Source organism: Phyllobates terribilis, unplaced genomic scaffold (genome assembly GCF_046119375.1).
Source record: "Phyllobates terribilis strain yellow unplaced genomic scaffold, ASM4611937v1 Scaffold_12__6_contigs__length_324123572, whole genome shotgun sequence".
Classification (NCBI taxonomy): domain Eukaryota; kingdom Metazoa; phylum Chordata; class Amphibia; order Anura; family Dendrobatidae; genus Phyllobates; species Phyllobates terribilis.
In genome coordinates, this window is record NW_027362772.1 from 70484513 (window position 1) to 70628691 (window position 144179).

The 144179-nt window shown below is 44.2% G+C and overlaps 2 protein-coding genes across 3 annotated transcripts in view; both read left to right on the forward strand.

The window, feature by feature from the left end:
* Window positions 1-8222: 8222 nt before the first annotated feature.
* NECTIN2 (nectin cell adhesion molecule 2) lies at window positions 8223-91697 on the forward strand. Of its 2 annotated transcripts, XM_073655942.1 has the most exons (9): window positions 8230-8511; window positions 29577-29909; window positions 32553-32843; window positions 32958-33075; window positions 34427-34578; window positions 78055-78199; window positions 80383-80443; window positions 89624-89692; window positions 91138-91697. In XM_073655942.1, the coding sequence occupies exons 1-9, from the start codon at window positions 8472-8474 to the stop codon at window positions 91297-91299; spliced, it is 1371 nt and encodes a 456-aa protein (XP_073512043.1). In that variant the 5' UTR covers window positions 8230-8471; the 3' UTR covers window positions 91300-91697. The 2 variants fall into 2 exon arrangements, with proteins under 2 accessions (XP_073512042.1, XP_073512043.1); XM_073655941.1 differs by lacking the exons at window positions 78055-78199; window positions 80383-80443; window positions 89624-89692; window positions 91138-91697 and adding an exon at window positions 48498-49701 and having other exon boundaries at window positions 8223-8511.
* A 43059-nt stretch (window positions 91698-134756) lies between these two features.
* The window catches only part of TOMM40 (translocase of outer mitochondrial membrane 40), a 13359-nt gene continuing 3936 nt past the window's right edge, over window positions 134757-144179 (forward strand). Inside the window, exons 1-6 of the mRNA XM_073657727.1 lie at window positions 134757-134899; window positions 137117-137320; window positions 139249-139316; window positions 142627-142719; window positions 143701-143802; window positions 144126-144179. The exon at window positions 144126-144179 is cut by the window's right edge and continues 52 nt beyond it. Coding sequence (XP_073513828.1) covers window positions 137122-137320; window positions 139249-139316; window positions 142627-142719; window positions 143701-143802; window positions 144126-144179 — 516 coding nt within the window. The 5' untranslated portion in view covers window positions 134757-134899; window positions 137117-137121. The remainder of the gene's footprint in view (window positions 134900-137116; window positions 137321-139248; window positions 139317-142626; window positions 142720-143700; window positions 143803-144125) is intronic.

Sequence of the window (144179 nt, forward strand, 5' to 3'; positions counted from 1 at the left end):
ACATTGACCAAAAATGGATCAAAATTGGATCCAGCACACTGCTGGAAAATGGTCAGTTTCTTCTCATCTGAAAGACATCTGTATGGACTTTCTATGTAGATGAGAATGTTCTCATCCACTGACAGCAAACGTAGGTCTTGAAAATGGTGAGTTATTGAATTTTCAAGCTTTCTTTAAATAGAGCTGTAACAAGTGCTATTCAAATGTTATGTGTGCTGCATAATTAATGTACCACGCCATGCTGCTTTATGCTTTTTATGCAGCTAGTTTGAATAGGTTTTTAAGGACAATTACTCCTCCATTGTTTTGCAGAAATATTGATAAATTATCCCCAATCTGCACATTTACATGAAGTTCGTTTGGGCCAATGAAGATATTTTGGTCTAAAAAGCCGACGATGAAGGGTCCATTCTATCCTCGCTGAAGATAGCCCCTAACATGGAAGTCCAGCTGCTGCAGATGTTGTATTCAGCTGGTGACACCAGCTTCCCATCACGGAATAATCAGCCACAATAACTGTGCGACTGTATTGTCTTACTCCATGGAGCGGCCATTAGATCAAAGAGAAGGAAATTATTACTTTTGGGAAGGCTGCATTAATGGGTCTCGGAAGGTTCCATGTTTTTCCAGGAAGCTTCCCTTTCCCACAATTTTACACAGTACAATCTTTTCCAGTAGTGAAAATCTCGTTAAAGCCCCAAAGCATAAATTACGTGCTAATTGATTCCTAATATTATTCATGAGAAAAATGGATCCACATTTTCTCCTACAGGACAAGGGCACCTGTCCATGTAATCCATAGGTGGGACAGGTCTGCTACTCAATGCCCTCCTTGTATTATGTTTATATACCCCAACAGGACACCTGAGAAAGGAGTGTGTGATTTGGTAGTGTCAGACACACCAGGTGAGGTGGATCCCCCAAGACCAAGGTCCGGGTGGGTACATGGGCCATGGGAGTTGGTGCGGCAGCTAGGTGGAGTATGTGGAATATGGACAGCTGAGGGACTTGAACGCAGGTTGACAGGTGTAATGCTGGAAACTGCAGGCAGGAGGCATCCAGGAGCCCACAGGCAGGCAGGTGGGATGCTGGAAATGGCTGGCAGGCCGGAGATGTCCAGGAGAACGCAGGCAGACGGGAGATGTTCAGGAGACAACAGGCAAGAAGCCCAGATGCCGGAAACCGCTGAGACCACATATCTAGGAGACCACAGGCAAGCAGGCAAAATTCTGGAAACGGCTGGCAGGCGAGAGACTTCCAGGAGACCTCAGGCAGGTGAGAGATGTCCAGCAGACCACAAGCAGGCAACTGGGATGCCAGAAACCACTGGCAAGTGGGAGACGTCTAGGAGACTGCAGACAGCAGCTGAGCAGATCGAGGTGTATGAAGCAAGTCAGAGTCTTAACAATACTGAAATCTTAATACCAAGAAACAGGTGTGTGTCTTGGCGAGCTTTATATTGGTTAAGGCAAATACTCATATGGGATCACGCTGTGCCATCTGCAAAGCCCCACGTGAAGCACAACAGAGTCTAGCATACCGAGGCAAGAGAAGCAAAGCATGGATTTAGGAGAGGTGCATAACAGGTGGCACATGCAGCTACCATGCGTCTATGTTAGTTATGAGTCAATATTGATACATGTACTCCATGTTATAAAGGGCCTCTGTTACCAGGAGAAAAATGGCCATATTTTGCTCTTACTTTATTCCAGACGCTCCCCTGAGTAATCTATTTTTTTTCTTTTCATTTAGTGCAAATTCTTTTAGTCTTTAAAAAGGATTGTGGCTCGGAGGATCCTCTGGGGCGTGTCTGTAGGCAGCTCTGAATTATTACCCTATGAGCATTGCCCATTTGGTAGAGACCATAAAAATTACATCTAAAAATGACCATATCTCTGGAATTGTATGGTGGATTTTAAAAAATATAAAAAAAATGTGAATACTCAGGGAAGCAGCGGGAATAAAAAAAATAACAAAATCTGGCTGTTATGCACACGCCCGGGCTAAGCGGCGTGTGCGTGGGATTGGTAGTGATTCCACTGGACCGTGCCGGAGAGTGAATGCCTGGAGGGGCGTGACTAAGTATTCACCCGATCCGACCAGGGTCGCACGACGGCATACGACGCCAGTGCACCAAGGAGGAACCGAGCAGAGGGACCAGGTGCTACTCCAGGACAGACCCCGGACACGGCTGTTGACCCACACAGGGAAATACAGGAACAGGCTGGTAGGCTGGCACACAGACTGGAGGGTATAGGCAGGCACGACTGGTATGCAGGCAGACGGGTATGCAGGCAGGGGGGTAAAGGCAAGCACAGCTAGAGTGCAGACAAGGCTGAGCAGGGAGGACAGGGCTCTGTTCACACGGAACAGACAGGAAGGGAAAGACAGAGCCAGATACTCACACAGTACTTGCAGAAGCAACAAGCAGGAGTTAGGTACGAGTTCAGACTCTGCAGAAAAAGGAAGGGAACGGACATAGAGGCAAAACAGGTAAAGGACAGGAGAGAGTTCAGACTGGAACTGAGTGTACGGAGGAGACCGACACTGCAGCGGGATACAGGAGCGGGTCTGGGAAAACGGCCCCCAGAGAGGCGGAACGAACAGGCAAGGAGCGTGTTCAGACAGGACAGACCAGAAACAGGAGCGGGTCTAGGAAATCGGCCACTAGAAGGCGGAACGAACAGGCAAGGAGCGTGTTCAGACAGGACAGACAAGAGAACACAGAAAGGACTCAGTTCAGACACGGGAACTAATACCGCAAAGCAGGAGACATACAGGACTTAGTTCAGACACGGGAACTAATACCGCAAAGCAGGAGACATACAGGACACAGTTCAGACACGGGAGCTGATACCGCAAAGCAGGAGACATACAGGACTCAGTTCAGACACGGGAACTGATACAAAAAGCAGGAGACATACAGGACTCAGTTCAGACACGGGAACTGATACAAAAAGCTGGAAACATACAGGACTTAGTTCAGACACGGGAACTAATACCGCAAAGCAGGAGAAATACAGGACTTAGTTCAGACACGGGAACTAATACCGCAAAGCAGGAGACATACAGGACTAAGTTCAGACAGGCCTGGAAATACAGCCACCAGGAAAGGCAGACAAGGAAACAAAGACGGGACCTGGCACCTTCAGAGTGCAAGCACACACACTGAAGGAAAACACTATGCTCAGGCAGGGATAGAAGGGAGCTGCTGAGCTATATACCAAGTGTCAGACAGCAATAGGCTGAGGACGCACAAGGGGTGTGACCCACAGCAGGTACAAAAAGCAGGAAGTGATCGGGCGCCGCCCTTAAGCAGCAGAGACAGACACAAACAGACAGCATGGAGGGAAGCCAGAGAGACACTCTGGACAGGAGATCAAGTGCGCTCTCTTGCACAGTGGGAGATGGACCACCATGCAAGGACGCCGCCAGGTATGTTACACTGGCTACTTTTGACCAGGTGACTGGTCTTCTTTTAAGCTTATCATTAAAAAAAAAAGTGGATATGGCTGGGTCCAAAATCCAAGTGCTACATATATGGGTATACTTTATAGTTTTGCAATTACAAAAACAACACATACCATACAAATGTAGTCTGCACACCATAAATGTAATGAATAAGCAAAAACGTTATTCTTAAAGAAAAACAGCAACAAAGATTAAAACACTTAAAATAAGAAAAACACTTAGGACCTGATCCTTCAAGCATTGAATTCTGGTGAAAATATATGTGAAATGTCGAAAATGTTGAAGTTGCGAAACAATGTTGAGCCTTTTGGCGTTTTTTACGTCAGTCATGGCCATCTCCTGCAATTTTCTATAAAATGGAAGGAAGCAGGTAGTCAGTGGTGTGACGTGAAGTTAGTTGGCGCCCAATGAGAAATCTACAACAGGGCCCCGAATTATTATGGGTCTTAGTATTGGTCTTCCCCTGGTCTACTAACCCTGCACCCACTGTCGGCAGTCCTATGTAAAGATTCAGATGACACATTGCAATATCACAGTCAGGTATGAAAATCTCGTCTCTACCGCTCGTGTGTGTTATGTCTATACACTTCACGCTGCAATTAATTAATATCTTGGTGAAAGGCAGAGAGATTCCGCCTCCTCTTTCATAATTCTTGCTTAAATGACAGCTTAGCGGCATTTAACCAAAATGTCACTGTCATATTTTATAATTATTGTTTATAATGAAACCCGAAGTCAATTTATGAGAAAATAAACTTGAAGAATGTTTTTTTTTCTCCAAACTGTACGTCAAAGTGGTTGTGTCAAAATTGGGATCCTGAGAACGTGGCTCTGCAGAGCCCATTTTGGATTATGTGGCCAAAGAACGTTGCGTGCTGCTGCTATGTCGCAGCATAATGCAAATGAATGGGGTGGCGTTGCAAACAAGCAAGTTGCAAAAAGTTGGATTTTTTGCGACTTGATTGTTGTGGTCATGGTCTTTTGCTGGTCGCAATGGAATGCGCAATCCATTTTGGTGAATAAAGGTAAAACTCTTCCTTACTAATATACATTATGTTGTAGGCGTGCATTAGATAAAGATATAGGTCACCGACTCATCAATTTTGGCCAGAATTCAGGTATAAACCATTTTGAAATGTTGCAAAATTGTTGCACAACTCGCAAAATGAATTTTCTAACTTATGACATTTTTACCCCAGTCTTGGCCAACTTTTTGAAAAGTTTGTTGAGCTTCGTGGGAAGGTGGCGTGACTGAGCCCGAATGGTTAATTCACTATCATTTACACCAGAAAAGTGGTGCAAAGAAGTGGACTCCTTCCTCTGACTGGAGTACAGTTTTTCAGCAGCTGAAAGAAGCACCAAATTCAAACACCAAGTGGTACAAGCCTCCTATTGAGTTTACGTAACTTTTTCCAGCACCTAGACTGGAGTGCAATATGCCAGTTTTTGCTGAACTAGGGCCAGAATGCCCTTCTGGCACAGGACTGTGCCATGTCAGGACAGGAAATATTTGCCATCACAATGGTGATCAGTACATTATAACATTTATCTATCCGGTGTCACGGGTTTACCGCGACAGAGAGGGACCAGAACACTGCAGGGTCTTATTTCTCATACTCCTGCACTGATTAGAAACACTTCACCATCATATTAAATGGTGCAGGTTTCTTCTAGCAGTGCAGGGGTTAATCTGTTCAGTTGAGCGCTTCTGGAGCTTTCCTGCTTTGATGGTCTTAGCTGTTCAGTCTTGGCCACTCCCCTTTGCTATATACACTGGCCTCTGGCATTCAGGGATTGCCATTGTTAGTTTCATACTGCCTGGTTCTTGAGTGGGAGGTGTTGGTTGTTTGAGGAGGCATTTGGAGTGTTGATCTAAAGACTGTTGCTTGGCGATTTGTCTGTGTGCATATTCTCATCCTCTCCTATCTTGTTTTTCCTTCCTTTACTTCATGGTGTTCCACTCTGTTGTTTGTGAGTGCATATTTGTATGATTGGTATTTTCATTCATCCCTTGTTAGTCTGGTTTGTGCATTCTCATACACTACAACTCCCCACTTCCGGAGTTCAGCAAGGTACGTGGCCCCGGCATCTTCACCATCAGAAGTAATCCAGGGAGCAAGGGTAGCTAGGGCGCCCCTAGCTTTAGGGATAGGGAAGGAGTTCCCTAGCCCCAGGATATCTTACAACAGTGCCGTGAAATCCGGAACGTAAATGTGGACAGTTTACATATGGAATCAAGAAATGTAATTAACGCTCAGCCTGGTCAATTCTACATAATAAGGAATATTTCTCTCTCCCGGCATCATAAACCACATCCATCTTTCCATATGGATTTCAGCTCACTGCTCAGACAGCCCCATAGACAAATAGATAATAGATGGATGGATAAGGAAAGGCCACTCACACTAAGCTGATAAAACTGAGGCTGATTTATTGAACACTGAGGTCAACTATGAAACCAATCAATAAATCATCTCAGACCTTGTACTACCTTCTGCTCTGGGTAATAATTCATTAAACAACATAGTGTGTCCCCCTCCCCACCTACATCATGTATGAAATCAGTACACTTGATCCCTTCCCCCATCTATACCTGGATACTTTGGCTGCCCTCCCATCAAGATCAATTTGGGGCATTCATTAACATTTGATGGAAAAATAGCACCAGTAAAATTTCCATCAATGGTCACCTTCAAGGAATCTGAAGTCATCGTCGTCCATCGGACACATTCATGCGATGGATTCGGCACAGTGTTGTGGCTTCCGTTATAAATGTAACCCATGATGATGCGAATGTGGACAGAGGTTTTCAATGATTAAAGAACACTTCCATGTCAATTCATACCGATGATCTATCCTTAGCGCCGGTGCAGACAATCGTAGATTCTCTCATCTGCGAGAATCGGGTCAATTATGCAAATCACACCCTGATCAATCTATGATCAGAATGTGATCCAATTTTCTTGGATGAAGAGAAGGAGAAAAAAATGTCTCCCTCTTCTCCATTGTGTCAGTCCGTGGAAATCGGACTGCACTCAGATGTCATCCGGGCACAGTCCAATGGTTTCCATGGATTCATTGACTTGCATGGCCGAGCGCGATCGAGATGAAACTCGGGTATGCAGCGATTTTTTTTTTTTCCTCGGACTGAGCAATAAGGCTTTGTTAACATCTGCGTTGGGAAAGCAATGGCTTTGTCACGACGTTGTGACTTCCTTAGCGACATTGCAGAGGTGATCAGACCCTTAGGTCTGTTAGATGCCGGCGTACTCAGATAATTTTTACCATAGGAAAATGATTCGGGAAAACACTGAAGTATCTTTTCTGACGTCACTATGGACTTTTCTTTTATTCTATATATAACATAGTGGCGGCTTCCAAGCAATGGACATACCCGCACCCGCACATACCCTTAGGATTGGCATAGATTTGCTCTTCAGGAATCTGGGAGACATAATAAGCTAAAGGACGAGGTCACATGAGCATATATTCTTTCTTCTGAGAGAATCGGAATGATTATGGTAATGACATTCTGGTCAAACTCTGATTAGAGTGTGAGCTTAGAGTGATCCAATTCTCTCGGATCGAGAGAAGATGGAAAACAAGATTTCTCCATCTTCTCCATTCTGTGTGTCCACGGAAATCGGACTGCCTTGGATGTCATCCAACTTAAAGAGGTTGTCCACTATTTTGCCGTGGATGACCTATCTGTAGGAAAGGTCATCAATGTGTGATTGGTCAGGGTCTGACACCCGGCTCCCCCACTGATCAACTGTTATTGGTGTCGGAGGTAGGAAGTACTCACTTGAGGAACTGACCATCTTCTGATAGTGACCACTGCAGGGTACCACACATCCGCCTCCTATTCATTTGAATAGGAGGTGGATGTGTAGTACCAACCGCGTCCACTATCAGAAGAAGGAGCAGCTCCACAAGTGAGTACTTCCTGCCACTGATAACAGTTGATCGGCGGGTGTGCCGTGTGTCAGACCCTGACTGATCAGGCATTGATGACCTGTCATAAGGATGCTAAAGTAGTGGACAACCTCTTTAAATGGGTGCGTTCCATCCGATGTACGATGCCAAATCGGCATGAGAAAAAACCTCTGATCAGCATTGGCCCCATAGATAGACATTGGTCCGAGTGCTATCTGATAAAACATCGGATGGCAATCGTCCAGGGGCAGACACAACATTGGTGCAACCTGTGCAGCCACACAGGGGCCCAAGCGTTAAGGGGGCCACTACCATCTCCAAAACATTGTGCATTATGATGAGATATTGGCCTGCAAAGGTGCCGTCTTCTGTCTTTGTCTAATGTATACATTCATCTAAAATGTCTCAGAGCTGTAAAATTGCCCTATTACTTAGTTATTTTATTCCTTGTAACTTTTCTAGATTTTAAACAGCAAAAAAAGGGGTCATGTTGATTGCAGGGTCAACTTACCATTCAATAGCCTGGGGAAAGCTGAGTGAAGACCCCAAAAGATGTCTTTCTTTGGAAGAACAAAAAATAAAATATATATATATTTTTTTACATTGGCTTTGCATTCCAACCTTCTCCTTATTTTGTTTGCAGGATACTAACATTTATTAATACACTGAGCAGCAGCAGTAGTGCAGACTTCATTAGATCCAGGGCTGTCCTCTCTCTGCATGTCAGATCATGCAGTGTCCTAGATTTCCACAGCCTTTTGCAAGGAAGGAGAGGGTTAATCCCTGGATGAACAGGTGAAAGGGGGAGGGGTCTAGTATGATAATAGTACAGGAGTGACGTCAGCAGCTGGGAGCAGTTCCACAGTGCAAAGCTCTGAAGAGGGAGAAGGTGACTGATACTGGAGGGAGAAGGAGCACAGTCTCCTACAGGAGGTGGAGGAAGGAGGGATAATAGGACAAGCAGCAAGGAAAGCAACAGCTACAGAGTGCAAAGAGGACATAGGAAAAAAAGAGACAGCAGGCTGAGCCAAGAGACAGCTGCACACACACACAGTGCCTGCAGGATGCTGCTTTTCTTCTATCTGCTGGGACTGCTATGCTCAGGTAAAGTGACAGGTCATATGGATTTCCAGCCCATACTTTACATTACAGCACCTGCTAATATGGCCTCTCATAGTGATATTACCTTATGCTTTTTTTTCCCATCTATTCTTCCTATTTCCCAGTCCTGAGCCCCTTCTTCTTCATAGGTTCTGGTGTTACAGGTTATGTAACAATTTGTCTTTGTTTATTAAACATTGTATCAGGTTTAGGTAAATATTGACTGTTACTGTTGCTCTATATATCCAGGCTGGTATTTATTAGTATGGCTGCATTCCCTATATACATATATGCCCACCCCTTATCCTCTGCGTTCCTACCTTTTTTGTATAGGTGTTCTGCTGTTATATATAATATAGTGACTGCTTTTGGGTTTGGACTTTGCCCATAATTACCTGACTGATCCTATACACCCCCTCGATATCCCAGCCATCTCTTATGAAACTCCTCCTGTATATATTGACCTTTTCTCTCCATGACAGCTCCGCTATGGGGCTCTCATTTCCTTGTTTCTGTAGTAAACAGATAAAAAGGAAGAAAATCCAGTTCCTTTATATCTAATAAGAGTAGGGACTATCTGTAGAAGGGGTGTATTCTGGGTCACGCGGGGTTAAATGCATAGTATATTGGTGATTATTTGCGAGCTGATGATGACAACGTTCATCCCGTATGTACGTAAGACTAAAGTTAGGGGTCCTCTACTCCTAGCCAATGTTAACCACCAGCGCTACCTATTAGATAGGTCCCAAGCAATCCTATAGAGTAGTAGGCCGTGTTCACACGATGCAGTTTTGCTGCGAATTTCCACATTTTTCATATTTTGAGAAATCTTTGTTTAAAAACCACCTTAAAGTATGGTGCACACTGGGTATTTGTGTAATAAATCTATATATAATGAAAAATGCCCCCACAAAAAAAAAAAATAATAAAAAAAATATAGATGGATAGATCTCTTTTGTACTATGTTGGCCAGTGGATAGAAAATATTTAAAATTGAGGACTCTCAAATATTAATATACTTTTCTGCGGATTCTCAAACTTTAATACTTTGTTTTCATAAAGCGTCTTTTTTTTTGCAACTTAATGATTGGACAGTGTGTAGTTTGGAGCATTTTTTTTTCCATCAGGGAGAACGCCTAAAAGAAAGCGCCATGCACTATCTTTTCTCTCAACGGGCATTTTTTTTTTTTTTTTTCAAAACCTTAAGTGGAAGAAAAAGTGCTCAAAAGACAACAGCAAAAGAGTGTTTTTTGAGCTCCAAAAGACTCCTCAAAAAAAGAAAAAAAATGTGCCCAAACCTTTAGAAGGTGTGACGAAAACTGTAAGATCAGTGAGACTAGGTAGTAAATGGCCAAATGTGTAGATAGAACTCTTTCGAAGGCCACGTTCAGTATTTGGTCAGTATTTTATATCCGTGTTTGTAAGACAGAATCAAGAGCGGAACAATCAGAGGAAAAGTATAATAGAAACACGTCACCACTTCTGCATTTTTAACCTACTCCTGGTTTTGGCTTACAAATACTGAATGTGTGAGCATGGTCTAGAGGCATTGTCCCAAAACTGTGTATATATAAAAGTCCAATTAGTATGTAGTAAATGTATTCGTTGTAGTTGCTAAAAACTTAAGCAGATGGCATCAGGTAATAGGATTTCATAGAGTCAGAAATGAAACGATAATGCAATAAAAGCGAGGACCCAATAAGCTTTAGAAAGCCTCTCGTTGGGCAGCCTGGGTTTTCTATCCTCCATTGCTGCTTGCAATTTCCAGCTCTGCCCTCATTATACCATCTCCTCGCTGTATAAAGTGAGTGGTCTGTGCTGTTCTGGAATTCTGGGAATGCATGGGTAATAATTAGATATGGGGGGAGGGGAGATCTGGGCTGTATCTCCAAGGGGAGCTTATTGTATATGGGATAGAGAGAAGAAAAAAAAACCTGAGGTCACAGTCCCTTGTATACACTCAGGCCTGTCACACCCAACTAGGAGCAGCAGCTCTCACACTGATTGCTCTGCCCCATCCCCCAGAGGCCAGGCTCTCTCACCGATACTAGTTATTGAGTTTCTTTGTTGTAAGGAAGTTTTTTTTTTTGTTTTTTTTTTCTCTGTGTGGGGGAGAATGAGTCCTTGGGTTTCAATGAGAAACTTTTTACCTAAAATGTTAGTGATTCGAGACAGTGTTACAGAATTATTTATACTGTTGCAACAGGTGACAATTGGGTTAAGACCACGTTCAAACAAGCACAATAAAAGGGCATTTATCGTTTAAAGAATCCTCTGAAATGTTTGATACTTTTTTTTTTTTTTTACCTTTTGGCCAGTACAGTGTTTAAATTTTAAAAACAAACTGCCGATCGAACAGTTACAGATTAAACCGAAACTTTGCACTTCTGGTTTGACCAAAACCCCTCCCTGCAGTTGCCTACAAAGTATCGACAGACTTCATCGACTATATAAAAAGAACATCTGACTTTTGTTCCTAGAACTGCATTGATCACTCATTGGAAATGTGGTGATGTACGTGTAGGATCGTGGATGAATATTCTTGGCAGTTTCCCTTTAATTATCCCTGTGATGCCCACGGATAACTGGGACCAGCTCTGTCTTGCCAACCTCAGCATGTTCATAAAATCACATTTACAGACATCCCAGTTTTGGAAACAGTCGTGGTTTCTAAAATTGTGATGTATAAATGGGATTTTATGTACATGCTGAGGTTGGTAAGACAGAGCTGGTCCCAGTTATCCGTGGGCATCACAGGGAAAATTTAAAGGGAATCTGCCAAGAATATTTTACTTATACCAGTGATCGGTCCTAATAAAACAATTAAAAAAATAATACCTGTCTTTATAATAATCTGACATGCCAATGCTGAGTAAACAAGATTTGAAACCACATGCAAATTATCCTGGAAGTTCATTAGGGGTGTGTCAATACACTTAAAGTGTCACTTCCTGGCTAATTTGCTTGATTTTCCCAGATTATGGCAAGATGGGTATCAATTCTACATTATATTCATACATCCTTTTCTATCTTTACATCCATCAAGATTAGACCATTTTTTTTTTTCATGTGTCATACACTTTTGCGTTTTTTTTTTTTTTTTTTCATTGTAGGAGTTAATTCCCCCCCCCCCCCCCTTTGGCACTAAAGCTCCAGCTAAGTGGGCATCTTCATTTCTCATCTGTAAGACACCGATACATTTGAATGACAGAGTTTGAGTCCCCAAAAATAAGCGATGATCGTGGGACTTATACAAAGTTTGATTGCATGCACAGATCCATTACAAAAAAATGGAAATATGTCACCAGGTTTCTGCTGCCTAATCTGAGAGCAGCACGATGTAGGGTCAGAGACCCTGATTCCTGTAATGTATTACTTACTGGGCTGCTTAGTGTAGTTTTGATTAAAATCACTGTTTTATCAGCAAGAGCTTATCCCTACAGGACTATTTGTCTGGTGCCATGTAGTCCTCCTGCTGTGTAACCCCGCCTCCAACACTGGCAGCTTTGTGTACACTGTGCAAAGTGGCCAATCAGTGATGTGGGCGGGGTTATACAGAGGACTGGCAGGTCTGCAGCAGATAAAACGGGGATTTTATCAAAACTACAGCAATCAGGTCAGTAAGTGATGCATCACTGGAATTGGGGTCTCGGTCCCTACATCATGCTACACTCTGATTACATGGTAAGAACTTGGCGTCAGATTCCCTTTTAAACTCAATGGGTCATTTTTATGGCAGTCGTAAAAATGGGCAGCACTTGAGTGTGAGACATGGACGTGTGAATGTAGCCTTATTATTGTATTAGTACCTATATAGCCATACCACTAGTTACGGAATAAAATCGTGCCATCGGATTACCCTTAAAGGCTAGTAGGACTGTATCTGGGTTTTCTGTCCACCTTGATCGCCTTACGTGGCAAAGTTAAGGACCTATTCTTTTTCTTTGCTTTCTCCCCTTTTGGCCAAACCTAGTCTTCCTTGGAGATGTACTGCACCACTATGTCCAGGGTACAAGTGATATAGTCCTTATGCTGGCACATTCTTGGAAGTGGGGTTGGACTGGCCCACCAGAGAACCGGGGAATCCTCCGGTGGGCCCTGGCTTCTCATTCAGGAGAGTTTGTAGTGCAAACCTTGCAGTTGCCATTGGGCTCTTCTGATGGGGAGAACCTGGTTCTTCCATCTAGATTTCAACAGTGTCTAGCAATTGCGTGATAACCGATCGAATCAGCAAGCAGAGCCGAATCCTAACATTGTTATGACTATACCACTTGATACAGTGCCTGATAACAACTTGTCTAGGTCCAAAAAAACTCTTTAATGATAATGCTTTAGTTTTGTATACATTAAAGGTGGGCCCTCAGAATCAAGGCCTCTGGTGGGCCCAATGTTCTTGAGTCTGACACTGCTTGGAAGACCTTGCTTGGCTGCAAAGGTGCAAACGAAAAATTATGCTGAACCCTTTAAACAGTAAAAAGCAATAGCATGTAATGTACTTTTAAATTTTTCCAATGAAAGGTCAAATGTCGGTCGTATTTTTAAAGGGGGTTTCTCATTATCCTAAACTGGTAAAATTGCAAAAACAAGCAACTTTGCCTTTTTCCCTCATTTTTTGAATAACGGATAGAATTCATTTATTACGTATATTTGTTGGGTAGGTTGCCGGCCACCTCTGCACTGCATCAAAGGCAAGCAGCGTTTACAAGCCCTTTGATAAAGAGTTTGAAAGCGCTGCTCTAAAACTGGCCAGATCACTGGATCTAACCGGTGTCAGAGCTCCGGGGCTTCTGCTTGTAGCATGGGACAACGCACAATTTGGGAGGGTGACTTAACCATGTCACTGATCCGGAGTGCCCAGAAATATTGGAGGTAGCGCACCGCTCTTGAAGCACTAGCACGGAAGTAACTCTTTGGGTTTTAGCTTGCATAGTTTAAAAGTTTAGCTTAGTGCAAAAAAAAAAAAAAAGAAAATAAATAAAAAATTTTCCCCACTTATGGAGATCTCCTAAGTAGGTGGTCTATTTCTTCAATAATGTCTCTACCAATGGTAGAACTTCAGAGTAGTAGGGTGTAGAGGTTGCATGGTATGCTTCTGTCTTTGGATTGTATACAGACGCAGATACCCATCCCCCAGCCATAAACCTCTGGTATCTATAAACACAAAGGAACTAGAACTGGACAAATGTATAAAAAGTTCTAAGAAATGAGTTTTGATCTCCTACTTTCCTTTCATCCTCTCCAATCTGTTCTAAGTGTTCTGGACAAATGTTATTTATTGATTTTAATCTGCTACAAAACGCCAGGAAAAAAAAAGACCTGCAGATATAGAGGAGACCTTATTTCAAAAGAAATTGCCAAGGATTGGCAGAGATTACAAGAACACAAAGTACACTTCTGCCATCCGGTCTGTTTTCTTCCTCCCCCGCGAAGGATTAAAGACATTACTCAAAAACATGACTGGCTTGGTTACCATTACGTGCCATCCCTTCTTCCTACATCTTACAGACTGAAAACATCCAGCGACCGTATTACTTGGAAGTACAACTTTCCCATAAGACTTTGTTGACTTGACCCCCGCAAATATGTGTGGGGGGCTTAAAATGGTACCCTAACCAATCTCAGAACTGGATTTAATTTTTGAGCCTTGACCACATAAATATCTTGTTTTGAAATGAATGAGACCAATACAAATCTTGTATCTATGTTCTCATCCTTTTCCTTCTATTATCTTTTTTCTTCCTTCTTTTTCTTGCCATCCCTTTTTCCATTTTTCCCTTCTCGCTATCCCTTCTTTATCTCGCTTTCCTTCTTTCTCATTTTAAAGTTTGTTATATTATATATTGGGACCTATCAATAAACTGCACACCTGATGTACTCCCGCTAATTACTATATAGCTCATTAACGAGAGTACTCTAATGAATGGGTCAGTAGCTGCTATGTGTGGCCAACAATAATGGCCGCCTCCATTGTACATCGTTGCTCCTTTAATTATCCCTGATGTTGCTTCCTCGCGATCAGGCGTCCTGCCTCCCTTCTTCCCCTTTCTTGTTATTTCTTATATTTTTTCTTTACTACCTCTCCTTTTGTCGCCCGTCCCTCATTCGTCTCCCCTTCCTCCCTCTTCCTCCTATTCATTTATCATCTTTTTGCTCTTATTACTATCTCTTCCCTTTCTTCTCCACGTCTATTTTTTGCTCTTGGTTTATGCTCTGTTGCTCTCGGATTTTATCCTTGTTACAGTCGGCAGCGGAGAATAAGAGGGGTGTACTGTAAATGTAAAAGGGAAATTATCCAATGCTAGTGAGGGTTAACCCCACTCAGAAACAGTCAGTGAGATGAGCGTTTTAATATGAGCGTGCTCTCTGCATAACGCTAGTGATTATTAAGAATTACGCATCTGTTTGTGTACGGCCATCTGTAGGCACAAATCGAGCCTTATATAAAGCGGATGTTACAATATTGTATGGTTTTATATTCAGGATTATTTCCAGAGGGTTTACCCATAACAATCTGCAAAAGCTGGAGGGTCCAGTGCAATCACCCTGGAAGTCCGTGATGATCCCCCGATCAGAAATGATGGAGCCTCTACGGCCAATTGTCCCTCTATGCGACAGAGGTGTCCTTGGAACCATTGTATCCCACCACTATACCCATCCCCCCAAAAAAGCAACTGATACTAAATCTGCACCCACTATTGGGTACTTGGAGAGAAGAGGTCCAGCCTTGGTTAATCAGACCCCCTCTTTCAATTGGGATATTGGATTACATACAAGCTGCATTCACATTAGTTGGCCGATCCAGTCGATATCGGCAGGATTGGCCAACAGCCCAATGTATATGCGAACCTCCCAACTCTCCCCAATTATGATGTCGTGAGGCAGACCAATCTGGCCTTCTGAATTTCAGTGGATGATCCTTTTTTGTTCTTCATGAGAAGCCGCCACCAGAGGAGTCTTGACAGCAGCTCGCGTAGAGAACACATTGGTGGTTGGCCGAGTTGAGAGACATGGGTGGTCTTTAGCCTTTTACCTTCTTCAGCAGGCTAGGAACATGGCTTTTACAGTCCTGAATTTGCCAAGACTGTCCTGCTTCTTTTTCAGATAAAGTCCCTGCAAATTTAAGTCCTAGAACAAAAAGTTAAAGGGGTTTACGAAAACGTCATCCTAGCGTAATAAGTATGCAGGAAAAGATGTGGCTCCTGCACTTTGGTAAAGGGTATATGCCACTGTTGACCGCCACATCCTTGTCCTGCCGGCTATGCCAAACGTATGCTCGCGATATTACATTCTATCCATTGAGGTCTATATAGATGGAACCAATTGGGGGGGGGGGGGGGGCATGAACTTGTCACATTGGTCAAGGGTGTTGGACAAAACCCAGCACCACTGTGGGGTTTGCTCTTCTGTGTAGGCACTCAAGACTTAATATTGTTTGGGCTAGACTGGCACAGATCATGCATGGGGTGGCTCAGCTATAGCCTGGCTAACTTTTCCTCTTCGAACTGTTTTTTTTCTTTTAACTCTCAATGACTGAGAAACTCTGCTAAACGAAGAGGCCGAAAGCTTTCCTCCAAAGTTCCCAGTTAATCCATTTAAAGCTGGACTCGCGCAGAATACAAATTCACCTTGTTGATTTGTTTTGATGAATGGGTCCTGTCTGCATCTGGAATGGAAAAGCCCGATACGTGCAGGTTGTATCTTGCTTTCCTTTCCGGAGAATTAAAGCTGTATCTTACGTTGTGACCTTGTATACAATGAGTGAGCTAATGCGGAATTTAAAGTCTAATTTCTGGATCAAGATCAGCCATTGTGTATTACGGTGATGTTTCTGTGAGACTATTAAAAAAAAAAAAAAAAAAAAAAAAAAAAAAAGTCCAATAAATGGCGCACAACTGGAAGGGCCATTTCATTGATGTTTCACTTTCCCTTGGAGTGGAGACCCGAACAGGGAATTGCTTATTTTATTAGCTATCCCTGCCATTTGAAAAAGGGGGTTACTAAAGAGTAGGTCCCGTCAGGACAACCCAATTGTTTAAAGAGGGTGTGCACATCCTCTGTGTTCCTGGGTGCTGGGATGAGGCACCACTACTGATTGACAGATCAGACCAGTAGCTACCTGAACCTTGCTCTTATCCATGCCTATGTTTGGAAACGCAGGTATTGGAGAAGCGCAAAAGCCCTGAAGCTATCCGAATCCATTACCTCCGGAGCAGCGCTTGCAAGTGTTCACTCCTTGCATAAGAAACTGACCACTCTACTGCTAATTGACTTGGTTCATGGCCGCCTTGGAGAATTAAAAGTTCCTTCGTTCTTGAGAAGGGTATTTTCAATAAGTAAATTGCAAAGTTGGTTGGTTTCTTTTACAAACCCTTTTCAACTTTAACCATTAATGAATGAGACAACCCACTTACGAAGCTCCTTTTTGGCTGCTGTGACTTTCAATGTTGGCAGCGGAGACACTGCCAGCACCTTTCAGATTTGCAGGGAACATGCTGAATTTCATTGTGCCAGCTGATTATTCTGGCGTCCCGAGGAATATATAATGGCACTGAGCCCTCCGGAGACGGAACCTCTGCTTGCACATGGACCGGGGATTTCCTAATATACTTATCCGGTTGTTATACATAGAGTTGGGATGAGTTGTCACAAGTTGTAGTATAATCACTGTTGCACAAAAGTCATTAGAGCCTGATCAAGCATGCAGCAATGCGTGGCCAAGTGCGGATTAAAGGGACACGCACCAAGCCAGTCATGTGACTATTAATGGCCGCCAATGCCGTAAGCATTCCAGTTGGCACAGTTTTGACATTACTTTACTAAATTTCTTTTAGTCATCGTACAGATTCATCTATGGTGGATTGCTTTTTGATGACTGTGGCATCTTTATTTCTGGACTGCAGAGAGCTGGCTTCATGCAATGGGAGTAGAGTCATAAAGTTTAGTGGCTCTGGTTAACCCCTTGCACTGCATGTAACATCCAACGATGCAGCCACCAGATGTCAAGTTCTTCCTCCCGTATGTGTTGCGTTTCCTCCAGGAAATGTCGTTGTGAAACACACAATGCGAGGTTTCTATTTTTTGCACTTTATTTATATTGAAACACAATGGGCTTTCATATTTTACCTGCTGTTGGATTGTCAGCCCCTTTTTATGTCTCTCTGGGGGTTGTAGTTTTTGGTTTGTAGCGCTCTATTATGGCCGTACATGGGAATCTAGACTGTTGGGTCATACAACTGCATCTTGTTCATACGACTTTATCTAGATGTAACCAATCAAGACTTGGCGAGGCCAAGGGATCTTTTGTGAGCTGGATCCCATGTAGACCATACTACTCTTGGGGAAATGCTTTGCTCTTGAGCCAAAAAAGGAAGATGTATTCCTTGTTTTCAAGAAGTTTTACTACTCTGCAAAAAATGCTCCCCAGGTTTCCAAAACCAGAAAACCTCCTTCCTAAATAAGCCATAGAAAAGGCTTCATACCAGGTATGGACATTAGATGTTGGATTAAAGTGACCGTTACTGTAGTTGAAGTTTCTGAATTTCCCTTTGAACTGCTCCATATAAAGTATCATCTGTGTGAGGTGTAAAGTGAAACTTTCTCTGTTGACTTTCCCTATTCAGGTCCCTACTTTTCTCTTAATCCTAGTGCAACCTGTCCAACAGGCTTAATACCTGTTTCAACCATCTTGACCAAGTTCTTCGCCATTTATTGCAGCTCCTAATAGTTTGAGACAAAGTGAAGAACAAGAACCTCCATAAATCCAACAACTGAGTTGTCTAGTATTATGAAAACATGGCAGCTTTCTTCTTCTACAAAAAAAGGCACCATACCCTTCTATGGTTGTCTAGTATTACAGCTTGCTCTATCATAATGAATGAGGCTGAGCCATAACCTGTGAACAAATTGTTACTGTATTTGGGAGAAAGAAGACCTGTTTTCTTCGTTCTGGACCATTTAGAACAAAAATATACTTGACATCTTTTGGGTCAAAAAGATGTTTCCTACCTACTCGTGCCTCTCTATATAGCCCTGCTGTGGAAGAAAGCTCAGCTTTCCAAAAGTATTGGCTGAGAGAACCTAATATTTTTGGTTTGAGAGCCGATCAGATTTCCAGGAAGAGCTGTCATGGAAGGCTACCATGAATGATCTTGTTGGGATATATAATATATATATATATATATATATATATATATATATATATATATATATATATATATATATATATATATATATATATATATATATATATATATATATATATATATATATATATATATATATATATATATATATATATATATATATATATATTATAATATATATATTTGAGGACTTTATGGATCTAAAATATCAAACAGAGTATAAGTGGGCTGGACTGCCATGAGAAAGCCAGGACATGTTGGGGAGATATCAGAGCATGGAGGAAAAGAGAAGAAGTGATGACAAATTCAATTCCCGATGCCATAGTCCAGCGTCCGGTCTGGTCTTCTGTTTCAGCCGTTCTTCCCTTCTCTGTCTGGTATCTTGGGCACCTCTGGTCTTTACTGTTTAGTCTAAGTTTGAGGATTCGTCTAATCTTTAGGATCATTGACTCTCAATTCAGCCATGTCTGACCTCTGTTTACTGTCCATCTGTACAGTCATCTTCTTGATGCCCAGTGACCACTATCTCCATTTGTTCAGTATCTAATGTCTATTAGGATTGGGCTATTTTGGGTTTTTTGGACCCTTCACTTCAAGTAAACATCTTTTTTGGTTGAGTAATCATTACACAGGCTGACAGTAAGAACATGACGGTCTGTCTGGTCCAAGAATTGCGGCCATAATGACCTTCTACAGTTCGATCCGGACTGTTGCTTCTCATCACAATAGTCCTTTTGATGTGACTTCTTGGATTTCACTTGAGCCTTTTTTTTTCCAAAACTGACCCTACGAAATAATACACCAATGATGTGTTTACTATGTAGACCATGGAGACCTTGAATTTTTCCATAAAGTGTTACAAGGATATTGCTAAGTGATGTTTTGTATGGAGCAGTGGCCGGTGGTCCGCCAAAGTCTTAAATGTAACACTTTTTTTTTATTTGACAACTTGGAGTATACAATTTTCTTTTGCCTTGTGGGAGGTCTTGGTCCTGTTTTTTTCTTTGTTACTTTTTCTTGGTGGGGAGGGTCGGAGACTTGTGTTACTGTTGATAAGTGCCTGCCCTGCACCTTGGCTCGGTGAAACACTTCTTCTTTGTATTTCCTCCTATTTCAGACGACATTTTCAGCGGTTACACATAATTGCTGGGTAGTAACTGCTGGCATTTCGGCTGTGTCAGAGACAGGTCATAACGGTTTATATAGCTACTTAGTAGTTACCGGCAGTGACTTTTATGAGTATTTTTGTGTCGGGGGTGTTTATTTTAGAATGAGTCGGTCGGTTTATGACTTTGTAGATTTTATTCTAATTTTTTTATGTCATCTGCACAGGCCATTAGTTTACAGGCAAAGTAATTAATGTAGCATTAGCGAGGGAGTTGTACATTTGATGCCGTGACTGAAGCTTTATATAAGCTATGATTAGCTGTATTTCTAATACAGAGGTCAAAGGCATATGCTTGGAGGGATGCATAAGATCTGAGGTCCGGACCTCGACCCTTTAACCATGGGTCGTATGATTATGTACAGTCGTGGTCTCCAACCTCAGGCTAAAACTACAACTTTCAGCCTTCTGGGCACTGTAGTTTCACAATAGCTCGATCGTCACTAGTTGGTGACCCACTCCCCACCCCTGACCAACCACTGCGTCGGCACCAGCATTCGGCAATTCCATGTAAGTGCCAGAGCCCATGGTTCCTTCAGGCACCCTCAGCTGATTCAGGAACTCTGCCCAATCCATACAGGTCAAGAGCCAGCCACCCGAGTAACTGCTGCGATCGGTTGTGGCAAAACCTCCTTGGGATTGGTAATTTTATTAGAAGCTTTGGATGTTTTCTATAATCAGCTTTTTTTATTTTTTTCACTAAATTTGACCCTAAAAAGCAGCAGCTAATGTCAGACGCTCGGTATAAAGGGATCATTGAGTTCTGCTGGCCGGGGCTTTCTTTTGTGCGGCAGGTAGACATGTAGGCCACAGCTACTAGATTTCTCTTCTATAAATAGCTATTCTGTGCTGTGGTGCTGTGTGTTTCCATGGCCGTCCTGTCATCCAGAGGTCGATCTCTCTCTGCTAGAGAAAAGAATCATCATGTTAGTATTCTACAGGTGTCGTCTTGGTGGAGGCAGGCAGCGTGTGACAAGCAATGTGCCTGTAATTGTGGTTGTGTTTGGTGTGGATGCTCGCTCCTTTGTAGCTATTAGTCCTATTTTGTGTGGCCACTTGCTCCTCTGTAGATATTATTGGCTCTTTGTGTGGGGTGGATGCTCGCTCCTCTGTAGCCATTGTTGGCCCTGCGCTTGGTGTGGATGCTTGCTCCTCTGTAGCCATTGTCGGCTCTGTGCTTGGTGTGGATGCTTGCTCCTCTGTAGCCATCATTGACCCTGAGCTTGGTTTGGATGCCCCAACTTCTGTAGTCATTATTGGCCAAATGTTTGCTTTTTGAATTTATCCCATAGATCGTGAAAATCATATTAGATTATCTGTTCCTTCAGAAACAAAACCAGTTGGAGGTCTCCCACCTTCTCAAAGCAAAATCAACATCATGAGTTGAGAAGCTACAGAGACACCACCACCATCAAGTAATGGGTTTGGCCAAATGTCTTATTTTATTCCTTCCATTCCCCAACTCATCAACTCTATAGGGCCTTATTGTGATGCAGTAGATAGGTTCCTTGAGCCTTCCTATGGCTCTTCTGGCTATACTAATCTAATAACTCATGTTTGTAGAGCGAACTAACAATCGACCACTTGGACCTACATGGGTGAGACAATCGGTTTACCTTTGAGGATGTAGCACAACTGATCAGATGTCACATCAGATGTCCATAAGGCTAAGAGAATGTAAAACATGTTGAAACCTCAACTACACCTTCATAACTTTCTTCAGGCCAGCAAAGATGACAACCTTGTGTTCATTCTGTCTATAAAGTCAAGGGGGATCGATATCAATGACTTGGGCCATTGTGATAGTCAAAAACCCATTTTAATAGCTTCATGTATAAGCAAAGGATTTTTTTTATTTTCATTCTGTAAAATCTTTTACGCTTTTGCTAGATCCCTGTGTTTATTGTAGCATGAAATACTCCCAAGAATTTCATGCCTTTGTTATATTTCATTACTTTACATTTTTTTGGTATCTTCTGCTCAGTAACGAAGATGAAGGAATGTATGTTCCTGGTAGACTTGTTAGTTTATGTACAGGGGTATTGCCCTCATTCCAATCTTCACCTGCACAGTGATTTGTGGCATGTTTATACAGTAACTTTATCTATAGGATTTCAAAGCCTTTGACATAAGCCAGATGTCAGGGTTAGAAGCCGGCTTGGCTGACTATAGGTTAGAGGTGTTTAGACTTTATGCCTTTTTAAGCCTCGTTCCAGACCCTTGTTTGTTTTTTACGTTATTTTTTTTTCTTCCTCCTTGATCAGCCAATTAAGATGACTTTTTATTATAATGTGTTGACATTTAATCTAGTCTATTTGTGAAGACTTATATTAGAAGTAGCCATTGAGATGATATGGTATCCTGTGCTGTGGTGATTGAGGTCTACCAAGATCGGTACCTAAGAGTCCCGGGTGTCTTGGCCACTAGGGTTCTTTTGTAATCAGTGTTTTTAGGATCTAATTTCCCTGTCTACATATGATTAGGCACATTCAAGTATCCAACAAGGAGTCCTGGTGACTTCCCTTAATCGCTAATGAGGTCACCTTTTTTGTGATGCTTTGACTCGTCGCCCACCGGAGTTCCCAGGTCCTTGGTACTGGAATAACTAGGTGTAGATTGGCTACTTAATTTTCAGTTTTACAAAAAAAAAAAATTTCAACATGCAAATTTGGTTAGTCTTATTCGAAGCTGCGATATGTCTGCTGACTGGGGGGGTTCTTTTATTGACCCAAACTCTATCTATTATAAATCGACAGCAGATGACTCCTTCAGGAATGTAGATATAGAGGTTTGTAGAGGTCACACCCAAACACTAGTGCTCAAAGAGGTGCCAAAGGCTGTTCCTCGGCATGGCCTCGTAGGTTTTGCATTTGGAGCTTCCAGTTACAACTCTGGATATTCATGGAAAGATCACCTATTACATTTACATGCGTTGGTTTTCACTGCTGTCACATTTTATTTTTTTTTATACTTAGTATTTTTCCAACGCAGAGAACTTTAGATTTGGAAGTCAATCAACGTAACCAGACTAGCTGTATATTGTGCATTGTGAGCACACTGCTGATGTAGAGAAGAGGGGAAAAAGGAGTGGTTGTCCATTGAGTTTAAGGGACTCTATCAGTAGGATCAACCCTCCTATGCAGTCTATATGGCCACACAGGTCATGGGAAGCTGAATAAAATGACACCTTGATATCTGTGATCAGATGTCTTATTCCAGAGAAATCCACGGGCCGGACATAGATCTCAGTGAGAATCTTCCTCTATAACTTATTTTACATGAAGGGAAGAGTTACCAGTGTGAGACATGTAGATCAGGAGAGCAGACGGTCAGTCATTCAATGTCTCACACTGGTAACTTTCCCTTTCATTTACAATAAGCTCTGGAGGTAGATTGTCAGGGAGATCTATGTCCCACCCATAGAGCTTAACAGTTCATTTACATATAGGAAAAATGTGGATATCTCTGGAATAAGACAACGGATCCTAGAGATCAAGGTGTCAGTTTATTCCTCTTCTTATGAGCTGGATGCCCATATAGAAGGCTCAGGAGGGTTGATCCTACTGATAGATTCCTTTTTTAAAGGTGGTGTCTGGTGAAAACCAAGTTCTCACCCATATATAGGATAGGTGATAACTTGTTGATCGGTGGGGGTCTAACAGCTGCCAAGAGCTTCACTTGGCTTTTTTCTAGCTGCCCCATATAGTGTGAATGTAGTGGTGGTTGGTGGTCCAACCTACTACTCCATTCTAATGGGTCCTTAAGTTCCTGATGTCGGACCCTCATCGATCAGTAAGTTAGCACCTGTCCTCTGGATAGGTGATGACTTTTTTTCACCAAAGAAACACTTTAAGGCCCAGCCCAATCCACTCAGGTTACTGCCTCTTATTGCCCGTTTCACAGGACAATCCTATAAAAAAGGGGATGTATGGTTTTTCTTTTGAGGCCATTTTAATGAGGCACAAGTGGTGAGATTTCCAAAGACTGACATCACATGGCGCATTTAGTAGTGCCAAAAGTATCTTCTTTGAAGTTCTGACTGCTTTTTTGGGGGGTAGTTCCTAGGCCAAGCAGGGGTGGGACTAACATGTACCGCCCTTTAGGAACCCAATGTTGGACTATATGTGGTGGCATGCTCATTTTGGAATATGGAGGTGTAATGTTTTTAATATTTTAGAATCTTGACTCTGACCACTTCCATAAAAGTCATAGGAAACTAGAAACAAGTGATGAATATTTTTTTTTGAGGTGGGTAAAAATAAATGTTATTGCTCCCATAAATCCAGAACAAATCTACAAAAGTAAAGCATTGAATGGCCTCACAATCTCCGCACAAGATATCAGGCTCTTATAATGAAGGGGGGGGGGGGGGATGGGTTGTGCCAATGAACCATATTTATTGCATAGTAACCCTCCCCGCCCCGCATTCTCGTTTCCCTGTTTACTGCCTATTCATTTGCAAACACCTGCTTGATGGTTTCAGCCTCTCGGATGATCGGTATTTACATGAACAATTACACTCCTCAGACGGTGGATGACACATTTTGTAACACTCTCATCGGTTTCCAGCCATTAGGATCACGGAGGAAGTGTTGTTGTGAATGGTTTCCAGCACATGTATGCCGCCATTATCATATGAATAGCGCTGAAAAAATGCCGTAATGTGTGCAGCTTCAAGGAACGCAAATGAGTTTTAGTTTGTGTGACTCCTTGTACATCCCTTTTCTTCAGTCAGTAGGTAACAGGGACAGAATTTTTTTTTTTTTTTTAACGAAGCTACCTGTCCAGTCCATGTTGCGACCACATGGAATAGTGACCCTGGTGAAGCCCATTGGTGTTTCCACACTATTTTAATACCAATTTTATGGCATCCGTGCAGTATGATGTCCCCATTTGCACCCCCTTACACAACGATGCTCCCTTATGGGGAAAAAAAAAAATACTGAACTAATGCCATTCCTACTATGGTTAGAACAGATCGCTGCTCTTTATTCTTCATTTCTGGCACAGTAGACCTCCATGTAGTAATTTATTTGTGCCAAGCAAGCCACAGATGGCACAGGCGAAACTGGTCAGATACATCATGTATCTGTATCTTAAGACTGGAATGCCTATGTTTGTAGCCCCGTAAAGCTCCCTCAGGGGTGCTCAGACTATTGAATGGCAAATGGCCTATATAATCATGATGTAGTAGACTTTTAATAGTTCTGAAAGTTTTCAACAGCTAGAAAGTGATGGCTTACAGACAGCCGACTATTACACATGACTCAGATGACCTCTGTCAAAGGAGATATTGGCTATGGATCAATCGCAGGTTCAGTATCTGCTATTAGGACCCTGGCACATTTTTGAGGGTATAAAGCCTTTTGTCAAACATTCCTGTTGTGCGTCAACGCCTTGGAATGCCGGGGTGGCTCATTGTGGACTCATCAGAAGATAAGTCTGATTAGTCATCTGGGCCTGTGGTTGATGAATGATTGCAGCCAGAGCATTTTGGAGATTTGCCCTTGAGTCAGGGGGAAGAAGAAAGTGAATGATGTATGGGTGTGTGTGTGTATATATAGTAGGAGATCTCTCTAAGCATCCTGATGGATCCAACTCCCTTTCCACTATAATAGTTGATCTGATCAAATTTTGTCTTTTGAGATTTCTGCTTTCTTTTTTTTTCTGACCTTTACCTGCAGCTTCCTGACGCTAGCAATTAAAAAAAAAAAAAAAAAAATTTGCACTGTTGGGTGCTTATGGGTTAAAACTGACAATGGGATTATTTTTCTTTTTCCGCTTTGCCAGAATAATGAGAAAAACAGTATTTGGTCCCAAGTTTCCAGCCTTCTGGGGAAGGGCATGTGGCATAATCCTAAAATTATGTGCCTTTGGAATGAGACGAAAGATTGCATGTAGGCCTGTGTGTTGTAACTTGAACTAAGCAGCAGCGCCTGCAGCATGGATGATTTATGATCCAGAAGGTTATTATACATGATGGGAGTTGCAGTTTGGAAGGTAACTAGAGAGTAGTCCTTTTTATTTTTTTTCTCTCGAGCCGCCTGTGTGATGAGAAGTGGCGTCCCCCTCCCCCCTACTCTTACTGCAGTAGGTTGCCTTCGAGTGCCAGGCTCTGTTAAATACTTGAATGCTATAAAACATGCAGATCTGTTCCCTCGAGGTGGTACATTTACATGTTTCCTCGCCAGCTTGTATAGCCGGGTAATTGCTGTATGTGGACGTGTGGATGCATGCGGGATTATCTGTGTGTGTCCAGATGTGCTCGTCTAAGTCTCGCTATAAGGGAATTAAAATATAAATTGTCTTACGGTGGAAAAAAAACTACCAATAACATCCAGAAATAGAAAAGTAAAGTGGACGAGACCTAATGCTGATCCACAATATGTATGATTGCTTATGGCCGTCACACCGACTGTCCTCCCCAAGGAGCTTGATTGCTTTCTATGGCGGTTGTATGGTGACCACATGGCACAAAGAAGACCTTACTGGGGGCAGTAGATGAAATGGTCATCAAAAATCAAACATGGCTGCATTTTATACAGATAGGGGATGAATGGTGGCTGGCACTCTTGCATCGCATGCCAAGCTAGCAGGAAGTCAACTTTTTATCCGTGGCCAACTGTATGGTGCCTTTCAGAACTTTGTGGGCCGTGGCTTTGTGTTACAATCATGTCAGGCTAACTTCCGATTTTTGGCACTACTGGCTCTCCATCTACTTTGTATTTGATTTGTTTGGCCTATGTCGGGGAGGATACTGTAGCTCTCCAATGGATATTGGAAATGTTTGGCCTCCTCATGCCCTCTTTGTAGAGCAGAGGGTGATCTGGCCAAAGATGTAGTAGGCAAGGTGGACATTGTGATTCTATAGCTGAAGTAAATTAGAAGACCCCCACCATCCCATGAGTAACTAGAAGAGCTACATTGTAAAGCAATGTTCACACTGAGGTGTTTGGATTTTTTTTCTTTGTGTTCAAACAGCACGAGTTTTTGAAAGAGGGTGTTTTTTGTTTTTCCTCCTAAAGCAATCTTTTGCAGAATTTTGATTGGACAGTACCTAGTTCCGTCTGGATTTGCTTCAAAGGAGCTTTTCCAAAAAGTTTGTCTCGTATATAAATCCGTTTTCAAGGACTTTTTAGGAGGATTGTGCTGAGGATCAATTTAAAAAAGAAGAAAAAAAACTCTTAAAAGAAACCCTAATGTGTAGATAACCTGAAAGGTCCATGTTGGGATGAATGGCTGCTACTCATCAATGAAACGTGTTGACTTGTAGCAATTTCTTGATGTTGTTGAGTTTCTCATAATCCAATTCCAAAACCGAATGAAGCGGCTCTCTACTTTTGAATTGATGGCCTACGAGTTCTGCATATGCAAGCATTTCAGAACGAGATTTGTAATTTGTAGAAATGACTAGGAGCTTTGTTTACCTATGGCGCCAAGTGTTTCTCATGCCCTCAAGACGTTTACGGGATATATTAGGAAGTCTCCAAGTCCAAACATAACTATCAACATTTTGGAGATCTTACTCTGTAATTTAGGCACTTAACAGATTATCATTTATGATGTCAGGATGAATAAAAAAATCCTTTGCAAAAAGAAATATGGAACGATCAAAATCTGATTGTGAGAAAACTGGGTGACCAGTAGTATGACCACTATTACAGGTCCTACTTAGATTGGTTGAATGGCACCCCATCGCTCAGGACTCTCGCCTTGCAGCTAGGGATTATCGAATGGGTTTTTCTTAAGCGCAACAACATTTTTAATCGGCACATGGACATCATATATGGGGGCTCCTCACTCCGGCTTCCTCTTTGTGAGCCAGTTAGTCTCCAACAAACAAAGTGGCTTCTGCTCGGGTGGACCTTGAGTATGACCTAAGGGACTAGCTAATTGTAGAACTGGCTTCAGTTTAAAATGGTAATTGATCCCCCCCCCCCCCCCTCCCCAGCTATTTTTATATCTTCTTAATATTTAAAAAGTTACTTTTTTTTTTTTTTTATTTATTTGGAAGCAACTTTCTAAACTCTCTCTGCCCTCAGGGGTCTGTGAGCTTTGATATTCATTTTATTCCCTGTTAAACTCTGCCATTGTTCATCTATCTATGATGGCAATCAAGGCTGGTTTTCGAAAACAAATTGTTGGACTTTTTGGGTAATCTCCTAACATGTGTGAGGGTGTTTGGTAGAACAGAGCAATATTTATTACCGAAGATTCTGATCTAGGTATAGTTGGTGGAAAGTACCCAGAAGTGTCGTCAAGACTTAATCATATTCAGCTTGCAAAATTTAATAAGTCATCTTGCAAGAAATTTTTTTTTCTTTCCTTTCTCCAGGGAATCCCCATGTTTGACTATTTAGTGTGATGGGGATAGCATCACCTAGGGAGCTGAGGCTTTTCCTATCCCCATGGGTTGGATAAACTTATCCAGGGAATGAAAAGGGTTTTATTTTGGGATGATCCTGTCCAACAAGAGCCATTTGGTTTTATCCTATAGGCCCCCCGTGCACATTAGACGAAAGTAAGCCAAACCCACCAATGACGGCGCGCTTGGCCGACAGACTAATTTTGTATGGGAGTCCCAGACAGGTGTCAGCTGAGATAACGATCCGGCATATCCGATTTCGGACTGCCGATACTTTTTGTTCTCAAGAAATTCCACCACCAGATGTGACAGCGGCTTTCTCATAGAGAACTAGGGAGTGCTCTGCAGAACGAGCGTGCCTGCGTCTGGGGGAGACTAGCGAAATGGCTGCAGGCTGGCAGATATCTATTGTGTATGGGATCCCTAATAAAATGTATAATTGGCCAGGAATCTGTGTTAATACAGCTTGATACAATACAATAGTGGTCCTACTAGTTGGAAACCTTACTCCTAAGGTGTCCACATCCCTTAGCGGCTCGCAAAGTCAACTGCTATTGTTGTGTCCTGATTCCCTGATACGCATACACGTGGAGGACAGAGTTTTCCATACACATTAGAGAAAAATCGTCCGAACCCTCTGAGTTTGTCGGACTTAGCCCAGAATGAGGAATTCTGGAGACAGATCATTCAATAAACATCTAATTTTATATTTTGGTATTAAGTTGCCGACAGACACCACCTCTGGTGGTGTCTGATCCTATAACCTGATCATGTGATTCCTCAGATCATTCAACATGGCCAACGCTTCTCCCCCCTGAAACTTTCCACTGGGAGGTCACCCCCTGAACATTAGATGGTCTGTCGGTCCTGCATAAACCTTAGGAATCGGTTGACTTTAATGTGTATGTGGGGGCTTAATTTTGTTACCTCCCAACTGAATGCTTTACAAGAGGCTGAGAGAGACTTTCGTCTTCTTCTGTCTTATAGTGTCCCTTTACTGTATCGTGTTTTCTCAGATTGGGAGGGGTGAATATGATTTCCTTTATTAGTGTTGACAATTTTCCAGGGAGTGTCATCATCTTCCTGTAAGAAGAGTTTTGTGTAGCTTAAGAATAAAGACCCAGTTTATGCATTTATCAGGCGTTGTGTGCAAAATGTAAAAATATAGGGTAGATGCTCATAAAAGTAAAATTGTTTTTAGAAGACTCAGGCTAGACAACCAGAGCATCCGATTATTTAGGGCAAGATAAAAGGGGTAAAGATGCAACTGATGCACGGAAGTCCAGTAGCCAAAAAAGTAAAACTCAATAATTGTATTTGTATGTGTCCTCTCAGCATGAATTTCTTCTGTACCATGTCCATATCCATCTTGCTCATCACAGTCTACCTTCTTCAGTGTTGCAGGCCCAAGATGTTTCTGTAATGAACAAGCTGACCAGTATCATCGGTACGGAAGTCACTTTGCCTTGTACGTTTTCCAGCACGGATCCTTCCGTGCGCGTGACTCAGATTATGTGGATGAAAGGTGACGCAAAGTTGGCGGTGTATAACCCTCAGCATGGCACCCATGTAGAAGATCCAACGCATTTCCAGATGGTGGATCAGTCAGAAAACAGCGCAACACTCAAGATCACAGGAGTCCGCTACACCGATGAAGGAGAATACTTGTGCGAGGTGACCACCTTTCCTGGTGGTAATGTCAAAGCCACCACCAATATGACCGTCAAAGGTAAATAATATACATATAAAACTGTTAGATGGCTGATGAACCAATCCCATCATTAATCAAGTATCTGAGATCAGGAAAAAAATCCAGCATAAAATATGTCCATAGAAGCCTAGAGTTTTTCAGCAGCTGCTGTGACCTGAAATGCCTACTGTCAAGCTTTAGTTCTACTTTTGGTTCTGTGCGTCATTTCAATAGCTAAGCCTGCTTCCCCCTCCTCCCCACCCCCTTCATACACCACACACATTTTGGTAAATCTGCCCCAATGTTAAATTTCAAGGGAGTATTTACACAGGATTGATTATGTGCGGATTTGAAAAGGCAAAATTCTGCAGCAAAAATTGTCAAAAAGCGCACTATAGGCCAGTTGGCACATACCAATTTTTGTCTGGATTTTCCTGTGATTTGGAATGGAGAAGGGATGGGGCTTGCCAAAATACTCAAGGGGGTGCGGTTTAGGAACATTCCTGAGTCGGCATGGAGGGTGGAGCTTAATTACCCCCACATTTTTAGCTTGAAGTGTTGGTAAGTATAATTTATGCTATGTATTTTTAATGCAGTGTGTGAGTAAAATTTGGCAAATTGAGCAAAAAAAAAAAAACATTTGTGCTGCCCTGGTCCAGCATCCAGTTATCTGTGGCAGGGCAGTCTTCACTTCTGTGTCTGGCATCTTGGGTGTCTGACACTTACTAGGCGACAAATTTTACGACATCACATGGCCAACTAAACTCATGAGACTCCCAGTTTTCCATGCCACAAGTGAAGCCTGCCATTCGTCCAGTTCTCCGTTGTAGCTGAACCAGAGCAGAGCGAATATTTTTGCTTAACTCCTAGTAAGATCTTCTACACTGTACTGCTATTGTAATACGCTGTAGATTTTCTTGCCTGAACATTCATTGCGAAAAAATGTGCAGTGAATTCACTGCAATGTTGATTGGAACGTCACCTGTTGCATGAACAACCAGTTGGCTTGTTGCCACTTTCTCCTGGTAACCAAAGCTAACCTCTGATGTGTATCTCTAGCCAAGGGGTGCACTACCTCTTTTTGGTTTAAGGGTCATATCAAACTGAACCAATCCCAATGGCTGGGAAAAAAAATAAAAATAAAGGGGTACTTGCATGAATACATCACCAGAACCACTATCGGTACATGAATACATTACCAAGCTTGGAACAGTGATCAACTGTAGTGTGTGTGTGTATCTATATCTATCGTATTAACCTACAACTCCCAGTATGTCCTTAACAATGGTAAGGAGCTGATGAAGTTGTTACCAGCGATCAGAGAGCGGACCATACAGGAACCACAGCACTGATAAGACGCAAGCAGTATCGCACATTTTAATTTATGTCCAGGTACCTTATAGGTGACATCTTCTCTAAAGTCATTCCCATCCTTTTTTGAATCTGCATAGTACATGGCGCCATGGTGAGATTTCACATTCTCAGCTAGTCTCTGCAGCATTCACTCTTCTCCAGCCTTCTGCAGCACACCCTCGCACCTACTTTTTTAAAAATAGTTGTCATCAATGCCACATGAATAAAAAATATCTCCTATGCTATGCCCCTAAATAAAAGCCCCTAAATGTGCTTTCTACATAAAATGTGAACCTCATTGTCCCTCTTACGATACATTGCCTCCACACTGTCCTCCCTTTATAAATTATAACCACGACACTGACTCCCTTATGAACTAATAACTGCCACGCGGTCCTTTACATTGTCCTCCTTTTATGCTATCCTCATCTTCAGTGTCTCGCCAGCCCTCCATACTGTTCCCTCACACTGCCACCTCTCTATACTTCACCCCCTTATCACACTTTTCCAACCTCGGCACATTGCTTCCACCATACTATGTTACCCATCTACAATAAAAGCCTACAAGTTGTCTTGATAGAGCGCACACCTTCTGAGCCATCTTCAGTACAGCAGAGACAGCAGCAGCCTGATGCAGTCAGTAGTTTGGTGACCTCCTCACGCCGCTGCACATCAGGGCCGGGAGCTGATGAATGCTCCTCGCTCATGCCGCATCCTTAAGGGTATGTGCCCACGTAGCGTTTTAGAAGCGTATATGCTGTGGAATTTCCGCAGCGTAAACGCTTGTAAAACGCTTGTTAATCCGCACCCCATGTTCCCCAATGAGAATCTGCAAGTTCTATGCCCATGCTGCGGATTTACCCGCAGCATTTTTGATGCGCACAAAAATCCACAGCATGTCAATTAATTTTGTGTTTCTGCATGCGGAATTGCTTTTGCAATGCAATAAAAAAAATGCAAGGCAATTCCGCATGTAGAAAACGCGCGATAAACGCTTGCGAAATTCCGCATACGTTTTTCCGGGAGAGGACATGCAGAAATTTTCTGCTTCATTTCCGCAAGGTGGGCACATAGCCTTTGACGCCAATACAATTGAATTTAGAAGGAAGGGAACTGGCCTACCTGTTTTCCGAGCAGCTTGAAGAAATCCTTTAGCATGATGCATGGTGTGCAGACATTCTCTAGCCCAAAAAGGTTTTATGTAAGGGGCAGCATTAAATGTTATACCAGTAAAGACTATTATGCCTTTTTTCTTGGTTTTTGTGGTTCTTCCAAATATGTTATATGGATTTCGGTTCCTAAGATTTACAACTCTATTTTTACTTTCAGCCATTCCACAGAATTCTGCAGAAGCCAACACCAAGGTTGTCGCCGGTGACCAAGAGCAGGTAGTAGCTACGTGCAATTCTGTCAATGGAAGGCCTCCAGCCCGAATATCATGGCATGCTGCCATTCCTGGCAATGTAAGCAATAACATGGTCAATAACACTGATGGGACATACACTGTAGTCAGCCAGTACTTGCTTACACCAACTTGGACCGCTGATGGAATGCCGGTCACCTGCATAATCAACTACGAGTCTACAGAAAACAACATCCCATTGAAATTATCTGTCCAATGTAAGAATCGTTAATATCTCTTGACCAAGTCCAGTTTGGTGTTCTTTACGCCTTTTAGATTGTCGATGATAAATGCTACAAACCCTTTATGCTGTAACTCCCCTAATCTTGTAGATACACCCGTGGTAACCATTGAGGGTTTCGATGATAATTGGCACTTGCATCGTAATGGTGTCTACCTCACTTGCAACGGAAAAGGAAACCCCCCTCCAACGTCATACATCTGGAAGACGTAAGTGTACATAAATATTCCATATTGAAATAGCTTTTCATATGTGATAGTCCTTGCTTTTGGTAAAACTTATGCAAGGTCTACATGGCAACTTTGTCTCACGGACGTTTGGTAGGTGTTGCTGCTACATATCTGCAATTCAGCTAAAAGGGGTCGTACTGCAACCGTGACCAACAAGACGCAAGAAGTCCAACCATGTCGTCTGCTTGTTTGCGACTTGCTTGACGTGGTCGCAGTACCTTTGGGGGTACCAATTTTGCTTGGATTACAAATTTTTAGATGTCTTATTGGTAAAGGTTTCGGCCTCAGAGACTCCCACCCATTGCTCAAATCAAGAAATCTATCTGCCCACTTTATACTTGAGAATGAGCAGAGCGTTGAGTACACTTTCAGCGACTCTGCTTGAGCGTAGTGTGAGTGCTTTAGCCATTTTGTTTCACTGGTCTCGAGACTCTTAACTCCTCCAAAAGATCAACACTAGAATATATCAAACTTTCTTACATTTTAGTTCAACTTTTAAACAGTAGGCCCCAATGAATTGGTCATGTGACATAAGAAAATCTGATGATCGCCTTTCCCTGTTCCAGCATAGGCTCTCCATCTCCACTGCTCCTGTCTCTGTTTTGGCAGCAGTGTTGACCTCAGCGACTCATTTTGTCTACATGAGTTCAGTGATTTGCTGCAGTGGTGATGTGCGCCTTCAACATGACATCACCACTGTAGCCAAAACACCGAGACAGGAGTAGTGGCGTTGGAATTGGGGAGGGCGAGTACTATCTGCTTTTGTTCTTTTATATTGTTGTGGAAGTTTAGGAACCACTTTTTTAAAAAACCCTTTAGTCTTAAATTCTCTGATTGGGTTTCAGTTTTGGCTGCTTCATGACTACATGGAAGTAATGCCTTAATATGATGGGCTGCAGGAAGACCATATTTCCATGTAATGTTGGTTTCTTGGGTTCCTTACTCTGGCGTTGGTGTTTTGAACCCTTTTTTTTTTTTTTTTTTTTAAAACCTGAATTAACGGTTCCAAATGTGTACCTCTCGGCACAATTAGATTTCGTCTCATCCAATTATTGAGTTGAATTAGATTCTTTAAATTGACCCTAATTAAATGTGTAGGCCAAAATCCACTTATTCCATTTTCTTTCCATGGTATTGATTGTTTTATTTCGAGCATTGATGAGAGAAATGCTTCTCGACCTTTCTCTCCTGTGGCCTTACCAAGATGGTCCTCACTATTAGTGGTGCAAGCTTTTGACAAATTCCTCCCCTCCTCTCCCTCCTGAACATTAAAATTGTGCATTCTGTTACTAACTTGGGGGTAATTTTTGTGCTTTTTTATTTACTAAAGTGCGGATGGAACCCCACTTCCTACATCCGTCCGGGCAAAGAACAATGTGTTGTACGTGGATGAAGTGGACAACCGTGTCAACAGATCCTTCTTATGCGAAGTCACCAATGCTCTTGGGAGCAGGGAGTCTCGTCAGGATGTCCTCGTGAGAGGTAAATACCGTAGTGCCAACTATTGCATGGGTGACCAGTATGCTGTGCCTGTGTGACTGAGCCAAACGCTGTCTTAACAGACTGCCTTGATTCCATCCTGCCTCATGCATTTTACAACTCTTCTTTTTTCTTCACTCTCCATAATGGACAATACATCCATTCGATCATCCAGATGACTACTGACATCAAGTCCAATTGATTGGTTCCCATTACTAGATGGGTCTCCTACTGTTCACAAATGTTTTGCTAATGTTCATAATCTTTTTTAAAAAAAATTTCCTATTAATTCGGATGGAACGGCACATCCCTACCACCGCATCTAACATTGATTTTTCTTGACCTTGGTATAAATTTTCATGCCCCATATACCTGTCCAAGATGCCATCTTGTCATGGTCCACTCGCTAAATAATGACTTTCTGTCTATTCTTCTACGATTCTGCATGACCTAGCATGATTATTACCTCCCAGGTCATAATATATCGGCTTAATAATTGCGACCAGCTTGACATTTTTGCTTGAAGATCCAGGAATGGTCTACAAGCAAAATGTACTATGGTGGTTCCCTTTTTAAAACTTTGAATTGAGACTGAATTAGTAGTATATGTTCTCTTTGGGGAAATAACTTTTTTTTTTACATTTTGGACAAACATATTGGGTATATCGGTTCACTTTGATATCATGGATAGAGATGAGCGGTGTTCGACTAGAACTGTTCGCCAATCTCAAATTCGAGCTGTTTTGGGCGGTGTTCGAGTTGTTCGACGAACCCGAACGATTTGCAAAAAATTCGGCTGTTCGAGGTTATGTTCGATAACTGTTCGTGCACCAAAAGCGTGTCCTGCATGTCTGGTGCTATTTAGAGCACCAATCATGCAGGGATTGTCTGCCACTCACTGTAATGCCACAGCCATGGTGGTTGTGGCATTACAGTGATTGCCCAAATCGATGGGAACAGTGCTCACAGTGAAACATGAAAAGCCGGCAATTCAGCAGCGGCGTACACAGGTACCCGACAATTTAGAACCGAAAGAATAGAGCTTCACACATAGATTAGATAGATATAAACATGTCAGCCACATATATACGAAGTACAGTGAAAGTGCTGCTTACTGTACTTGTCATTTAGCGTAAAGGATTTATCAAAAAAAATAATAGTGTTTTCATGCACCGTCTCTTTAAAAAAGCCGGCCGGCAATTCAGCAGCGGTACCCGACAATTTATAACAGACAGAATAGAGCTTCACACATAGATTAGATAGAAACATGTCAGTCACATATATATGAAGTACAGTGACAGTGTTGGTTACTGTACTTGTCATTTAGTATTAAAATAAAGGATTTATTGTTAAAAAAATTGGCGTGGGATCCCCCATAATTTTAGGCTCTAGCGGAGGTTAAGCAGACAGCTGGGGCAGATGTTTGAAGCCTGGGAAGGGGGTAATACCCACGGAGCTTCCCAGGCTACTAATATCAGCCCCCAGCTGAATACCTAGCCTTTACTAGCTATTAAAATGGGGGACCCCCCCCAAAAAAATGACGTGGGGTCCCCCCTAATTTAATAGCTAGCAAAGGCTAGGCAGACAGCTGGGGGCTGATATTAATAGCCCAGGAAGGGAGCCATGAATATTGGCCCCCTCCCAGGCTAGAAACACCAGCCGTCAGCCGCCCCAGAAATGGCGCATTCATAGGATGCGCCAATTCTGGCACTTAGCCTCGCTCTTCCACACTGCCCTGGTGCGGTGGCAGGGGGTAATATGGTTGGGGTTGATGTCAGCTTATAATGCCAGCTGACATCAAGCCCAGGTTAGTAATGGAGAGGCGTCTATAAGACACCCCCATTACTAACCCCATAGTCAAAGTTAAAAAAAACACAAACACCCAGAATAAAGTCCTTTAATTGAAATAAAGACACAATTCTTTATTGTTCTAAATTAAACCATACTTACCGTCACGCCCATTCCAGCTGAAGCCAACGATCTCCTGCAATAAAAGAAAAATAATAAAGCAACCTCATCCTTACCTTTCCATGGTTCCCACGACAGCTTCAGCTCTGCTACATCGAGATGACAGGCTGGACCGCAGAAGAACGCTGCCATCCAGCCTGTCATCCCGCAGACACTGAAGCGCAGGCATGCTTGCGCTCTGCAGTGTCTGGCTGTGACGGCATCCAGATGAGCCGAGTTCATGTCCAATGAACTCGGCGCACCTCATGCACGTCACTGACAGCGTGGGAGAATTCTCCTGCACTCAGCACTTCAGCGTGAGAATTCTCCCACGCTGTCAGTGACGTACATGAGGTCAGCTGAGTTCATTGGACATGAATGAGCTCACCTCATGCACTTCACTGACAGCGTGGGAGAATTCTCACGCTGAAGTGCTGAGTGCAGGAGAATTCTCCCACGCTGTCAGTGACGTGCATGAGGTGCGCAGAGTTCATTGGACATGAACTCGTCTCATCTTTATGCCGTCACAGCCAGACACTGCAGAGCGCAAGCATGCCTGCGCTTCTCAGTGTCTGCGGGATGACAGGCTGGATGGCAGCGTTCTGCTGCGGTCCAGCCTGTCATCTCGATGTAGCAGAGCTGAAGCTGTCGTGGGAACCATGGAAAGGTAAGGATGATGTTGCTTTATTATTTTTCTTTTATTGCAGGAGATCGTTGGCTTCAGCTGGAATGGGCGTGATGGTAAGTATGGTTTAATTTAGAACAATAAAGGATTGTGTCTTTATTTCAATTAAAGGACTTTATTCTGGGTGTTTGTGTTTTTTTTTTAACTTTGACTATGGGGTTAGTAATGGGGGTGTCTTATAGACGCCTCTCCATTACTAACCTGGGCTTGATGTCAGCTGGCATTATAAGCTGACATCAACCCCAGCCCTATTACCCCCTGCCACCGCACCAGGGCAGCGTGGAAGAGCGAGGCTAAGTGCCAGAATTGGCGCATCCTATGAATGCGCCATTTCTGGGGCGGCTGACGGCTGGTGTTTCTAGCCTGGGAGGGGGCCAATATTCATGGCTCCCTTCCTGGGCTATTAATATCAGCCCCCAGCTGTCTGCCTAGCCTTTGCTAGCTATTAAATTAGGGGGGACCCCACGTCATTTTTTTTGGGGGGTCCCCCATTTTAATAGCTAGTAAAGGCTATGTATTCAGCTGGGGGCTCATATTAGTAGCCTGGGAAGCTCCGTGGGTATTACCCCCTTCCCAGGCTTCAAACATCTGCCCCAGCTGTCTGCTTAACCTCCGCTAGAGACTAAAATTAAGGGGAACCCCACGCCAATTTTTTTTAATAATAAATCCTTTATTTTAATACTAAATGACAAGTACAGTAACCAACACTGTCACTGTACTTCATATATATGTGACTGACATGTTTCTATCTATCTAATCGATGTGTGAGGCTCTATTCCTTCATGTCTAAATTGTCGGGTACCGGTGTATGCCGCTGCTGAATTGCCGGCCGGCTTTTTTAAAGAAAGCATCTTCTGAGCAGTTTGTCAGCTTTTGGACACCTTTTGAAGGTGTTTTCTATGTGTTTCTATGTGTTTTTGTTTGCCTGCCATTGGTTTTAACGGTGTTCGACGGTGTTCTAAGGTGTTCGACGAACAGTTCGAGGAACAGTTCCTCGAACATCCCGGTGTTCGACGAACCGAACCGAACCCGAACACTACGGGGGTGGCTCAACACTAATCATGGATTGAGAAGCTTTACAGAATTTGGCATACAATATGGCCGCCTCTGCCATATGTAGGCAACAGGAGTTGTTTAAAGTTTTACTTCTTGGGTTTTTATTGTAGAAGACAAATTGGGTAATGACATAAAAAAATGTAAGGTATGATTGTATGTATGGCCATCTTAAGACTGTTTCCCGAAGAGTGGCCATACCCAATAGCAGCTGTTGGCCCAGTGGCTATTTCTCCAGAATATACCATGTACAGTCACGCTCCACTTGGCATGTTTTCAATAGGGAGAGCGCAATAAGCTGATGTTGGATTATCTTCCATGAGCATAAAAAGATCAGGCATGTTGAAATTCAGCGTGCCCAATCCTTCTTTTCCCTGACATCTGCTGTCAGGGAAGAGTCATGACGACATCTTACACCGTCGATGGTCAGTTGATCTTTCCCTCTAAGAAGAACAAGTCTAATATATTGATAGAAAACCTGCATACGGTAAATGGCTATGAATACGTTTCTCATTCTGGATGTCTGGGTTGTCAAACACCTAAAACAGCATTACTAGAGTAGCTGCACTCCCCAATAACCCAATTAATCTATGGGTGTTTCTTGCAAACTTAATATGATACATTATGTAGCAGAAATGTTTTATAGTCTGGAGAGTCCCTTTTAAAGAGGAATTATCACTAGGTCAAGAGTGGCCAGTTTTTGCACTGATTTTATTCCTGCTGCTCCCCTGAGTATTCAGATTTTTATTTTTTTTTAAATCTACAGTACAGTTCCAGAGATATGAGCCTTTTTGTTTGGTGCTGATTTTTATGGTCTTTCTCTAGAGGGCGTGTCTTTGGGCTGCTCTGCATAATTACCTTGTGAGCCACGCCTACTTGTGAAGACCATAAATATTCGCACTGAATAAAAAGGCTTGTAGCTCAGGAACCGTATGGCAGATTTATAAAAACTAAAAAATGGAATACTCAGGGGAGCAGCGAGAATAAAATGAAGGCTAAAACTGGCTATTTTTGACTTTATGATGAGTCCCCTTTAAGTTGCCCCTTTAAAAGGAAAGGCCGGGTAATTTTGATTTTTGGATCCACTTTTATTTTTAGTGAGATGGTAAGATTAAATTGGTGACATTCCAGGTCCCTATCATGAGCGGAGATTGGTGTACCTGTCATTTCATTTTAATCAATGCAAGCAATGACACTGACCTTCGATCGTATTGATTTTTGACTTAATGGCCTGTACTGGTAGAAGACTAAAGACCTTTTTATTTTTTTTTTATTTATATATGTCCATGGAATGAAAATCCTCCATCAGTATTCTACCAGCGACCCTGCTAAATTGTTTAATTAGAAAACCTAAACGTTGTTAGGTTAAACGAATCCGGCTAATTATTATCACTGAGGCTTATCGATGTGAATATATAATATGAGTAGTAAATTCAAGGTGTAAAAAATTGAGCAAAAATTATATAAAATGTATCTCCTCTGATCAATGAGGAATCAAAATGGATTCTGAATCACGGACGATTGTCAGGGCTTAATGGTGTTAGTATGTTTCAGATATTGTGCTATTTGCATCTTCCATTATAGCTACCATAATTAATCCATGGTCCCATAGCATGTGCAAAATTGCGTTTGGTTTTTTTTTTTGTTTTTTTCTTTCTTTTTTTATTTTTCTCTTTTGTACATACATATTTCTGTGGGAATGCAAAGGGACATCTCGTATAGTGCATAAGACATATGATCTACAAAGAAAAATTCAGTAGTGATGACTTTCTGAATACCCTTACTTTTAATTGCATTGAGATATGTGTACAATATATTTTCATGGAAACAAACCATGGCCTAAAATAACTTTTCTAACATAAAGCTGGAGATATACTGCGACTTTGGCTGTGGCACAGGTCATGCAGCCAAAGATGGCTGTATGCCGCTGCTACATGGTGGTATAGTACAAGTGAATGGGGTTGCATTGTGACCCGTAAGGTACCCCGACAAGCAAGTTGAAAAAACTCCCAACTGCTTCCAACTTTTTGCAACTTTCTTGTGAAGTACTGTAACAAGCAAAACACAAATAATTCAGTTGATTCTGACTTTGAACAATTAGCTTGTTATGGTACCTTGTGGGTCATCATTTCATTTCACCCCATTCACTTGTGTGTAGCCACATTATAGAATCTTTGTGTGCTGTGGCCAAAGGCTTTATTTAGCCCCAGTCTGAACAGAAAAATCCTTTTTAAATGTAAAGGGGGGGGGGGTGGATAGTGACTATAAAAAGTAGTTAAAAATTCAGCATGATGATGACTTGGTTCTGAAAGCCGAGTGACAATCATTTTGGCCTCTATCGTAGCTCCCAGCGTTTCCAGACTCAAGAACTGCTGATTGGACACGTATCATTGCATACTTGTCAAATTTAACATTTGAAAATTAGAGTAACCGCTCTCGTGGGTGCAGTGTTGATGGCTTTAATGGCTTTCGCCCATTCGTAGTGATCTACTCAGCCTTAACTTGGCTACAGAATACTTAATGACTTGACAGCCGTGGATGACTCCCGGAGTTGACTGTTTTTGACTTTTTTTTTTATTTTTGGGGGGATATGACATTAGAATGAGAGGGAGGTTACAGCACAGTGACGTCTGAGAGTTTCCGATATCTGTATGTGTAAACCCTCTGACCTATGCCGCTCTCTGGCATATGGTGCTGGCTGCAAATTTGACCCATGAACTCGCACACTGTATAGTATCAAGTTTATCCAAAAAAGTGCTGAAAATGGGAGAGCATTCCCCCTATTTTTTAAACGTACTGTGTTTTTAAAGTTTCTTAGGACATCGGAGGGGTGTGCACCCATCACTGTCAACGGCCCCTTTGTTATTCCATGCTCTGCCTTTTGCAGGTGAAGCAGGAAGGTGATAGATTTAAAGTTTCTCATTTCCTACTTCTACCAGATGAGATCATATGACTATGACCCGAGGCATTGCAGTGGGGCGATAGATTAGATTATTATTTTTTTCTTTTTAAATGTCCTGTTTTTCCGGCTCTTCTCTGGAAGGTTTTGAGTCACTGGCCATGCGTGACGAGAATTTTATGTAAATGTTTTTTAGTCGGAGAAGTAGAAAGACATTTCGAGCTGTGCGTATATTTCTCGAGTTTTGGGTTAAGACCTACTGTAAATTGTTTTTAGGAATAACAGGCGGATACCTTTTTGGCATGACATGATATCAATGTTAATTGCAGAACTGCCTTTAATTAGTGTTATAGTATATGAGCACATTACGAGTCCAGATCAATAATTCTTAACAATATGGCTGGATCGCAAAGTGCCTCTTTTTTTTTTTTGCCCATTTGTGGCTATATTGCGCAGAAGTAGTTTGGAGTGTACATAACTAGATGGTCGAGGATTTCTGTCATCCAGACAATTGAATCAACAGCCATTATGGCTGCCAATATCGGTCAAAAATCACAAACTGTTCTTTAAAATACATTAGAAGTTTTATTGCAATGGATGATTAACTGGTGGTTATGGCTGTAATGTGGATCTGGTACGGCAGTATGTTCAGTACCTAGATAGACAACACTTGGGCTAACACTTAGAGATAACACTCGTACTCAGACCATAGTGCATGAGGGCACCGGCCACGTAGAAGGCACCAATATCATAAATTGTAGGTGGGAGCCTATGATGGACACTTCACTTGGACCCAGGAGCTTCACGTAAAGGCCACATGTAAATTACTGTTGAGTCAGCCATATATACCAACAGGACTGGTTAACAATCCAATGTGTACAGGGCCCCCCCCCCCCCTACTCTTCCCCCAAAAAGATGCCAGGGTAGAGCAGGATTGAGTAGTTTGTTCTTCCGACAGCCATCAGATGTGTACGTCTGCCTTTTACATTTCCGGCACGGTGTGATGGAAGCTAAAGTCGAAGGAGTATGACTATCCGGAAGAGGTTGATGCAGTGGTGTGTGATCTTGTCAACTGTGCCCCACTGATGCTATTTCTCGATGTTTCTTTGACCGTTGTTGAAGTTCTTAAAAAAAAAAAAAAAAAAAAAAAAAAAAACTAAATATTAAACTTAGAATTTTTATCACCCATCCATTGAATAAGTGATCACTTGTAGATCAGGGTCTGATCCGACCGATGGGACGCTCACCGATCGGCAGAATTGGGATCTTTTATCACCTTTAGGGTGCAGTCAGATGGCGGTATAAATGGGAAACTGATCGGAACACCGTGCATAGACTGGCCGGCGGATCTCCCGCTGCATAAAGATACATGAAGCTGTCACGCTTGGGTCGGGAGTGCCACTGGCCAGTCCATATCCTGCATTCCAATCTTGGTACGACTTGTACTGCTGCCTGATTGCGCCCTTAGAATAAAGCGGCAGTGCTCGTGCCCAACCACCTATCTTCACTTTCTATGGGGCGGCCAAACACTGGCTTTCTCCAGCCCTACAGAGGATGAATGGAGCTGCGGTCAGATGTCCAACCTGCCACTCCATTTTGTAACAGGGATAAAAGTGCCAATCTATAGATTGTCACCTATCCTATGGAGAGATGACCAGCTTTCCCTGGACAACCCCTTTTTTAAGCAGTTTCATTTTTGGAAATGTTTCATTTCCATTCATTTAGATATTTACAACGCGTTCCGCCAAAACGGGCAAATAATGTCTACCCCACGTAGCAATAACCAGGATGTGAATTGAGGAAGCCATAGTCTTCTTGGCCCAGCTTGACGGGCATCCTGTTTCTTGTTTTTTCAATTACCAGAGGCTTTTTTGATCACCGTGAAGAAGAGGCCAGTATATAAAAGGCAAGTTAGCAATCAACAGGCAGGCATTGTGCTCGAATGCAGCTCTCCGGCTGACACTGCAAGCGCCAGGCTGCTCTGGGAATATCAGGGGTAGGGGGAAGGGGAACGGAGAAGATGGAGATTTCGAGCAACCAGCATCCAGCAACATGTTCCCTACATTCATGCCTATTGAAGCAACTAGGTCAATTATTAACACGAGTACACGGTGCAGCTGTGCTCCAATCATTCTCTGTCCTTCCCTACAATGAGTGGCTTTTGTATTTTCTCTTTCTAATCTGTGTGCGGTTTACAGACTTGGGTATCGGGGCTATTTTTGAACTTGGCCTTTATTTGTTGTCCTGGCCTTTGTGCAACCTTTGTAACTGCTTCCTGTTGAGGAAATGTGAAGAAGAGGAAAAAGTGTTATGCTAATCCCAGGAATTGAAGAATAGTGTTAGCTCCTCCATATTTCACTTTTTTTATGAATTTGTGAGAATCCCAGAAGCAAAGCGATCCATTTCCCAACTCTCCGCGGGTCTCCTGACAAGAACTCAACAGTCATATAGACGTATGAAAGGCTGCGGAGTTCTGGTTGGGAGATCCATGTGTGGTCCAGAAATCGCAATTCATACAGACCTATGAATGCAGCCTAAAGGCCAGGTACCCTTAAACTAACTTTGGCCAAACTTGCAGGTTTGGCCGACAGTTTGATTATGTATTGGGGCCTCCTCACTTTACCTTGACAGATATCATGGCAGATGTGGATACTGCATGTCCTATTTTGGACTGCCGATCCTTTTTGTTCTCTATAAATAGGCCACTGGCTGAAGTGTCTGGCAGTGGCTCTTGGAGAACTCTTGGCACATTTTAGGTACTTGCTGTGTGGTGCTGTTGTCTTGGCATGAAAGTAGCCTGGAGATGAGGTGTTGGGTCCAGTGAAATCTATTAACTGGTCTAGAGGGATTGTCATAGCCTGGTAACGTCTTGTTTTTTCACATGTTGTAGACTAGAGCTACATATCTATTATGGACTCTTCAGTCAAAGCACCATCGATTGTGTTGGCACCAGGCAAAACTAGGCAGCTGTAGAGCTCTTTGGGCTATCCTGTCTGCATAAGCCTGCCCTATGCTTCTCTAGCCATGATTTAGGTGAACAAATGGGTTACGTTACACATGGTGGAGAAAGAGCGGAATAATCAGCTCACCTGCACCTGGTTGGTTTCATGACTTCTTGCTAGGCAGTGGATAAGCGGAAGGAAATAACCGAAACTTGCGTCCAAAATGAATTTAAAACCTGGAATTTATTTGAGTCTATAAACAGGAGATCAATATTGTTTACGCTTTTCGGGCGCAACTAGCCCTTAATCATAGCAATAAAAACAAATGTGCGAAAAAATAATTCTAAAAACCTTGGTACACCTTGATTCATTAATTGCACCCGATGGGTAGTAAATTTCTCCTAAATATCTGATTGCCTAAGAATAAAAAAACTTTGTTACACATGGTGGGAGAACCAGTTAAACCTGAGCAGATGCAGAACCCAATGGGTTTTGGTCCACCAAAACTTAATCTGGCTAAACATGCTTTTATGCTTGTCTGGCCATGGGTGAAGTAGACAGACCAATGTTGTTACTAATGGTGGCACTACAGGCAGAACTGCGGGTTTGCCAGGTGCTACCACATGCAGAAAACCCTGAGCTTGAAATGGCCTGTGCCTATCTGGATAAAAATGCTCTATGCTTCTCTAACCATATGCCATGGATGAGTTGGGCAAGATGGCTGCCATTATTCTTTCGAATCATTGTTTGACCGGACTTTGCATGGGGGTGTTTTTTTTTTTTTGTTGGATTAAGAGTCTTGTAGAAGTTGAGGCCTTATTCTCGTCTTCATCTTGCTTCTAGTGAAGGACTCCCCTCCTTGAGCTTTGATCCAAGTTTGGTTCCAAGCGTAGAGCTGGAGTTTGGTCTTGCAGGTCCCCTGTACTGTGACTATAAGATGGTGGTTGTAAACTGTATTTTTTATTTTTTTTTTTCTTCTGTTCTTGTCCAAAAACTCCTCCTATGCTTCTGTTTTTAGCAAAAAAAAATAAAGCCTCCAGTGTCCATTACTTCTCATTTGGGCTCTTGGCCATAGCGATCGGCTAACCTCTTATAATCTGGACAGATTTCTGTAGGTACAAGACTGAATTACTTTGTTTTTGGAAATTGGAATTTTTACTTTTCAATTTCTAACTGCAATGAATTTCCAAGGTTATTAATGTTTTGATGTGAACCCTAAATAAGAATTTGATAAACCTATAGATGTAATCTGGTGCTGGATACTACAATATTTCATTCTGGATCGTAGCCTTATGGATAATGTCAAAACGTTACATGTGCTGAATATGATTATAGTAATTGGTGATAGATTAGCAATTTGTAAGTATTTTGGGGAAAAACCATGAGTAGTAATGTGCTAATTAGGTCTCCACCATCTTTGTGCACTGTATTGTAAGGCTATGGTTTCATTCGGGCTGTAGGGAGGTGATTTTTCTCTGTTGCCAGCAGTTCCTGCATTAGTGATTGCTAGAAGGAAAACCTGCCACGTTGTGCTCAGCCTGCAATCAATTACCATTAGTTGCTCAAGTGCCAAGAGGGTTTGGGAAAAGTGAGTAAGTACCAGGACGTTAGCGGAGAATTGTATTTCTGTACCTTGAGGATGGTAATGTTTCTGATGAGGGTCTCAAATTGTGTTCTGGTGAAAAGCTCTGGAATATTTGGCAGGCAAAGAATTGTTTTTCAGTGGATCAGAATGTTGGAAACTTGTAGCATGCAAGTTTTATCTTTTTTTTTTTTTTCCCAGTATCCCTCTGGTCGGAGATTTCTGCCTGTATGAGTAACAGTCAAATATTCCAGTGCTGGAATTAAATGATTGTGAAGCTTCTAAAAGTGTCCAGATATTACTGCAGAGGAGGAGAACCTTTAATAACCTGGTCTCCAAAGAATGTTTCAGAGCCTTGATCTCCACAATTATCATAGTTTCTATCGGTGTGTATTATATTAAAGACCTCAAGGTTTTATAATGATTTGTAGTATTGACTTTGGAAATCGGTGGAGGTCTAAGGTCATAGGCTTATTACATCTTTGTTGTCAGCCTACCACTTGAATGGTGCTCATTGGATACCGGTAACATTTACACCCCCCCCTCCCCATATCTTTTATACCATCCTATAGAATAAAGCATTGGTCTTGAAACCTAAAATTCATACTTGGGTCACTCCCAAAATGTTCAGTGCTACTTGTTACATAGATGTCTTGTGACGCAGAGAGATCTTGGGGGTCATATTTTTAGTGGTGGACCGCTTGAGATGATCCAAAGTTGAGCCATTTCCTCAAAGTTAGAAATTAAATCTACCCTTTATCGGTTTGTTGTAGAAAAGATAAAAATCCTCCTAAACCAAAATGAAAGCTCCACACTGTATGGTTGGTGTTGCTTTTTAGTGTTGACTTTCATCATGAGCACCAACTATTGCTTAGAAGCTCTTGGTGTACGGATTGGTAACCCATTGAAGTGTTTCCACTGGTTCGTTAATTTCTATATGAAGGCTTTTGGACTTTGTTTTCTTTACTTGTTTAGTAGTTTCTGAATGGCTGATGAAGGTTCAAAACAAGTTTGTTTTTGTTTTTTCTCTTATGCATTTACGGGATACGTTGCACCAGCATCTACTGTGGTTAATACTGTGTGTAATCTGACAGGTATTCTTGTGATCATATCCTTCAGCACAAACACGACTTCCCATTGAGTCGTCTATTCTTCAGCCTCAGCACATTCGATGGAACTGGTTCTTGTTTAATAATAATAATAATGGCGCTCGTGGTTGTTCCTGTGAATGAGCTCATAGTGTTATAATTACTGCAAACTGTGAGTTCAGATTAAATAAGGAAGGTAATATTATAAGCAGAATGACTCGTTCCACTTAAAGGTTGCCTCCTGTTGTACTATAATCTTTTTACCTTTTCCACAATGCACTAAATCTCCGAGCTGACCTGTTAATACAGTAGTATGGTGCAGCTCTGGTTTATTTTTTTTTATTTATATTTTTAATAAAAACCTAGATGAACTCTGGGTTATGAAAAGCTTAAATAAGCTCAGTGCAGTTAGTGAAGAGCAAATAAATTTGCAGGACTCTGGTCCCGCAGAAAGGTCTGTATTCAGTGGCTGTTGGATTTTAGCCCAAGTACAAACTCCTCCCAACTACCATCATCCATGACTGCTCTTAATTTTAGTTAGCTTGGTGCCACGTCAAGTGTGCATCATGGCACAAGTGATGTCACATCAGGCCGGCTAACCAAGAGGAGCCACAGGGCTCACACCCAGCGACCATGGACCTGGCTGCTTGATCAAGGTCCTGTGAGTCGACATTGTCTCGGCTCTACGACATGTGCCCCAGATGCTTGGCATCAGAAAGCCACCTTGCTTGTTCGTGGACTGAAACTTTGCCTCTGGTGAACTAAAGCCTATAGATAATGGAAGGTGACTGAAATATGCACTAGACTGTACAAAGCGAGAGCAACTTGTGTCATCTTATTGCATTGATCTTGTTACCTGGTTGTGAAAGTGGGCACCATTGGGTTATGTGGTCTTGGCCAGAGTTTAGTTACATGACTATTATGGTAAACAATTTTTGCCCCAGGTTATGGAAAGCCTTGCTCCCATTCTAAGCTACTGCTGGGGTATCAATTAATGCAGGTCCTAAGTGGTTATAAATCATAATTAACTGGATTATTCCATTTTACCATCTCTAACTATGGACACATTCCCACAGCTGAACTCTTAGGTTGATGCATTTCATCCCACTGAAGGCGGGGGAACATTTTTTTTTTTTTTTTCCATTTTAGTTTTGGTAAAAACCTACATATAATGACACACGGGCCAATAATACAGCTATGGAAATGTGTCCTACAGCTTTCTCCATCCTTATGTGCTCCTGCTATCCATTCTTGAAATTTGCATTTTGTTTTTTTCCAAAATTCCAGTGATATTATAATCAAAATGAACACTTGAGAATGTGAGACTTTTGATAACGATTCGGAAAATTTTAGTATTTTTGCCAATCTATTGTATCTCCATATTCTGTTAATGGTTAAATGATATTTTGGGTTGTTTCCTTCAAACTGCATGTGGTACATCCTGAATCTGTGTTGCTAACTGATCTCATGCATGTACAGATTGGGTAATCCCATCATTCTGACATGTTCATTATATGGGCAGACAAAGTGGGGTACTCGGTACTGCATGTTTTGACTCCTAGTCCTAGACTGTTCCTCACTGTTTGGTTTGTGCATGTTTTTTTTTTAGTTGTAGATGCATTTAAATATACTAATGTTGGGATTTTGGTGGGGTGGGGGGGGGGAGAGGGGGTTAATGGACTAAAAATGGTAGGCTACAGAATTGCTATGTTTCTCTCGTACCCAGAACACGCAATGCAGACGCAGACAAACGCAGGAGCCATCGCCGGGGGGGTAATTGGGGGGATTCTGGTCCTACTCCTTCTGGCTGCCATCATCTTCTTCGTCATCAAGAGAGGAGGTCTACAAAACAAGAAGGATCGTGGTACTTACAATCCAAAGCCCAGAGTATTTGGCACTGGCAAACCATCCGAACAGTTCACCTACCAAGATGACGGAGAGTTGGACAAACCCCTCAAAGGTGGCGTCCCCATGAGAGACAGTGGTTTAAGCCCTTCATTGGGAGATGAGGACTACGATGAGGAGGAGGCGGAGGAGGAAAGGATGAAATACAAAGTCCTTGAAGATGATGAGGAAGAAGAACGATTCAATGAGGTGGGGCCCATGTTGCAACTTAGACCCCATCATCCGATTGACTCTTACCTGGATGATGACATGGAGTCACAGACTGATGGCTCTATCATCTCCAGGACTGCTGTGTATGTGTGACTACTCCAGTTGAGAACTAGAGTACTACCTAATACTAAACACCTGGACTGCAGAGTGTTTATATCCGTCCCAGTGATATGAAACGTAGAGTATGTGGAACTCTACGCATCCTTGTCCCACCATTCACCTGGACTTTATCTAACCTCATTGACCATGAGCCATTTGGACTGAAATGTACATATGCATTAGGAATTATCCCCTTCATTTAACTTTTGCTCTCCAGCAAGTTATGTGTAATCCACTTCACACTCTCAAGTATATACAACCTCCCATACAAATGTTGCCTAAGCTCCAGCTCCTTAGATACACTCCATTAAACTGTGGTGAACCAGTAGACCCCCACCTTCCTAGATATTTTCTTCACCCTCCCAATAGACCGCCAAGATCTTCTACTCTTCTTCCCACAGAATATCCAGGACTATTAAGACGTATGACTGTTTTTTTTAAATATGGACTTCCCTATCTTTCTGGACATCTTGTATACCCCTCATTATTTCAGGGGACTGGGTAAGGTATGGGGACCTTACCAATGGATTTGTGGTGCCAGGATATAGTTGCCACTCTTTTTTTTTTTTTTTTTTTCTTTTTTTTGGGGGGGGGGGGTTTTGGCCAAGTGTGCACTGGAGTTTTTTTCTTTAAAGGGGTTTGCACTAATAATGGAAGTAAGGTTGAACTTAATGGTTAATATGAAGAAAATTGAGCTTGAGATGAGATGGGGAGTTTTTTTTTGTTTTGCATTTCTGGTTTTATTTTATTTTTTTTGTATTTCTGTAAGAAAAGAGAGAAAATTTTTAATAAACATCATATAAAAGAAGGGTTTTTTTGTTTTTTTTTCCTTTAATTTAAACTCTGCAACAATTCACTTTTTTGGCTAGACCATTTCCTAGAGAAATCTTCTATCAAGTTGTTTAAAAAAAAAAAATGCTGGTTAAGCTGACTTCACATATCTGACTTTCACTGTTCGAGTACGGATCACGGTATCTGGGCTGGTTCTGTAAATCACCTGACCCATACGTATGCTTATGAGGTGGTCGAGTTTGAGTCGGGGAAACTCAATTGGTCCACACATTGATCCTTCCTTGGACCACTGAAAGTCAATGTGTGAATCCGACCTTATTTTGAATTTTGTTTCTTAAAAAAAAAAAAAAAAGCTTTGGTGACAACCAATATGGTGGTTTTCACCCCTGTGGATATGTCAGCGACTTGTTAGATGTTTTGACCAGAGGATGGGGTGTCCATGTGCCCAGACCCCAACTAAAACCAACAGCGTACTGCTCTCCACCAAGACTGGAGACTGACTCGGACACGTTCTATTGAGCCCATCTTCAATCTAGTGGAAAGTCGCACTTGGCTGAGCATTTGTGGTCCTTCGATCAAGAAATCGGGGGGGGGGGAGGGGGTTTATCAGCACCAGAACACACACCGATCAAAACTTCTGACGTCTGACATATCAAAAGGTTTGCTTCAAAAAGGTTCTTTCTCTTGCCGTAAATTTAATATATATATATTATATTATATTTATTTTTTAACCTAGTGTTAACTCTGCCGTTCTCCTGAATCCGGCGATGTTTTTCTTTTGTTCCTACGCCTCTCCATTCCTGAGAGATGGCCCCCTTTTCCCATGTATATAAATCCTAGTCTTTTTAGCGAAAGGGGTGTTGTCTTCTAAATGACTCCCGCGTGGATTGGTGACCACACCTACTTAATTAAAAAGACTAGATTTGGATACAAGGAAGAGGAGGTCATATCTTAGGAACAGAAAGGCTCAGGAGCGCAAGAAAAACCATGCTGGATTCGGGAGAACAGCGGCATTTACACTGGGTAAGAAAAAGCTACATTTCTGGCTGATCCCCCTTTAAAAGTTTACACTTGGCACCACTCTCAACCATTGGTTGTCCGGCATTGCAGCTCAGCCCCGTTCATTTTTAAAGGGCTGAGCTGCAATACCCGACACCACCAGTGGATAAGATTGGCGCTGTTTTGTTCCAGTCATACATGGCGTCATCTATATTTATCTACCTGGAAATGCTTAATGGTTATATGTTCTGATCTACTAATTACACATCTATAATGTTACAGCTCGAGACCTATAAATGATATTAAATTACTGGGTGCGGTTCTGACAACCTTTCATTCTTAAATGAAAGACACTTTGGTTGAAGGCAGTAGCTGTAGAGATGATGGTATAAGGAGGGTGGATGTGGAGAACAAAAGAACTAGGATGGTAGTCAGCTCCATGGATAAATTGCATAGTGACTGATGGGATGTCTACATTTTGGATGGAGTCACCATCTTTTTATATTGATGTAGCATTTATAGATTTCAGTGCCACCTAGTAAGCCAATTATTCTAAATGTATAATGCCATAGCAAAAACTGCAAGCCAAAATTCACCATAACCCCCTTTAGAGTACGGGACATGAAGGTGATTATTGTTCTCTGTCCAATGTGGTCTTCTTTCCTACTTTAGTTGACCAATGTTTGGCCGCCATTTCTTACCTGCTCCCTTTCAATTCTTCTACCATTGACAGTGATTTATAACTGTTACTCAACACGGAGTTAGAAGGTTTTCCCAAGATAGTAAGTTATCCCCTATCCAAAGGATAGAGAATGGCATACTGGTCACTGGAGGTCCAAATGCTGGGGATCTTGAGACCTCACCTTCCATTCATTCTGTCTATAGGACAAAGAAGAAAGAGTACAGAGTTTTTGTGGCAGTCCCATAGACCAAGAATGGAGGTGAAATGTCGTGAGATCCCAAGCGGTTGGACCTCCCACAGGATAGGGGATATCTTACTATTTTTGGGGAAAACCTTTTAAGGCTATGTGCACACTGAATCTTTTTGCTGAGGTTTTTAGAGCAAAAACTGTCTGTGAACAAAGTATTTGGAGCAGAAACTGAGTGCAAACTGTCCAAATCTCAAAACTCTTCAAAAACATGGGATTTCTACTCCAACAGCTCTGCAAAAAGACTCTGTGCACATGGCCAGAGCGGACACTCCTAGTTTTGGAGGAGGATTTGGAGAGTGTCTGCTCCATAAACTCCTTGAAAGACTGTGCACAACCAGTCCTGGCCAAAAGTGTTAGCACCGTTGAAATTGTTCCAGAAAATGAGGTATTTCTCCCATAAAATTATTGCAGTTAAACATGTTTTGTTATACACATTTATTTCCTTTGTGTGTATTGGAACAACACACACAAAAAATTAAACCTAATGTCACATAACCCCAGAAACTGGGCGGGATAAAATAGTTGGCCACCTCAACTTAATATTTGGTTACACATCCTTTGGAATAAATAACTGCAATCAATCACTTCCTATAACAATCAACAAGCTTCTTACACCTCTCAACTGGAATTTCGGACCGCTCTCCTTTTGCAAACCACTCCAGGTCTCTCATATTTGAAGGTGCCTTCTCCCAACAGCAATTTTAAGATCTCTCCACAGGTTATAAATGGGATTTAGATCCAGACTCGTTGCTGCCACTTCAGAACTCTCTATTTGCTTGGTTTCCATCCATTTTTGGGCACTTCTTGAAGTATGTTTGTGGTCATTGAACTTCTGGAAAACCCATGACCTAGGATGCAAACCCAGCTCTCTGACACTGGGCACTACATTGCGACCCAAAATCCTTTGGTAATCATCACTTTTCATGATGCCTTGCACACAGTCAAGGCACCAGAGGCAGCAAAACATCTTTGAACCTCCACCATATTTGACTGTAGGTTCCGTGTGCTTTACTTTGTAGGCCTCATTCCATTTTCAGTAAACCATACAATGATGTGCTTTACCAAAATGCTCTATCTTTCCCAGAAGGATTTTGGCTTACTCGCATACATTTTGGCAAACTGCATTCTATCTTTTTTTTTTTATGTCCGTGTAAGCAGAGGGGCCCTCCTGGGTCTCCTGCCATAGCGTTTCATTCAAATGTCGACTGATATTTTGTGCTGACTCTGATGCACCCTGAGCCTGCAGGACAGCTTGAATTTTTCTTTTTCGCTTGATTGGGGCTGCTTATCCACCATTAGGACTACTCTGCCTTGCAACCTTTCATCAAATTTTCTCTGCCATCCACATCCAGAGAGATTGGCTACAGTGCCATGGGTTGTAAACTTCTTCCTCATGTTGCAAATTGTGGACAAAGGAACATCAAGATCGCTCTAAGAAATTGTTAAACAATGTTGGTTCTCTAGTCCTCATACAGTTCTCTTCTCCTCTTTCTGTTCTCCATGCTTAGTTTAGCACACATTGCAAAGAATGAGTCTACTTCTCCCCTTTTTATCTCGTTTAAGGTGTGATTTTCATATTGCCCACACCTGTTACTTGCCACAGGGGAGTTTGAACGAGCGTCACATGATTGAAACAAAGTTGTTTACCCACAGTTTTGAAACTGTGCCAACAATATTTGTCTGGCCCATTTTGGGGGTTTTGTGTGAAATTATATCCAATTTGCCTTTTTCCTCATTATTTTATTATTTTTATTTTTGTGTTCAAATACACACAAGAGAAATTAACATGTGTAATTACAATAATATTCTATAACCATTTAAAGGGTGCCAACACTTTAGCCATGACTAGCTCAATTCAGAGGCGAGTGAAGCCTATGCTCTGGCACCTAAAGGGTGGTTTTAAAGGTTATGAGACTGATGCTATAAAAGATGCATCATAATTGGGGGCCCAGTAGTGTTAAATTGGTATATTAGGGATTAGTGAATCCTGTCTGGTTGGGCTCATTATAGTGAAGGATATCTAGCTGCAGTACCACTTACAGCCTCTGAACTGAGGTGGCAGTGTTTTTGGAAGAAGAGTGTTTTTATTTTCTCCTAATATATTACTTCTGAAGTTTCTCCTCAGCAGATATGTGGCAGGGTCTGTGCACGGTCTTAAAAGTAGTTGACTTTCTCATGAATTGGAAATCCATTGTTTTAATTGCAGACTTCCTTTTTTTCTGCATAATGCAAATATACAAAGTATTGGTGTGTTCCATTTTTTGCTTTTTTTTATCCAACACTAACATGACTGATTATCACACATTCTTGCTGACTCTAGAGATCTCGTCCCTTTTGGAGGGGGCACCTACTCCTTCCCCCTTTTTTTTCCAGAAACAAAGGTATTTATTGCTGCATAGGAAGAGCGTACTCCTATAGTTCTCAATGGTGACCACACAGGCTGCCAAAGAGAAAAACCAACGCTGGGTGACATTAATTGTTCCTGGGGAAGTCACGCTCTATTGTGGCTACTCTTTTGTGATGGTGTCACACCTAATTTTGCAGGAAACCTACTTTTCTTACTAGGAAAAGTTATTTTCCACAGAAAAAAAAAAGTTACTTTGCAGTTCTCTTGATGATTTCTTATAACAAATGGAATCGAGGGTTATAAATAATCTAGTGATTAATGTATAATTGATCTTGAAAGGATGAACTTGATACTTGCATTAGACCTGTGTCTTTGTTCACACCTATGAGTTTTTCTCTGCAGATTTCACAAATTCAGAGCAAATTCAAATCAGCAGCATGGAAACGACACAATCTTTTAAAAGACAGTTAATTTAACATTGTGCGAAAGGTTTCGAACAGTTCAGTGTTTCGTTATTTTGACGCTGATTTCGCACCTGAATTTACGTGAAATATACTTCCCACACATGTGAACAGAGTTTGCAGAACCCTGTTCATGTCCATCAAAAGATATCTAGTTGAACGCCGGGAAATGAATCTGTCGGGGCCAGGGTTTTGCACCATTGAATGGTAATCCCGTATGTAACTATCCAAAGTCTGCGGGGGGGTGGGGACAGCCAATGTGTGTCTATAAAGCCACGATAGTTTAACCTTCCTCTTTCATTCTTCTTTTTTTCTGTTGCTTCCCATCCTACTCGTCATTTATTTTTATTTTATTTTTTTTTATTTTTCTTTCCCTCAAACTGTTCCTTCTCCTTGCTATCTTCTAATTTGTCCCTTTACCCCCTCACTCTGCTGGTTCATCTGTTACTTTTTCACTCTTTCCCTTGCCCCTCTAATATCAATTCTCTTCCTCTTTTTAATTCTGCTCTAACGTCTCCTACCTCTGTCCCTTACTCACTATTTCTTCTCACTCTTCCCTCTTCTCTTTCCCGTCACTCTTTTCTCACTCCTCTCTTCCTTTTTGTCCTTTACTCGTCTCACTCTAACTTCCATTCTGTCTGTTACTTTTTCACTCATCACTTCTGTTTCATATGGTCTCACCCTTCCCTCCCTTCTATCCCTTACGCTCTCTGCCATCCTCCCTCTTATGTCCCTTACTCATTTCTCACTAAGTCTTCCATTCGGTCTTACTTTTTTGCTCTTCACTTCTCTCCGTCTTACTTTTTCATGCTTCCCTTCCTCCTGTTCCTTACTCTCTTCTCTCCCCTTACCCTCTTCTCACGACTCCCTTCCTTCTCTCCCCTTACCCTCTTCTCACGACTCCCTTCCTTCTCTCCCCTTACCCTCTTCTCACGACTCCCTTCCTTCTCTCCCCTTACCCTCTTCTCACGACTCCCTTCCTTCTCTCCCCTTACCCTCTTCTCACGACTCCCTTCCTTCTCTCCCCTTACCCTCTTCTCACGACTCCCTTCCTTCTCTCCCCTTACCCTCTTCTCACGACTCCCTTCCTTCTCTCCCCTTACCCTCTTCTCACGACTCCCTTCCTTCTCTCCCCTTACCCTCTTCTCACGACTCCCTTCCTTCTCTCCCCTTACCCTCTTCTCACGACTCCCTTCCTTCTCTCCCCTTACCCTCTTCTCACGACTCCCTTCCTTCTCTCCCCTTACCCTCTTCTCACGACTCCCTTCCTTCTCTCCCCTTACCCTCTTCTCACGACTCCCTTCCTTCTCTCCCCTTACCCTCTTCTCACGACTCCCTTCCTTCTCTCCCCTTACCCTCTTCTCACGACTCCCTTCCTTCTCTCCCCTTACCCTCTTCTCACGACTCCCTTCCTTCTCTCCCCTTACCCTCTTCTCACGACTCCCTTCCTTCTCTCCCCTTACCCTCTTCTCACGACTCCCTTCCTTCTCTCCCCTTACCCTCTTCTCACGACTCCCTTCCTTCTCTCCCCTTACCCTCTTCTCACGACTCCCTTCCTTCTCTCCCCTTACCCTCTTCTCACGACTCCCTTCCTTCTCTCCCCTTACCCTCTTCTCACGACTCCCTTCCTTCTCTCCCCTTACCCTCTTCTCACGACTCCCTTCCTTCTCTCCCCTTACCCTCTTCTCACGACTCCCTTCCTTCTCTCCCCTTACCCTCTTCTCACGACTCCCTTCCTTCTCTCCCCTTACCCTCTTCTCACGACTCCCTTCCTTCTCTCCCCTTACCCTCTTCTCACGACTCCCTTCCTTCTCTCCCCTTACCCTCTTCTCACGACTCCCTTCCTTCTCTCCCCTTACCCTCTTCTCACGACTCCCTTCCTTCTCTCCCCTTACCCTCTTCTCACGACTCCCTTCCTTCTCTCCCCTTACCCTCTTCTCACGACTCCCTTCCTTCTCTCCCCTTACCCTCTTCTCACGACTCCCTTCCTTCTCTCCCCTTACCCTCTTCTCACGACTCCCTTCCTTCTCTCCCCTTACCCTCTTCTCACGACTCCCTTCCTTCTCTCCCCTTACCCTCTTCTCACGACTCCCTTCCTTCTCTCCCCTTACCCTCTTCTCACGACTCCCTTCCTTCTCTCCCCTTACCCTCTTCTCACGACTCCCTTCCTTCTCTCCCCTTACCCTCTTCTCACGACTCCCTTCCTTCTCTCCCCTTACCCTCTTCTCACGACTCCCTTCCTTCTCTCCCCTTACCCTCTTCTCACGACTCCCTTCCTTCTCTCCCCTTACCCTCTTCTCACGACTCCCTTCCTTCTCTCCCCTTACCCTCTTCTCACGACTCCCTTCCTTCTCTCCCCTTACCCTCTTCTCACGACTCCCTTCCTTCTCTCCCCTTACCCTCTTCTCACGACTCTCTTCCTTCTCTCCCCTTACCCTCTTCTCACGACTCTCTTCCTTCTCTCCCCTTACCCTCTTCTCACGACTCCCTTCCTTCTCTCCCCTTACCCTCTTCTCACGACTCTCTTCCTTCTCTCCCCTTACCCTCTTCTCACGACTCTCTTCCTTCTCTCCTCTTACCCTCTTTTTTTTTTTCACGACGCCTTTCTGTCTCTAACTCAACATGGCCTTACTACTTATGCTTTCCCCTCCTGTCCCTTACCCAACATGGCCTTACTACTTATGCTTTCCCCTCCTCTGTCCCTTACCCTCAAACTCCTCTTTCCATCTCACTTATCCTGTGCACCTCTTTTCCTTTTCCTCTTCACTCTTCCTTTCATTTTCTTTTCTTTCCCTTCTTTTTTTTCTATCATCCAGGACATGTTACTTAACATAGCCTATCCTTTTAAGATGCACTTTTTTTTCTAAAAACAACAACAAAAAAAACCCTCAAGCTGACAAAAAGTTGACATTACAGTCAAGTCCATCATTTTTGTTATGTTGTATACATCTGCCAAGGATTGCCATGCAATAGAGGAAGCAAATTCTTCTGTTCTGGAAAATAAATCCCTGGATCCATTATCAATCTCTTATCGATGAAATACGAGGGGGAAAAGACAAATCGGGTTCAGACCAGAAGGCATTAGCACTGTACGGCCTACATCATTAACAGCACAAATGTCACCACTCCGCGTCCTTGTAGGGAAAATCTGTGTCTGTTCCGGAATAAGAATTTCTGATCCATGGCGGAGACTCAATGGCAAATGTTGCCAAGTATACATTTTGCTGCTGGCTGTGGTCCCTTTTTTTTTTTTTTTTTTATAGAGATCTTTATTTGTAGAGAAAAAAGTCTTAATTGCTGTAATTTCGCAGAGCTCTGTTGCATCATTGCCAGATACAGTGGTGTGAAAAATTGTTTGCCCCCTCCATGATTCCTTTTATTCTTTTGCATGTTTGTCACACTTAAATTTTTCAGATCACAAAACAAATGTCGGAGGAGAGGTATGACATCGTAGGTATAACAGAGACTTGGCTAGACGATAGTTACGACTGGGCGGTAAATTTATTAGATTATAGTTTATTTAGAAGGGACCGGAAACAGGGGAAAGGCGGAGGAGTCTGCTTATATGTAAAGTCATGTCTAAAACCCAGACTAAGGGAAGATATAGGAGAGGGAGAAGAGGGGGTCGAGTCCATGTGGGTAGAGATAGAGGGGGCAAAAAATAATAATAAAATATTACTGGGGGTCTGCTATAAGCCACCAAATATAACAGAGGAGAATGAGAATCTGCTATTAGGACAAATAGACAAAGTAGCAAAACATAATGAAGTGATTGTAATGGGGGATTTCAACTACCCGGATATTGACTGGGAAACAGAAACCTGTAGATCTCAGAAAGGAAAAAGGTTCTTGACAAATATTAAGGATAATTATCTCTCCCAACTAGTGCAGGAATCAACGAGAGGGAAGGCCGTGTTGGACTTAATATTGACTAATAGGCCTGATAGAATAACTGAGGTACAGATAGGGGGGTACCTAGGTAATAGCGACCATAATATTATCGACTTCAAAATGCCCTTCAGTAGGGTTATCAATAAGGGAACAACAAAAACATTAAACTTTAGGAGGGCGAAGTTTGATCAGCTGAAAGAAAGTCTTCAACTTATAGACTGGGACAAAGTTCTTAATCAAAGGAATACGAATAGTAAATGGGAAACCTTCAAAAGAATTCTGAATACTCAGTGCGAGAGGTATATACCGTATGAGAATAAAAGGGCCAGAAATAAGAGGAAACCAATATGGTTGAACAAGAACGTAAAAGGGGCGTTAAATGGCAAAAAAAGAGGCATTCAAGAGATTAAAACAGGAAAACAGTAAGGAGGCACTAATGTGTTACAAGGAAAAAACGAGAACCTGTAAAAAACAAATAAAAATAGCGAAGGAGGAAACAGAGAGACGTATTGCTAGGGAAAGTAGATCAAATCCCAAACTGTTCTTTACGTATATAAATAGTAAAAGGATTAAATCGGATAATATTGGACCGATAAAAAGTGAGGAAGGCAAAATCATAGAGAAAGATGAGGATAAAGCTAATCTATTAAATAATTTTTTTTCGACAACTTTCACAAAGGAAAGAGAACTAACAGGAGAAATGAGAAGTGACAAACTTAATCTTCCACTAAGTATGACAAATCTAACCCAAGCTGGGGTACAGAAACGCCTCAGTAACATTAAAATAAACAAATCACCAGGACCTGATGGCATACACCCACGGGTACTAAGGGAACTAAGTAATGTGATAGACAGACCGTTATATCTTATATTTAAGGACTCTGTTGAGACTGGGTCTGTACCACTTGATTGGCGACAGGCGAATGTAGTGCCAATATTCAAAAAGGGAGCGAAAAGTGACGCCGGAAACTATCGGCCGGTGAGTCTGACGTCCGTTGTGGGCAAAATTTTTGAAAGCTTCATTAAAGAGGCAATTACGGAGCATCTTGATGCTAATAATCTTTTAATCCCGAACCAACATGGATTCATGAGGAATCGCTCCTGCCTAACAAACCTGATTGACTTCTACGAGGAGGTTAGCTCTCGAGTAGATCAGGGGGAACCAGTGGATGTCGTGTATCTCGACTTCTCAAAAGCGTTCGATAGCGTGCCACATAATAGGTTGGTATACAAAATGAGAATGATGGGGCTGGGGGAAAATGTCTGCAAGTGGGTAGCTAACTGGCTAAAGGATAGAAGGCAGAGGGTGGTTATAAATGGAATATACTCAGATTGGGTAAGCGTCACTAGTGGGGTACCACAGGGGTCTGTACTAGGCCCAATGTTATTTAATATCTTTATTAACGACATAGTCAACGGGATAAATAGTAAAATATCAATATTTGCAGATGACACAAAGTTATGTAAAACAATTAATACAAAAGAGGACAGTGCAGACCTACAGAGGGATTTGGATAAGCTGGGTAGGTGGAGCATTAAATGGCAAATGAGGTTTAACGAGGAGAAATGTAAGGTCATACATATGGGAAGGAAAAATGGAAGTCACCAGTACTCACTGAATGGGAAACCATTGGGGAATTCCGAGATGGAGAAGGACTTGGGCATCTTGATTGATAGCAAACTAAATTGGAGTGCCCAAAGTCAGGCCGCTGCTGTAAGGGCAAACAGGGTAATGGGATGTATCCGAAGAGGTATAGCTGCAAAGGATGAGAACATTGTTCTTCCACTGTACAAAGCACTGGTCAGACCACACTTGGAATACTGTGCTCAGTTATGGGCCCCAATATATAGAAAGGATATAAATGAGCTTGAAAAGGTACAAAGGAGGGCAACAAAATTAATAAAGGGAATGGAGGGACTGCAATACCCAGAGAGGTTGGCAAAACTAGGACTATTCAGCCTGGAAAAGAGAAGGTTGAGGGGGGACATAATAAATGTGTACAAATATGTTAGGGGACAGTATAGAGATCTTGCCCGGGATTTGTTCAAAAGGAGGGATATTACGGTAACAAGAGGGCACTCACTAAGACTGGAAGAGAAAAGGTTTCAGCACCAGCATAGGAAGGGGTTCTTTACGGTAAGAGCAGTGAGAATATGGAATTCACTGAGTGAGGAGACGGTAATGTCGGATTCACTACACCAGTTCAAGCGGGGACTGGATGCATTTCTAGATACCAGGCAGATTTCAGCATATACTTAAAAATAAAATAAAATAGTAGGTTGATACAGGGATTTATTCTGACTGCTGGTTTCAGAGTCGGGAGGGAATTTTTCCTCAGGTGAAGATTGGCCAAATCATTTGGGGTTTTTGCCCTCCTCTGGATCAACTTTAGCAATTACAGAACTAACATGTCGAACTTGATGGACGCAAGTCTTTATTCGGCTTTACAAACTATGTTACTATGTTACTAGACACAGATAACACAAGTAAACACAAAATGCAGTTTTTAAATGAAGGTCTTTATTAAGGGAAAAAGAAATCCAAACCTACAGGGCCCTGTGTGAAAGTGATTGCCCCCAAATCCTAATAACTGGTTGGGCCGCCCTTAGCAGCAACAACTTCAATCAAGCGTATGCGATAACTGGCAATGAGTCTTTTACAACGCTCTGGAGGAATTTTGGCCAGTCATCATTGTAAAATTGTTGTCATTGAGCCACATTGGAGGTTTCTGAGCATGATCCGCCTTTTTAAGGTCCTGCCACAGCATCTCAATCGGACTCAGGTCAGGACTTTGACTAGACAACTGCAAAGTCTTATTTTTTTTTTTTCTTAAGCCATTCAGAGACAGACTTGCTGGTGTTTTGGATCATTGTCCTGCTGCATAACCCAAGTGCGCTTCAGCTTGAGGTCATGAACAGATGGCCGGACATTCTTTCAGATTTTTTGGTAGACTGCAAAATTCATGGCACCATTTACCAAAGCAAGACTTCTAGGTCCTGAAGCTGCAAAACAGCCCCAGACCTCACACTACCACCACCATATTTTATTGTTGGTATGCTGTTCCTTTTCTGAAATGCTGTTACTTCTACACCAGATGTAATGGGACATAAACCTTCCAAAAAGTTAAACATCTGTCTCGTCAGTCCACAAAGTATGCTCCCAAAAGTCTTGGTGATCATCAAGATATTTTCTGGCAAAATTGTGATGAGCCTTTGTTGTTTTTGCTCAGCAGTGGTTTTTATCTTAAAAACTCTGCCATGCATGTGATTTCTGCCCAGTCTTTCTTATGGTGGAGTCATGAACACTGACATTAACTGAGGCAAGTGAGGCCTGCAGTTGTTTAGATGTTATGGGGTCTTTTGTGACCTCTTGGATCAGTCATCACTGCGCTCTTGGGGTAATTTTGGTCAGCCCGCCACTCCTGGGAAGGTTCACCACTGTTTCATGTTTTTTGCCGTTTGTGGATAATGGCTCTCACTGTGGTTTGCTGGAGTCCCAAAGCTTTAGAAATGGCTTTATAACATTTTTCAGACTGATAGATCTCTATTTACTTTTCTCATTTTGTTCCTGAATTTCTTTGGATTGCAGCATGATGTCTAGCTTTTGATCTTTTTGGTCTACTTCGCTTTGTCACTTAAGTGATTTCTTGGTTGAGAACAGGTCTGGCAGTAATCAGCTTTGTGTTTGTCTTGGGAAATTGAACTCGGATTCCCAAAGATGTGATAAACCACAGTTAATTTTATGTTTTAAGTGGGTAGGGGGAGAATCACTTTTTTCACACAGGACACTGTCTGTTTGCATTTTTCTTTCCCTTATTAAAGATATTTATTAAAAACTGCATTTTGTGTTATCTTTGTCTATCATTTTAAACTTGTTTTGTGATTTGAAACATTTAAGTGTCACAAACATGCAAAACAATAAGAAATCAGAAAGGGGCAAACACTCTTCCACACCACTGTATGTATATGACTGTTGTATTTACGTCACCGAAGAGACGGACTGTTTTTTGATTTTTCTTCTCTAACTCACTCCATCGTTAGTTCATGAGCTGGAGCTAAAAAAATAATAAGAGAAGTTAAGTGTATAGGAAAAGATGCGCCTTTTCAGAATTTCTCTGTGGGGAACCACATTTGCTTAGAAAATTGGCTTAAATGTATCATCAGAATTATTGAAATCGAACCTGTTCATTGTGCAATGCTACCCTATGGTGATAAGTGGACTACTGCATAGATGCCAGGTGGCCTCAGTGGTGCATCAGGATTATCTACTCAGCCAAAGATCTACAAGCCATAAGGGGCTGTGTACTATGAGAAAAACACAGCTGTTTTCTTCTAGAGACAGCGTCACCTCTGGCCATGTGTGTTATTGCAGCTCAGATGCATTCAAAGGAATGATGTAATGCCATGGACATCTTTTGTCTCGTTTTGTGCATGGCGGCTTTTTTTTTTTTTCTTTTGCACCCAATTGATTATTCTTTTTGAACCTTTTTTTAAGTCTCTATTTTATGTGCTCGATTTTTATTTTTTGTCTTCTGGTCTCGAGAGTGGAGTTTTGCAATTTGAGATGTTTTAGCCCGATTCATCAAAGTCGCAAAACTTGGTGCAACTTTACTCCAGTCGTCCCGGCTCTTAAATTTTGGCTTTTTTTTTTGTACAACCTTTGGTGACAACTGCAAAAAAAAATAGTTAAGACTGGAAGAAAGCCCATTTTTGACTTGGTACAAAATTCATGAATCGTGTGTTCCATTTTCATGAATTTGGTACAACTAATACCATAAGACAAAAAGGTAAATATTAAAAAAAATTATGAATCAGGGGAACATGGTGCCCAGAACTTATTTTTGTTTATATATTTATTTTTTTTATATTAAAATATAATATAATGGTTGAGTAATAGTATTTTAGTATTTTTTATTATTTATTGTTTTTTTTTTTTTTTTCTTTGGAACTTTCTGGGAGCTAAAAACTAGATTTGAACCAGGCATAAGTTCAGAGCTTTTTCTTTTTTCGATCATGAAATACAGGGATAAAATTATGTATAAAGCTCTATGAAAGCTAAATTAGAGAGTGCACTCGTGTTTGGAGGCGAGGCTGTAGTACTTTGGCCTCTCTCCTTGGAACTACCAATTTGAGGCACTTTTTCTGTTCTTATTTTCCCCTACCACCTTAAGATACTTGAAGGATGTGTACTGGGTGAATTTGTTCGGAGAACATAAATAGGATGTCTTGAAGGGACTTTCAATTATTAGAGAAAAATATAATAAAGAGGGTCACTTAAAGAGAAGGGTACTGAGATGCCAAACCAGTCACACTGGCATTGTTTGTTTCTTAATAAAAAATCCTGGATTGCCCGTTAACGTGAAGAACTTCTTCTTGGAAAAAGTCTGATCTTTCATGAAAAACACCATCTTTAATGCAAGAAGTGTAGGAGGTGCAGAATATGCAGCTGTCCTTGCTACCATGAGTAGTTGGCTGGATCTTGGCTCACATTATACATAGAAACATAGACCGGTAGAGCTGGAAGGGACCTCCAGGGTCATTTGGTCCAACCACCTACTCAATGCAGGATGAGACCTTTTTTACCTTTTTGATTTATTGTATTTTGGAATTTTGACGATCTTCAGAAGGCCTGTAATATAGGGGGCCTCCAAGCTTCAATATGAGACCAGGTAGCTTTTTACTATGTCTTCATCGCTCCGGAGCAAAGCCTTCATCTGTTAGGTTCTACTGAACTGCACCAAGATCACTCTTCAACTCTTTGTCAATCGAACTCCAATTTTGTCTAACGGAGGAGGTGGGGAGAGGTTTCTGGACTTGTGGCTATTCTACAGCCACCTAAAATAGATCTACATCAGTATTTAAAACCTAAGTTGGAAACAAAATAACCATGAGTAAATAGAAATATTACATATAAATGACATGGGGCACTTAGCAAACACTGTTTTTGATTAATAAAAAGCTTCATTTTCCACCGCGACAAAGTGTACCACAATCGGGACAGTCCTATCCTCTTAATATTAAAACCTCACCTTGTGTCATACTACATCAATGTAGATGTGGCGGAGCAGGACTGGGGCCTAACTGTTTCAGACACATTCCCATGGGAAGCTATATAATTAAAATGCCTAATGCAAAAATGCCTAGGGAGCCGGACCCATGTTTGCACAAAAAACTAAAGCAAAACCAAAGAAATGAGCCAGAGCCTTACATTGACATTTACATTGATATCATCTGACATAAGGTGAGGTTTTAATATTGGAGGATAGGACCATCCCGATTAGGTACACCTTGTCGTGGTGCGATGGCTTTTATGTCTGTTTTAATCAAAAACCTGTTTACCAAGTAATCTATGTTATTTGTATGTACGATTACTATTTACATACTGCTGGGTGTATGCTCATTTTGTTTCTATCTTTTAGCTTTTGACTGTTAAATAGCCACAATGTGAACATGCTTCTACACGTTGCATATATACCAACTTATTGGTACCACATGGTTCTACATCAGTATTGGTCTAGTCTAATGGCCCATTTAGATAAGCTAATAGTGGGCTAAAGAGCATTCATAGGAACCCTCGTTACCGATTTATTGACCGTCTAACCAAGCTGGCAATCAGACGAATGTGTAAAGAGCTTGTTTGGTAGGTCCGATGATTTTGATCACTCTGTCCTCATACAGAATCATGTTATCATATTAGCGAATGCCCTGTCCCCACCACTATTTCATCAGCCTGTGGTGGCAAACCAATATTGACGCCGCTCAGCCTGTCTAAATGGGTCCAAGGTGACCTTCCCCCTTTAGCAGGTCATACACCCTCCACATAGGTTAATTTCCAACCTCCTCAATGTGCATTATGCAAAAGAACTATTCTAGAATCCATTGATTTTGGGAGGTTTCAGAAGACTATCACATGCGCCTGAGAAGATTTGGTAACTCTTCCCGTAGTCTGGGAGGTCTCCCAACTTTTTTTTTTTTTTTTTTTTTTTAGTGAGTTGACAAATATGCTTTAGTGGCTCAAATTTCTGGTTTTACAGTTTCTTTAAAAGTCCATTGTTGAAGTTTATAAAACTTTAATCTTACAAAGAACTTATGGGATACATCAGTAAGATGAGGAATTTGGAGACATGACCGAGTCTTTCATAATTTACATAAATGCAGACGTACAACATTACTGACAATCCCAGTGTGAGTCAGTGTCACACTGTTTGACTGAAACTGCTCTTAGAAATCTATTGTGACTGACTTCTCTGATCTCTGGGGAAACGATACTATGCTTTCATATGTGATAATATAAATGATGTCTATGCGTCTATGTGGCTTGGAAGAAAGCCTGAAAAACTGTAGCCTCAAAGATGAATACATCTCAAGAATCTGAGGATGGCGCGGGCATTGTGCACTCCATGAGTCACGGTCACCTTTTCTGCTCCTTGCTGTTTCCACTTATGACTAAGACTGGGTATAGACGTAGATCTGGGTAAAGGCGCTGGCTTTACATGTATAGATGTAAAAGGGCAGCGTTTAATTGGCAAAACTCATGGTAATATTGATTTTGTAGGTCCTTGGTCGTGTTACAGGTTAGACTAGTCACGGAAGGTGGTGCTACAAAGGGTAAAATCACAAATTCAGCTTTTCCACAGTCTTATCCTTCGAATACTCTAGTGCAGTGGTGTGTATATATAAAATACAGACAAAAGTAGAGGCGAGTAGACAATGGCCTTCAACATCACGACATTCCGAAGGATTCCAAAAAATGCCAGAATCTCGAACAAAAATAGACCATACTGTTGTCTTCTGTCTCTCAGTGCTGAAGATTGTCCTCCATCCTATGTGATGAGGCATCGGTGAGATATCAACCTTTCACTATGGACATCATTGAGGCCAAAAACTATTTGGTTGTTCTGACCCATGATTCGTGGAAATTATGGTTTTTGCCACTAAATACAAGACTAAAAATGGAGATTGGTGTAAAACCGATGTATGTTGAGAGCTTCAATAACCATTTGAATGATATGAGATGAAGTGGGTCTTTAACTTTATCACCTCAAAAATAATAGTGCTTATATTGTATCCAGCAATGAGGAGACTTCCTTGGCTTTGGAGGTGGTTTATGACATTCTTATGGTACGAGCGGTTTGTGGATGTTAGACTCGCCAGTTGAGGTGGATCCCCCAAGGTCTGGGTGGGCACATGTGCTATGGGCGTCGGTACAGCATATAGGTGGGGCGTGTGGGACAAGGATAGCTGAGGGACTGGAAACCGTAGGTAGAATTAAGATGTCCAAAGAGCCGCAGACAAGGAGCTGGAATGCTGGAAACCACAGGCAGGAGACGGCAGGCAGGTGAGATGCTGGAGATCACAGGCAAGTGAAATATTTCCAGTAGACTGCAGGTAGGATGCTGGAGACTGCAGGCAGGTGGGAGACATCCAGGAGACCACAGGCAGGTGGAAGACATCCAGAAGATTGCAGACAGCAGCTGAGCAGGTCATAGTGCATAGAGAAACCCAGAGTCTTAGTAACACTGCCATCTTAATACCAAGACACAGGTGTGTGTTTTGGTGAGCCTTATAAAGGTGCGGGCAGATAAAGCCTGCAAAGCCTGATGTGGAGCACAACAAAGTCTAGCAGACTTGGATGAGGGCAGCAAGGCACACATCCGGGACAGGTGCATAACCGTGGATTATGGACTGAAACCTAGTGTTTAATGAGAACCTCTACCTAATAATCCATATTTGAAATATCTGGAGAAGGCAGGGAGAGGCTTCTGATATACATGTAAGTTATGTGAAAATGAACAAGGGTCTAAATGACCCAATACACATTAGATCGAAGTTATCTAAACCCAATGATTGATTTTTTTTTATTTTTTTTTGAACTGGGACTGGTCAACCACCTGATGCACGTGTACTAGGGATCAGCTGATCAACCATCTGATGAACATGTTTGCCTCTGCAAGGGAGATAAACTGCTGCCAGAGATGTCTGGCAGGGTCTTTCTCCTCTCTTCCCATTGTAAACATATGGGAACTTGGCAGAGCCAATCGCTTATATATATTGGGTATTCGGGAGAAACGGCTGAACACTTGTTTGTCAGACAGCGATCTCATGTGTATGGCCAGCTTTAATTACTTACCAGTATGGCATGGTATAGGGTTTGTCTTTTAAAGGAGTCAAATGTGTGTGTATGTGTGGTCCCTTGTTAAAGATCCTTTTCTCTTGAGTAAACTGAAAAGCAGTCATGTGGATCAACATTGATTTGAATTGACAGTGTGTAATGCTTAATGCCCCCTGTGGAGGCGCTGCAGGGAAATAGAAGTTCTCAAAGTTTCACAACTGCTGATCGGTGGCAGCAGAAAGACATATTGTAAACAGTTTTTCGCCTTCCCCCATGATGGCACCACGGAGAGAGGGGATCCGCCCTTCAAGGACAAGAAACCTACACCTAAAAAGGTCAGTACCTCTCTCCCGCATCAGTTGGTTTCCTTTCCTTGACGGGGACCTACAGTGATTCTAAGAAGACACCGGAAAAATCACAATGGTGACATACCAGGCCCGGCCAGACCGGCTCAGGCAGCGGGGGTTCCCTGCCTCGGCTGGTGCAGCGTCCTGAAGCACCACCGCTGAGGTCAGTGGGCCTCCAGGGTGGCAGGGAGATGCAGTGCAGAAGAAGGCATCAGCGTGGAGCTGTCGCATTCTCCAGTGGTGTCAGCGTGTCCAGAGCGGTGAGTAGGCCTGGGACTTCCGGGTCCCACAGCGCATGGGAGCGCGCGCCGGGCGCCTCCCCATGCCGCGTGCCGCAGTGCATCACTGGGAAGTCAGCGTGACCAGACGCACGCGCGTGATCCCTGGACCGGACAGCTGCACCACGTATAGCACCCACCACAGCATCTGGGGGGGTGTCCCCCACACTGAGAGACCCATTCAATGGGAGAGGTGCGCACTCGTAACCCCCAAGGGAGGGTGCAGCGCACAAATGCCCTGCGGCTGGCTGATCAGAAATTCAAGCCAGCTGAGGAGGGGTGGAGCCCTATAGGGGTTCAAATACCAGGAGTAAGCACTTGGGAAAGTGCTTCTTAAGCTGGCATTAGCTATGAGCGAGCAGGAGCTACAGGAGGTGCAGTCCCTGCACCACCACCACCACCGCAATAAGGGAAAAAGCGTGCGAAAGAGGACCCTTCCCGCCAGCTTGAGCAAGGTAACGGCGGAAGCGGGTGTTCTGGCAGTTCTTCGCAGCGCAGCAAGGACTCCAGGGGGCCGTCAATCCCTAGGAAAAACCCATCTACAGGAATGGGTTCCCCTCCAAATCCGGTACTCCCTCTTACAGCAAGATGGTAAGTGATCTTCGTGAAAGTTCACTTTGTAATTAGGGTCCCCCTTCTTTTTCTTCTCTCATCAGGGAAGGAAGAGTACGGGCAAATCCAAACACAGGACCTGCGCGCTTTGCACAGAAGATCAACCCACCACATGGGAGAAAAGACTTTGCAGCTCTTGTATTGAACAGACTATTTGCGAGGAGACCCCTAAGTTTGCCTCAGAGCTCAGATCCTTGATTAAATCCCAGGTAGAAAATACCTTTAAGTCCCTGCAGAAGGCAGGGAAGAAACAGGAGAAAACTAGGAATCCGTTCCCGGTATCAGGATCTAACAGTTCGGACGGGGAGGGGGTAGATTCAGATTCGTCCTTCTTATCTTCATCCTCATCATCTTCTGGAGGGGGACGTAGCTGTTTCCCCATAGAAGGAATGGACAATTTAATTAAAGCAGTCAGGTCCACCATGGGGTTGGTAGATCCTCTTTCCAATAAATCGATCCAGGGCATGATGTTCAGTGGCCTGGAACATAAGAAAAAGATCTTTCCCTCTCAATGACAAAGTCCACTCCCTGATTAAAAGAGAGTGGAAAAACCTGGAAAGAAAGAGCCTATTGTCCCTTAAGAGGAAATACCCCTTTGAAGACCCGGTATGTTCGTTCTGGGAAAAAGCGCCAAAATTAGATGTGGCAATAGCTAAAGCCTCTAAAAAATTTTCCCTGCCGTTTGAGGATATGGGGATACTGAAGGACCTAATGGATAAAAAAGCGGATACCTTCCTAAAAGGAGCTTGGGAGGCCGCAGGGGGAGGGTTGAAACCCGCAGTTGCAGCCACATGTACAGCCAGATCATTAATGGTCTGGCTAGACCAACTAGAGGCACAACTTAAAAGCAAAACATCCAGGGATAACATACTAGGCTCCATCCCAGTAATGAAAGGGGCAGCAGCATTTTTGGCTGATGCGTCAGCTGACTCTATTAGGCTGGCAGCCAGGGCAGCCGGCTTCTCCAACGCAGCCAGATGGGCCCTTTGGCTTAAATGCTGGCTGGGTGACCACCAAACAAAATCAAAGCTGTGCTCCATTCCTTGTGAGGGTGAGTTCCTATTTGGACCCACGCTTGACGATATCCTCGACAAGGCCGGGGATAACAAAAAAACGTTTCCCTGTCCTCTCTAGTACTTCTTACAGGAAGCCCTTTCGGAGCAGGAAATTTATCCGCAGTAAACCCCCCAAAGACCAGGATAGGTGGGAGGATAGGAAGAAAAAAACTAAAGGGTTTATGTTTAACAGACCCACCAGTGACAATAGAAAACGCGCCCCAGTTGGGGGGGAGACTTCTTCATTTCCTCCCAGCCTGGGAAAAGATATCAAACAGCTCTTGGATAAAAACTGGTCTAAAATGTCAGTTCCACTCCATTCTCCGACCAAACTTTGTCATAACCCCCAAGAGGTCGTCAGAAGTAGAACAATTAGCACTAGAACAAGAAATTCTAGGTCTAATAGAAAGAGCAGGCCTCCAAGAAGTCCCTGCCCAGGAGAAAGGCGAAGGATTCTACTCCCCTCTGTTCCTAAGAAAAAAAAACGGACGGGACTTTCTGGACAATTGTAAACCTGAAAAAAATGAACAAATTTCTGAAGGTTCAAGATGGAGTCAATAAAGTCATCAGTAAAACTGTTGTTTCCAGACTGTTTTATGGCTGTCCTGGATCTGAAGGACGCCTATTATTACGCAAAAATTACCAGAAACTCCTAAGGGTAGCAATATTGATAGAGGGAATAGTCAAACACTACCAGTATACGGCCCTCCCATTCGGTCTAGCCATAGCCCCACGGGTTTTCACAAAGATAGTGGTGGAGGTAATGGCCCATCTAAGGGAGCAAAACATTCTGATTACCCCGTACCTGGACGATTTGCTGATAATAGGCAACTCTTTCCATCATTGCAAGGACCAACTGGCAAGGGTCATGGATTCCTTGACGAACTTAGGTTGGCTTTTGAACCTAAAAAAGTCCAAGATGGAGCCGGACCAAGTACAAGAGTATCTAGGAATTTTATTAGATTTGAGGAATCAGGAGTGCCGTCTCCCGGCAGAAAAAAATCAGAAAATGATAGCTCGGATATCTCAAGTGAAGGACCACCCCTCTATGACTCTGCAAAAAGCAATGTCCCTCCTAGGTTCCTTGACTGCCTGTATTCCGGGTGTCCATTGGGCCCAGATACATACCAGGGACTTACAATGGGAAATCTTGGGGGCAGAAAAATCGCTAAAAGGGCACTTAGATGGTCAGCTAACTTTGTCATCAAAAACCTTACTTTCCCTAAGATGGTGGGCGAAGGTAAACAGTTTGACCCGAGGCGTTCCATGGACGATCTATCTCTCAGGTCCTGACCACAGATGCAAGCCTCAGGGGGTGGGGGGCTCACTTAAACTACCAAATAGCTCAAGGAGTCTGGACAGAGGACTTAAAAGCCGCATCCTCCAACATGAAGGAACTTCTAGTGGTAAAATTTGCCCTCTCAGAATTTCTAAACACTCTACAGGGCCACCATGTAAGAGTGTTCTCGGACAACCGGTTAGTAGTAACGTATTTAAATCACCAGGGGGGACCCAGTCCCATTCTCTTTTACAAGTAACAAAATCCATCTTCCTGTTAGCTGAGAACAATTTGGGGTCTCTTCTGCACTCCACATAAAAGGAACAGAAAATATCACAGCGGACTTCCTGAGTCTAACCCAACTGAGACAGGGCGAATGGGAGCTGAATCAGTTAGTATTCAACCAAATAACGGAAATGTGGGGATACCCTTCCATAGACCTATTCGCCAACTGGCAGAACAATGTGAATTCGGATGTGCTATGCACATGATGCGCTAATTAGCGCGCCGAATTCGCATTGCGTTGCAAAATGCAGCATGACCATTTCTACTGTGATTACGCCGCAAATTCGCGGCCATTGAGGAAAATTGAAATGCAGCAAACCCGCAGGTATATGTGTATTTGCGGCGTTTCAATTAAATTCAATGGCCGCGAATTTGTGGCGTAATCGCTGTGCTTGTGGTACCCGGGATGAAGAAGAGGAGACTACAACTCCTCTTCATCCCGGCTACCACGCGGTGAAAAAAAGAAATTAAAAAGAAAAAAAACAAAACAAACAAACAACCCGTATACTCACCTCTCCGGTCTTCTCCCGGCCGTGTCCTCTCTCTTCCGGCGTCCCGCGGTGTACTGGCAGGACCTGCGGTGAAGTCATTTAGTCAGCTGATGGTCACGCGACCTCTGACATCGGCGGTCAGGTGATGGTCGCGTGCCCATCAGCTGATTAAATGACGTCACCGCAGGTCCTGCCAGTACACCGCGGGACGCCGAGGAGAGAGGATCGCCGCCGGGAGCAGACCGGAGAGGTGAGTATACGGGTTGTTTGTTTGTTTTGTTTTTTTTCTTTTTAATTTCTTTTTTTCACCGCGTGGTAGCCGGGATGAAGAGGAGTTGTAGTCTCCTCTTCTTCATCCCGGGTACCACAAGTTTCTGACCTGCCTGGAGCTAGGCCTAACTTTATCTCTGTCCTGCACCGGCTGACGTTGTGGTAGAGCCTTCTCTTGGAGTGCACGCTCCCAACTTATGGGGCCTATGTGTCTCCTGGCTCTGTTACGTATCAGCTCTCTGGTGAACCTGGGACCTGTAGTTCTCCAGGGATTCCGGTTATGCCTTACTGGGTCGTAGAGATCCCGGTAAGCTCGGACCCGGTGTCCGGTATATGTTTCGGGGTGAGCTGGGTAAGCTCCTCTGCCCCCACTGCTACTCACTTTCCACTCGCCTTCGGCCACGCTCGGGCCCTCACTAGGCTACTCACACTAATGGCAGCTTGCCGCTCTTCACCGATCTTATGGCGCGAGCACACCCTGAGCTCTAACTGAGCTACAACTGAGTTCTCTAAGCTAGACTGAGCTCCACTGCAGACTGACCTGTTTCTGTGTCTCACCCTGCAGGAACTCTCTCAACAGACTAAACTGCCTAGCTCCACTTTCCCTATTTATATCCCTAACGGGCTTCCTCTGCTGGTCTGAGGTGGAAGGTGAAGATGTGTGAATGTTTATGGGGGCCTCTTGTAGAGGATTCCATTAATACACCCTTCTAGGATCTGTGGTACCAAGCGCAGCTGGGCGCCACATGGGCACATAACCTTAGAGTTCCTACAAAGGGGGTTAGAACGGGGTCTGGCCACAAGCACACTGAAAGTTCAAGTTGCGGCATTAGAAGTCCTACAAATTGCGACCTGGCCAGAAATAGGTGGATATCTAGATTCATCAAAGCATCATCCAGGTCTAGGCCCATCCCCTCCCGAAATACTCCTCTTTGGGACTTAAACTTAGTCCTTACAGCCCTAACTCAACATCCCTTCGAACCTGTAGCGGATGCATCTCTAAAAACCCTATCTCTTAAGATGTTATTCTTAGTAGCTCTCACGTCGGCACGAAGAGTTAGCGACATACAAGCTCTATCAGCAGGGCCCCCCTTCATGCAAATCCTAGAAGACAGGGTGACACTTAGGACTTACCCAGCATACCTTCCTAAAGTGGGATCACACTTTCATAGATCTCAGGAGGTCACCCTCCCTTCCTTTTGCCCTAGTCCTTAGAACAGGGGAGAAAAAGACCTACACACCTTAGACGTCAGAAGGTGCATTATCCAATACTTAGAGGCCACATGAGAGTGTAGAAAGGATAGGGCTCTCTTTGTGCTTCCAGGGACCTCGGAAGGGACAAAAAGCTTCGAAGGGCACACTGGCAAGATGGATAAGAGACGCCATCTCCCTGGCATATTCGTCAAGAGAGGAAACCGGGCCGGAGAATCTGAAATCTCACTCGACAAGGGCAGTGGCAGACTCCTGGGCGGAAAAAGCCAGCGCCTCGATGGAACAGATATATAGAGCTGCAACCTGATCTTCCCCCTCTACATTCTTTAAACACTACCAGCTGGATCTAACCTCTTCTTCAGACCTTACTTTTGGTAGAAGGGTTCTGGAAGCGGTAATCCCTCCCCAACGACACTTCTCTGCAATTCTCTCTGTGGTGCCATCATGGGGGAAGGAGAAAGACGTAGTTACTTACCGGTAACGGGATTTCTCTGAGCCCATGACAGCACCCGTACATTTCCTCCCTTCACGCATGGGTGTACACATTTATTACTTATATGTAGTCACAAGGTGTTCCTGATAAACTCCTTAAAAATGTTAAATTTTGTGTTACTAATCCAGGGGTCCTCTCTGTGCTCTGTAAACAACTGATGCGGGAGAGAGGTACCGCCCTTTTTATCTGTAGGTTTCCTGTCCTTGAAGGGCGGATCCCCTCTCTCCGTGGTACCGTCATGGGCTCTGAGAAATCCCGTTACCGGTAAGTAACTACGTTTATTGTCTAGAGAGAACCTTCCAACAAGTAAGGATTGTCCAAATCTGACAACCCATAGTAGATCCAAGGCTGAGGAGATGCTGACTGGTTTTACGAAGATAAAGTTAATGTGATTGTGTCGTAAAGGCAACCCATAGTTATATGCCATTTCTATGATGAAGAAATACATTTTTAAAGAGGCCCACCTTTACTAGCCAGAATGTAGAGTTGATAGTGATAAGAAGTTGTTGCATTGGAAGACCTGGCCCATCAATGTGTTAAACAAGCAGTCATCTAGTGGAATGGCCAGGGAACACGGCTACATGTATGCCCAGCAAATTTTAATTAAGGCTGTTTTCATTGTATTTAATTTCATGATTGATTTATTTTATCCTGATCTGGGTTAGAATATCAGAATCCAGAATCCTACTTTTTGTGGAACGAATATCCTAAAGAGGTCTACTGAGACAGGTTCTTTGTGGAAAGCTGAAAATCTTGCTAAGTTGCTAATGGGCAAAGCTCCGTCTCTTCTCACCAGCCATATGCTGCTCCTCTTCGGTGCCCATCACTGGTTCAGCTTGCTGATAATTATCTGGAATAAGCAATAAGAATATCTTGATGTGGAGTCGGAGAACAATCCTCTTAATGTTCTCGTCGGAGCTGCCAAACTTCTTAGTGCATTTTATTGGCTAATCAAGTATGGATTCTTTTTTTTTTTCTTTCTTTTTTTTGCTGTTTATGCAAGAATTCAGGTAATGGGATGTAAGTCTTTCTAGTAAATGTATTTTTTCTTATTTTTATCTCCTATTTTGCACATTATAATGCTTTTTGTAGCCATTAATGATAATTATTGGTTTTACTAAGAGGAACCTGACTCCTACTCAAAGGTAAGAAAATTTCAACAGGATAATATACTAGTCCTCTAAATGCAAGAGAAGGGATCATGGTCATGAATACACATTAGTGGCAAAAATGGCTATGACTGTGCAATATAGGCTAGGGCAGATGACTGAGGACCATAATGGTTAGGGAATGCCATAGACCAGTAGTCTGGAGATCAACCAAAGAGAATTTGTCACCAGGTTTTTTGCTACCCCATCTGAGAGCAGCATCATATAGAGGCAGAGTACCTGAGTCCAGTGATGTGTCACCTACTGAGCTGTCTGCTGCAGGTTTGGTAAAATCCCTGTTTTCTCTGCTGCAGATCTGCCAGTTCTCTGAACTTTGAGCGGTGTATAACCCCGCCCACAACACTGATTGGTAGCTTTCTGTGTATACACTGTGCTTAGGCATAAAGTTGCCAATCAGTGGTGGGGGGCGTGGTTGGACTACCTGGCAGCAGGCCAAGTAGTCCTGTAGTTATAATCTCCTGATGATAAAATGCTTATGCGACGCCTACTTCGCTACTCGCTACCCACCCTGAGAGATGGGGGTACTCGGAGCCGGGTCAGATGTTGGGGGTAGCAGTCGTGGCCTAGACCCGTTCCGTGCCCAGGGTCGTCGCATCAAAATATGGGCTAGGAGGGACGGTGGTAATCGAGTGGATTAAATGACTACGCCACCTGTGGTTTCAGGTGATCGTCCACCAGCGCTGCGTTCAGTCCTCTTGAGGCGAGATGTCGGGGCAGCAGCAGATGGTACTACTCCCCACAGATGGAGCAGAGCCTCAGGGCAGAGGAGACGGATCAGGGGGTCGTAGTGGGTAGTGTGGTGTGGTGTCGCGCTGAAATAAGGGACCGGAGGCAATGGATGCAGTCTTCCAAGCTTTACTCACGTTATTAGGTGTCAGCTGCAAGGCTTCTCCTTGCTCCTCACGGCGGGCTGCGGCCACTAGGAAGGGGTTCGGCACACTCCGGGTAGTTCGGGTGCAACAATCAGGACCCCCCTGCACCAGAGTGTTCCTAGACTTTCCCACTAGGTCCTCTCCTGTCCGTATGTGGTGCGTGTTACAAGGCTGGGTCTCCCTCTGGACTATGCACTGAACAAGGGTACGGGTGGCGACTCCGCTCCGTCCGTTACCCGGTGGGATCCTCTGAGCCTCCGGGCTTCTCTGACTAAGACTTGAAGTGACAGTCAGATATCGGGGGCCAGTACCCCTTTTGCAGCAGGAGTCCCTCTGGCTAGGCCAGCATAGTGAGGACAGGTGGCGTATGCCGCTCCGTCTGCATCCCCCTGGGATCCTTTGCCTGCAGAGCTGGTCTCCTCTGCTCCCCCTCCAGGCCTTCTTAGGTAGGGACCTTGACCAGGTAGAGACAGCCATTAACTCTAGCCTGCTCCTCGCCTCAAGGCCAGAGGACGAGGACCGTGTATCCTCAATCAGCTGCAGGTTCACACAGAAAGCCACGTTCAGTGATGAAGATCACAATCAAAAGACCATAAGCCTAAGATGGCCTTTAGTTAAAATTTTGTGGTGTAACCTAAAGTGTGTCCTCCACCCTCACCCACAACATGGTTCCCCCTATCTTTTGGTTCCCCCCATCTCCTCTTATCCCGGCTGGGGCAGCACCCTGGTGCATATAAGCCCCCCCCCCTAGGTGGGAAAGGTGTAGTGTTGGATGGCTGAGTCCTGAGAGGTGCTCCTTCCTTACCTCAGAGAGGGCATATCACACCTCGGTCTGAGGTGCCGTACCCCTGTGGCGACCGAACCCTCAGGGGCGCCACACTTATTTTATAAAAGAAAAAGACAGCACTCAGCAAAACGACTTACAAGTCTCTGGAATCGGGGTCTCTATATTAAGCTGCTCTCAGATTAGATGGAAAAAAAAACCTGGTGACATATTCCCTTTTTAAAAAGTTTTAAACCTTTTAAAATATTTGGATTGTCTGAAGTGATGTCCCAAGTCTATGGAGATTGGTGCAGATGAGCAGCTGCCAGGCACCTATAATGGCCCTTACTATATCTCAGGAAAGACAACGAAATTCGGCATAAGAAATGTTACCAATTTTGTCAACTTTCACTTGATATTTGAGGTCAGTGGAGAATCCAGTAGCCTCCGTAACTTTTGGTGGATCCTGCTAATATTGGCTTAGAAGGATATTTTTGTCAAGAGCATTTCTTTCCACTGGAGGATTGAGGAGGATAGATGGGCTGACTGACCGCCACTGATATCCAAAATAAGGGACAGTCCCTTGCTCCACCCAACCACAAGGCTGCAGCTAGAAATGCAATAGTGGTCAACAATGCGCCATTTTACTACATTGAAAGACTAAAGCAAAGGCGGGAACAGCCGACTGCTGAGCCATTTAGCTTTGGTCCTAAAGCTGGCCAGGTCCACTATTGTGGTGATTGGTGGGAGTCCCATTGGTTGGATCCCTACAGGTCTAGCATTTCTCACCAATCAAGTGGCTAGTTGATAAATGATTCTGACCAGAAAACTTCTTTGGCAACTTAATGTAAAACAAGCCATACATTTTAGATTTAGTTGGACGATTCGATTGATTTCTGAAAGACAAGCCAACGATCTAACCCATATGGGTACAAGCCAAAATTCTCCAATAGCAATGTAACATTGACGAGAAGAAGTAATCGGGTGTAGTGGCTTTAAACAGTGGTGTTTGGTCAATGGTAATCCCCTCTCCTGAGTGAATAATCAAATTGAGCATGAATATTTATAGGGAAATTGGGTGATTAGTCTGCATTTGTCTACTATATATACGACCAGAGGAAAATTCTGTTACAGAATTTATCATGATGCTGCTCGTGTCGTCCAGTCCGTCCACTCAAGAATATTTTGATGATTTTTCTTCGGCAACATCAACGTTTCACGTAGCGTTTGTGAGTTGTAATTTCTTAACGCATTTTCTCTAGAACTTTTGAACAAAAATAACCCACAGTCTAGACTTCTTGCATCATTAAACACGTGGGGATAGATTATAATTCGAAATGCCAATATGATACTAGAATAATAATGATGTCCAACTGACCGTTACCAATCTCTCACCTTCCTTCATACAGAGAAACCAAACTCAACTGGAGCCGGTACCACAGGTGGCATCATCGGGGGAATTATAGCCGGTATAGTTGGTATAGCAGTAGCCGCCACCGTGGTAATGATCTGCCGACAGCAGCGAAAGAATGAGACTGCGAAAGATGACGAAGAGTAAGTGTAAATAGTCATCGCTTGGTCTTGGGGTTCTCTTTTTCTGTTGTAATCTTACTTTTCATTTAATTCCCACCACATAGCCCTTAGTTCGCTAGTGTCTTCCAGATTTTAGAAGACTCTACTATAAGCCCTATAAGAGTTAAAATGAGAAGTTTTTAGGCCAGTTCCTTTGATTGTAGCCATTCCCATGGAGGATCGGAGGTACTCACCAGATTGAAGACTTAGAAGAGAGTATGGAAATTTGTTTTATCTGGATCCTGTCCTGGGGGTTACTAGTGATTGAGAGGAGCGTACAGTAAACTGTAAAGGGTTGTTCCTTTTACAGAGTAGTAAGGTAGTGGATCCAGGGGGACCCTAGGAAATTATATTATGCAGCATTTAGAAGACTAAGTGGGAGCCTTAGGAGTTTTAGTCCTTTAAAGTGGATGCTACTACTGGGATCCCAGTTTAGACATCCATTATGTTATACAAGCATTACGCAATGGTAGAATCTTTAGTAATTAACCATGAGGTGTGTTGAGTCATAAGGACATAAACTGGTTGGATGTACTCCCAGATAATTACGAGAACATATGTTATTGGCATGAGAACCTTCATCTTAGTTTGTTTGCTTTGTAGCAAAGATGTCCTCAGATCACAAGATCCAACTTCATTAGCTAAAAAATAATGAACATAAGTCTACTGAAAATATTAAGGTGCCCATACACCTTAGATGGCAGGTTGGATAAATGCTCATTTGAAGAAATATGCATCACTCCCAACTCGCCCATATACATTAGTGATTGGCATGACCCAAGCGCTCACATCTTCTCAATGGCGAGGGTAGAGTAAAGTTGGCCATAGACATGAGATGACTATCGGCAGAAGGTTTTTCTTCCAACTCCCCCACACGAGAGCTTCGTTTGGCAAAGAGGCGAAAGCCACCACCAGTAAACCTTGAAAATAAAAGGATTGCACCTTGAAATTCCATTAAAGTAGAAGAAAGCCGGTACTCGGTTCTCCTCGATTCAGTACTTTGGAAATCCATGTTCAAAATCAACAATAAAAAATTAAAGCCACTGACGCGTTTCGGAATATAATTCCTTCATAGATGTCTTATATTCTAAAACGCGTCAAATGGCTTGAACTTTTTGTTATTGTTTTTGCACATGGATTTCCAATACACTATTGAATCGAGGAGAAAAGAGTGCCGACTTTCTTCTACTTTAATGTAATCGATTGCAGTGCACCCAGGATGCTATTGGAGCAGGTGTAGTGAGCTGTCATTGTCCGTGTTGGATTGAAATTCCATTTGCCTGATTCTTCTCTTCCTTGAAATAGTCTGTTGAGAGAGTTAAGAGTCCCCCATACAGTTGGTCTTCTGGTCCCTCTGAAATCGGTGGATTCTGCCAACTTTCATCTAGTGTGGGGGGAAACGGCCTTAATCCACTGCAGGATGTTCCTGGTAGTAGCTTGCCTAGCTACAAAATGAAGGGTTTGGGTATTCCCTTGACATCATTCCCTCGATACCAACTGCGAGGGAAGAGTCAGGAGGCCACGCTACATGTCGGCTGACCGGCCAATCCTTCTGAAATTAGAGGGCTTCAGCTGATTTTTAATCAAATGTGTATTCTAAATTGCTTACAACCTAAAGTTCCTGTAGCCACAACATTCTCTAAAATCCCAAAAAGTTTCTGTATATTTAGAGGTAAAGTAGGAATACCCAAACATTTACTATTGACTGCTACCCATTATCTATCTGCTCATTGACTCTAATTGTGTAAGCCTTGATCCACCTGGCTACACTAACCAACATTAATGTAAACCAGACAAATAGTTGTAGTATTTTGGAAATACTGCAAGGTTTTGGGTAGGTTTTGGAAAGAAATCAATCTCTCTAGTGCCCCCCTTATAGGTCGTGGCTCTTCTGTAGACAGCGTTGTTACTGCGTTATTACTGCATCAGTACAGGTTAGAGTTCTAGTTAGTCGGTTGATGTTAATTCCCATTGTGGTGATCCAGTCCCAGGTGGGGTGTGAACAGTGTCTAAAGTGCACATATAGCTGATGCAGCAGTGTTAATGTGATGGACTCTCATCCATCCCCCATTGACTTGACTTAAATTCATCCCTTTGATTCTATATTTTCAGGACTATTATGCTCAAGATTTATAAATTTTTCACGATATTTCTTTTTCCATAAGGTTAGATGCACCACCTGCATATAAACCACCACCTCCATCTTTAAAGCTGCAGACGGAACAGGTAAAAAATGTTTATATATATATATATATATATATATATATATATATATATATATTGTTTAATGTCCTCCTCTTTTATATACTGTATTCTGCGTTATAAAACAGCCTAGGTACTTGCCGTTTAACATTAATCCTCTCTCCTATTAATCCTCCATCCCATATGGTGCAGTGGGAGTCACCTCCTAGGAGGACATCTGTGTCCTTCGGTGTAACATGCTTTCCAGTAAACAAGTGGTTTCCTAATAGATGATATTATGTATTACATGAATATTAGATAATTGTGGACATGACTGACTCTGTGTGCCGGAACTGTGTTTACATTGCATTCATTATTCGGTATGTGTGGTGCACAGGGACCAAATATATGCTTGTCTGAAGTGCCTAGGAGGAGAAGCTGATGTTCGAATAAAGAGCGTATGGTCAATGGCTATCTCAGCTGTATTGACCTCTCCTTAAAACTATCTAATGCAAGACGTGAGCATGTCGAATTACAACGGCCAATGTTCTTGTTTTCATGGGAGATGAGCAGTGCATGACTACAAGATGATCATCAGCGAGATGGCTGTTGGTCGAATGAGCACTCACCCTACCTGTTGGGCTCACCTGGTGAGGTGAATCCTCCAAGCCCAAGGTCCAGGTGGGCACACGGGCCACAAGCATCGTTGCAGCAGAGGGGTGAGGCATGTAGGGCACAAATAGACTGGCGGCTGGGGCACTGGAAGCCGCAGGCAGACTGGAGGCTGGGGCACTGGAAGCCGCAGGCAGACTGGAGGCTGGGGCACTGGAAGCCGCAGGCAGACTGGCGGCTGGGGCACTGGAAGCCGCAGGCAGACTGGCGGCTGGGGCACTGGAAGCCGCAGGCAGACTGGCAGCTGGGGCACTGGAAACCGCAGGCAGTCTGGCGGCTGGGGCACTGGAAGCCGCAGGCAGAATGGCGGCTGGGGCACTGGAAGCCGCAGGCACACTATCCATTTATTGCTTCACTATACATATACAAGCTCGGCCAATCTTTTGTCTTCAGTAGGAAGCGGGAAATAATAAATAATGATGATGATAATAATAATAATAATAATAAAAAATAATCCTTATTTCCCATGGCATCTGCTATACAAATGAGATAGTTGGCTTGTCTGGCTAAAGTTGGTCTGGTTTGACAGACTTTTGTGTATGGTGCATGGCACCTTTATTCTATCCCCAGCACAAAATGACAGATAACAAAAAACAATAAATTGGTCTCCAGTTTGCATCAAGGAGATGATCCCGATATTAGTCCATCCGTGACTGAATTTCTTCCTGATAGATAAGCCACCTGCAATGGAGAAGAAAGCAATTTGTGTTTCGCAAAGGAAACAATGGATCCATTTAATCGCGTGAGTATCCAGTAACTAAAAGTAGCAGAAGTCAAAAAGTCTCTTCCCTTTTGTTGGCGCAGAGAAGAAGCTGGAGGACAACCTTGAGATGTTATCGTAGGAAAACAACAATAAAGTCTTCTTACTGTTCTTTCTTTGGGAGAGAAGTGTAAGAATGAAACCTATTGTGGCCGATGGCATAGCTGAACATTTTTAGACTTTTATAGTGAGTTTTTTAATAAGGCTGTTCGTGGGATTTTAATTCTCTGGCACTCATAGATCCAAGAGTTGAATGTCTGTTGGGACAGGTCCATATACTTGTTGTGACTAGTACGATCATGGATTGTCCAAGTTGGATTTTAAAGGACTTTTTCATGCCTCAACTTCAGGATCCACCACCGAATCCATGCCTTCCCTGTGCAGGGAGCTGCAGTACAGCCCCATTCACTTGAGCGCTGCTGCGCAGGATAAAAGCTGAAGGACTTCTGCTCAGAGCCACCTAATCTACCATTTACAGGTGTCATCTTGTATAGCCCTCTTGCACCTGTAACCTCTATACACCCTATAGATACAGCTATGCTTCTGCCCCTTTGATCTCACAATTAGTGGAGATCCCAGAGCTCGGACCCTTAGATCTCTAGAATCAATTATAAAAATATGATTACTAACAAAACATCATATGGTTAACTGCAAGCCCCATGAGGTCGAGAAGAAGACAACTTCTTCTTAGGGTAGATGCACATGACGGTTTTCTCTTCATCTGAGAAAAACTGTCCAATGAGTGGGATCAGGCTGTAATAAGTCTCATTGGACCGTTTTTCTTGGATGAAGAGAAAACGGTCTTATCAGTCAGATCGGAGTGCTTTTCTCGGATGATCAGGGTCGGATTGGACCGTTTTTCCCTGATGATCAGGGTCGGATCGGACGATTTTTCTCGGATGGTCAGGGTCGGCTTGGACCGTTTTTCTCGGGTGGTCAGGGTCGGATCGGACCATTTTTTCCTGATGATCAGGGTCGGATTGGACCATTTTTCTTGGATTGTCAGGGTCAGATTGGACCGTTTTTCTCAGATGGTCAGGGTCGGATCAGACCGTTTTTCTCTGAGGTGGAGAGAAAGTTTCTCAACCTTCTCTATTACATCAGTCCGTGAACATGTTATCAAAGTGCGGTCCGATGCTCCATGACCCATAGACTTGATCGAACGCTGTGCTCAAAATTGGACATAATACTGATAGTTTTTCTTTGGACGGCTCAGTCTGAGGAAAAAAACAGCCATGTGCACAGCTTCATAGTAATGAGTACTATCCGTGAAAACCCCAGATGGCACATGTACGAGAAAATTGGTCATGTGCACGGGTCTTAAGACTTGGTGGAGGAGCTCACTTTCTACTTGTCTTTCGGAATTTTTGGTTGGCACAAATAGAGATTAAAACCAAAACCAAATAGAGATTATTAGACTACCTTACATTGAGGGTCCATCTCCAGGGCCCCAAAGATCAGCAATGTTCTGATAGAATAACACCTGTGGTTGTGTTTGGTACGGCAGCTTACCGTGGCTGAGCGGCAGTCCTGGACACCGTGAGAAGAGTATGGATGTTGCTCTTATCGAGTGGTTCTCCAGCAAGCATCAATGATTTATAGGCGTCTTGGGGCTTCTAGATTATGGTCCTTTAGGACAACCTATCTGTATAAAATTCCAGAAAGCCAGCTGTGATGTACCTGTTTGAGCATAGTTGGAAGGGGGCTCTCAATCATTCCCTCCGATGGGCCCAATATGCACCGTTTCACCAGTAATGATAATATCTGAAGCAAGTAAGGCAATCTGAACACATTTTCATCAGCCGGGAACAGAGACGTCCTTTTTCCTATATAGACATCTAGATTATCAGTGGAAGTGTTAATTATAGGTAATTTTGGGCTCTTCTGTCTTTCCTATAAATAGACTGAACTACCACAAGTAATTGGTCAATTAGACGTAAAGCTGACTGCAGACGAAACGTTCCACTTTTTTGGTTTTTAAACTCATGAAATGCGCTCCACGCGATCAGTACTTAGAGGCGTATTGTGAAAACTTGATTTCCTCCAGCGTTGAAATATCCGGACTCCATCCTCATATCCTCATGGGTATTTATGGATAGTGGTTGTAAAAACAAGCACTTTTGCAATTTACTGTTTATTAAAATTTTGAGCCATTCTTGAGCTATTAACACTTTTATTTTCTTTACATCTGGTAACCTAAGAGACCGACCACCGCTGCTTACATTTTAGTAACTGCGCTAAATCTGGTTACAGCGCGCTCCAGCGACCCTGGCCAACTTCAAAACAATACTTACAAGCTCAAATAGAAAAAGCCTTGTAAGCACTGCACATGTTCTGCTGTCTAGCAGAGGTGGTCGGTCTCCAAGGCAGCAAATTGTAAACAAAACCAAAAGTGTTAATATCTTAAGAATGGCTGGAAATTTTAATAAACAGTAAATTGAAAAAAATGGTTTGTTTTTACAAGCACTATGCGACAAATACTCATTTTATGAAGATGGGAATAACCCTTTAACCAAAATAGTGACATCTGCCCTTGGAATGGCCTCACCTCGGGGAGCCAGAGTGGCTAACAGAACTGTAAGACTACAGCAGAGGGCAACCCCATGAAAAGTGACCTTTGGGGCAGATCAATTCTTCCTGGTGTCTAATCCTTCTTACACACCTGTCCCGGGTCTAGACTCTGCTCCCTACACCCTGGTTCGCTAAACTTTTCTGCTCCATGTTGGGTTTTGCAAGTAGTCCGGCGTGCTCTCACGTGTTGAGCTTCGTAGGCATAAATAAGGCCTCCTGAGACACCCACCTGTGTCTTGGTATTAAAACTTAGTTTCTCTGTACCCCAACCTGTCTGCAGTCTCCAGGACGCCTTCTGTCTGCCTGAGGCTTCCATGGTATTCAGACTTTCTAGTTACTCTTCAGTTCTGTCAGCTACCTGTGCCCTGTCTTCTAGGATCTCTGCCTCGTGTCTGCCTCTGGCTTCCAGGACATCTTCTGTCCTCCTGAGACTTCCATGGTATTCAGACTTTCTAGTTACTCTGCAGTTCTGACTACCTGTGCCCTGTCTTCTAGGACCTCTACCTTGTGTCCTCCTCTGGCTTCCAGGACATCTTGTGTCCTCCTGAGGCTTTCATGGTATTCAGACTTTCTAGTTACTCCTGCGTTTTGTCTACAGTCTCCAAGGCGACTCCTGGCTGCTTCCAGTTTCCAGTCCCTTAGTTACCTGTCTGCCTGTGGCCTTCAGTATCTTTACAAGCTATGGTCTTCAGGACGTCTCCTGTCTGCCTGCGGCTTCCAGTATCAGTATAGAGTAGGGTGGGTCCAAAGTACAGTTGTTCAATGCAGAACTGAGACATAGATCTTTTAAGATGCCCATATATATGATTATCGTGCAAATCCACTTTTTTCATTGATGATGACAAACTGTCCAATGTGCATGAGAAAGTTTGACCCGCCCAATCCTTTTCCACCCTTGAAAAGTTGCCTCCAGAGGTGCTTGGCAACGGCCTATTCTCCATTCCCAACTGAGCTGACCAGGATAGGGGAATATTAACAGCTCGACCCATCTGACAACAATTACAGTATCTCCTCTGGGAACAAGCTAACCTGCTTCATCATTGTTTTCTCCGGCATCTGCTGTTTGGACAATCTGGAACCCACCATACATGTTACCAGCAGGTTTGGGCCACCTTTATCTATTGTGCAAAGACAGTTTTAGCACCTTTCTGGCATTTCCTCCAAACATACCAGTAAAAAGTTTAAAGGGGTTGTCCACTTTAAGGGACAAAGGGACATTTTTTTGGAGTGGGGTGGGGGGGTCATGTATTTTTGGCTAAAATCACTTTTGTGTTTAGGTTTCTTTAAAATAAATTCAATTTACCTTCAGTAGTTTCTGTGTTGCACTGTCTAGTGCTGGTTGTCGAATGGGTTAACTGAGGATCTGTCAGTGAGCTCATTCTGAGGCTCCAGGGAAAAACTTTTATTTGTCTTTTCTTCTGGGTGTCTCTTAGCTAATTGATCACCATTGACTAAATTAAATTTTAATGTGCAGGAAAACAAAGAGCCTGTAAAAGCCAAAAGGTGCAAAATTATTAATGAAATCAATGGCAAAAATGATTTTTAGCCAAATATACATGCATTTAAGAACAAAAAAAAACTAATGTCCACAGAGTCCCCTTAACTCTACTTTTATATAAGGAGAAATTTTCACTTCGTGCTATAAACCGAGATCCCCCCCCCCCATCTCACATGTAATTTAATCCACTGCTGGTTCCAGTGGAAAAGTCGCCATCTCTTCCTCTAAGCAGCAGATTAAATCATTAGACCAAAGACACGTGGAATCCAATCATTTCCATCCATCCGAAAATGGGTTTTGTTTTGTTTTTAACTTCTTCTACCTCAATATTTGTCACTTAATCTAGAACCTAGGTTCTCAATTATGTGCACCCAAGGGGTTTGGGTCCTCCATCCCGGGGAACTTTGTGCCATCTTGTGCCTTGCGTCCCAGGGGGCTTTGTGTAGTTTTGTGCACTGGCTCCCAGGGGGCTTTGTGTCTGAAGCGCCCCCAGGGCCATGGGGTACTCGGCAGCCGGGCCTCCGGTGGCTGGGGGATATCACAGTGGCTGGCCCGGTCCATGACCCAGGTCTGTCACACAAAAGGGGGATATTTATAGGGGATTTGGTAAAGTTCGTGACGCCACCTGTGGTGTCTGGTGAGGATCACCAGTGCTGCAACAGTCCTCTGAGGCAGATGTTAGGGCAGCTTGTGATGGGACGGCTCCCCACAGGTGGAGCAGGCCTCAGGGCAGTTTAGTAGAAGAGAGGGTGGGTCGCGCTGGGCGTTGTGGTGCAGGGGGAATGATGGCGCCGATGAAGAATGGACGGGTGCAGTGAAGTCATCCAAGATTTTACTCACAGTTCTTAAGACACTTCACAGGTGCACTGTACAGGTAAAGGCCTCCCGCGTCGAGCTGCGTTCACCGGGTAGAGGTTCAATCCTTCCTCAGGCAACTTGGGAATACCTGGCAGTCTTCACACTGGGTCTTTCTCCCTCCTGCTTTGCGCTGCCCACTCTCAATCCCGCTCGGGTGCTCTGAAGTCCTTCCTGTACATCGGATCCGGGACCTACTTGACCCTCCTGGGGATTAGAATGCCGCAGCAATCCCTCTGTCTTCTGACAGATGCGGGGCGTGCGGGTGCCGTCCTGCACGCGCCGTACCCCCTGGGATCCTTTCTGTAGAACGGAGCCTTCTTCCTGCTCCCCTCCGGGGCCTTCTGACCTGGCCCTACTTGTGGAGCAGATCTCCTAATGAGACTCTGCTCCCGGACTGTTCTTCTGAACTGTCCCGAGCTGTTCTTCTGAACAGCTCCCTAGAACTCACACTACTACTGAACTGCCACCCTAAGATGGCTTCCCTATTTATACTCCTACTAAAGTGCTCCCTCTAACTACTTCCTCCTCCCACACCCACTACTGGTTTCCCCTAGCTTTGGGTCCCCCCCCACTCCAGCCAGGGTCAGGGCTCAGCAGCTGCACTCTGCATGTTGTCCCTCCAGCCAGCCTGGAGTAGTGTAGTGTTGGATGCAGGTGTGTGGGGTTCTGTGCAGCATTAACTCCTTACCTGAGAGAAGGGAGACACCACACCTCTGGGTGAGGTGCAGTACCTCTGTGGCGACTGAACCCTCAGGGGCACCACATGTCGTTTTCAGCCCTGCCTCCCGGGGGAACTTTGTGTCGTTTTGTGCCCTGCCTCCCGGGGGGGCTCTGTGTCGTTTTGTGCCGTGCCTCCCGGGGGACTTTGTGCCACTTTGTGCCTCCCGCAGGGCTTTGTACCCTTCCTCACGCGGGGGGAGATTTTGTGCCGTGCCTCCCGGGGGGCTTTGCCATTTTGTGCCCTGCCTCCCGGGGGGCTTCTGTGCCGTGCCTCCCAGGGGGGGCTTCGTGCCGCCTTGTGCGGTGCCTCCCGGGGGGCTTTGTGCTGTTTTGTTCCCTACCTCAAGGGGGGGGGCATTGTGCCGTGCCTCTCGGGGGTGGGCGAGGGGGGCTTTGTGACATTTTGTGCCTTGCTTCCCAGGGACTTTGTGACTTGCCTCCATTCAAAATGTATCATTATATCCTTGGGGTAAGTGGATGTAAATTATTTGAGAAGGGGGGTACTTGGCTAACCAACAACTACAAGCACTGATCTTGATGATCTGATGTGATGGTGTTAATACCATCCAAATACATTGGAAGTGTAACACTACTAGAGTAGGCGGAAAATAGTATGTGACCCCTTAATAAATCCTTAAACAGGCAAATTACTGCCGGTCTCTCATCCGGTAGGATGCACATTTCTCTGGTGATATCAGCGGTGTGGAATGTAGGGTGATGGTTTTTATTTTTCATGCTGAAAGGTGCAAAGTCCTAATGAGTTACGGTATATTACGCAATTGGCATGTAAATACGTGCAACAAGCGCTGGTAATATCTGAGGTCGTATCATAGTGCACACTAGACACTAAAGCCGGCCAAATCTTTTAGATAGCTGTAGGTCGAATCTGCAACCTTCCAACCCTCAAGAGGTGTGACCACTTAAAGTGCCTAGGGCAGCATGAATGCAAAAGACGGCCCTGACCCTCATACACATGTACGCTCAGCTCAGCAGCGGGTGCATTTATTCTCAATAGGGAGTGGGGAATAAGCTACTGCCAGATAACTCTAGCAGCAGCTTATTGACCCTGAGAACAAAAGGATTGGGCATATTCAAATCCAATTACCTAATCCTTTTCTACCCTGACACCCAGAGGCAGTCAGGAGGCCCCCATATATATATATTAGATGGTCCTCCCATTCTGCTGAAATCGACGCGTGAGGTCTACATTCATCGAATACTTTCTTTGACCCAACTCAAGAAATGGTTGGTCTCGCTGCTCCTTTGAAGCCCAATCTGTTACTGGACTTCATGGGAGATCATATTTTTAATGGTGTAAACTATCGTATGTTCGAGTCCCACAAAGATTAAAAAAAAATTGTGAAAAGTAGATATAAAAACTGTTTTAAAAGATTAAAAAAAAAACATTTTTGAATTGCTCCCTTATCCCCATCAAAAATAAAGAAATAAATAATAATTTTAAAAAAAAAGCGTATTTGGTATCGATGCATCCGTAAAAGTCCGATCTATAAAACTGACTCAAAGTAAACTCTGTAAGGAAAAATAAATAAATAAAGTTACGGCTCTTGGAAGAAGGAGAAGAAAAAAAAAAAAGTCAAAATGAAAAATGGATGCATCCATCCTTAAAGGGTTAATTCTGGTTCAACATAAAAACCCCAATTGTCCCCCCTGTACCGTTTGTTATGCTCCATTAGATGTGCAAACTAAATGCTGCAGGGAAAAACAACCCAAGTTGGATATCGCTGGTGTATACACCTGTCCTATTGATGGGACCACTGGCCATCTCTTGTTGTTTTTGTAGGAACCGGTGTTTAATTGTTCTGCAGCGCCACCATGAGGAAAACTGAGAATTGCACCCCTTCTGTTGAATTTGGGTGGGCCGTCCTTGTAGTGCACAGAAGTGCCGAGTCCTCCAGTGTTAGATGCCCCTAGTAACCAGTCTGTGGCCAAAGTGATGGTCACTATATACCTTCTACGTGGTGATCAGGAGCCTAGAACATCCATATTAAAGCCACCCTCAACGATCGTTCACATGCTTCCTCCCCCCATTTAAGAAGTAAGAGGAGAAGTTGCATCTGCCTCCAGTCACTCTTCCCATGTTGGCAAGCTGCAAACGTTCTAACATGGTCTTGATTTTTTTTTCCAGCCTTCTGGACAAGAGACTTTACTGAAGAAACTACCACCCCAACATGAGATCACATACGATGAGGAAATGGTAAGAAATCTTTGAGTCTTTCTCAAGTTATCGCCTAGTCTGTGATTTCAGCTTCCTCCTTGTGGTATCTCTATGTTTTAAGTCATGTGTTGCAAACCAAAAACAAGTGAATAGATTGGGTTGGGTGGGTAAAAATATGGAAAGAAGAATGGAGTGGTCGATGGATGGCTGGGTGGATGAGTTATTATGCGGATTGGTAGGTGGGTAGGTGCGTAGGTAACGATGGATGATGGGTGGATGAAAATATGGATAGACAAATGGAGTTCAGGCGCGAGTAATTGATGATGGATGGTTCGTTGGCTTGGCAAGATGGATGAGAAGGTTAAAAGATAAGTGGGAATGAGTACATTAATGGGTAGATATCGTCAGTAAACACTATCTCTCGGATAGCAACACCTACCAGTTTTTACTTTCTAGTCAAATACCACTTAAGGGTATGCGCACACAATGTCTTGAATAAAATGAACATAATCCACAGCAATGTAAAAACCATAATGCTGTGCACACAGTCTGTCGTATGTTACATATTTTAACCAAATCATGGATACTTTTTTTTTTTTTTGTTTTAAAGTAACATGCTCATTCTTGGTGGAAACCGCCAGCTGTTTACACTTGAAAGCATAGAGTTAAAGACACCGGTGGTGGAGCCGCTGCTAAAGACCTCTAAAGTAAAGAGACACTGGCGAAAACGCCATCTGCTGGTGTTTTCCTGTAGGGCTTCTCCTTAAAAAACCTAGCTGGTGCACATATGCGAAGTGTGCAGACAGATGAGTAGGTGGATGCATGGATGGTTTGGTGGATGGATGGAATGGAAAGATGGATGGGGCCGACTGAATGTTAAGATGGATGGATTGATTATTGGTGTGTGAAAATTTAGATGGCTTGATAAGTGGAGCAGATGGTTGGGTAAGTGGGTGGTTGGATATGTTGGTATGAACATGGATTGAAGAAGAGAGACGATAGATGGTTGGATAAGCTGGATGGGTGAGTAAATAGTCAGATTGGTAGGTAGATGGCTGGACGGGTAATTAGGAAAATGCGTAGAAAGGTAGGTAGATGATCTGATGCACAGTTAGGTAAATTGATGGGTAGGAGGATGAAAATATGGATACTCACATGGAAGGGCTGGTTGACTGATGGATGGGTATATTGATTCATGGGTAGGTGGATGGATATATAAGTACCAGTAGGTAGATGGGCTGATGCATTGTTAGATGGATGAATTCTGTATGAAAACATGAAAAGACAAATGGAGTGATTGGATGGATGAGTAGGTTGATGGGTTCATAGGTAGGTGATAGTATGGATGGTTATATAGAACGATTTATTGGTGGTTGGGAATATGGCTGATGGGCAAATGGATGGATAGGTTGAGGCTAAAGATGGACAAATACATATTTTCATGTTTTTTTGTCTTTAAAACAAACCCCAATTGTCTCTTTCAGACTCCCCCTAAAGTCAGGCACCCACACCCTCGGCTCCATTTAGATCTTGAGAACGATTACTTGGAACAGGAGAACCCAATTTACAATGAGTATAACCCTCATGAAAGTGAATCCCCGAGAGAGGACCAAGGCTTTGTGATGTCCCCCGCGGTGTATGTTTGAGGAACATGACCTTTTCATGAGGGAAAAAGAAAGAACTGAGCTCCTTCAACAAGCTCCTTGGCCTGCCTTGTATAGACTCTATGCCAGGACCAACAGCCATAGTGCTGTATAAGCGTTACATATCAGAACGACATTGCATGACGCCAGGTTCTACAAGACTGGACATGGAAGGAGGTCCTACATGGAGTATGTAGACATTGCACACAGTGGGGACGGGGCAATATGTACACAGTGACATGATAGTATATATAACACTGACACAGTGTTAAGCACACAAGGGATGGTAACTATGAAGACTATGGGTTGTAGGAGTGCGTGGTTGTAAGTATGTAAATTTATATGATGAATTCTTTTACTAATACTGTGAGTAAACATCTAAAGTTTGTGACTTTGTTAAATTTTTTTTTTTTGCCGTCTATTTTTAATAAATCATTAAATCTTTTTATAATTCTGTGAATAACGTCCATTTGTCATCAGTTGATGGAACAATCTGTTCTGCTAAAACTTCCCTCGTAAAAGTGAAAAATTCCAGATCTCGGTATCATGGAGATATAAATACAAGAGTTGAGCAAAAAGTTTTTCCAGGACCTTGTTCGAGCGGCCACGTCGGAACCTCCTTCTGATTAGTAGACCCGATGCAACTTTATTGTTGAGGCGTGCTGAACACATGACGACATGCGGGGTCTAGTAATCGGAAGAGGTGTTGAAGATGATGGCAGGTAGGAGGATGTTTGCTAGGCCATGGACTACCAATATGACCACTGGACCAGGGTCCTGCAAATCATTTTGCTCAACTCTAACTCTCACAATGATGACCATTAGGGGCAATTATGAATTCCTTCCCGACTCCACATACGGCAATCAGACTAGTTCCCTGGATCAACATCCCATTTCCAGAATCTAGTATATAACCTATAATATTATATTTTTCTAAAAAAAGGCATTCAGACCCTTCTTGTACTTTTTTTTAATTTTAGTGAATCGACAATTACAACATCATGAGATGTCATGAGAAACGCTTAAAAACCGCTTGGTAGAAGGTCTGCAATGTTCCCCAATGATAATCTGCATGTGCGGAAATTTCCACTGCGGATTGTCATTGCGGGAAAATCCTCAGCACTACCAATTATTTTGCGTAATCGTGGCATTTTCACCGCCATTGACTTGTACTGAATCGCTTACTATCCGTATGACTGCATGTGCACATGCGGATATTAAGCGATTCAATGTGTGGACGGTACCCGGGTCTGGAGAAGAGGAGACTCTCCTCCAGACCCGGGTACCATAGTACCTGTAAAAAAAAAAAAGAAAAAAGAATTTAAAATAAAAAAAGACATTATACTCGCCTTCCGATGGCCCCGGTCTCCATAGTGATGCGTCCTGGCTCTCCGGCAGCTTGCGATGGTCTAAAAGGACCTGCCATTACGTCATTTAGTCATGTGACTGGTCACGCGACCACTGACGTCTGCTGTCACGTGACCTGCCACATGACTAAATGAAGTCATGGACGGTCCTTTTACACGACTTCGAGACACCGGGGAGACCGGACGCTTTGGATAAGGAGACCGGGGGCCATCGGAAGGTGAGTATAATGTTTTTTTTTTATTATTTTTTTTAACAATTTTTATCTTTTTTTTAACTAACTTGGTCACACTATATAAAATCTATGCCGGTTGCATGGATTTATATAGTGTGACCAAGTTGTCAAGCACTTTCCAAGTGATGCTAAAATCGCTTGGAAAGCGCTTGACAAACCCGCATGCGGAAATGCAAGTGAAGGAACGCTTCACATCCGCATGTCCCTGGCAGGAAAATGCATGTACAATCTGCATGTACAATCCACATGCGTTTTTTCTGCCAGAAAGATGCAGAAATGCTCAGGAGAAAATCCGGAGCATTTCAGCATCGTGGGCACTTAGCCTAACTTTTAGAATTGCATTATAACAATGTTATGTGCATGTACATACTGTACCTGCTATCATTCCTTCGTGGTAGTCTGCCATCCGGTGTCTGTCCCTTGTATTGTCTTTTTATCTACATTATTTTGTGTCTCATCGGCCTCACTTTGCTTTCATTGCTTCTTGATTTTAATTATTTGTTTTTATTTTTATTGCATAGTTGTGTACCTCAATAACCTATTTATTGTTTATTTACATTTGTTTTATTTCTGATTATTATGGAGTAACACTTATGACATCCTATACTAAAAGCCTTGTCATTGGCACATGGGCTCACATAGTTTGATCAAATGTTTGCAAAGAAGCAAAGATTGTTTGCGTAGTGTCCGCATAGTATATTTCAGCCACAGCGTACATCCACCTGCTTATTCATTTAATTCTAAAGGCAGTGCTGGCTATATTCTTTATAGTTTCAAAGTTTTAAAACTGAAAGACGACTAAAGTCCATTTAGTACAATGTATAACCCAAATAAAGGCAAAAAGCCCATAACGCAGATGCTAATTGCCACAAACTAGGGGAAAAATTTCTTCCCGACTCCACATTCAGTAATCAGACAAGTTCCCTTGATCAATGTCCTATCTCAATTCTAATACTCATCACTTCTAATTTTATATTTTATAGAAATGCATACAGGCCTCCTTGTACTTTTTTAGTGACTCATGATAATCTTAGTCTTACTACTCGTACAGTAAAGAATCAGTCTGTTCCAGTTTGTGGATGTTACTATCTTTAAATCTGCACTGTATCCAATTATCTTTCCAAGAATTTTTGTTAAGCAAAGTATAGTCCCCTTCACCCTCTCGCGCCTTCCCCTTCGCCCCCCCCTCGCGCCTTCCCCTTCGCCCTCTCGCGCGCGCCTTCCCCTTCGCCCTCTCGCGCGCGCCTTCCCCTTCGCCCTCTCGCGCGCGCCTTCCCCTTTGCTCTCTCTCGCGCCTTCCCCTTTGCTCTCTCTCGCGCCTTCCCCTTTGCTCTCTCTCGCGCCTTCCCATTTGCTCTCTCTCGCGCCTTCCCCTTTGCTCTCTCTCGCGCCTTCCCCTTTGCTCTCTCTCGCGCCTTCCCCTTTGCTCTCTCTCGCGCCTTCCCATTTGCTCTCTCTCGCGCCTTCCCCTTTGCTCTCTCTCGCGCCTTCCCCTTTGCTCTCTCTCGCGCCTTCCCCTTTGCTCTCTCTCGCGCCTTCCCCTTTGCTCTCTCTCGCGCCTTCCCCTTTGCTCTCTCTCGCGCCTTCCCCTTCGCTCTCTCTTCAGACACTATATAAGAACACTTGGCGGTAAATATAAGGGTTTTAGTCTAAGGTCTGTAAATAAAGTGTTTTGGTCTGTATACATGGCAAGGTTTAGTGTGGAGTCCATAAATCGTGGGGGACTGGGGGTATACAGAGCTTTATGGTTTGCAAATGGGTTATGGTCTTGGGGTCTCTATATATCGTTAGGTCCAGTGTGTAATCTGTAAAATGGGGAAGGTAAAGAGAAAGGAGAACCACCGAATGTCAGGTCCAAAAATCAATAAAACATTGACTATATATATAAAAGACCTTTATTAACAGAATGGTCATAGTGGTAATACAGACACAAGATTGTCCGCAATCACCGAAATGTGCATGCAACATCAATATGACATAATCAAATAGACATAATCAAATTAGATCACAATAGATAGGCATACAATGGTTGCAATGGACATAATTCATTTGTATCCCAAAATAAACCGATGTATGACAATAATAATGAGTATGTCAGAGTCAGTCTAACAATTATCGTATAGATGGCAGTGCTTGGTGCATAATGATATATATGGTGACACAAAATATAATAATAGTACGAATGTTGCATAAAAAGTGCTTCAGGTAAGTGAATAAGTGGTGGGGTCTCCAGGCACCATGCACAACCAACTATGGTATATGTAGACAATATCTATCCTCCCATATAGATATGCTGTTATAAAGGGATAGTACTCATGCAAAATAGCAGGGAAGGAAGCCAAAGTGACTGACTATACCTGGTTGTTGGGTCCAAAATGGAGGGATCGCGGCTCAACCCCGACGTGCATTTTGGACTGGAGCGTCCTTCGTCAGGGGATGGTCTGCCATTTATTGCGTCACAGAGTATACAATTTACGTGTATGGGGTTTTTTATATTGACCTATGAGTCTCTATTAAAATTTCCCATTGATGTGGATCTCAAGTGCCATTTGTGTTAAAATGGGGAAGGTGGGGGTGTTTTAGTCTGGTCTGTATACATAGGGTTATGGTCTCTCAACTGGGGAAGTTGCGGCTTGGGGGTCTGTATATAGATGGGTACTGATCTGGTGTTTGTACAAAGGGTTGGGTTTGGTATAAATGTGGGTCTGGTGTCTACATTTTAGTGTTTTTGTGGTGTGGTGGGGGTGTAACTGTAGTGGGTACTGGAGCTGCAGTCACACATGGACTTTTGAGCTTAAGAGGACCCAAAATGTTCCTTTGGATCATATGAGAGAAAACCAACACTATTCATTCCCCCTGATAGTTGGCGTGCCTTCTGGAGATCTTCATTTTGGGGGCCACAAAGGCTACACACCAGTGGCGTAACTTGATGTTTAATTGTTTAGGTGTGGGCTTTGGTGAAGGGGCTGCTTTAGGTTGAGGATGGTATAAGGAAAATCATTGATACTTTTCATCCCACCACCGGACTATTCCTCGTGTTCTGTCTCAAAAGTTGACAAGTACGTGTTCTAGTAAGTGGGGAGGGTGTACTCTGGGGTGTGGAGACTTTTTAATTTTGTGCAATGTGTATGAAGAAGCATGGTGCCGGAATCTACAGTATAATATACTGGGCAGGAACAAACGGATGCCATTAATCAGGAGTGCGAAGAACACACAGACAGGCAGGACTGATATTGAGCAAAGTCACAGTGTCAAGCGGAGAAGGAGGCTGAGCTCATCCCAGGATGTGAGGTGCATGAGAAGTAGAGACTGGAAGAATGAAGAACACTGGCCGAGCAGAGATGAGGTGACAGCGGCAGCGTTACTTACAATATATCTTATCAGTTCTCCCACAAGCTGACCCCAAAAATTTTCATGCATTTGCCACTTGGAGTGAGCCATAAGATTGTGCCCTCTCGCATCCAAATGCAAAGAAAAACTAATTAAAATGGGAAGTAAGAGAGGGAGAGCTGACACTTCCATCTCCATTGAAGTAGGGGCACCCTGCAGTGACCAGATAATTATAGGGAGATTTGCTGGGAAAAAGACATCACGGGTGAGATTCTAACATAGAGGCGGGTAAGTACGCTTCCCAGGCATAAGTTTCCTTTGATCAAATAATCCTTCGTAGACGTTTCAGAGCCAGTGGTCAGTGATTAATATTGGGGTTTGTATTGATCCGATAATTATGGGAGATATATTTTCAGCATTGTAGTGAAAGGACAAACAGAACGCATTCACTCACGTCACTGTAAGGCCGGCAGAACCCCTCCAACTTAATAATGGTCCGATGGATGATGCTATCCAGGTAATGTTTCATCTCTATGTAAAGATAAAATTGCAATGAGAAACATGGTGACAATATCTACCACCTGGGACCTCAAGAGGCGAAGATATCTTGTAAGTTGCGCCTGCCTGACAAAGTGTTACGCTCGCGCCCGGACTGACTGGCGTCAGCATGATTAGTGATCCCACTGTACCATGAACCAAGGAGTGCCTGGAGGGGCGTAACTAAGTATCAGCCCGATCCGACCAAGGTCGCATGGCGGCTCAGTCGACTCCGTGAACCAGGGAGGAACCGAGCAGAGGGACCAGGTGCTACTCCAGGTCAGACCCCGGTAACAGCTGTTGACCCACACCGGGGAATGCAGGAACAGGCAGGTTAAACTAGCATATTGATTGGTGGGTACTGGCAGGCATGGCTGATATGCAGACAGGTGGATATTGACAGGCACGGCTGGTATGCAGGCAGGTGGGCACTGGCAGGCACGGCTGGCATGCAGACAGGTGGGCACAGGCAGGCACAGCTGGCATGCAGACAGGTGGGTACTGGCAAGTAGGAACGTAGGCAGGATAAGGACCATATACAATGCGATGCCTGAGCAAAAAAGACTACGAATATATGGCCAATATATTGAAAAATAGAAAATTACTTTATTGGAAAAACTTATAGAAAAATCCTTATAGTCATACAGGACTACAGTGGCAAGACATATGACAAAAAATCACACATAGAAAGTTAAAACATAATTAAGAACAAACAACAGGTGTCACCACAGGGTGCAGATTCCAAATCCATTATATATCATTATCCTCAATTACTTTTATATCACATAAGGGAACCAAATGGGGTTTGCATATATGTATAGATATGAGCTGGAGAAAGATATCATACCGTGGTATATATGGCCACAAGTGGGGCCTCACACATAACCTACACTTCCACCAACTCCCTAACATCACTATAATTAGCCCAAAAAAAGAAACATATCAAAGGCAAAGAAAAAGAAACATGATTCACCTTGTGGGATGTAGAGGCTGCACGCTGTCTGGCTCCCCGACGCGCGTTTCGGCGCTCCTGCCTTTTTCAAGGAGATGACTAAGACTGGATATGTGTAACGCTTAAATACCCCTACTACGTTTAGTGATAAGATAACATACACCTGTCTATAGGGCCGGAACCATACAAACATGTGACCATCCTCATGGGGGTGCATGGTCACATGACCATTACCATGGTAGCGCACGTCGCTACCCCTAATGCACCACAGCCCGGAAGTGGCTTTTCCAAAAGGATGTGTCTACTCCATATATCGCCCCACTACACTTGGAGAAAGATTAATATACCCTGACTAAGGGGCCGAGACTATACAGTCACGTGCCTATCAATATGGGAGCGTAAAGTCACGTGACCATTCCCATAGTGATGCTCGACATAGCCCACGAAACCTGATGACATACCATGACCGAGAGGCCGGAACTAAACTATACAGCCACGTGACCATCACCAAAGAGACGCATGGTCACGTGACCATTGACATGGTAGGGCCCACGCTACCCACACAGCACCATGACCCGGAAAGGACGCGGCAATGCGTCACAGCAACCCCGCAACGGACCACATCAGCGTCGCGGCAGCAAACTGCCCAGGGACACCGAGGGAGTCAGATGCCAAGGGGCAGGGACGCATCCGCGTGCAGAGTCATTCGGTGAGTGTGTGTGCTACCAAGAAGGGATGGAAAGAAAGCACGAAAAAGAAGAAAGAAGGAAGAAGAAAAAATAAAGGGCAACTCTTATACTACACATAGTGTTTCTTCCTATACCCAGAGAAATCTCAAATCTCAAATGTCAATCCTAAGATGGAAAAAAGTAATCCCACCGATAGTTCCCATGTACAGAAATAGTAGTGCCTGTGTACGACGATTTGGAATGCTAGCTCGTTCATCCCACGCACCAAGGTACGGATTGGTACTATTTAGATGCACAAAAACATTGTACATCACATCTTGTACCATTAGTTTATCATAATAGTTGTATATAGCCTCATATTACCATGTATTCGGTCATATTAGACACAACGCCATTGTACAGAATGGTATACACACATACTAAACAGAGAACCATATATCATGATGTTGTTGACAAAAGGAAATCATTGTTACGTATATATATATTACACCACAAAAAAGAGAAGAGATAGCTTATGAAATAACATCAACATCAGAGAAATAGACGACATGATTACATAATCACATAGGGCCACGGAGCCGCATGAATATATTTCCTTGATCCTTGTATTGTGCGACTTCCAAACAGGCTTGATATAGTATGACCATCAAGAGTCACACATCCGAGGTAAAAATAGTCCGGTATATTCGTTGGGTGAAGAAGCAATGCACACATCCAGTCAAGTCCAAAGATTCATAACACCTGATAAGAAAATATATTATGTACAATTAAAAGAAGATACAGTGGTGGCCAAAAGTATTGGCACCCCTGCAATTCTGTCAGATAATACTCAGTTTCTTCCTGAAAATGATTGCAATCACAAATTCTTTGGTATTATTATCTTCATTTAATTTGTCTTCAATGAAAAAACACAAAAGAGAATGAAGCAAAAATCAAATCATTGATCATTTCACACAAAACTCCAAAAATGGGCCAGACAAAAGTATTGGCACCCTCAGCCTAATACTTGGTTGCACAACCTTTAGCCAAAATAACTGTGAACAACCGCTTCCGGTAACCATCAATGAGTTTCTTACAATGCTCTGCTGGAATTGTAGACCATTCTTCTTTGGCAAACTGCTCCAGGTCCCTGATATTTGAAGGGTGCCTTCTCCAAACTGCCATTTTGAGATCTCTCCACTGGTGTTCTATGGGATTCAGGTCTGGACTCATTGCTGGCCACCTTAGAAGTCTCCAGTGCTTTCTCTCAAACCATTTTATAGTGCTTTTGGAGGTGTGTTTTGGGTCATTGTCCTGCTGGAAGACCCATGACCTCTGAGGGAGACCCAGCTTTCTCACACTGGGCCCTACATTATGCTGCAAAATTTGTTGGTAGTCTTCAGACTTCATAATGCCATGCACACGGTCAAGCAGTCCAGTGCCAGAGGCAGCAAAGCAACCCCAAAACATCAGGGAACCTCCGCCATGTTTGACTGTAGGGGCCGTGTTCTTTTCTTTGAATGCCTCTTTTTTTTTCCTGTACACTCTATGTTGATGCTTTTTCCCAAAAAGCTCTACTTTTGTCTCATCTGACCAGAGAACATTCTTCCAAAATGTTTTAGGCTTTCTCAGGTAAGTTTTGGCAAACTCCAGCCTGGCTTTTTTGTGTCTCGGGGTAAGAAGTGGGGTCTTCCTGGGTATCCTACCATACAGTCCCCTTTCATTCAGACGCCGACGGATAGTACGGGTTGACACTGTTGTACCCTCGGACTGCAGGGCAGCTTGAACTTGTTTGGATGTTAGTCGAGGTTCTTTATCCACCATCCGCACAATCTTGTGTTGAAATCTCTCGTCAATTTTTCTTTTCCGTCCACATCTAGGGAGGTTAGCCACAGTGCCATGGGCTTTAAACTTCTTGATGACACTGCGCACGGAAGACACAGGAACATTCAGGTCTTTGGAGATGGACTTGTAGCCTTGAGATTGCTCATGCTTCCTCACAATTTGGTTTCTCAAGTCCTCAGACAGTTCTTTGGTCTTCTTTCTTTTCTCCATGCTCAATGTGGTACACACAAGGACACAGGACAGAGGTTGAGTCAAATTTAATCCACGTTAACTGGCTGCAAGTGTGATTTAGTTATTGCAAACACCTGTTAGGTGCCACAGGTAAGTTACAGGTGCTGTTAATTACACGAATTAGAGAAGCATCACATGATTTTTCAAACAGTGCCAATACTTTTGTCCACCCCCTTTTTTAGGTTTGGTGTTGAATTGTATCCAATTTGGCTTTAGGACATTTCTTTTTGTGTTTTTTCATTGAAGACAAATTAAATGAAGATAATAATACTTAAGAATTTGTGATTGCAATCATTTTCAGGAAGAAACTGAGTATTATCGGACAGAATTGCAGGGGTGCCAATACTTTTGGCCACTACTGTACATACTACATGTAATGATTGTGGCATATGTAAGATGGAAAAACAGGACAGGATCACAAATATGGGGCGAAACTATTATATTCGTTCAGACCTCTCGGATGTATGGTTTTGAGGGTCCAAATCCACCTTGTCTCAATACGGGCAAGTCTCTGTGCAACAGGGCCACCACGTATACCCACCTCTAGCATATCGATTCCTTTGACCTCTAAAAGTTTTGGATTACACTCATGAAATCTCTTAAAGTGTCTAGGAAGTGTCTTTAAGGTAGATGTTTCGTTCTGTTCAGAGGCCGCTATTATGCCTAAGACATGTTCCCCCACTTGTGTTTTCAGGCAGCGTGTGGTCATCCCAACATAGATGAGGTTACAGGGACATGTGGCATAGTATATGACATTCCGGGAGCTACATGTTATAAGTTTTTTGATCTCATATGAAGATCTCCCCGTAGAGTCTATAAAATTAGTACTCCTCACTATGTTGGGACAGGCCACACACCGACCGCATGGGGTACATCCTGGACGACTATTTACATTGTCAAGAAAAGTCTCAATCCTTCCTCCCTCGTAGTGACTCCGAACTAAGTGGTCACGAAGATTTTACTACGGCGGAATATAATAGTGGGTTTAGTCGTGATATATTTAGCTAGCACAGTATCAGCTCTCAATACTGGCCAAGCTTTACTCAAGGCCTTCCTCACTGCTGGTATCTGTGTATGAAAGGTGGTGATGAACCGCACAACATCACTTGTTTTCTTGGTGCTGGATTTATAAAGGAGATCATGGCGGGAAGAATGTCTAGCACGATTATACGCTTTCTTAACCGTTCTATGGCTATACCTACGAGCATAGAAGCGCTCACTCAGATCCTGAGATTGTAATTCAAAATCCTGGTCGCTGGAGCAAATCCTGCGAAGACGCAGGAACTGCCCCACTGGTACAGATCGAATAATATGCGATGGATGGGAAGAGGAAGCATGCAACAGAGTGTTGGATGAGGTAGGTTTTCTAAAAATGTTCGTACAAATGGCATTATCCGGACCACGGGTTAGACATACATCTAAAAATTCAACTCGGTCCGAATCACAATTGAAAGTGAGCCGTATATTTAGGGCATTTACATTTAAGTCACGAATGAACATCTCAAGATAATCACGTGACCCCTGCCAGATCAGGAAAATGTCGTCAATGTACCGCGTCCAAGAGAGGACGCGGCCCATCGAGGACTCCTGATCAGGCAGGGAGAGGTCCCTCTCCCACAGCCCCAAAAAAAGGTTAGCGTATGAGGGGGCAAAAGCCGCCCCCATCGCAGTCCCCTGAAGCTGTAGGTAGAAGGACCCCTTAAAGACGAAGAAATTATGTGTAAGTGTGAATGCTAGCAATTCCATCACTAGTGTCTGTATGTCCGTTGGCAATGATGACCCTTTAAGGAAATATTGTGTAGCCCGTAGCCCATCATTATGTTTAATACTGGTGTACAATGACTCTATATCAGCAGTTACCATTAGAGAGTCGGTGTCCAAATATAGTCCATCTACCCTTCTCAGCAGGTCGCTGAGGATAAGGACCAGTACAGACTGGGATACAGGAACAGAGCCAAAGATGCGGTAGACAAGTAGAGTGGAGCAAAACCCGCAGATGCGGTGAACAAGCAAAGCAGAGCAAAACCCGCAGATGCGGTGAACAAGCAAAGCAGAGCAAAACCCGCAGATGCAGTGAACAAGCAAAGCAGAGCAAAACCCGCAGATGCGGTGAACAAGCAAAGCAAAGCAAAACCTGCAGATGTGGTGAACAAGCAAAGCAGAGCAAAACCACAGCTGCGGTGAACAAGCAAAGCAGAGAAAAACCCGCAGATGCGGTGAACAAGCAAAGCAGAGCAAAACCCGCAGATGCGGTGAACAAGCAAAGCATAGCAAAACCAGCAGATGCGGTGAACAAGCAAAGCAGAGCAAAACCTGCAGATGTGGTGAACAAGCAAAGCAGAGCAAAACCACAGCTGCGGTGAACAAGCAAAGCAGAGCAAAACCCGCAGATGCGGTGAACAAGCAAAGCAGAGCAAAACCAGCAGATGCGGTGAACAAGCAAAGCAGAGCAAAACCCGCAGATGTGGTGAACAAGCAAAGCAGAGCAAAACCCGCAGATGCGGTGAACGTGAACAAGCAAAGAAGAGCAAAACCACAGGTGCGGTGCGGTGAGCAAGCAGAGCAAAGCAAAACCCGCAGATGCGATAGACAGGACAGGGCTCTGTTCACATGGAACAGACTGTAAAACACAAGAGGATAGCTGGAACACAGGAGTTAGATACAGAGGCAGGGAAACAGAACGAGCAAAACCAGATACACACAAGGTACTTGCAATGAAGTAGAGAGTGGACACAAAACTTCCAAACAGAAGTACAGAGACGAGTTGGAGTTAGGTGCAGGCTCAGACACTGCAGGAAAAGGGAAGATACAGACATAGAGACAAACAAGTAACAGACCAGGACACTGTTCAGACAGGATCTGAACCAGGAACAAGATACAGGAATGAGCCTGGGAACTCAGCCCCCAGGGTGGCAGAAACTGACTAGAAGTCACAGGTACAGGTAGCGGCCCTGGGTACTCAGCCCCTAGGGTGGCGGAAACAGACTAGAGTCAGGACAGGACCTGGCAACTCAGTTGCAAGAAACACACAGATGGAAAGTGTTGCTCAGGCCCCTCCTACTGGGTGGAGGGGGTTTAAGTATCCAGTGACTCACAGCAATAGGCTGAGGACGCATTAGGACTGCGCACACTGTAGCTTTAAGAATCAGAAAGCAATAGCGCCGACGCCCTAAGCCAGCAGACAAGAGACATACAAACAGCAGGTACTGGAGCAAAATGTGCAGCCTGGCCTGAAAGGTAAGATTGCGGTCTTGCATGGTGGGAGGTGGCAAGCCATGCAAGCACGCCGCCAGGTATGTTACACAAAGTAGTGGCAGCGGTGGGATCTGCGCGACTCCCCTGGCTGTTATCCGTGCCACAGTTTAACAATGTATCAGTTAAAAACAGATGGAACTCTGATGTATAAAGTCGTGTTTCATGAGAGTAGGATCCGCTCTAAGTCTCACGGATCTGTTTTAATAACTGATATGTATATGAAACTCTGTCCGAAAAAAGAACAGAACCACTAAGAGGAGTCACATGATGTGTGAATGCAGCCTAAAACTAAAGCTCTGACCATATGGAAAACAGATGTGTTCCCTGCTTGACCCACATCACCCAAACAGTACCACTTATAGATGCTCCACTTCACCCTATACCTCGGTAACCTAAGTAAATGTGAATAATTCATGGGAAAGGTATTTTAGCATCAAATATTTACTCTTGTCAAGGTGAATTAAAGAGGAAATGTTGACGGTATAAAAAAATAAATTGGGTCATGTCCTCTTATATGCATGTGTCCAGGGGCGGACCGGCAAGAAAGGCAGCAAGAGGAAACGGTAGCAAAAAGGGTTTGTATTTCATGTACTGTAACCCCTTAAAGCACAGCGATTTTTTTTTATAGTTTTTTCATTATTGCACACCGAAAGATAGAATTGTTTTTCATTTTCCGATGATGTGGCCATGTATGCTATTTTCTAGGGGAGGGAAACCTGTTTTGTTTTTGTTTGTTTGCTAACTTAAAAAAACAACAACATTTTAATGCTTCTTTGTATATTTTTAAACTTTTTTGAATTATTATTTTTTCTTCTATTTTAGTCCTACGTTTCTTATGTATCACAGTGCAATATTTCTGTACGGCAGAATATCATACCTGTCAGTGACAGCCAACCTTATGGCCCTGCCTCTGATAGGTCCAAATAGGAATACTAACATGGCAAAATTGATTGCCATTGCACAGGTGATCATGCCAATGGGGTGTGAGAAAGAGACCCAATCAACTGCTTAGATGCCATGGTCAGCAATGACTGTGGCATCTTAAGGTTTGAAGTGTCTGAGTTCAGAGACATCTTTGATCCCAGACCTTAAATCGGGTTGTCCTGTCTTAAGCTACAAGTCTGCAAAAACTCTATGACTGCAGACTTGTGAATCCTTACATTGTGCGGTCAGGATTCTCTGATGCTGGCACCGGGAGCAGGCGGTCATGTGACCACAAGTATGCTTTTTGTAGACATCCGGCCACATTCCAACTAAACGTGCACTGAGCGAGGCCGCACACGTCTAGTTGGCATGTGATCACGTGTATGCAAATCACCACTCCCGACACTGGGGAATCCTCACACTAAGGGATCGCTTACACCGTGTTATTGGTTCACGTGCGATCCGACAAAACATCAGATCGCACACAGACCAATGTTAGTGTTTATTTCCTCAAACCGGCTCGGTCCCAAAGACTAACATTTGTCCGAGTGCGATCTGATATTTTGTCGGATAGTACTCGGACTAATGTTAGTCTATGGGACCGAGCCGGTCCGAGGAAAAAATCGAAACATGTCAAGAGTTTGATCCAATATTCAGATCGCACTCGGTCATTTAAGTCAGTGAGGGCATGGAAATCATCGGACTGCAGTCTGATTTCTGTGCACTGACACAATGGAGAAGAAGGAGAAATTTTGCTCTCCATCTTCTCCATTGTGTAGTGCAGAGAAATCAAATCACACTATGATTACATTCTAAATCAAACTCTGATCATAGTATCATTTGCATAATCGGCCTGATTCTCTCGGATGAGAGAATCTGCAGCCGTCCGACCCTAGTCATATAGTGACTGCAGACTAGTAGCTTAAGACCGGCAGCCCCTTTAAGGATAGGTGATAACTAGTGTTGAGCCACCTCCGTAGTGTTCGAGTTCGGTTCGGTTCGTTGAACACCCGTGTGTTCGCCGAACTGTTCGTCGAACTGTTCGTCGAACACCTTCGAACACCGTTAAAACCAATGGCAGGCAAACAAAAACACATAGAAAACACATAGAAAACACCTTCAAAGGTGTCCAAAAGCTGACAAACTGCTCAGAAGACATAACTAACACATGGAAAAGTGACAAGTACATATAGTCATGCGAAAATAAAAGAGGTGGAGGAGTAAAAGGAGGGGGAGACACAGATATAGGCATGTCATGCCCTTCTAAAATCCAAAAAGTGAGAAGCCGACACGGCCAGTCCGCTCCTGCCCGTGCCACCTCCGTGTCGCCGGGTTTGTGCCAGAGCCGCGGTGAACCCTGACGGCCAGCCCCCCTCTCCCAATACTGGTGCCTGTCCGCTGGTGGGTCGAGCGAGCCCCCCTGTGGTGGAGGCAGCTCTAAGCTTTTTAATTTAAATTGTCTCTCTAATTTGAATGAATACACTTTAAATCCATTTACAAGGATCTATTGGAGGGCAAGTCTCATGCCAGCAGCCGCGGTAATTCCAGCTCCAGTAGCGTCCACTAAAGCTGCAGCAGTTAAAAAGCTTTTATAAGGATCGAGCTCGGCTGTCCACCGCAAGGCATCCTACTGCCAGTCCCAGCCCCTATGCCTTGGGGTGCCTCCTGATGCTCTTCACTAAGTATCCCATGGTCCCGAAGCATTTCCTTTGAAAAAATTAAGTGTCTAAACTACAGGTGGTGTAGCTTGCTTAACAGCCTGGATAATCCGCTGACTAGCAGACACTGCTACTAGGCACAAAGTATTTCCTGGGCTAGATGCAGTTAAAAATTTGTAATTAGATACTCTCGTTGGATGCTGAGAAAGCATTCCATAGAGTCTAATGGCATGCCATATATGATTCTCTTAAAGAGCTTGGGGTAGGGGTCTAGGGGACCCTTTTATAGCCAAAATCACGGCCCTGTATCGCAATACGTCACCTAGGCTGAAGATAAATGGAACTGTAGCACCCTGAGGGCTCGGTTGCTACAGACGTATTGCACCTCACCCAGAGGTGTGATATCTCACTCTCAGGTAAGGATGGAGTGTGGATCAGGACCCGACACCTGCATGCATTACACCACATTGCCGTGGGGCAGGGCGACCAATATGCCCCTGAGATGGGCACGACAGTCCCTGTCCCTGGCTGGAGTGGGGGGAGGGAACACTGAGGAAGGGGAACCCTGTAGTGCAGAAGCAGGGAGGAAGCAGTTCCTGGGTGCATTGAGAAGGGAGTATAAAAGGTGGGCACCATCTTAGTTCAGTGCAGAGAAGTCTGAGCAGAAGTGGCAGGGAGCAGGGGCTCTGCATGAGCTCTGCTCCGGAGGCGGGCCTAGTAACAGAGGCCCAGGCCTGGAAGAGGGAGAAGGAAGGAAGAGGAGCGGAGAAGGCTCCAGGAACGAGGAATGAAGGGATCCCAGGGGTGCAGACGGGCGAGTCGCCACCGCACGCCCGAATCCACCTGCGTGGAGGGGTCAGGCCAAAGGGGGAGACCGGTCCCCGAACTAGTGGAGGCAGAAAACGACCCTCAGCTAGAAACCGGAGGCTCTGACATTTTATGTGGCGCAGCGCCTTGCTCCACCCGCTAGGAAGGCACCACATAGGGTCAGGGAAACTGGCGCCAAGTTTACCAAGAGGAGGCCCGAGGCAGCCGGACAGAAGTGTTGGTAAGAAAGGCCAGACAAAGGACACACAAAGGGGGTCCTGTGAAGCGCTCCAAAGTTATCTGGGAGTTGTCTGAGCCCCTCACCTGGTGAGCACAGTACGACTTGGGCAGCCGTTACCTGCAGACGTGGTCTGGATAATAAGAACTGTGAGTAAAGGCCCTGAACTGCATCACTGACTCCGTGTTGTTACTGCTGCTGCCCTGCACCATCACCCCCATCCTCCGCATACACTGCCCTGAGGCTATACTCCTCCCGTGGGGAGTTATGCTACGCTCTGCTGCACCCACAACACCAGCCTTAGCGGTCTGCCCTGTAGCGGCGGTTCACTCTGACCGCAATCCACGGGTGGCGTAGTCGGACATTTAAACATCAAAACCACATAAATAGTTCCGCCACTGGTTTGACCGCCCTGAGCCACGGAACCGGATCGCCGCCACGAAGACTACAACCACCAGCATCCACCAAAAAGGGTCCGGCTCCGGGTGTCCCAAGGCCCAGGGGGTGCGTCAGAACATTTTCATCACCTTTCACAATCACCAATGGGACAAGGCAGGGATGTCCTCTGTCCCCTCTCTTATACATCCTAGTGACGGAGCACCTGCTCTCATCAATTCGCCATAACCCCAATATTAGGTGGATTGAGGTGGGAGGCACCGAGTACAAGTGCTCTCTATTTGCTGATGATGTCCTAGTATATATCACTCAATCACATATATCCATCCCTGCTGTTATGGCTGAAATAGATCACTTTGTTACATGGTAAAATTTTAAAATCAATGCAGCGAAGTCTGAGGCCCTCGATGTCTCCCTCCCTAAATCCATATAGGATTCCATCCAGTCCAACTTTCCCTTTGCCTGGCCCTCACAGGGTATCAAATACTTAGGAATTCCTATTCATAGAGACCTCTCCCATCTATGTTATCTTAATTTTGGGCCCTTTATTGAACAATTCCATACAGACCACGGTTGGCAAGTTAGAACTGTAAGATTCACTACGTGAACCACTGGTGTTTTGTGGAAAAGCACATGTACACCGCGTTCCAAATTATTATGCAAAAAGTGTTTAGGAGTGATAAGGGAAGAATTTGTTTGTTTGTCAGTTAAACTCATTGATGGTGATGTGTGTCAGGGCTCTTTATATCACTGTAAGCAATTGCAGACACCTGTGCTAATTAGTTTGGCAGGTGTGTCCAATGAAAGGCAAGACTACTTAAGAAGGCTCTCTCACATTATTAAGCAGCCTACATTTTCTGCCAAAATGGGAAAGAAAAAGGATGTGTCGGCTGCTGAGAAGCAACAAATTGTGGAGTGTTTAGGTCAAGGCATGACTACAATCAACATTGTGCGATGATCAGGATGAAGTGTCTTGGCAATCAAGAAGTATGTAGCTGATTCACAGTACACACGTGTGCGTGCTGATAAGGGCAAATTGAGGACTCTTTCCTACAGGCAATTACGTCAGGTTGAAAGAGCAGCGGCAAAAAAGCCTTGTCATAGCAGCAGACAAGTTTTTGAAGCTGCTTGTGCCTCCAAAGTCCCCCGAACAACAAGATGCAGGGTCCTTCAGAGGTTTGCAGCTGTGCATACGCCATCCTGTCGACCTCCTCTATCCACTTCACACAAGCAGAAACGGCTCCAGTGGGCCAAACATTACATGAAGACTGATTTCAAAACTGTTTTGTTCACGGATGAGTGCCGTGCAGCGCTCGATGGTCCAGATGAATGGAGTGGAGGATGGCTGGTTGATGGACACCCCACGCAAACACGGCTACAGCGCCAACAAGGAGGAGGTGGAGTAATGTTTTGGGCTGGAATCATGGGGAGAGAGATTGTCGGCCCCTTTAGGATCCCTGAAGGCGCTAAAGATGAACTCCATAATGTATGTGGATTTTCTCAAACAGCACTTCCTGCCATGGTTCAAGAAGAAGAACCGTGTATTTCACAGCAAGATCATTTTTCTGCATGATAATGCACCATCTCATGCTGCACATAAAACATCTGCATCTCTGGCTGATATGGGCATAAAAGGGGACAAACTTATGGTGTGACCCCCATGCTCCCCTGACCTCTACCCCATTCAGAACCTTTGGAGCATCATTAAAAGGAGTGTCTATGATGGCGGGAGGCAGTTCACATCTAAGCAACAGCTCTGGGAGGGTATTCTGTCCTCATGCAAAACAATTGAAGCAGAAACCATCCAAAACCTGACAAATTCAATGGACGAGAGAGTTCAGAAGCTCCTTTCGAACAAGGGGTCCTATGTGAAAATGTAACATCACCTAGAATAAAGTTTTGAGTTGAAAACTGTTTGATTTCAGTTTCTAACAACCTGCTAATGCTTATAATTTCAAAAATGACCATTTTTTTGGTCTTTATTAAAATGAAAAGGTTGATCGAAAAGTTTGGGGGATCTAAGAGTGTGGCAACCCAGTAGTCATGATTACTTCGAATTCTGACAATATGAGGGTCATGCTGCAGGTAGTGCAGCAAGAAGGCACTTATGTGTCTTGCGCATCTCGGAGCCCCAAAATTATTTTCCGGGCTAGATGCAGCTAAAAATTATTTTTAATTTTAAATCTGGTGAAGCTTATTATAGATGGCCTAATAGGATCAGTGCTGCACACTGCTACAAAGCCCAAATTATTTTCCAGTCAAGATACAGATAAACATGATTAGTAATTTGAAAGCTTAAAACGGTTGGTAGGGTGATTTTAACCAATCATCAAGCTTTTACTCTCCCCAGGATGACACAGGGGTAGAAAAGTCGTTTCGGATCCATGATTTGTTCATCTTTATGAACGTGAGTCTGTCTACATTATCAGTGGAGAGCCGCGTGCGCTTATCTGTCAGCACACCACCAGCAGCGCTGAACACACGTTCAGACAGAACGCTGGCTGCGGGGCATGACAAGATCTCCAAGGCGTAAGTGGCTAGCTCCGGCCATTTATCCAGATTGGAAGCCCAAAAAGAGCAAGGGTCCAGTGACACAGTCGTGGCTTCAATGTTTACTTGGAGATACTCCTGTACCATCGTCTCTAGGCGTTGACTATGTGTCAGACTTCTTGTCTCCTGTGGCCTTGCAAAGGATGGGCTAAAAAAGTGGTGAAATGATTCCGCAAAATTGATGTTACCAGCAGATACTGTGGTTCTGTTACGGTTTGAGTGCTGAACAGTTGACGGTCCCACGGTTGGCAAGTTGGAACTGTGAGATTCACTACGTGCACCACTGGTATTTTGTGGAAAAGCACATGTAAGATTCTGCAACAGTCTCTGCTGATACTCCTGCATGCGTGCATCCCTTTCTATGGCAGGAATAATTTCTGCAAATTTACTTTTGGGATCTAACAGTGTGGCAACCCAGTAGTCAGGATTATTTCTAATTCTCACAATTCGAGGGTCATGTTGCAGGTAGTGCAGCAAGAAGGCACTCATGTGTGTTGCGCATCCAGGAGCACCAAGTCCCTGTTGTGTTGGTGGCGAGGTAACAATCATGCTTCCTTCCTCTGTCCTCTCCCCCCAACCTCGCACAACAGAAATGTGATCAAGGTCTCCCTCATCTGATGAGTCTTCCATCAGTTCGTCCTCCACTTCTTCCTGGGCTCCTGCACCTTCCTCACTAGTTTGGCTGCTACCATGCGCCCTGGTAAAATCATCTCCCCCACCCTCACATGCCTGCCGCCTTGGTGCTGCCGACCGTCTGGACCTTGCAGATGTTAGCCCTTCCGCATACAACTCCTCCTCCTCTACTTCCTCCACCTCCTCTTGTGCCACCACCTGACTCCGAATTCTGTTTAACATGTGCTCCAGCATGTAAATCACCGGAATAGTCATGCTGATAATGGCATCGTCAGCACTAAACATCTTCGTCGCCATTTCAAAACTGTGCAGAAGGGTGCATAGGTCCCTGATCTGAGACCACTCCTCCAGCGTGATTTGCCCCACGTCTGAATCTCGTTGGCCCAGGCTATACGTCAGAACGTATTGCACCAGGGCTTGTCGGTGCTGCCACAGTCGCTGCAACATGTGCAGAGTTGAATTCCACCGGGTAGGCACATCGCATTTTAGCCGGTGAAGTGGCAGGCCCAACGACTTCTGTAGAGATGTAAGTCGCTGAGCTGCGGGATGCGAACGGCGGAAGTGAGCACACAGCGACCGTGCCCTCTGCAGAAGGCCATCTAGTCTGGGATAGTGGGCTAAAAATTGCTGGACAACCAGGTTCAACACGTGAGCCATACAAGGCACGTGTGTGACATTGCCCCGGCGAAGGGCCGCACCCAGGTTTGCAGCATTGTCGCACACGGCCTTCCCTGGTTTCAGGTCCAGTGGAGACAACCATTCATGAAATTGGTTCTCCAGAGCTGACCACAACTCCTCAGCTGTGTGACTCACATTTCCCAGACATTTCAATGTAAAAACCGCCTGATGACGTTGAGCCCTACTGCCAGCATAGTAAGGAGGTGTGCAGGATCCCTTCTGCGCAGTTAGAAAGCTTGTGGCATGACCAGACAGGCTTTGGGTGCAGGTGGAAGACCGAGAGGAGGTTGAGGAGGCAGAAGCAGTGGAGGAACTTTGACATAAAGAGGATTGACGCACAACTCGTGGGGACGGCAAGACTTGGACAGCAGCCCCTTGTCCTGCTGTCACCATAGTTACCCAGTGCCCAGTCAGCGACATGTAACGCCCCTGTCCATGCCTACTCGTCCAAGTGTCTGTGGTGAAATGCACCCTGTCACACACAGAGTTTCTCAAAGAAGCGGTGATGTTGTGTGCGACATGCTGGTGGAGCGCAGGCACACCTTTCTTTGAGAAGTAGTGCCGACTGGGCATCTGGTACTGGGGCACTGCGACGGACATAAGGTCTCGAAAATCCTCTGTGTCCACCAGGCGGAAAGGCAGCATTTCTGTAGCCAAGAGCTTGCAGATGGTGAAATTCAACCTCTTAGCTTTCTCATGGCTAGGAGGAAATGGTCTTTTACTTGTCCACATCTGAGGGACCGAGGGCTGGCTATTGTGCTTAGACGGGGTTGATAAGGGTGTCCCCGGCAAACTGCCGGTCTGTGAGGAAGATGCAGGCGGACATGTTAGGTTGCCTTGATCCAAAGGTGGTGCTATCGATGTCGGACAGCGCTCAAGACCAGCTGGTGTTACCACCTCCAAAGAAAATGATGACCTGCCAATCACGCTGGCTGTTGCGGGTAAAGAGGTGGCAGGTCTGCGCCCCAAAACAGGTGTGACTGCTGTCCCCCCAGTCACAGAGGATGAAGAGGCCGCGGATGCACAAGATATGGCAGACGGTGGTTGGCCCGGCCGGCTAGGCCGCATTGTAGCACACTGAGCTTCCCACTGCAACTTATGCTTCATGTCCATGTGCCGGTTCATGCATGAAGTACTCAAACTATGTATTTTTTGGCCTCTACTTAGCTTTTGCTGACAAATGTTACAGATAACACGAGTTGGGTCATCTTTATCGATCTGAAAAAATGCCCAGGCTATGCAAGGCTTAGCACCCATGCGACCTGAAGAGCCACCACGACTTGTGGTGAGAGGCAGAGTTGTGTTTGAGGATGCAGTTGTTGACGTGCTTCCAGTACTACGTCTCTGTCCAGGAAGGCGCAACCTGACCTCGTCGTCACTAGCATCTTCCTCCACCTCCTCTGCTGACCTCATCTCTTGGCTGACTGTGGGTTGACAGTAAGTGGGATCTCCGACCTCATCATCATCACCCTGTGCGTTATCACACCCGTCGTCCTCAGAGCCAACCTGTTCCTGCCCTGACAAAAAACTAAAGTTGTCGCTCCAATCAGGTATTTGAGTCTTATCATCGTCTTCCTCATTGTCTCCACCAACAGGAGTTACAGTTTGGGAATGAGGGTCTACATTATGGTCAGAACCTTCTGCGTCTGGTCCTGGATCCGACTCATAAAGATTCTGGGCATCAGTGCAGATCATTTCCTCGTCTGGATTCACAGAAGCGCTGGAGTCGACCTCTGATTCCCAGGCTATAGTATGAGTAAACAGCTCTGCAGACTCAACCATCTGTTCTACCTCATACTCAGACGGGCAGCTGGAGATTTGGGAGCTGTGAGGAAGCAAGTGCGATTGGGGTGACACCTTTGAGGACTGGAGTATTTGTGATGTTGAAGTTGATGTGGAGGAGAGCCCACTTAAAGGAGCACTTGATATCCATTGAAGCACCTGCTGTTTTTGTGCCTTATCTGGAATTTGTAGCGATTGGCGTGGCCGTAAGAAAGGGATCTTATCACATTGTCCGCTAAAAGAAGTAGACATTTTAGTTTGGCTGGAAGATGGTCTTTCTTCTGCACCTACCCCACGGACACAACCTTTTTTCCCCTTCCCAACACGCCTATTCCCCTTTCCACCAGCAGCAGGCCTTTTTCCACTCATTTTGGTGGTTAACTAATTCACAACTCTGGAGTTGTTTGCACAAAAAAACAATGGATGGTAACCGAGCAGAGCTGAGTGGCCAAACTGTGGTATTAGGCCAAAACTATTGGCTGGGTTAGATGCAGAAAAAAAATATTTTTAATTTGCAACCTGATGGAGGTCAGTATAGATGGACTAATAGACCAAGTCCCACACACCGCTAGAAGCCCAAATATTTTTTCAGAGCTAGATGCAGAAAATTTTTTTATTCAATTTGCAACCTGATGGAGGTCAGTATAGATGGACTAATAGACCAAGTCCCACACACTGCTAGAAGCCCAAATATTTTTTCAGAGCTAGATGCAGAAAAAAATTATTTTTAATTTGCAACCTGATGGAGGTCAGTATAGATGGACTAATAGACCAAGTCCCACACACTGCTAGAAGCCCAAATATTTTTTCAGAGCTAGATGCAGAAAAAAATTATTTTTAATTTGCAACCTGATGGAGGTCAGTATAGATGGACTAATAGACCAAGTCCCACACACTGCTAGAAGCCCAAATATTTTTTCAGAGCTAGATGCAGAAAAAAATTATTTTTAATTTGCAACCTGATGGAGGTCAGTATAGATGGACTAATAGACCAAGTCCCACACACCGCTAGAAGCCCAAATATTTTTTCAGAGCTAGATGCAGAAAAAAATTATATTCAATTTGCAACCTGCTGGAGGTCAGTATAGAAGGACTAATAGAACAAGTCCCACACACTGCTAGAAGCCCAAATATTTTTTTGAGAGCTAAATGAAGAAAAAAATTATTTTTAATTTGCAACCTGATGGAGGTCAGTATAGATGGACTAATAGACCAAGTCCCACACACTGCTAGAAGCCCAAATATTTTTTCAGAGCTAGATGCAGAAAAAAAATATTTTTAATTTGCAACCTGATGGAGGTCAGTATAGATGGACTAATAGAACAAGTCCCACACGCTGCTAGAAGCCCAAATATTTTTTCAGAGATAAATGAAGAAAAAAATTATTTTTAATTTGCAACCTGATGGAGGTCAGTATAGATGGACTAATAGACCAAGTCCCACACACTGCTAGAAGCCCAAATATTTTTTCAGAGCTAGATGCAGAAAAAAATTATTTTTAATTTGCAACCTGATGGAGGTCAGTATAGATGGACTAATAGACCAAGTCCCACACACCGCTAGAAGCCCAAATATTTTTTCAGAGCTAGATGCAGAAAAAAATTATATTCAATTTGCAACCTGCTGGAGGTCAGTATAGAAGGACTAATAGAACAAGTCCCACACACTGCTAGAAGCCCAAATATTTTTTTGAGAGCTAAATGAAGAAAAAAATTATTTTTAATTTGCAACCTGATGGAGGTCAGTATAGATGGACTAATAGACCAAGTCCCACACACTGCTAGAAGCCCAAATATTTTTTCAGAGCTAGATGCAGAAAAAAAATATTTTTAATTTGCAACCTGATGGAGGTCAGTATAGATGGACTAATAGAACAAGTCCCACACGCTGCTAGAAGCCCAAATATTTTTTCAGAGATAAATGAAGAAAAAAATTATTTTTAATTTGCAACCTGATGGAGGTCAGTATAGATGGACTAATAGACCAAGTCCCACACACTGCTAGAAGCCCAAATATTTTTTCAGAGCTAGATGCAGAAAAAAATTATTTTTAATTTGCAACCTGATGGAGGTCAGTATAGATGGACTAATAGACCAAGTCCCACACACCGCTAGAAGCCCAAATATTTTTTCAGAGCTAGATGCAGAAAAAAATTATATTCAATTTGCAACCTGCTGGAGGTCAGTATAGAAGGACTAATAGAACAAGTCCCACACACTGCTAGAAGCCCAAATATTTTTTCAGAGCTAAATGAAGAAAAAAATTATATTCAGTTTGCAACCTGATGGAGGTCAGTATAGATGGACTAATAGAATGATGCTATGCCCAAAAGATTTTACTTCACTAGGTGCAGTAAAAAAATTGGTATTCTATACACAGGTGGTATATCTTGCAACACAGATAGGCTACTCCACTGACTAACACACTCTGCAATAGGCCAAAAAGGATTAGCTTTGCTAGATTCAGCCAAATGCTGTGAAAAAAACGTGCACAGCACTGGCACAGACCTGCCTGGCAAAAACTGATAGGAACTGATGTAACCTAGTCCTGAAAAGGACTCCAATTACAATTAGTCTTTACTCCCACAATCTATCTATTTAAGAGCACAGACCTGCCTGATAAAAGTCGTAGGAAATGCTGTAACCTAGTCCTTAAAAGGACTGCAATCACAACTATTCCCTACTCCCAAGCTATCTGTATATTTGTGCGAAAATTGGCTTGAAATTAACAAGGTATAGCGCACACAGCAACAGCGGTGCCGTCTAACACGCAGCTGCAGCAGTGAGAAAATGGTGGCGACGGGGAAAATGGCTTGGTCTTATAGGGCAAGGACATGTGACATACACTGCCAATCACACATGCCCTTGCTTGTGTGAAAAAAAGCACTTCGCTCCGTGTGTGCGCTGCTGATAGGCTGACAGATTGCACCTCCCCACTGCAAATGCGGGAAAGAGAAAAAAAAATGGAGATCTTCATTGTTCCTGCAGAGATCCATCCCCTGCCCCTCCCCCCGCCCCGCTGTACACTCAAACTGCGTATTAACATTAATTTTCATCATTACTGAGAAAAAATCCAGTTATGATTTTGGTGCACGAACAGTTATCGAACATAACCTCGAACAGCCGAATTTTTCTCAAATTGTTCGTGTTCGCCGACCGGCTCGAACACCGCCCAAAACAGCTCGAATTTGAGATTGGCGAACAGTTCGAGTAGAACAACGCTCATCTCTAGTGATAACTTGCTGATCCTCTGGAACCTGCACCGATCGGCAGATCGGGGATCTTTTTTCATCTTGTTACAAAATGGCATGGCAGGTTGGACGCTTGAACCAGCTCCATTCATGTCCTATGAGGCTGCCGGAAAACGCAGAGAGTGATGCAGCCCCAAAGGAAATTAATGGAGCGGCGGTGGAGCATGCCCATTCTAATAGGGATAAAAGTTCCATGTTCTGCCAATCGGGGCAGGTTCCAGTGGTAAGACTTCTACCGATTTACAAGTTATCACCTATCACATGGATAGATGGACTTTTTTTTCACTTCGGATTGTCAGTCATTGTTGGGCTTCCACAATAATCATGCAGGTACAGACGCTGTGCCTCTGTGATGACCATTTACTTCATTGATGCTAGGTGCTCAACATAGTTTTCTTTTCCAGACCCTTTATTTAAGGGATAATAGAAGCCTAGATCTGTTCAAACAAAACTTGTAAGAGAAACAGAGCGGCACTGAGAGAACACCGGCTGCCAAAAACAGCAAAATAAAACCCGCAACAGCTCCTGCAGAGCAACAATAGAGAATATTACATTTTCCGTAGGTTAAGACAACATTGCTTTTAATATATAAGTTATGCAATGTCTTCAATAGTCGTAATAGCGTCTCCCAGCGTGGATTTTCACTGTTTGTATTGTCATAAAGCCTCCCGGGAAAGGCGAGTCCCTGGAATGGATTGTTAAAGATGAAATATACAGCCATCGCTCTCCTTCTTCTCGGATATTAGGTCACGAGTAGATCTTACTTCTCTTGCCATGGGCACTTAGCATTAGGAAGTTGACCTTCTGTGCCAGCTGGGAACAGATATTACACCATATTTATTTATCCTGCCGTATACACGCACATCCCAGAATTGGGACAACACCCATAAAATTATAGTTATAGGTGCGGTGAATATTTGCTTTCAGAGAAGGTAAAAAATAAAATGACTTAATGGTCATTTAAGACATCCTATTAGGTTTGAGTGGTGTCCTTCCTGCAGAATTTTTTTTATCATACTCCGACCCGCTTTTGTCAGGCCAGGCCCCTTTCACGCGCTGCTTCCTACTCTTTAAGGGGAGTCCGTCAGCCCAAACTGAGAGTATAAGCTAAGCACAAAACTTTGTAGGGGATATAGCCCCTGTAAACTGTATTCTAATCGCAGCCTCCATTCAGCAGAAACTAAAGTTTGGGCAAATATGATAATTAGGGTGCTCAGTGCACCCTGGGTGTTGCCTCGTGGCTCAGCGCACTGTTTTGCATGTTCCACCTTAATCAATGGTGATTTAACAGCAATGGCTTGACTGGCGCAAATATTATCTGCAGAGAAAGCTAAGGCAACCCAGCGCTGTCAATCACCTGTTTGGTGAATAATATGACTATGTAGGGCCCATTATACTGTATGGAGGACTATGTGGGGCCCATTATACTGTATGGGGGACTATGTGGGGCCCATTATACTGTATGGGGGACTATGTGGGGCCCATTATACTGTATGGAGGACTATGTGGGGCCCATTATACTGTATGGAGGACTATGTGGGACCCATTATACTGTATGGAAGACAGTGTGGGGCTCATTATACTGTATGGAGCACTATGTGGGGCCCATTATACTGTATGGGGGTCTATGTGGGGCCCATTATACTGTATGGAGGACTATGTGGGGCCCATTATACTGTATAGAGGACTATGTGGGGCCCATTATACTGTATGGAGGACTATGTGGGGCCCATTATACTGTATGGAGGACAGTGTGGGGCCCATTATACGGTATGGAGGACTATGTGGGGCCCATTATACGGTATGGAAGACTGTGTGGGGCCCATTATACGGTATGGAGGACTATGTGGGGCCCATTATACTGTATGGAGGACTGTGGGGCCCATTATACTGTATGGAGTAATATGTGGGTTTTATTCTGTATGGAGCACTATGTGAGCCCATTATACTGTATGGAGGACTATGTGGGGCCAATTATTCTGTATGGAGGACTTTGTGGGGCCCATTATTCTGTGTGGGGATATGTAGGGATACAGGTTGTGTGGGGATCACAGAAGGCATCATACATTCTCACGCTGTATTGATTGGCAGGGAAAACAGACCTCAGTCATTTTCTTCTTTTGGACATGAAATACAGGTGTAAATTAGCACCAGTCGGGTGCCACACAGAGTCATACTTACCTGCAAGAGTACCAAAAGATTCTCTGATAGACCAAGGCTCTGACACAACTAAGGCCCCAAAGGTCCAGCAGAAGACAATTCCATCTGGAGCTGACTTTGGAGCCAGTCAGTTGTCACTAGAGTCAAGTTCTTCTGAGATAATTCACCAATGACCTATTAGATCTTACCCATACTTGCCAACCTTTATGCAAGCCCTCCTGGGAGGATTTTTTTCTACAGAGCCATGTACACCCTCCATAGTAGAAAACCTTCCAGAAGTGCAGCTATCTGGGAGGTTTCCACAGTGCTCAGAAGATCTGCTGACTCTTCTAAGAATCTAGAAGGATCAGGTTTTTTTTCGGAGCCTATAGTACATTTTGAAGAGTTAATAAGTATGGGCTTATCCATGACGTCCTGTGCATTCCTTGATAATGATGTCATAATTATGATGTTAAAAAGTGGACATATTTGGTATAGCTGGAGGATCATATTTTATCTCCAAGTCCTTCAACTCTGTAGACCCCAACTTGTGAACATTTACCCCATAATCATCCTGTTATCAAGAGGAAACAAGACAAATTAAAGCAATAACGTTGACATCGCCTATTAGAGAAGTAGTAATGTGAATGACAGATCTGGGTCCTCCTTCGAGATGCCAAAAGAGATTTCTCCAGTCCTAGGAGAAGTCTCTGCTTTATTTTGGACACTTGCTGTCTTCATCTCACATATCTCTATTTATGTTGCCGTTTGCTGCATCTCTCGTGTTCCTGGTTTTGTCTGTCTGAGTTATTTTTATGCAGATTATTATAATATTGTTTTCTCTGTTGTTCTGAATTGTTCTGTTTCCTTCCATTGTAAACTCCACGATTATTGTTAAAAATAGTTTCCATTTCTTCTATATTTTACATTTTTAATATATGGTTTCTTGTCTCCAAAACAACAATGATATTGCATAATCTACTTTGTATCATAAAGAGTTTGTCTCATCTGATATCTGCAGGAGCGCACTGCTCCCCAGTCTTGTGATTGCCGGGGTTGGGGAGCAGTGTGCTTCTGATGATTGAATGTACGGACCAGCAGCATGGTTGTGTCTCCGGCCTGAATTGTGCTCTCTCCGATGCTGCAAGCACAGGCTGCTTTGCATCTGCAATTTTGGAAGAGCACTGGCAGGTGGATCGATGGAACTGCAGCTACTTGAACCCTCATTGATCCTGAAAACCGAGGTCCCATCTTCCCCGTATGGTAGAAGTGCATGAATGGCCAAAGGTCGTCACTTCTATGAGAGTAGGAGTGTGCATGAATGACCACAGATCCCACAGTGAATTGCTGATCACGCCTGTACACCACCATCCCATGGACTCTGAATACTCGTTTGTGATTTGTGGGGGTCTTAACAATCAAATGATCGGCCAATAATCAAGCATTTATTAGGAATTCTGAACTGAGGTGATGATATTTGTGGGAAATACAATTATAAGGGTATTCCTAAAATGAAGCAAAAAGAGTATTTATTGGACCCTTCAGCTTCTCCCTGCCTGTGCCTGTACCTATTGCTGTGGAGCAAGTCCAACGCAGCCCCATTCCACTCAAGGCTGTGCTACAATGCCAAACCTCTGGTTAGAAGTGGCCCCGTGTGAGAGAAAATCTAATAGCGTGTCTGAATATTGAGATTCTGGTTTGGCTTTTATCCTAAGTCATGTGGCAAGGCTGGTTAAAGGGTCGATATTGACTTTTAGGATCGTTAGTTCCAATAGGTGGCGCTAAAGTTTTAGTCCTCTTCTTCTGAGGAGACTATTTGCATAGAAAATCTAAAGCAGCATCTGTCAGGGACAAAGATAGTGGACAGAACGGCTTTTTGGCTGGTTATTATTTAATGGCCTCAGGCCAAGGCAACTTGATGGATGAACGCTCTTCAGGAAGATTGATCTTGTACAAGCCTAGACAGGTCCACCAGGGTCTTCTCCACCACTATCTTGATTGTATCAAGCCATTGGGTTGCTGGTCTTCCTCTTCGCCTTGTTCCTTCTATTCTTCCCACCATGATGTCCTTCTCCAGTGATTGCTCTCTTTGTATGATGTATTCAAAGTAGACAAGTCGTAGCTTGGTGATCCTTGCTTCTAGTGATATGTCTGGCTTGATTTTTTCCAAGATTGATTTTGACTCGCCCCCTGGGCCGTGGGGCACTCGGATCCGGGCAATAGGGAACGATGGGAGTAGTAGTGGCAACCCGGTTCCGTGGCTCAGGGTGGTCAGGCCAGTGGTAGTCCGTTATGTGCTATTGATTATGTCCGACTACGCCACCCGTGGATTGCGGTTGTTAGGAACCGTCGCTGCAGGGCAGACCGCTGGGGCTGATGATGTATGCAGCTGGGATGATGTGACTCCCCACGGGAAGAGTGCGGCCCCAGGGCAGTGTAGTGGATGGTGGGAGTGATGGTGGTGAGAGTCCCAGTACCGGTAGTGCCGGAGGAGCGAAAAAGCACACAGACAACGTACTGCAGTCCAGGGTCTTTACTCACGGTTAATATCCAAGTCACTTCTGCAGGGAATGACTGCCCGAGCCGTGCTGCGTCCACCAGGTGAGGGGCTCGGTCAACTCCCAGGCAGTTCAGGAGCATGGCACAGGACCCCCTTTAATCCTTTCTCTGGCCTGCCTCACCAGTGACCCACTTTTGTCCAGCTGCCGCGGACTTGTGCGGTTAAACGTGGGCCCCGTCCTCCGCTGTCCTATATGGTGCCTTCCTAGCAGGTTTGATGAGGTGTCGCACCAATAAATGATCACGACGACCGGTCTTTGGCTGAGGGTAGTTTCTCCTCCACCAACTTGGGATCCGGTACCCTTAATCTGCCTGACCCTTCACCCTGGATTCTCGTGGGTTCTTAGGGTCCCTTCCACCTTCTTGTTCCTGAGCCCTTCTGTTTCTCTCTCTCTTCTCCTTCTTTCCTGTTCTGTCTTCTCCTCCTTCCCTTGGCCTCTTCTCCAGGCCCACTTCTCCTTCTCCTTCTCTTCTCAGGCTCCGGCCTCTTCTCTAGGCCTGCCTCTGGAGCAGCACTCAGCCTGAGCTGCTGCTCCCTGTCAGCTCTCCTCTCCTCACAGACTGAACACTGAACTAAGATGGTGCCCACCTTTTATACCTCCCTCTAGCCATGAGCCCAGGTGACCAGCAACCAATGAGCTCCTTCCTATGCTCAGGAACCAACCCCTATCTGCCCCTACAGCACTGGGTGTTCCACCCCCCTCCCCACTCCAGGCAGGGACATAGTCGGTCGTGCCTGCACTTCTGTCTAGTGGGAGCACCGTTGAGCTGTCCCTCGGAAATGGGGTGTGTGTGCTGTATGCAGCTAACTGAGCCCTGGTCCATACTCCATCCTTACCTGGGAGTGGAATATCACACCTGTGGTTTGAGGTGCAATACTCCTGTAGCGGCCGAACCCTCGGGGCGCTACATTCCCCCCTGGTAAAGCACAGCACGTCCTCGTGCTGGAAAAGAGCAAAAACAGTTTATTACAGGACATGCAAAAACTTTTTAAAACTTTTTACATTTAGAAACGGACGACAGCGTTCAACTCTCTTTATGGGACACACTTTTCTTTTCTTGTCACACTATTATAAAACGCTTACTAATACTTCTGGAACTCTTTTGTCACTTATCATATAAAACGGTTTCAGGGTTATGCAAAACATTTTCTAGCAGCATATTAAACTTCTTCATATAAAACAATTTTTAAGCAAAACACATTCTTGGATTCTTGGATCACGGTCGCGGTGCAACTTGCGACCAGGTGTTCTTTCTTCTTAAAGGTGCAAAAACTTCAGCAAACTTGTAAACATGAGGGACTCTCTGTCCCGAGGTAGACGCTGCAGTCTTTTTATAAAACCAGTAGGGGGCGCTTTAGGAAGCGCAACTATTTACAAGGGGTGGCCGCTCTCAGTCCTCAGCCAGTTTTGGAAAAGGGGAATGGCTGCTCACAGTCCTCAGCCTGTTGGGGGATGTAGGGGGTTAACTTGCACACAGTTCCATGACAGTAAACAGTTCTCTGTACCCTGACGGGTAACTATGTACACAGGTACGTGGCTACTTACTAGTAGCGGTGTCCTTCATATGCTCCTTCCTCCTCTTGGTGATCTCCAGACCCGTCCGGGTCCTCTTGGCTCTCCTCATAGCCATAGTGCTGCAGTTCCTCCTCTGTAAGCCGATGGACATGGAGGGCGTACGGTCCTTTTGCGCCCTCGTGTTGGGTGAAGGTGACCACGTCACCAGGGTATAGGTCAGTCCCAAGGGGTGGTGGCTTCAGGACCGGGGGCGCACGTGGTTGGGAGGCGCCTGGGGAGTTCAGGCCTTGCGACCGGGCCGGTGACGCGTCTCTCTTTACGGCGCCCGGGGTCAAGGGGCGTGGCGCCGGGTGGGGCGTGGCCGCGGTGCTCGCCGCTTGAGGCCTAGCTTGGAGCAGTGACGGCGCGGCAACAGGTGCGGTGAGTGGGGCTTCGGGTTCTGCGGCGGGAGGCTGGGGCAGGCTTGCGGCTGCTGGGCCTGGGGTGGTAACGTCCCCTGTACTTGCCTCGGTCCTCGTGGCTCCCTCCGTGACGCTGTCTTCGGCCTTCACTCCTCCTGCACCGTCCTCAGAGGCAGGCGCGCTGTCGGGTGCTGGCAGTGTCTCTAGCGGCTGGGACACGGCCGGCTGGGCCACCTCCTCCTTCCACCCGGCGATGACATCCCGCTGTGCCTGGACCATTCTCCGGTCCAGCTCCTCCAGCGCAGTCCGCATGAACTCTGGGTCTTCTTTGGGTAGTTGCGCTAGCAGCTCCGTGAAGCTGCATGGGGATTCGGCCTGCAGCAGGCCACGCGCCAGGGCGCTGGAGCTGGTTCCTGTCTCTATCTCTGGGTGCGGCCTGGTGAGACTGGTCCAGACCGCGCCCTGCCCCACAGTTTTCTTCTCTTCCCACCCCCATTGGGGGTGGTCCCGGGGCAACTTGGTGACAATCCCTTTCAGGGGCAGCCCCCCCACCTTGATGGACATCTCCACAGCCGTGCTCATGGCTGTTGGGGGCGGGCTCCTTCTTTGGCGCCGTTCTGGGACCTGGCCCACGATGGGAGGCGGCCTCCTGTGGTCTGTTGGCGCGCACATTATGGCGCTCATTCTTCTAGGGCGGGCGCCATTTTCAGCACAGTCAATTTTCAATAAAACAGTCTCTTTCTCTTCAGGCGCGCAGTACCCGATTTTAGCGGGCACGTAATCCTGCCGACTACGCCAAAGCTGACTCGCCCCCTGGGCCGTGGGGCACTCGGATCCGGGCAATAGGGAACGATGGGAGTAGTAGTGGCAACCCGGTTCCGTGGCTCAGGGTGGTCAGGCCAGTGGTAGTCCGTTATGTGCTATTGATTATGTCCGACTACGCCACCCGTGGATTGCGGTTGTTAGGAACCGTCGCTGCAGGGCAGACCGCTGGGGCTGATGATGTATGCAGCTGGGATGATGTGACTCCCCACGGGAAGAGTGCGGCCCCAGGGCAGTGTAGTGGATGGTGGGAGTGATGGTGGTGAGAGTCCCAGTACCGGTAGTGCCGGAGGAGCGAAAAAGCACACAGACAACATACTGCAGTCCAGGGTCTTTACTCACGGTTAATATCCAAGTCACTTCTGCAGGGAATGACTGCCCGAGCAGTGCTGCGTCCACCAGGTGAGGGGCTCGGTCAACTCCCAGGCAGTTTAGGAGCATGGCACAGGACCCCCTTTAAGCCTTTCTCTGGCCTGCCTCACCAGTGACCCACTTTTGTCCAGCTGCTGCGGACTTGTGCAGTTAAACGTGGGCCCCGTCCTCCGCTGTCCTATATGGTGCCTTCCTAGCAGGTTTGATGAGGTGTCGCACCAATAAATGATCACGACGACCGGTCTTTGGCTGAGGGTAGTTTCTCCTCCACCAACTTGGGATCCGGTACCCTTAATCTGCCTGACCCTTCACCCTGGATTCTCGTGGGTTCTTAGGGTCCCTTCCACCTTCTTGTTCCTGAGCCCTTCTGTTTCTCTCTCTCTTCTCCTTCTTTCCTGTTCTGTCATCTCCTCCATCCCTTGGCCTCTTCTCCAGGCCCACTTCTCCTTCTCCTTCTCCTCTCAGGCTCCGGCCTCTTCTCTAGGCCTGCCTCTGGAGCAGCACTCAGCCTGAGCTGCTGCTCCCTGTCAGCTCTCCTCTCCTCACAGACTGAACACTGAACTAAGATGGTGCCCACCTTTTATACCTCCCTCTAGCCATGAGCCCAGGTGACCAGCAACCAATGAGCTCCTTCCTACGCTCAGGAACCAACCCCTATCTGCCCCTACAGCACTGGGTGTTCCACCCCCCTCCCCACTCCACACAGGGACATAGTCGGTCGTGCCTGCACTTCTGTCTAGTGGGAGCACCGTTGAGCTGTCCCTCGGAAATGGGGTGTGTGTGCTGTATGCAGCTAACTGAGCCCTGGTCCATACTCCATCCTTACCTGGGAGTGGAATATCACACCTCTGGTTTGAGGTGCAATACTCCTGTAGCAGCCGAACCCTCGGGGCGCTACAATTTGTTTGTTCTTCTTGCCATCCATGGTATTGATAACATCCTTCTCCAGCACCACATTTCAAAGGCGTTGACTCATCTCCTGTCTTGCTTCTGTATCGTCCAGGTTTCACGCCCATAGTTTACCACAGAAAAGACCAGACTATGTACGAGCTGTGTCTTCACCGCCAGTGAAATGTTCCTCGATCTGAAGACCTTGTCCAGTGACTCCACTGTGGATTTGCTCATAGCTATTCTTCTATTGACTTCCAGTGACTATTAATCCGAGTAGAATGAAGTCCTTTACAATTTCCAGTTCGTCGCCGTCCATCTCAAATAAGTCCCGATCATATCTGACAATGTGGCTGGCCATTAGTGCAGCTGTCACAAATAGTGGCCAGTATGGCTCAAAATTAAGGTGACCAAATCAACTACAGTAAATTCAATGATCACTACTATATTTATCCGCCATTACTATGTTGTTTTAATTTTTTACAAATACATCCAACAGATTTTATGTGCAGCCTGTTTGGTACATGGGTGACATCTGCAGGTGAAGACTATTATTAAAAAAAGAATACTGTGATTCTAATGATTTAGCAATTTCTCACAAGATTAAACCATATTCTAATATATCCCTTGTATCAATTCCTCACAGTTTTCCAAATCTCTGCTTACAGTCAGTGAATGTGACACCATTGTTTTCTTCCATGGCGTGAAAAATCACTCCTGCCTATGGGATAATCACACTGATGCTCAGGTCTACATCAGCTATGCAATTGTATTAAGGATCAGGCTTTGTTCACAAATTGTATTTGCTTTGTGTTTTTTTGCTTGTTTTTTTTTTTTTAATTGCAGCAAAATAATTTTTTCCATGACTGTAGAAAACCGTGACGAAAAATGTACCGCTGCTCAGCTTTAGTGCTTTCTCTTGCATGCCCTGGGTGCAGGGGCATAATTACACGTATAATACCTGTAGTCAGGCTGCAAAACCGCCGTCACTACATGGAGGCAGGGCACTTGTTTAGCAAAAAGATGCTCTGGATCCTGGTCCAGGGGCCACATCAGTAGTCCATGGCCATCAGACCCAGAGCTATGCAAGGCTCATCCTGCCTGCAGCCATCCCCAGCGCCTCTTCTGATTATTTTTTTGCATACGAGAATAAAGGATGGAACACTGATTCAACATCTCAAAATGTTTTCTTCAGTAGCAAAATTAGGACAGAGGGGTTTAAAACTGCCCTCCTTGTTTGCAATGCATCAAGAAGTAAAAATAAAAAAGCGCACATATTGTACACATTTTTGGTGCAGAAATTTTTTTTTGCAAAAATGCAATGTGTGAACTTAAACTTTAAGCACCACTCCAGCATTTTATTATTGCACCACTGGAGTGGTGCTTTAAATCTAATTTCCCTGCCCTCTGTCTCATACTCACCTGCCACCACCTTCATCGTTTTCCAATCAGTCTCCGGCGAAAAGTGACCTTCCTGCAGCATCAGTGTTTCATGGAGGTCAATTGTCAATAAAAGTCTATGACAGCCTCGTTATGGCTCTCATAGACTTGCATTAAGAGTTTGGGACGAAGTTTCTGACTTACAGCCGTCAGAAGTTGAGCTCACAAGATGGCGCCGCAGAACAGGAGCGGTGATGAAAAACAGTGAAGACGCCCGAGGGTGAGTATATGGCCAGGGGCAGGGGGCTTACATTTAAAGTGCCACTCCAGTGCTGAAAAAAAAAACACTAGAGTGCTGCTTCAAAGGGGTTGTTCAGGACTACTTTTTTTTTTTACTACAGGCCTAAAAACTGACAAACAGTTGCTAACTTGAAGACACTACTTGCCTGTTCTACTCAGAGCAGTCTGTGACTGTTCCTGCCGGCGATTCAGCTGTTCCACATTAACAGAGAATCTCTTGTTTCGCTCTGCTCTGTCGACCGGGTATGACTGCTGACGTCATGCTGATTGATAGCCGGCTCCCCGCAGTTAGGAAGCTGGGAGCTGGCTGTCAATCAGCATGACATCAACAGAGCAGAGTGAAAGCGAAGTCGCTGCTCTGTCGACGTGACGTCAGCGAAAGCCGCGGGAGCGGTCTGTGCTGGCATAGATCAGCATAGGGAACAACATGCAGGTAGGTAGCAACTACTTGCCTGTTAGTTCTTAGGCCTGTAGGAAAGAAAAATTAAATAGTTCTTGATATCCCCTTTAATTCCAGGGTGCCATACAGGTGAAAAGGCTTACACATACATACAGTGGGTACGGAAAGTATTCAGACCCCTTTAAAGTTTTTCTCTGTTTCATTGCAGCCATTTGGTAAATTCTAAAAAGTTCAAATTTTTTTTTCATTAAAGTACACTCTGCACCCCATCTTGACTGAAAAAAACAAATGTAGAAATTTTTGCAAATTTATTAAAAAAGAAAAACTGAAATATCACATGGTCATAAGTATTGAGACCCTTTCCTCAGTATTGAGGAGAAGCACCCTTTTGAGCTAGTACAGCCATGAGTTTTCTTGGGAATGATGCAACAAGTTTTTGACACCTGGATTTGGGGATCCTCTTCCATTCTTCCTTGCAGATCCTCTCCAGTTCTGTCAGGTTGGATGGTGAACGTTGGTGGACAGCCATTTTCAGGTCTCTCCAGAGATGCTCAATTGGGTTTAGGTCAGGGCTCAGGCTAGGCCAGTTAAGAATGGTCACAGAGTTGTTCTGAAGCCACTCCATTGTTATTTTAGCTATGTGCTTATGGTCATTGTCTTGTTGGAAGGTGAACTTTTGGCCAAGTCTGAGGTCCAGAGCACTCTGGAAGAGGTTTTCATCCAGGATATCTCTGTACTTGGCCGGATTTATATTTCCTTCAATTGCAACCAGTTGTCCTGTCCCTGCAGCTGAAAAACACCCCCAAAGCATGATGCTGCTACCACCATGTTTCACTGTTGGGATTGTAATGGGCAGGTGATGAGCAGTGCCTGGTATTCTCCACACACATACCGCTTAGAATTATCACCAAAAAGTTCTATCTTCGTCTCATCAGACCAGAGAATCTTATTTCTCATATTCTGGGAGTCCTTCATGTGTTTTTGAGCAAACACTATGCGGGCTTTCATATGTCTTGCACTGAGGAGAGACTTCCATCGGACCAATCTGCCATAAAGGCCCGACTGGTGGAGGGCTGCAGTGATAGTTGACTTTGTGGAAGTTTCTCTCATCTCCCTACTGCATCTCTGGAGCTCAGCCACAGTGATCTTGGGGTTCTTCTTTACCTCTCTCACCAAGGCTCTTCTCCCACGAATGCTCAGTTTGGCTGGATGGCCAGGTCTAGGAAGACTTCTGGTGGTCCCAAACTTCTTCCATTTAAGGATTATGGAGGCCACTGTGCTCTTAGGAACCTTGAGTAATGCAGAATTTTTTTGTAATCTTGGCCAGATCTGTGTCTTGCCACAATTCTGTCTCTGAGCTCCTTGGGCAGTTCCTTTGAACTCCTGATTCTCATTTGATCTGACACGCACTGTGAGCTGTGAGGTCTTATATAGACAGGTGTGTGCCTTTCCAAATTAAGTCCTATCAGTTTAATTAAACACAGCTGGACTCCAATGAAGGAGTAGAACCATCTCAAGGAGGATCACAAGGAAATGGACAGCATGTGACTTAAATATGAGTGGCTAAGCAAAGGGTCTGAATACTTATGACCATGTGATATTTCAGTTTTTCTTTTTTAATACATTTGCAAAAATGTCTACATTTCTATTTTTTTTCAGTCAAGATGGGGTGCAGAGTGTACTTTAATGAGAAAAAAATTTAACTTTTTAGAATTTACCAAATGGCTGCAATGAAACAAAGAGTGAAAAATTTAAAGGGGTCTGAATACTTTCTGTCCCCACTGTATATATGTGTGTGTGTATATATATATATATATATATATATATATATATATATATATACACTGCTCAAAAAGATAAAGGGAACACTTAAACAACAGAATATAACTCCAAGTAAATCAAACTTCTGTGAAATCAAACTGTCCACTTAGTAAGCAACACTGATTGACAATCAATTTCACATGCTGTTGTGCAAATGGAATAGACACCCTCAATAAAGGAGTGGTTCTGCAGGTGGGGACCACAGACCACATCTCAGTACCAATGCTTTCTGGCCGATGTTTTGGTCACTTTTGAATGTTGGTTGTGCTTTCACACTCGTGGTAGCATGAGATGGACTCTACAACCCACAGAAGTTGCTCATGTAGTGCAGATTATCCAGAATGGCACATCAATGCGAGCTGTGGCAAGAAGGTTTGCTGTGTCTGTCAGCGTCGTGTCCAGAGGCTGGAGGCGCTACCAGGAGACAGGCCAGTACACCAGGAGACGTGGAGAGGGCCGTAGGAGGGCAACAACCCAGCAGCAGGACCGCTACCTCCGCCTTTGTGCAAGGAGGAACAGGAGGAGCACTGCCAGAGCCATGCAAAATGACCTCCAGCAGGCCACAAATATGCATGTGTCTGCACAAACTGTTAGAAACCGACTCCATGAGGGTGGTATGAGGGCCCGACGTCCACAGATGGGGGTTCTGCTCACAGCCCAACACCGTGCAGGACCCTTGGCATTTGCCACAGAAAACCATGATTGGCAATGTCGCCACTGGCGCCCTGTGCTCTTCACAGATGAAAGCAGGTTCACACTGAGCACGTGACAGACGTGACAGAGTCTGGAGATGCCGTGGAGAGTGATCTGCTGCCTGCAAAATCCTTCAACATGACCGGTTTGGCAGTGGGTCAATAATGGTGTGGGGTGGCATTTCTTTGGAGGACCGCACAGCCCTCCATGTGCTCGCCAGAGGTAGCCTGACTGCCATTAGGTACCGAGATGAGATCCTCAGACCCCTTGTGAGACCATATGCTGGTGCGGTTGGCCCTGGGTTCCTCCTAATGCAGGACAATGCCAGACCTCATGTGGCTGGAGTGTGTCAGCAGTTCCTGCAAAATGAAGGCATTGAAGCTATGGACTGGCCCACCCGTTCCCCAGACATGAATCCGATTGAGCACATCTGGGACATCATGTCTCGCTCCATCCACCAACGTCACATTGCACCACAGACTCTCCAGGAGTTGGCGGATGCTTTAGTCCAGGTCTGGGAGGAGATCCCACAGGAGACCATCTGCAACCTCATCAGGAGCATGCCCAGGCGTTGTATGGAGGTCATACAGGCACGTGGAGGCCACACACAATACTGAGCCTCATTTTGACTTGTTTTAAGGACTTAACATCAAAGTTGGATCAGCCTGTAGTGTGTTTTTCCACTTTAATTTTGGGGGTGACTCCAATCCAGGCCTCCACTGGTTAATAAATTTGATTCCCATTGATGATTTTTGTGTGATTTTGTTGTCAGTAAATTCAACTTTGTACAGAACAAACTATTCAATGAGAATATTTCATTCATTCAGATCTAGGATGTGTTATTTGAGTGCTCCCTTTATTTTTTTGAGCAGTGTGTATATATATATATATATATATATATATATATATATATATAGACACACACACACACACACACACACACACACACACACACATTTAAGTAACCAAACTGACAAGACTGGTCCAAGTGTAAGCAGGTTACTTGGATACAACTGCGCAATGAGGAGACAGTGGTACTTAACCAACCGTATTTAACACAGAAAGAGAATCTATTCAGAAGTATATATACACAAGTAATCACTATATTTGGGTAACAGTAACAAGCTCTATGCAGTATATGATAACACAGCAATGTGATTAAATACAATATCTATGCAATGTTCTATTAATACACAGTTCTTGTTATCTAGACAATTAATGCCTTTATATCTCAACTTCACAGGCGTCACTCTCAGTACTTGGCCCGTCCCTGTCGTATTCTCTATTAACACCTCTATTAGTTATGTGCCGCCCCGGCTGGGCCGCTGCGGTCACATTACTGGTGCACAGCGGTCCGAGTGCTGGTATGGTCCGACCGGAGGCACGCGCCACTCTTTATCAATTGTGGGGGTTAATAATAAAATAATAAAGAGGTTCATGACGCCAGTTGGGATGTTCAGCCTGGCATGGCCGGGCACTGATGAGGGCTCCTGGGAGTTAGGTGGTGATGAGCAGTGCCAGATGATTAACCCTTCCCAACCAGGGCTGCCTCCCAGTGGAGTTGGAGCAGGAATGGCACATCAGGAAATGATCAGCTTGAGACATGGTGATAACCAGTTTGTACCTTTTACTGGAGTTCAGCAAACAGTTCCAGAAGCTTCTATACAATTCACATACAGGGTTTTGGACAGACCTGCATGGTGAGGGTTCAGATTATCTGCTGTGAGGTTGTGTAGCCTTCCTGCTGCTAATTACACCTCTGGTAGATGATTCCTTGGATCCCCAGGGGTCCAAGGTGAACAGTTACTGGATCTGTGATCCCTTCCAGGGAGCAGGCAACATGAATCCTGTCAGAACACTCACTTTTTCTGGCAGCAGAGTCTGTGACTCCATGCAGTTGCTGAGCTCCCGGGAAAACACTTCACTGCTTGTTATATGAAGACCGAGCAGACTCACAGTTTAGCACAGACTCTGGAAGTCTCTGTGCTCTCGGGGCTGGAACCTTCCTCATGCAGCTTGCCCTTGCAGACATCACACTTCTCTCCCATGCACAGGGAACTCCATGATGCTGCTTCTTCCTCACACTACAACTACGGAAGCACCTCCTCTCCTTTCTGAGGAATCTGCGCAACTTCCTGGTTTAAGCAAAAGTGCACAGTCCTTCAGTAAGGGATCAGGTAACAATGTGTGTATGTAATGAGAACAGCAGAGAATTTAGCCCTCACCATTGCTGGCAATACATGTGAATTATGTTACACATGCAGGCATTTTGTGGCACTATAGACACGGGCGCCATAGTTACACTGGCCCTAGCGGGGGTCACTGGTATTTCACGCTAGGCCGCAAGTCCTAGATATGCGAGTCACTGGGTATGCAGTGTGCTGGTCGCACTGGCAGTCTCCGTTCCCTGAAGCATGGCCCCAGTCCACACCATGTGCCGTATGTCTACACTGGAAGTAATGGTCCACCAGAAAGGCCCTCTGCTACAACTGGATCGTCATCCGAGCTTGGTTTAGATCTGCTTACGGATCTTCTACTGGCGCAGAGTACGAATCTTCTACTGGTGCTACTTACGGATTTTCTACTGGCGCTGCTTACAGATCTTCTACTGGCGCTGCTTACAGATCTTCTACTGGCGCTGCTTACGGTAATCTACTACCTCTGCTTACAGATCTTCTACTGGTGCTGCTTATGGTCTTTTACTTGCACTGCTTACGGAACTTCTACTGGCGCGGGGTACAAATCTTCCTCACAGCTCAGGCCTTCTCTGGCATTTGATCACTCTTTCGAGCCTGGTTCGGATCTGCTTACGGTCTTCTACTGGCACTGCTTACGGATCTTCTACTGGTGCGGGGTATGAATCTTCTACTGGCACTGCTTACGGATTTTCCACAGGCGCTGCTGTCTTCTACTGGCCCTGCTTATGGGTCATCTACTGGCACAGGGTACGAATATTCCTCACAGCTCCAGCCTTCTCCAGTATCTGACCGCTCTCGGACCCTTCTTTGATGATGGTGGCTCTAAGTCCACCTAGCAGCCACACCACCTGCCTGGTATAGGTTCTGGCACCAAGTGCCCCTTCTTGGCCCGGCCTTTTATAATTGGTAACGCCGACACAGGTGTCACCTTCAAAACTCTTCCAGTCAGAAAATAGGTTCCCACTATGAGGTTCCTACTACTGTAATTCTTCCTTTACTTTCACTTTCGCCTTTAACTAGCAGATGGTGATGTTTGCTTGCAGTTACTCAGCTAGGCATCAACTGTACTTGTCTTCTCTCTTGTAGTGATGAGCGAGTATGTTTGGTTAACCCTTTCGCCGAGTATGCTCGGGCGAGCACCGAGTATCTTCAGCGTGCTCGGTGATATGGTTGAATCACTCCCGTGTGCATGATTTGCGACTGTTTGACAGCTTTAATACATGTGAGGAATGTGTAAGAAATAGACATTCCTCACATGTAGTAAAACTGTCAAACAGTCGCAAATCATGCACACGGGAGTGATTCAAACATAACACCGAGCACGCTGAAGATGCTCAGTGCTCGGCCCGAGCATACTCGACGAAAGGGTTAACAAAACATACTCGCTCATCACTACTCTCTTGTCCACTTCTAGTGATGAGAGAGCATGCTCGCTTAACCCCTTAACCAAGCACGCTCGGGTGGCTTTCCGAGTATATTCGGTGTTCTCGTATATTATCTTTGAGTCCCTGCGTCTGCATGATTTCTGGCTGTTAGACAGCCTCAACACATGCAGGGATTGCCTGTTTGTTAGTCAGCCTCAACACATGTGAGGATTCCCTAACAGCCGTAAATCATGCAGACGCAGGGACTCGAACATACTGTAATATACAAGCACGCCGAAGATACTCAGAAAACACCCGAGCGTGCTCGGTTAAAGGGTTAAACGAACACGCTCGCTCATCACTATCCACTTCCTTACACAAGGGAGGAAGAGGACCCTACAATATGCAGATTAATTCAGATTCCGCCGATCCTGCACCTCCGTAACACTTGGATCTTTGGATTAGTATTCACAAAATGTGACTACCACTCCCACTTCCAATCAGCTTCAGCATTGCAGTAGTACACCAGGTTAGATGAGGCCCTTTTTTATCCCTTTATGTAACGAGCTGTGCGCTCTGACCTCCTATCCCTATGGAAAATCCTAATAAACGGCAGCTGCTTTCCCTGCCCTCAGCTTTTATACTGGCTGGGACCGTGCACTCCTGATTGGATGCACTAGATCATGTGATGCGATAGCTGCAGTGCATTATGGGGTAGCCTGGGCAGATGTGTCCAACATCAGTAGCAGTGTGTGAATTGTCACCAATTGATTTTTTTGTGATCCTTGTCAATTGCAGATTGTTCAAATTGGTAGAAATTCTGCTGGAAGTTCTCATTTAGAAAAACGCGGCGACTTAGAAAAAACAAAAATCACAAAGTTATGGCAAGGAAGAACAACAAAAAAAAGTTTGGGTCTGCAAGGGGTTAAATCTATTAGAACTACAAATCTCAGCATGAAGGCAGTTTAGACTCTGTCCTAGAATCCTAGCCCCCAGGACTGGGGTCAAACGTCATCATTAGTCGCCAGTTTGAACGTCACGGTTACCATAACAACGGGCTGAAAGATGGCGACTAAGGGGAAGCGAAAAAAAAACCGCGTGGAACTATGGGGCGGCTCACATGACCTTGCACTGCGACCTCAATTCTCAGCTTCAACCAATGAAAAGCCGCGCTTGCCGGGTGAACTGACCAATCAGAGGAGGCCGCGGCGCAGGTTAGGTTGCGCTGCAGGAAGCCGGCTGATTGACATTAAGAATAAGCCAATGAGCTTAATGAAGCGAGGCGGGGATTGGATTCTCAGACCAATCACCTCAAAGAGGAGGCGTGGTTTGAGCGGCTAACAGGTTCGGTTGGGAGTATCGTGTGTGAGTGTATGTGAAAAATCCCGGAGACCCCTCTAAAGGGAAGGAAAGAGGTGAGGAGGAGGGCGACCGGGAGCGGAGGGAGCGGGGAGGGCAGCGGAGGTCGGCGGGGGGCGTGCACACGGCTGGGCAGGGAGGGCCGCACGCGTGGCTGCCGCATGCAGTATGAATGGGACGCGCTGGGAAGGTTATTGGAGCCGGCAGGGGACAAGAGTGATCCTGAGGGTGAGGCCTCTGCACATCCTTATAGATGGAGAAAACTGCTTAAGTAGCAATGGCTGCATGTCTGTATCAGCCCTGTGCACTACAACTCCCAGCACGCCCTGTGTAATAGTATTGCCATGGACACGTGATCAGTTATGGACACCGGCACTAATAAAATATGTATTAATATATCCCCTTAACCCCTTCACCCCCGGGCCATTTTCCGTTTTTGTTTTTTTTGCTCCCCATCTTCCCAGAGCCATAACTTTTCTTTATTTTTTTCCATCAATATGGCTGTATTAGGGCTTGTATTTTGCCGGACGAGTTGCACTTTTGAACGACCCCATTGGTTTTACCATTTAGTGCACTGGAAAACGGGAAAAAAAAAATCCAAGTGCGGTGAAATTGCAAAAAAAAAAGTGCAATTCCACAATTGTTTTTTGGTATAATAAAACTGACCTGCCATTATGATTCCCCGGGTCAGTACGAGTACGCAGATACCAAACATGAATAGTTTATTATTTCAGTGGTAAAAAAAATTGTGTGTGTGTGTGTGTGTGTGGGGGTGGGGGTGGGGGTGGGGGTGGGGGGGGGGGGGGGGGGATTTAAAAAAAAAAAGAAAAAAGTTGTCACCATTTTCCGAGACCTGTAGCGTCTCCATTTTTCATGATCTGGGCCGGGTGAGGGCTTATTTTTTGCGCGCTGAGCTGACATTTTTATGAATACTATTTTGGGGTAGATATGATATTTTGATTTTATTGCAGTGTTTCAGCGACCAAAAAACCATAATTCTGGCTTTTTGATTTATTTATTTTTTTTCGTTACTCCGCTTACCGATCGGATTAATTTATTTTAGATTTTGATCTGACTTTAACGAACGCTGCAATACCAAATGTTTTTTTTTAAAACTTTTACTGTATCTAATAGTCTTCTTAGGGCAGTGCCCTCCAACTCCAGTCCTCAAGGCCCACCAACAGGTCAAGTTTTCAGGATTTCCTTAGTATTGCACAGGCGATAATTCCATCACCTGGGAAATGCTATGGAAATCCTGAAAACATGACCTGCTGGCAGGCCTTGAGGACTGGAGTTGGAGAACCCTGCCTTAGGGGACTTGAAGCTGCGATCATCTGATCGTCTGTGCTACACATAGCAGTGCTATGCATAGAGAAAATCACAATCACCTATGAACACGAGCTAAACGTTGGCTTTCACAGGAGGATCAATGGCAGGCATGGCGTTCTTCAGCAGACCCCAAGCTGTCATAGCAACCCTGTCACGGGTACGCCGATAGGCACGTACAATGATGTGCCACCCTGCTGGTTAACAACCGCGGGTGGAGATATACTCCACCCATGGCTTTTCAAGGCATTAAATCAGCCATCATCTGCCTGGAAAGACTTAGGATTGGTGTACGAGCCGGCATAGGATGTACCATTATATGTCAGTAAGTGGTTAAAGGTGTTCTTTATAGTTTATTGATATTGAGAACACGTGCACATTCACTCTTCACTGCAGGGTTGGGTTCAGAAACAAACAAAACGTACGTACTGTATAGCAGATCCTCATTAAATTTCCGCCATGTGAACACGCACTTAGTGTTAACCAAGTTTACAGGCTCATTTATAGATGGACGGTGCGTGTGAAGACAAGCACTTTTACAATTTACTGCTTATTAAAATTTGCAGCCGTTCTTGACACATTAACACTTTTCTTTTGTTTGCAGTTCGTTACCTAGGAGACCGACCACTGCTGATGTCTAGCTGGGTTGAAGCTGGAAGCTAAAGGCGCGCTCTAGCCAGCCTGGCCAGTGAAAAAGAGTTTGTAAGCATTACCTGTCTGGCAGCGGTGGTCGGTCTCCAAGACGACGGCTGTGTTGATATCTCAAGAATGGCTAAAAACATTTTATTAGACAGTGATTTTTTTTTTACAAGAACAATACCCAGTTATGGGAATAACCCGGAGTAGAAGGGCTGCTGCTTTTGTATAGGGCAGGCTTTTTTTTTTTGCTATATTTTGGAGGGTGCCACGAGTTTGTCTTGTTCTCTAACTTTTGTTTTCTTTTGCAGTCAAAATGGGGAACGTCCTAGCCGCCAGTTCTCCTGCACCCCCTCCTGCCGGATCTCCCCCGACCCCAGGTTTAGTAACAGTACCTCCTGGTTTCACAATGCCTCCTGTCTCTGGCCTCGGCACAGCTGTAGAGAAGAAAGAACCCCAGGAGGAGCGGTTACCTAATCCGGGAACCTTTGAGGAATGTCACCGCAAATGTAAAGGTGAGCGGCTGTGACTTGTGGCTGCTGCAAATATCCGTGGCGCTCGCAACTCTTCTCCATCCTGCTCATGTTTACTGAGCTCTTAATGAAGGCTCTGAGCCCCGTGATGTGTCGTGATACTCGGACCTTCCTGTAGAGAAGCCGCAGGTGACATCTCCAGGAGCCCTCTTGAAGTAGTCAAAAAAAAATCACGTCAAAGGGAATCTATCAGTACAATATGACTGATCGATCCAAGCACAGTTGTTCGGAGCAACCTTAGCGCTGCTGATTAGTTTGCTGCACCCTCCCACTTTCTTGCTTTCTATCTGTAAAGCCAGAGCTGTCAATTAAGAAAAGAGGAGGATGGAGATAATTAGAAACAAGTAGGTGAGAAGGAACAATGAGAGTGCACCTGTGCTTGGTTTCACAGTCATTTTGTACTGATAGACTCCCTTTGATGTGATTTTTATATCCATACAAAATGACTGTCTCCATCCTCCTCCTTTTTTTTTTTTTGATTGACAACTCTGGCTTTACAGATAGAAAGGAAGTGGGAAGGTGCAGAAAACTAATCGGCAGCACTAAGGTTGCTCCGAATAGTTTGTGGGCGCCATATACAGAGCCCCTAAGTGCTAGAAGAGCAGAACCCTCCCTCGTGACCTCATTTTGGAAATTACACCCCTCTGAGAAATTATCTACAGGTGTAGTGACAATTTTGATTCTGGGGTGTTTTCCAGAAACAAGCAGCAGTGGATGTTGCTGAGTGAAAATGACAAATTGCTATTGTAGTGACCAGTACGTTGTAGTGACCAGTACATTATGCCCAGCTCATGCTTCTGGAGACATGCACCTATGAATTAGATGAGCTGTCATCGCTACAGAATTGCCAAATATGTGGATGCTAAAGGTGGTTTAGGCACACTGGGGCTCAGAAGGGACAGGGGCATTTAGATTTGGGAGCACTGAATTTGTTTTGGAGGGCGAGGAGCCATTTAGTTTTTCCAGAGCCTTTGTGCTACAAGTAACGTGAAAGCCTTTATATCTCCAATAACAGATGACGGACCTGAGTGAGGACTTGTTTTTTTTGTGAATGGAGTTGAAACTTTTATTGGGAACATTTTACATAACATTTGGGATCACGTTTATCCGGCGCTCTACGCTGAGCACTTATATCGGGGTTTCCATCAAAATCCCCGAATGATGTGATTCAGATGAAACCCCCGAGGGATCCATTCACTATGAGGCAGCAGAGTTACTGTGGACTCCGTCTGGCCTTTGTTTAGCGTCCTTTTCAGAAGTGCACAAAACTGGCTGACGACACTTTTATGCACGCCTAATAAAAAGATGGACACCGCAGGATCATAGGGCAGATGGTATCCACAGTGACTCAATCTGCCTCATTACAGGGAATCTTCCGCTGGGCGTTCCATCTGAATCACGTATTTCAGAGATTTACCTGGAAACACCAATGTAAGGTCTCGGCACAGAGCGCAGGATAAATGTGAGCCAAGCCATACTGCGGTCTTTGGGAGGCAGAATGAACAAATCAGCAGCAGGTGAAGAATTGGTTTTATTTGCTTTTTTTTTTATTGACGGCTCTGGTTTCATAGAGAAGAGAGAAGGACTACACTCTGTGTGGAAGGTGTTTATAAATGATCGGCCCACACAGAATCCACTATTCTCTGCTGCACTAGGAACAAGGGTTATCGCATTAAAGGGTTCATCCGGCCTCTAAAGCATAGTCTGCAGTGACTCTATGTTACAGTACACCGCTGAATCGTGACGGTGTGCAATGCCCTTTGTTTCTCGTGTGATTTGCAGACCTGTGCTCACATGCTGACTAGTCTCACAGGGCTTCTCTCAATAGAGGAGAATAGAGTATACTATGACTGCTGTTCAGCAAGCGAAAATCACCTCTCATTTTTGTATAATTTCTTGATTTTTTTCAGAATTATTCCCCATGCAGATGGAAGGCGTGAAACTGACTGTGAATAAGGGACTGAGCAATTACTTCCAGGTGAGGATGAGACTGAGCCCTTGAGTCACCGGTAAGAGGCCCGGGATAGAAATCAGCCATTATTGAAATTGCTGCTTATTTCCTGACCCATGTGCAGAAACCCTGTGACAAGCTCCCTGATGGATTCTCAGATAACTCATTCTGCACGGAGCAATAGACAGCACAATAATGAAAAGTAGGGGATAGAAATCGGCCATTATTGGAATTGCTACTGAATTTTCTGCCCTCTTCACTGCACTTACAGAAAACTTTTCATAACTCTTTAAAAATGTTTCAAAGTTTTTTTTATGATTTTTGGGATCCAGATGCCGAGACCTCAGCAGAATTCTGGCGTTAAAGCTTTGATTGGGCCCTTAACCTCTTTGCAACCTTGGATGTATAGTTCCGTCCAAGGTTGTGTCTCTGTCTTTGGTGCGGGCTCCAGCGCTGAGCCTGCAATTTTCCCTGCACATGACAGCTCATCTGATCAGCCTGTAACAGCTGCAGGTGGAATCGCTATCCATGTTAAATGCTGCTGTCAATCACGCCAAACGGAAGCACGTCACAAGACCCGCCCATCGGCGCCCCTGTTACGTGATCGCGGGGAGCCGATGGGCTGTCATGATAGCCGTGGGTCTGTAGAAGACCCCCGTACCTGTCAATGTAAATCTCTGTAGCCGGCGTTCATAGGAGATAGTGATTTTTGCTACACTAAGCAGGACTGTCTGTAATACAAGTGATCGGACGAGCACAGCTTCAAGTCTCCTAAGGAGACTATTGAAGCAGTTGAAAAAAAAAGTGTTTTAAAAAAAAAAAAAAAATATTAAAGTTCAAATCACCCACCTTTTTGCCCCATTCAAAATAAAACAATAAAAAAATACACATACACACATGGTCAAAATTGTTGGTTCCCCTCGTTTAATGAAAGGAAAAACCCACAATGGTCACAGAAATAACTTGAATCTGACAAAAGTAATAAAAAATTAAAAATCTATGAAAATTAACAAATGAAAGTCAGTCATTGCTTTTCAACCCTGCCTGGACAGAAATGATGGCTCTTCTTAACTTAATATTTTGTTGAACAACCTTTTGAGGCGATCACTGCAATCGAACGATTCCTGTAACTGTCAATGAGACTTCTGCACCTCTCGACAGGTATTTTGGCCACTCCTCATGAGGAAACTGCTCCAGTTGTCTTGTGTGTGAAGGTTGCCTTTTCCAGACGGCATGTTTCAGCTCTTTCCAAAGATGCTGAATAGGCTTTAGGTCAGGGCTCATAGAAGGCCACTTCAGAATAGTCCAATGTTTTCCTCTTAGCCATTCTTGGGTGTTTTTAGCTGTGTGTTTTGGGTCATTATCCTGTTGACCCATGACCTGCGACTGAGACCAAGCTTTCTGACACTGGGCAGCACATTTCTCTCTAGAATCCCTTGATAGTCTTGAGATTTCATTGTACCCTGCACAGATTCAAGACACCCTGTGCCAGATGCAGCAAAGCAGCCCCAGAACATAACAGCCTCCCCCATGTTTCACAGTATCGACAGTGTTCTTTTCTTGATATGCTTCATTTTTCCGTCTGTGAACATAGGGCTGATGTGCCTTGCCAAAAACTTCCATTTTTATTTCATCTGTCCATAGGACCTTCTCCCAGAAGCTTTGTGGCTTGTCAACATGTAGTTCGGCAAATTCCAGTCTGGCTTTTTTATGATTTTTTTCAACAATAGTGTTCTCCTTGGTCATCTCCCATGAAGTCCACTTTGGATCAAACGACAGATGGTGCGATCTGACACTGATGTTCCTTGAGCTTGAAGTTCACCTTTAATCTCTTTAGAAGTTATCCTGGGCTCTTTTGTTACCATTCGTATTATCCATCTCTTTGATTTGTTATCAATTTTCCTCCTGCGGCCACGTCCAGGGAGGTTGGCTACAGTCCCATGGATCTTAAATTTCTGAATAATATGTGCACCTGTAGTCACAGGAACATCAAGCTGCTTGGAGGTGGTCTTATAACCTTTACCTTTTAACATGCTTGTCTATAATTTTCTTTCTAATCTCCTGAGACAACTCTTTCCTTTGCTTCCTCTGGTCCATGTTGAGTGTGGTACACACCATGTCACCAAACAGCACAGTGAGTATCTGTAGCCCTATATACAGGCCCACTGACTGATTACAAGATTGTAGACACTTGTGATGCTAATTAGTGGACACAACTTGATTTAACATGTCCCTTTTGTTACATTATTTTCAGGGGTACCATCATTTCTGTCCAGGCCTATTTCATGAGTTTATTTTTTTTTTTTATTCTGTGGAAGCAGGGATGAAAAGCTTCATTTTCATAGATTTTTAATTTATTACTTTTGTCAGATTCAATTTATTTCTGTGACCATTGTGGCTTTTTCTTTCATTAAACGAGGGGTACCAACAATTTTGACCACGTGTGTATGTATTTTTTTATTATTTTATTTTGAATGGGGCAAATTCACCGCACTTGGAATTGTTTTCCAGTACACGATACGGTAAACCCAATGGCGTCGTTCAAAAGTACAACTCGTCCCGCAAAAAGCAAGCCCTCACACGGCCATATTGACAGAAAAATACAAAAGTTATGGCTCTGGGAGGTAGGGGAGCACAAAACGAAATCGCAAGATCTTGAAGGGGTTAAACTTTTCCACTTAGAAACGAGCTTTATAAACGATAATAAGGAATGTCTGCATCTTGGGATGACCGTCACCAGCGGCTTCTTCCCACCTCGCTCTTAAGATTAACAAGTGTTTCTGTAACTTTTTAACCGCTTCAGACTCTAAAAGAGGCGAAAAGACGCGACCGGTGCGTTCTAGAAGCCACCGCTGTCTCATATATAAAGTTTTAAGATAGCGGCGACAAAAACCTCTGCAAAAATTAGGGGGAAAAAGAAAAATTACACGACTGGCAGTGTTGTCCTGATACTTCTTCTGTTTCAAAAACGATGCGGGTACCGCCGACGCCTAAAAGACGCCATGCGCAGAAACCCCGTGACAAGCTCCCTGATGGATTCTCAGATAACTCCTTCTGCAGGGAGCAATAGACGGCGCAATAATGAAATGATAAATGACAAACGATGCAAAATGTTTAACTGCCCAGAATATATGTATTTAAGTACAAAAAGTAATAATGGACCCCGCTCAGTCGTCTTTCTCGCTGCTGGAGAGATATCAGGAAGAAGCTTCAGCATCAGACCAGATGCGGAGCGAGTGCTGACAGTGAGGCAGGTTGCACTTGCTCCTGATCCCTGTAACTGCAACTCCAGGCACTTCTGTATTGTAACTTTTGGCCTTTTTTATCTTTTACTCAGGTAAATCACACGATCGCCCTCAGTACAGTTGGAGACTCAAATTACCATTTTGGAGTCACATATGTGGGGACAAAGCAGCTGAGCCCGACAGAGGTGAGCCGTGACTTGTTATGGTGGTCTGCAATTTGCGGGTATCATGCCTGGTCTTATCTTTTTATAAGACCCTGCATTCTGTGCCTTCTGTCTGCTGAAAGGACATGGGGGAGTCCTTTTGCGTCCGGTTCCTACATTTCACAATGAACAAACCCGTTATCGGCCATGTGCAGATCACTAGTAGCCGATAATTGGCTTGGCCATACACATAGGATGATGTTCAGCCGGCAGCCATCTCTCCCGTACACAGGCACGCTCCTGTGTTCTCTACGAGAAAACCACCGACTGACACACAGGCTGGCGGCTCATCTCTGGGAGAACCATGCGATCGGTAGTCCGAAGTCAAACATGTCCGATCAGCTATCCATTGGCCTGCGCCCCATACACATTAGACCGTCGTCCGAGCCTGTCGATATCTGCGCTTCGTCTGACGTTAGTCTAATTTGTATGGGGGGGCTCTTGGGGATTGTCCACAGGATGACTGGTGTTCTCAACCCAGGGGTCATCGCCGATCATGAGAGGAAGGGATCCATTGGAATTGAATGGTCAGACATAATCACTGCTGCTCCAATCATTTCTAGTTGTCTCTGTCCGTCCCTTACTTATGGCTGGAGCAGCAGTGATCATGGCCTACCATTCTGCTCTATTCAGTCCTAACTTCATTGAGGAGCAATAAAGGATGAGGTCCCCTTCCTCTGGTGATTGGTGGTAAGATCGCCAGTGATCAATGTCCTTTCTTAGCGAAAGCCCTTTAAGCTTGCAAGGACGTTGGCTGGATCTAACATTCGATCGTCACTTTGGGATCCAGCAGTTTTGGTTTCGATCCATCGTCGCCTTTTGATCAGGTTGTGTGTAAAAAATCTGAATAAAATGCAATTCAAAATTTAAATAATTGTAAAATATTTTTTACTATTAAAGGAAATGTCGCCGAGGTGAATATTAGAACGTTTCTCTCATTGTTTTCTTTTCCCCCGTGTCCAGGCGTTCCCAGTATTAGTAGGCGATGTGGATAACAATGGCAGCCTGAACGCACAAATAATCCATCAGTTATCTCAGCACATAAGATCAAAGGTGGCACTACAGGTGAGAGATAAATGTATCCATACCCTGCGCCTGTACCCGGACCAAGGATATAGCATCTCAATATGTCTTAAAACAGTTGCAGGGAAATATGATTTAAAGGGGGCGCGTCACCGCGGTGTCTCCCGCTGTGGGCGCGTCACCGCGGTGTCTCCCGCTGTGGGCGCGTCACCGCGGTGTCTCCCGCTGTGGGCGCGTCACCGCGGTGTCTCCCGCTGTGGGCGCTTCACCACGGTGTCTCCCGTCTTCATAATAGTGAACATGAGGACTGATTCTTCTCTGCTTTTGTCATATATTTATTTCTCGTCCACCGCCTTCCTCTCTAGAGTCAGCAGTCCAAGTTTGTGAACTGGCAGATAGACACCGAATACAGAGGAGAA

Excerpts from the sequence above, each read along its gene's own strand:
- NECTIN2 (XM_073655941.1), top strand. The coding sequence starts at position 8,472 with ATGCTGCTTTTCTTCTATCTGCTGGGACTGCTATGCTCAG. Across the intron at positions 8,512-29,576 it reads GCTGGGACTGCTATGCTCAG|TGTTGCAGGCCCAAGATGTT; the intron begins GTAAAGTGACAG and ends TACCTTCTTCAG. Across the intron at positions 32,844-32,957 it reads ATTGAAATTATCTGTCCAAT|ATACACCCGTGGTAACCATT; the intron begins GTAAGAATCGTT and ends CTAATCTTGTAG.